The sequence below is a fragment of the Quercus suber genome, unplaced genomic scaffold, assembly GCF_002906115.3.
Source record: "Quercus suber isolate HL8 unplaced genomic scaffold, Cork oak 2.0 scaffold_434, whole genome shotgun sequence".
NCBI lineage: Eukaryota > Viridiplantae > Streptophyta > Magnoliopsida > Fagales > Fagaceae > Quercus > Quercus suber.
In genome coordinates this window covers 138,739-279,235 of record NW_027069885.1, presented here as the reverse complement: position 1 = coordinate 279,235, position 140,497 = coordinate 138,739, and the positions used below count along the sequence as shown (strand labels likewise).

Here is a 140,497-nt window from a genome sequence, read left to right as displayed (position 1 = left end):
TCATGTTGAATAATTATCTCCAAAAAAAAAAAATCTGTAGATGACCTACACGAGTTAGGGAGGTTTCATGAAATACCTTCACGTTTAGTTCTGTTTTGTTATTAACGTTTTAGTTTTAGTTGGAGTTAGGAATTGGTATTTTGTGTTTCCATTGCTCCGAGTGTTGGACAAACCAAAACAAGGCACGTCATTTAAAAAGTACCAACTAAAAACAATTAGAAGCCACTTTAATTAACGCAATATATCATGTAATCGAATAAAGTTTTTCTCCAAACTAGTTTGGAGAAAAACCTTTTAAACTTCTTTTATATTTTTATATTGAGTATGAATTTCAAAAATCTAATCATTGGATTGTATGTTTTTATTATATTCTTCATACTTACAAAAATTCAAGAAGATTATAGATCAATTGATCTATCATCAAACAAATGTTAAAATTTAAAGTTTGTGATCTAAAATTGTGTATAAAAATAAGTTTTTTGATTAAATAGTAAATAACATTTGATTTGAAATTTAATATGTAAGTTAAGAACATAAGGAACATAAAATTCAATTGTTAAATTTTTAAAATTCACACTAAAAAAAATTATATGAGATGTTTAAAGAGTTTCTTTCTAAATTAGTTTGGAGAAAAACTTTGTATCATGTAATTATTTTCTTATATATAATGAAAGAATAAGTCTATTTTCTGTGAAGGTATGGTAAGTTCACACAAGTCAAATAGGCTGAAAAGGTATGGTCACAGATCTCCTTTCTTTAATTGGTTGAGGAACTGCCCCCCCCCCGAAGTCTTTTAGGCATAAAGTTGTTTCTATAAGCCCAAGTATGCGTGAATGCTAAAAGCATGCATGTTTTTATGAACAACCATTTGTACGCATACACAATGTACATGCATGCATACTTTGAGTACGCGCATGCATACATGATGTATGCGCACACATGGATGGAACCAAAACATGTTCATCACCATTTTTGGCCTCCTTTGGATCAAAACTCATCCTAAACATGTTCCTACCCTTCGCATGGAAAAACCCTTCACATGGAAAAACCCAAGCATTTACAAGCCTAAAAACGCATTAAAACTTAACATCAGAGCAAAACTCAAAAATGAGAAAAGTTTGGAAAACTTACCAATCCGAGCCATGCATTGTCCGAGAGATGTTCCTCTGGCTTGTAGAGCAGTGGAGGAAACTCGTTCAGCCTTGTGGCACCAATCTAGCGGGTGAGAATGAAGATGTCGTCGGAAATTGTGTAGGAAGCTTTCTTGGACTTAGAAGCCATTTGGAGAGGAAGAGACTATTTGGAGAAAGAGAGAGATTTCAAATTCTAGTATGGAGATGAAAGAATGAGAGAGAGGCAGAGGCTTTGTAGAGAAAAAGAGGGAGTTAGAGAGTTAGAGAGAAAATGCAGATATAAGAAAGACGAAGAGAATAAGGAGAAAAAAGAAACGGTTGGTAACCGTTTGGAAAATAAAGAGTCAAGAAAGACACCTGGTGGCTAAATTTCATGTAGTTTAGTAAAAGCAAAAATCACAAAGACCTCCCTAGTGGACTCTCGGAGCCAAGAAAAATGGAAAATCTCAAAATCATCTTCAGTGGATCATGGAGAACTAGAAATTATTAAATTACCCCCCGAATGACAGAAATACCCTTCAGTGTTTGAGAAGAGTTGATATTACACAAAGGACCCAAGAAGCCTAAGAATGCCAAGAAAACTCCCTAGTGGGTCAAAAATTATCAAGAAAACTCTCAGTGAGCCAGGAATCATCAAGAAAACTCCTCAGTGATTCAAGAAATCCAAATTACAAGAATTTCCCATAATTTAGGTTAAGCCCATTTGTTTGCATTAAGCATGTTTAAACTTGGAGTATTGACCTATTTATATTGTGTGCAAATTTTCATGATAATTGATTTCTAACTAGCTAGAGAAATAAAGCTTTTTTTGCAGGAACCAAGGATGGCGGACCATGATCTTCTTTCATGTCCCTCAATGGTCACAATATCAAATGAATTTAGCTTCAATCTGAGCATGGAATATGCCCAAAACTATGGGCATTAGGTAAGTACTTCCAATTCATATCAATGAACAATTCCATTGCTAATTGAAATTATCTTTTTGCAGGAATTAAGCAAGGCCTTATCCAGCAATCCACATCAACTTCCAACCAAAGTTACTTTCATTCAAATGATAGGTTTTTCAAAAAAAAAAAAAAATCGTGAATTTATCTTCATATTTCTCCATTTTCATCTTCATCTTCTTCATTTTTTTGATAATGAATAGATCTTCATATTTAAAAAAAAAAAAAAAAAAAAGCCTTGGGACTAGGGGCATTGGGCTCGTACTTCTTAGGTTACCATATAAAAAAAAATTCACCAATCAAAATTTTCAATTCCTTCAAAAAAAAAAAATTCAAGATTTCCTAATTTTTAAAAAAAAAAATCAAAAATTTCATCAATCAAAATTTTCAATTCTTTGAAAAAAAATTCAAGATTTCCAAATTGTTCAAAAAAAAAAAAATCATCAATCAAAATTTTTAATTCCTTCAAAAAATTCAAAATTTCCATTTTTTTCACCCAAAAAAAAAAAAATCAGTCAAAATTTTCAATTCTTTGAGAAAAAAAAAATTCGTTAAATTCTTCTTCAAGAATAGAAAGCTATGATCCTTTTCCATATTCTTCAGTGGTGCAACATCAAGTCAATTGTCTACCCTCAACATTCATCGAAGCATGGAATATGTCCTTAACTAGGGGCATTAGCCAGGTATGCCGAATTCTTTTCAATGAATAACTCTGTTACTAATTGAAAATATTTATTTTGCAGGTACTAGGGAAAAGACCAACACACATCGGCATGAGCCAAAAGATCCAAAAATCCTAGGTCTCTGAAAACATGAGCCAGGATCCAGAACCTTTGGTCCTCTGAAAACATGAGCCAAAGCCCAAAAAAACCCTTGGTCCTCTGAAAACATGAGCCAAGATCCAAAAATCCTAGGTTTCTGAAAACATGAGCCAGGATCCAAAACCTTTGGTCCTCTGAAAACATGAGCCAAAGCCCAAAAAACCCTTGGTCCTCTGAAAACATGAGCCAAGATCCAAAAATCCTAGGTCTCTGAAAACATGAGCCAGGATCCAGAACCTTTGGTCCTCTAAGAACATGAGTCAAAGCCCAAAAAGTCCCTTGGTCCTCTGAGAACATGAGCCAAGATCAAAAAATCCTAAGTCTCTGAAAACATGAACCAAGATCCAGAACCTTTGGTCCTCTGAAAACATGAGCCAAAGCCCCAAAAACCCTTGGTCCTTTGAAAACATGAGCCAAGATCCAAAAATCCTAGGTCTCTGAAAACATGAACTAGGATCCAGAACCTTTGGTCCTCTGAAAACATACGCCAAGATCCAAAAATTCTAGGTCTCTGAAAACATGAGCCAGGATCCAAAATCTTTGGTCCTATGAAAACATGACCCAAAGCCCAAAAAACCCTTAGTCCTCTGAAAACATGAGCCAAGATACAAAAATCCTAGGTCTCTGAAAACATGAGCCAGGATCCAGAACTTTTGGTCCTCTGAAAACATGAGCCAAAGCCCAAAAAACCCTTGGTCCTCTGAGAACATGAGCCAAAGCCCAAAAGACCCTTGGTCCTCTGAGAACATGAGCCAAGATCCAAAAATCCCAGGTCTCTGAAAACATGAACTAGGATCCAAAACCTTTGATCCTCTGAAAACATGAGCCAAAGCCCAAAAAACCCTTGGTCCTCTGAAAACATGAGCCAAGATCCAAAAGTCCTAGGTCTCTGAAAACATGAACCAGGATCCAGAACCTTTGGTCCTCTGAAAACATGAGCCAAAGCCCAAAAAACCCTTGGTCCTCTGAAAACATGAGCCAAGATCCAAAAATCCTAGGTCTTTGAAAACATGAACCATGATCCAGAACCTTTGGTCCTCTGAAAACATGAGCCAAAGCCCAAAAACCCTTGGTCCTCTGAAAACATGAGCCAAGATCCAAAAATCCTAGGTTTCTGAAAACATGAGCCAGGATCCAGAAACTTTAGTCCTCTGAGAACATGAGCCAAAACCCAAAAAACCTTTGGTCCTCTGAGAACATGAGCCAAGATCCAAAAATCCTAGGTCTCTGAAAACATGAGCCAGGATCCAGAACCTTTGGTCCTCTGAGAACATGAGCCAAAGCCCAAAAAAACCCTTGGTCCTCTGAGAACATGAGCCAAGATCCAAAAATCCTAGGTCTCTGAAAACATGAACCAGGATCCAAAACCTTTGGTCCTCTGAAAACATGAGCCAAAGCCCCAAAACCCTTGGTCCTCTGAAAACATGAGCCAAGATCCAAAAATCCTAGATCTCTGAAAACATGAACCAGGATGTCCAAAACCTTTGGTCCTTTGAAAACATGAGCCAANATGTCGAAACAAAATTTTTTGTCTTTTTTTATTTTTAATTTTTTATTATGTTATCAAAGCTCACAAATCAAAAGGGGCAATTGTAGACACCTCATTTTTTACCTCTACGACATCACTCTAAGGCCCAATGTTGATTAAGGGCCCAATCTCGTAAAATCTTGACTTGAGAGTTATTTCTGGAAAATAAAAGCTATTTTTGGAAAAGAAAAAGGTGCTGGAAAACCCTAAGCATGTGTACACATACATGCGTATGCGCACGCACATTTGCAGTATGTGTAAGCATACTTAGGGCATGCGTACGCATGCCCCGAGTATGCACATGCATCTAAGGTTCTAGAATGTATGAAAGGAAATTTTTTGGACAGAATTTTGTGTAGAGTGAATCTCACATCATCTGGGAGCCGCCCTACACCTCTTTATAACCACTATAAAAAGCCCTAAAAGGCTCTTTTACAACAGATGATGAAATATACATGATTCAGTAGAAAATAGTGAATCAAAGATGGAGTTTTTACACTAAAACATCCTCAAGTCAAGTGTTACATAGTTGGGACTTGTTTTGGTCTTGGCCTTTGAGTTTTAAAAGTTTACTAATCTTCTTGGTTTTGTTCTTGATTAGATTAACTAAGGGGAACTATCAAATCAAAGTTCTAGATAGTTCTTGTGTGAAAGTAAAGGTTCAACTTTGGGTCTTCACTTCTTTATTTATTGTTTGTTTTTCATGATTTAATGTTTTGATATACTTCTGTTAACCTAGGTTTATTTTATGTTTGTATTATAAGCATGATAGGTTGCTAGTTTCCTTGCTTTGTTTCTTTTCTATTCTATGTTTTTGGGCTGAGTTTCTAGGAGTGTGTGTGTGTGTGAGCATGTTTTATGCATGCATATGCATACTTGTAGTGTGCGTACGCATACAATTGGGAAGCACACACATACCCTATGTATGCACATGAACACTCATGCCCAGAACCCAGAATAAGTTCTTCCTTACTTTTATCTGTTTTCCTTCACATGCTTAGCCTCTATTTGGTCTAATTTCACATGTATAAGCCCTGGAGTTGGTAGATTAACATGCTTTGTGTTGGTCTTTCGTTAGATGAATGATTAGGGTTTATGTTTGATAGAATGCCATTAGCATACATATGGATATGAACATGCATTGACGCATAGGTGCTGAGATGCAGTGAAGTAAGTGAGGTAAGTCATGCATTGACCTCATGGACATACATTTAGATGTTTGAACATGAAGTGATTCAATTATGATAATATGCTTGGTTGAATGCCATGAGGATTGGTTGATGTTTGTGTTTAAATTTTGTTTTGTTGATGTTACTGCCTTGTGATAAACTTACTACCCTTGATTAATGTGTTTGAATGACATGTTAGATGAATGCTAGGGTTTGGGGACAATAAGTCATGTTGTTTGCTTTAAATGCATGTCAAAGTGTGTGTGTGTGTGTGTGTGTGTGTGTGTGTGTGTGTGTGAGAGAGAGAGAGAGAGAGAGTTTAGAATAACATGTTAAAATACTGTTTAAGGGGATTAGGATTTAGAACACAATAAGTAGAGGCCGACCTACAAGTCGGGTGGGGTTGGGTGTTAGTGTCTAACCCTTCTTATCCCCATATCTAAACTCTAGACATGTACTTTGGTAAGAATCAATCCTTTCACAAGAGCGCTATACATATAGTTCCTAGACATAATCTAGGTAGCAACTTAATTTACACCTTCCGCCATGTCCACTCTAGGCCGAGGCGTACTTCCCACGAGAAGACCTAAAAACCACTCATCACGGGAACTTGACCCCACAATTATTATTATTATTATTTCATGTTGATAATCATTTTTTTTTTTAACAAAAATAATTCAATTTACATACGAAACAACAATTATAATAGAAAAAAGCAATATGCATCAAACATCTCTAAAAACAAAATGTAATGTAAATGACCAATAAAAAAGTCTTCTCTTTCTCTCTCCAACATGAACCTTGTGTGGCTATGACAATAATAATAATATAAATAAATTACTGTAAATTATTCTCCATGGGTTTTATCCATTTGAACTTTTCATCTACTTAAATATTAAAATCCTAATATCCATATGAACAAACATTATCTTGATAGCAATTATACAAAGAATAATGTAGACATTTTTACAAACATAAATACAAAATTGCATCTGTCAAGATACATTTTAATGATTCTCGAAGCACCAAAATAGGGCAATGCAACAAGAAAATGTCTTTAAAAGCATCACAATTTGTGCAAGGATTCTGGGCATGGACAGAGCCAGACTTTGAATTCGAACCTAGGGGGCAAACTTAATGTTTTAATGAAGCTTATCAAGTTTCATCACATTCATTAACATTGTAATCTCATATTTGCAAAGTAATCCAAGATCACACTACAATAAACAAATACCAATTTCATTGTTGGTGATTTTTCAAAATTTTACTTTAGGATTTTCAAAAATTAGGACATTAACACTAGAGGTTGGCAACATTAAATCATCATTATTAGCTTATAATTATTCATATATTTTCTCTGAATAATGCTAAGGACACACTCAAATCCACAACATACCCACAAAATTAGTCCCAATTAAACATGTCGCCCACAAACCACAACAAATTTAATTTAATGACACAATAAAATCATAACAATATTAATACTAATAATTCATCGGAAAACGTGAAATATACAGTTTCTACAAAAGTCAAAGAAACCACCCATTTCAATTTTGTTCTATTTCTTATTAGTCCCCACACGTTTGTTTTTTATTAAAAACTTTTTTTTACTTTTTTTTCCCTTTTTGATCTAAATGTTAGAAGCCACACCCTTACACTTGAGTCTTGAGAGATATCAGTTACTATTCTTTGTCAAATTGACTGCATAAAAGCAAAGCAGAGAGAAAGACACGGTTTCTTGTTTAAGTTTGGAGAGAAATCTTTCAAATTCTCTCTATATTTTTTTTTTAATGTAAATTTTGAAACTCTAACCATTGGTTTACATGTTCTTATTATATCCTCTATACTTGCAAAATTTCAAGAAAATTAAAAATCAATAGTTATATCATCAATCAAAATTTTAAATTTCAAGTATTTGTGCTCTAAAATCTATATATATAATAATGGGTAAAGCTGAGAGAAACTCAAATTAGAATTCCAAACTAAAGTTCAAATTTTGCGCCATGTGTCATAAATTATTTATTCTTAAAGAGTTTTATTTCTTAATTTTAGGGTCCGTTTGGTTTGTGTAAAATATATTCCGGAAAATAAATATTTTCTGGAAATGCTATTTTCGGGAAAGGAAAATGTATTCAGGCTGTTTGGTTGCATTTTAAAAAATACTTTGAAAAATATTTTCTGATATTTGGTTGTATTCTTGAAAATACTATAGAAAATACATTTTCTACTTTTTGCTCACATTTTCTCAGCTTCCAAACAAATATTAATATCATTTCTTAGTCCACAGACACAAAAGAAACAAAACACAAAGACATTTTCTCATCAAATCCGGTCAAAATCATCAAATTTGGTGCTATCTCGGTGCGATCCTGGGGTGCGATCGCCATCCTAATTGCCTGAGAGTGAGAGATAGATCAAATCAACGAAGGACGGCGGCGATCTCAGTGTGATCGGTGCAATCCTGGGGTGCGATCGGTGCGATTGTGGGATGAGGGATGGTTCGGCGGAGCACAAGGATAAGGGATGGGTAGGCGGAGTGGCTTGCATGTGACGGCGGGGCTGTGTGTCGAAGGGTGGTTCTGGGCATCACCGGCGAGGATGTGCTTGGGTTCTTCAGGTGGAGTGTGCTTGGGTTCTTCATGTGTTCTTCGGGTGTGTATTTTCCAGAAATACATTGAAGATAAAATAAGAAGGGAAATGGTTTTATGGGGTGAGAAGGGTTATTTTCCGGTCAATTTCCGTTTGACCGAATTTTCTGGAGCTAAAAACACACAACTTTCTGTAAAACCATTTCATAAAAGCGTTTTCACCCAAAACAAACGGACCCTTAGAATCAAATGTAGGAATACATCATAAATATTCATCCAAGTAAGTTATTAAGTACAAAAACCAAAAAGTCTAGAATAAATGAATTATAAAAAATAAAAATAAAAAGTTCTTCACAATAATATTAATTAAAAAAATAGACAATTTGCATTTTATACCTAATAATATCCTTACAAAATTTTTTAAAGAGTTAACAAAATATAAAAATTAGTATCAATAGTATTTAAATTTTATATATATAAATTATATTATGCATCTTATTATATATCTTTAAGTGTATCCATGCATATACATGGAGTAACAAGCTAATTATGCATAAAAGATAAGTTTATTGTTCGAATAATAAATAACATCCAATTTGAATGAAATTTTAACTGTGGTAAGAACATAAAGAATATGCAATCAAACTACTAAATTTTCAAAATTTATATTCAATAAAAATATATAAAGGAAGTTTGAAGGCTTTTCCTTCAAATTAGTTTGGAGATAAATTTTTTTTCCACAGAGAGGGAGAGAAGAATTGGGTTTCATAAAATATATATATTAAAAAAAAGGGGGGGGTTTTTTTTTTTTTTTTTTTTTTTTTTTTTTTTTTCACTTATTTCTATCTAATATGATCATTATGCTCTTATTTTTGTCTTTTATAAGGCCTTCAAAACCCCATTCGATTGGCATCGGTCCTTGACTGTCGAGAAGAGGGCCTTAGAGGATGTGATCGGCTTCGTGCCACTCATGCACCTTCTTCCAGAGAGCTCGGCCGGTGGCGTGCTAGTCCAAGCATTAGCTGAGAGGTGGTGGGACACTACCCAGACATTTCACATTGCTGGGCGGGGGATAACTGTGACTCTTCACGACTTCCACTAGATGATCGGTTTAAGATCCCCTGGGCCCATCATCAAATTGGAGGGTAAGTCAGGTATAGAGCTTGGCATAGACCTGCTAGGGCATACCTACTATAGTGAGCCCGTACCTACTCTAGTGAGCATGTTCGCTACTTTGATCTAAAGGTGGATTTCAAGCCTCTTTCTTAGGTGACTTTTGAGGACTAAGCTTAGATGGTTAGGGCATTCTTGCTCTATATGGTGGGGGCATATCCTTTTGCCAATTGGGGTCAACCAATGTCCTTAAGGTGGCTAGCTCTCTTTCGCAACATCGAGGATGCTGGGGAGGCAAACTGGGGGTATGCTTGCCTCACTTACTTCTACTTAGTCATGGACACACTGAGTGGGGGTATTCTGTGGTAGCTAGTGGGGCCTTGTAAGCTCCTTGAGTTTAGATTCTTTATCCTTACTTCTCTTCATATAGTTGTTAGGACATATGTAAATCATGTTAGGAATATTTGTCAATTTAGAATTGGCTAATCCTTTGACAAAACACACTTTACTTGTATTTTGGTAGATCTAGGATGTGTTTAATACTTCAAGAAATATGTTATTCAAGCCAAGTATTAAAGCCATGAAGATTGGACCAAGAAACAAGGGATGAATGGCTGTTTATTAAAGCTGGACAAATTCCCGACAGCTGCTCGACAGATACTATCTATTGAGATTTAATGAGTCTCGACAACTATCTCAACAGATAGCATCTATCGAGGTCTCGACAGATAGCTTGACAGCTGTATCTATCGAGAATTATGAAATAAAAATTTTCAGATCTGATTTTCGACCCACGCTTATGTATTTGTGTAGGGTTTCTTTTCTCACAACCCTAGACACATATAAGGCTTATTTTAAAGGCCATCACATAAGAGAATACAAGAGGAAAACATGCAAAAAGTGACCGAGTGCCTTATTTTCTCTTCAAGAAGTTGCTTCATTTGTACGCTGTAGGGTTTTGTAACCAAGTGCTTCTTGATTTTCATTGTTGATAAAGTGAAGAACTTTGCATTCAACAATCTTCTTCAAGTTGGAGTGTTAGTCACGTACTGGGAGCCGTGCATCATTGGTTAGTCACGTACTGGGATCCGTGCAAAAGGGTGGCATTCATATATTGAAGAGTTCGGAGGTTCTGAAGTGGTAGAAGGTTTCTGCTGTAAGTTCATCTACGGGGATTATAGAATCTAGGGACAAAGGTTTTGTACTAGATTTAAAACTTCTCTTTACTCTAATGAATAACTTTTCGGGAAGGTTTCCCCCCAAATTTTTTACTGTGAAACTAGTTTGTTTCATTGGTTTTTTGGGTCATCATATCTTGTCTTATTTACTTTTCCGCTGTGCATGATATTGACATGGTATTGATGTTTGTTTGTTTTAACAAGGTTTATTCATAATAAATCAAACTAATAACTTTGGTTTAAAACTTGTTAATTCTATCAACCAGGGTCTAAATTTCCCAACAGTTGTCTTGCAAACTGTACTTTGTACTCTTGCAAACTACAACTGTCCTCTATATTTGAATTGTCATTCTAGACTTACAAACTGTATCTCATACTCTTGCAAATTGTACATACGCTCTTGTTTCTTGCAAACTTTTCCTAACTTGCAAATTGTACATGTGCTTTGTTTCTTGCAAACTGTTCCTAACTTGCAAATTGTATATGTGCTCTATTTCTTGCAAATTGTTCCTAACTTGCAAACTGTATTGATATTTACCTTCTTCTTTGCAATGATGGCCTTGTCTTATGCCATCCTTGCTCGTGGGGCTGATGTGAACCTGAGGACCCTTCTTTCAGTGCGAAAGCACCTAGATGGCCTTACCTCTGACTCGATGAGCTTAACTTTCTTATCTTTGCTTTCATCATGGTCATTTATGTGCCTTTGAGTTCTTTTCCTAACCTAGTATGTTATGTAAACCACTTGGGGACCTTAGGTTGGATCTCCTCTCGTTGCTGCCCTAGACTTGGAGGTGGCTGCTATTATCTCTTCCTAAAATTCTCGGCTCTTTAAAGGTGCTAACCTAAGGGCCTTATATCTTGTTAAGCGGGTGACTGGCCAATTAGTGGCTGTTGATGAGCTGTAGATGCCTATGGATCCTCCTTCTTTCATGCTTGCCTCATTTTCCATGTCCGAGGCCGAGTACTCACTTTGGAGGGGTGCCATTGTCTATATTGGTTGCCTTTTGAAGGACCAGAACTACGATGAGTTTAGTGAGAGTTGTCTCATGCCTCCCTTTGGTACTGTGGTGTGTACTTTATCCCTTCCAAATTTCTTTCCTCTTGTTTTGAATGTCATGCCATATATTTGTGCTAACATCAAGATGTATAGGGTGCGTCCTCTCAGGCCGGAGCCAGTTTAGTTGTTGGACATTCCATTGACCCTCTTCATGTAACTTGGTCAATCTATGCTTATGGCTTGAATGGGGTCTCTCGGGAGTGTATTGTGGAGCAAAACCCTAATATCATGAGTTATCCCTTCCCTGTGGGGACATAAGCAATGAGTTTCTTTATCCAAAATACCAGCCTACTATAGATGAGCATAAGGACCTAGTTTGGTTGGCTAGAACCTCAAGCTGGAGGTGACAAAGTATTCTAGGCAGCTTTATGGTCCGGGTGGGTATGCCCGAGGTCTAGATGGTGATGATGATGATCCTGAGGTGACTTCGAGGGTCCAGCCGAGGAAAAGGCATTACCAGCAATAATCTTGCAGACACACAGACAGACAGATAGACATATTTCCAGTTTTCTTTTTCTTTTTTTTAGCATTTATTTCTTGCATTTTCATTTTATTTGAGACACTTGGTTGTATGTAAGAACATCTATACATTTTTCTGCTTTTATTTTAAAACATGTACTTATTTACAACTTATGGGAGATTTGGACATGTATGCATGCTTTACAGTTTTCCTTCTCTTATGTTTTTTGTTCTTTCTCTCTTTCTCTTGCATTCTCAGATGAAATTTTGAGTCACGTTTGCCTTGGGAAATCCTTTAGGTCATAGGAAACATAAAAGGGGTCCTTGTTGTAGGAACACACTCCAAAAAAGAAAAGGAATAAAAAACCCTAGGGACTATGCACATGCATTCACGTGTATGCGCACACACACTTGGATTGTATGTACGCACACTTTAACTATGATAGGCCAAAAACGAATTGACCCCTTGTGATAAATTAATCAATTAATTTAGTCAAGTGAATTAATTAAGTTGATTAACATGCAAACGCGTAATAGCACAAAGAAATCAACAATAAACTAATTATGCAGCGGAAAATAAATAACATGGTGATTTGTTTACGAATAGGGAAAACCTAATGGCAAAAATTCCATTGGGTGATTTTCAGGTCACCACTCCCGAAATTTCACTATTATCACAACAAGCGGTTACAAGTAAAAGAATCTCAGTACCTTATACCAACCTACAGTTGAACCCTTACCCAAATACTTAATTGGACTTGTTCTGTAGTAACAGTTTTCCCTTTTTGATGCACAACTCCCAAGTACGTGACTAACCAATTGCCGGATCCTAGTACGCGACTTCAATCACCAACTGTAGAAGGTTGTTGGCTGCAAAGTTCTTTAGTTCATCCCAATGATGAAGGTCAAGAAGATGCTTGGTCACAAAGCCCAAAGGTGCACATACACAGCAACTTCTTCGAGAATGATGAACTAGGGCAAAACTTTGTTTTCGGTCACAATTTGCTTGAGCAGACTTTGCTCAATGCTTGTGCAACTTGTGTACTCTTTGATGGCCCTTAAAACAATCCTTTTATATGTCTAGGGTTAAGAGAAAAGAAGGCCCAAACACATAAACACGGATCCCAAGAAAACAGAACAGAAAAATTTGTTTTTCTTAAACCTCAACAAATAGGAGGTGTTGAGCAGCTGTCGAGTAGGTGTTGAGCACACGGGGTTGAACAGCTCTCTTAAGCTTGATGGATACAATTGTCGAGCCAGCTGTCGAGCTTTAATGAACTTACACTTTCTCAACTTGTTTCTTGGATAGACTCGATGACGTCAACACTTGACCTTAAAACCTTGTTTCTTAAAATATTAAAAACACCTAGAACTACCCAATTACAAGTAAAGTGAATTTTGTCAAAGGATTAGCCAATTACATAAAAGAATGACATATGTTCTTAACAAGTAAACCACATATGTCCTAACAAACTATGTGCACGCATACTCATAGGCAAAAAAGCCCTAGCCAATGTTTTTCACTATAAAACAGTCGTGAGAAGTCTCCAAACCTTCATAGATCGTGTTTCAAGCCCATGAAGCATTCTACAAGGTTCCCAGTGGCAAAATTCACTCCTTTCGAGGTCTCTTTGTGGATTAACAAGCTTAATCTCAATTTCAAGGATGCTATCATCCCTCTCGGTCTCTCTTGCACTTCTCACATCCATTAAACCAAGGTTAACGAGACCCTTGCATGTGCTACCACTAAGTTTGGGATCCCTACTCGGAATGTATTTTAATTCAATGGTATGGAGATATGCCCACTATTGAAGAATTTGGTGTAATCATGGGTGAGTATGATTTTGGTGCCATCATTCTTCCTACTCTTGAGTAGTATCTTTTTGAACTAGCTCACTAACTTTTGGGAGTTCACCTATCCATGGCTAAGAGGGGTGCAAGTCTAATAAGCTGAATGTCTTTATAGTCTTCAAGTGCTTCTCTAAAAAGAGCGTTCCCTTAACTAGAATAGAGCGTTCTCATTACTCAAAGCCTTTTGTCTTTGCATCCTTGCAAGGTTTTTCTTGGTGCATGAAACACCTCGAATGGATCCCAGAATTCTTCATGTAGTCAAGAACTTAGGGAATGGGAGCCCAATTGCCATCATTTTATCTGAAACTCTCAACGGTTTAGACGCTATTCATAGGGAGGAAGCAACTTTCTTTGTGGGAAGTCCCCTCCTTCAGGTATGATCCCTAATTTTTGCCTAGGTTTTCCCGACTTGTAAGATTTCTCTAATTTTTGCATGGATTGCCTTTCAGTTTTCAACCCATTGAGGTTCCTTATATCGTTTTTCAATATCTTTTTTTTTTTTTTTTTTCTTTTTATCTCTTTTTTTTCCACTTAACACTCATGCTTTATTTTTCTCTCTGTCAGATATGGCCATACGAGAAGCTCAAATTGATCCATCCCCTACTTGTTGCATCCAATTGGTATCAACCAAAGCATTATCCTCGTGATTGCAATCTTATGGTCAAAGAGATGGAACCCGCTGCACTTACTAAACTTTTGAAGCATGTCACTCCTACAAACATCCAATGGGTGATCGAATGGTGGCGCATCAATGCCATGACTAGCTGTGGTTTCAGGGAAAACTGTGTCTTCTTGGTTGGGCTTCGTCATTGCTCTTACTATCCCACATGTCGCATTGCACGAAAATTTGGTGATCATTAAGGTGTGCCTTGTGACAATGGCTCTTATCACACATTAGCACTTACTGCAAGGTCCTTGGGTAGGCTTATAGAGACTTGGCCTCGGAGGGCAATGAACAAAGACATGTGCTTTCCTCAGTTTCTCATTCCTACTTCGGGATACAAGAATTGGTTATCCATTGACATGAGAGTAGTTGAAAGGGAAGAAAATGATCACAAGAAGTCTAACAAAAGGAAGAGGACTGAGTGACTACCTTAATATGCCCTAAATTTTACTTTTCTTCACATTTATGATTCTATGTCTTTTCGTTTGAGTTAATAAAGGATTGGAATGTTCCAAATCACCTATGAAAATAATTTATCATCTTTTAATTTGGGTAATGAAAGAATCAGTCATTTTATTATCTTCGCTTATTGTCTTTATTTTTATTTTCTTTTTTCTGTGCCATGTAACTTTTGCCCATGATGTCATTGTGGGAATTTTTGCCATGCCCATAGTTTTTTCCTCTAATTTTTATCTAGATCACCCTTTCGGGTTTTCAACCTAGCGAGGTTTCATTGCCCTAACTTTTTTCTAGGCCTGCCTTTCAGATTTTCAACCTAGTGGGCTTTTTTCCTTTCTTTTTCTTTTCAAGGGTTATACTTTTAGAGTCTATCTATGTTGATCAATTGCAACATCTCTTCTCCATCCAAATTAGTAATTTTCATAGTGCCTCCCAACATGATCTCTTAATGACGAAGGGTTTGAACCATCTTGGCTTCATCTTGCCCCAAAGGTAAAAAATTTCTCCCCTGAGCTCTTTTTGAACTAGGTCTCCCACCTTTAGATTTCTCGATTTGACTTTCTTGTTGAATGCTCTTGCAATTCTCTTCTAATAACCCTATACATGGTATCGAGCTCGAATCCTCTTTTTATCTATCAATGCCAATTATTCATATCTTTCTCTCATCCAGTCCCTTTCTAGGGCTTTGTTCTCCACTATCACTCTCAAATATTGTATCTCCATCTCAATAGGAAGCATCATTTCACTCCCATACACCAAAGAGTAAGGGGTTGCTCTAGTTGATGCTCGAATAGAAGTCCTGTAGCCTCATAAAGGGAATGGAATCTTTTTAGCCCAATCTTTGTATGTTACCATCTTGGCTAAGTATTCTTGACATTCTTGTTGGCTGCTTCTATGGCCCTATTAGTCTGCAGTCTATACGATAAAGACTTATATTGCTCAATCTTATACAATTCGATGATCTTCTAGACTTCTCCTTTAAAGCGAGACCCATTATCGGAGATGATCTCTTGTGGTACTCAAAATCGACATATGATGTTGTTTTCTATAAATTGGGTCACATGCTTGGCTTTTAATATAGAATAGGAAGCAGATTCCATCCACTTAGTGAAGTAGTCAATTGCAACCAAATTGTACTCGTGTTCATTTGAGGCTTTAGGAGTTGTTCTTCCATTCACATCTATGCCCTATACAGGGAAATGCCATAGGGAGGTCGTACTATATAGTTTGCTAGGTGGCACATAGTTTAGATTGGCACGTGACTAGCAGTCATGGAAACACTTCACAAAGTCTATATAATCGGTTTCCATTGTAATCTAGTAGTACCCCATCCTTAAGATTTTCTTTGCTAACATCTTACCATTCATATGAGGACCATAAATACCTTGGTGGACTTTTTCCATGATTCTTTCAACTTCATTCTTCTTTAAACAGCAAAAGTGTTGTAGACACCACATTTTGTACCCTAATAATGTCGGAATTTTAAAGCTCAAGGTTGGTTTAGGATCCAATCAGATTAAAATTGACATAAGGAAAGTGTTTTGGGGAAAATATAACTCTTCTATGAATCAAATAAGCTATTTTTGGAAAAGAAATGCCACAAAAACCCTCAGGCATGTGTACGCATACACATGTATGTGCACACATGCTCCAGACTTGCGTGCGCATGCTTCATGCATGCGTATCCATACACGGGCATGCGTGTGCATGCTAAGGTTCCAGAAACTATGAAATATAAGTTTTCTGCATTTAAAACTTGGTTTAGAATGAATCCCACATCGTCTGGGTGCTATTCCAAACCCCTATTTTCTGACTGTAACGAGCCATACATGGTACCTTTTTAACACACAAAGAAAATCCTAAGAGAAAACACAAGATTTACTAGAAATAGTGAATCAAAGAGGGAGTTTTTTCAGAAAACATCCTCAAGTCAATATTTTTCTGATTGAGGCCTTTTCTAGTCTTGATCTTCAAGTTTCAAGTTTACTAATCACTTTTTACTTGATTATGAATAGATTGATTGAGGGGAACGGTCAAAATCAAGCGAAGGTGTTTTGTGTTTTAAGGTATGATGTTTTAGTTCCTTTTCTTTTCTTTTCCTTGTTTTGATCTTGATTTCCTTGTTTTTCTTATTTGTTTATGTTATAATATGTCTACTTAGTTTAGGTTTTCTTTGTTTTATCATTTTAAGCATTTTAGGTTATTAGTTTTAAGATTCTATTCTACTGCATTCTTGTTTTCTAGGTTAGGGTTTAGGACGTGTTTGCGTACGCATGCTTCCTGCATGCGCACACATACTCAAGGTATGCGTACACATACAACTGGCTATGTACTTAGGCCTATGTATGCGTACGCATACTTATGCCTAGAAACCCTAATCCGACCTTTTTCTTTGCTTCTGTTTCTTTATTTTACTTATATAATATGCCCCTGCCTTGCTTTATTTCATGCTTATGAGTCTCTGCCTTCATGTTTGTTTGCTTTGTTTGTTCTTTATATGCTAGTTTAGGGTTTTAATCTTTTGTTTTGCCATAAACATGCATATAACATTGTTGGGAACTTTAGACCCCAGTTGATAGAATTAACAAGTTTTAAACCTAAGTTGTTAATTAGATTTATTATGAATAAAATTTATTAAAACAAATAAACATCAATATCATGCACATCGGAATAGTAAACAAGAAAAGATATGATGACCCAGGAAAATCAATGAAATAAATTAGTTTCATAGTAAAAAACTCGGGGGGGAAACTTTCCCGAAAAATAATTCACTATAGTAAAGAGAAGTTTCACATATAGTACAAAACCTTTGTTCCTAGACTCTACAATCCTCGCAAATGAACTTACAGCAGAAACCTTCTATCGCTTCAGAACCTTTGAAACTCTTTAATATATGGACGCCACCCTTTTGCATAGATCCCAGTACGTGACTAACTCCAGTAACTTGAAGATGTTGTTGGCTACAAAGTTATTCACTTCATCAACAATGAAGATCAAGAAGTTCTTAGTTATAAAACCCTAAGGTGCAAAAGACGCAATAACTTCTCGTAGAGAGAATAAGGCACTAGGTCACTTTCTGCATGTGTTCTTCGTGTATAACGGCCTTTAAAATAAGCCTTATATATGTCCAGAGTTGTGAGAAAAGAAACTCTGCACATACATGTTAGGTAGAGCAAAAAATCAGATCTGAAAATTCTGATTTTGTAGATCTTGACAGATTCAGCTTCTGTTGAGCTTTGTTCTTAAATCTCGATAGATACTATTTCTATCGAGGTATTTGTCGAGCTTTAATGAACAGTTTTTCTTCACTTGTTTCTTGGTCCAATCTTCATGACTTTAATACTTGACTTGAACTCTTATTTCTTGAAGTACTAAACCCATCTTAGATCTACCCAATTACAAGTAAAGTGCATTTTGTCAAAGGATTAGCCAATTACATAAAATATGTCCTTAACAATCTCCTTTTTTGACAATCGGTGACAAAAGCATAACAAAATAACTAATCATGAGAGAAGTCCTAAATTACTTAACTCATAACCACTTGTTGTATTACAAAATAAATCTATCCCTATTACAAACTCTTGAAAAACTTTGCAAAGAAGAGAGTTCACAACATGATAGACTTTCACAACTAGTCTTTCTGAAACACTTAAACAAAACTCATCAGGGCATCATGTGTGAAACAGAAATAAAGATTGCGTAAATAAAGAAACATGCGTGTAAAGATAGAGAAGAAACAACACATGTAAACATAAGTGAAGAAGACATACATCATCATATATATATATATATATACATACACATATATATATATATACATACACACATATATATATATATATATATAAGATAAGCACAGTGTATGTAAAAATGGTCACAAGACCGGTGTACAAGAAGCTAAAAGAACCTCCTAAAACAACAATGAGGTAAACACTTCCCTTAACAAGATGAAACATAACTCCCCCTTACAAAGGCATGTATTTCTCCCTTTAACATGTATAATCTTAAAAAGAAACCACATTTTCTCTTCCTTTTTGTCATGATTGATAGAGGGTATAAGAAGCTATAAAACTTCACCCGAGAAACATAAAGATGATCAAGAGGGCACAAGGAATCCATATAAAAGCATGAATGTAATAAAACAAGATGCTATGGATGACAAGATAATAGAAATATACAAAACATGTGAAAAACAATGCATGTAAGAGGGACTCGATAAATCGAGAAGTAGTCCAGTTGCTCTCAAGCTGGCAGAGAGCACATAAAATTACCTCGATAGATCTAGATATGTGTCGAGAATCTATCGAAGCTACCCAAAAATCTTGATGGATTGAGAATCTGTCGAGAATGTATCGAGCAAACAGAGAGCACAGAAATTTGGCTCGATGGATTGACATAGCTATCGAGAAGCTATTGAGATCAAATCCAGAAATCTCGATAGAAGAAACTTGTGTCGAGCAGGTATCGAGATGCTGTCGAGAAGGTATTGAGCAGCTATCGAGAAGAAAGAACCAAGGTTTTCCAAGGGAGGAAGAACACATAAGATGAAAGCAACAAGATAGCTACTCAAACAAGCATCCAAGTAAAATGTTAAGCACTAAAACACAACTTAAATCTAGATGTAAAGCATTTCTAGATCAAAAGACACACATACATACTAAACAAGTTTAACCAATTTTATTTTTCAAAAATAAGTTAAGACAGTTTAGCAAGCATATGTTAACACATGTATCCTTTGTGATGGTTAAATCACATTGTACTTGCACATGTATCAAGAATAGCAAAGAATTAGCGTGTTGTGTGTGTAACAAAGCAAGAGTGCATAAGTGCCTCATATTATAAAGATTTAAGACATGTGAAAAACAAATACACTCACACACAATTATAACTATTTAATGGAGACTACCACATTCAAAGTACATCTTATAACTCACACATCTCCTAGAAACGTACTTGCAACCATATTAAAAGCATTTTGATTCTTTTTGCTTTTATTTTTCATTGCATATTTTTCTTTTAAGTATAGCATGCGTGGGCATATAAGAGAGAAAAAAAAAATACCCAATTATGTAAGCCAAAACATCACAATTTTGCTATGTCGAAGCACATAGATGTTATACATGACTGGTGGGCTTTAGTGGTGAGATGATTATTTATGCATTTCTCTTAGGATTTTCTAGTCATTCCCGTCAAAAAGAGTCATATGAGCATGATATATAAGAGGTCATCTTAATCGTACTCATCACAAAAACGAGCCATAAAGCTCACTTGCTTAGTTGTGCATTGAGATGGTCATCTAAGCTACAAGAGATACAAAGTTTAGAAATTTTGTTCCAATGGCCATCAAAGGCACGCAAGTACCAACATACACAAACACATAATGTTTTTGTATTTTTTTTTTTCTGATTTTTTTTCTTTTTATTTTGAAAAACAAAAAAATAAAGACTAAACAATTAAACAAGAACAGAAAAACAACATGAAAGCACTAAAGAAAGATGTAGATGCATGAAAGCATGATTCCAAAAGCAGATAAGAAAACAAGCAAAGAGAGTTCTACTTTAAATAGAAAGTATTAAAGCAGCACAAAAGACAATTAAGTCTTAGACTCCTTTCTCATCCATACAGCGCAAATCTTTGGCCATGAAGATAAAAAGGCATGTGTCTTAGTATGTCTACTAAAGGACATAGAATAATTAAAATTCTCCTGAAATTGAGTTAAAAAGCTCAAAACTTTTAATAACTCTCCAAACAAAGGTGTTGAACCTTGAGAGAGAACCTGTAACCATTTGGACACTTGCTTATGAGGATACAGCTTGAAGCAATTAGGACGAATATGTTCAGAAGCACCACAATGTTGACAAAACATGAATAGTTTTTGAACTACTATACTTCCTAGAGCGAGGTCTAACAAAGGATTTAGAATTAGCCAGATCAGTTTTGGATTTCATACCTTTATCACTTTCCTTAGATTGGGGCACAAAGACAATCTTTGATCCAGAAGCTGTGGAAGAGGAGGGGTCGAAGGAAACAACATATCCTAAGCCAGTCTTATTAAAACTAGGCTTTTGAGCACTCAATACCTCATCAAGTTTTGCACTAAACATCCTCTCTATTTGAGTTTTAGTTTGACTAAACTCAACCATGAGATTTTTGACCTTCTCTTCTAATGAGGTGTTCTCCACAACAAAAGTCTCATCTGGTTTGACTAACAATTTAGCTTTTTTAGTTTTTACCTCATTAAGTTTTTTTTTTTTTACAAAGATGAGAAGTCTTTTTAGATTTTATAAATTCAGTGCATAGCTTATCATAGGCATCTTGAAAGGTCAACTTCTTGGGTGCTTCATCATCATGCACAATGCAAGCACACAGAGCAAGAAAGTAAATACCTACATCCCTAGAGCATGGCCTAAAATATAGGTGCATGAAAGTAAACATGGGTCACTATACTCTGAGATAAGAAAGAATGATACACTACATGATATACCTAATACAACCCATCTAAGAGAGAAAAGAGAGAGGAGGAAAGGGAGTTTAAAAGAGTACATAACCAAATGGGAGAGGCTAGACCCCTAAAACTATTGAACATTGCCACTTGGTTTATATCCACATGCTCGTATCCTCACCCTTTTTGCTTGTGCTTGGGAGATCGTGCCCTAACTCCATGTGCTCTCGCTCCGTGTGTGTACATGCAAAGACAAAGACAAGAAACCAGCAGACACGCAATGGAAGGAGAAAGATGCAAAAAGCATGTGAAAGAGGCATAAAGTAGACAAGCATGATAGACATTGCAAGCATAGCATATGGCAAGAGATATGATGAGCTACAAGATAAACAAATAAACAAGAAAGCAAACGGGCAAGCAAGCAAACAAGAAAGAAGACAAACAAGCAAAAAGGCAAACAAGAGATGGTGTCCACGAGGGACAAATGTAGGTTTAGATCAAATGTCCATAGCTTTATTATGTTGAAGCATGGACGACACACTAGCAAGCAGGACTCATGCATGAACATGTAAGCAAGCGTGTGTTGGAAATATGAGTGTACGCAACGGAAAAAATTAAACGGATCTACTTCATACAAAATTGATAACATGTGCCATGTAAGTTTCAGAAGTTCAAAACCGAAGATCAGAAGTTCTTGAGAACATTTTCAATTTTCACTCCAATTCCACTTGTTGCTCAAGAAATGTGGTCTCTCAATCAGTTATGTGTATGTTCTAGAGAGAATCGAAGAGTGTCCAACACTAACATACAAACCGTTTCATACATATATAATTTTGTATGTTTCTCTCTTTATAACTGATTATCTAATTGGGCTAGCCTTTTGGGCTTTTCCAATTGGGTTTTAGTATGTGGCTTGGAGTGGGACCAAAAGAGAACAAATAAGACACTAGTTCCAATAGGCCTTGGGCCTTTCTGTCAACTCTTGACAAGTCCAAAGTTACCATTAATTATATTTTATACCACTATATAAATATAATTGCACTCTAGGCCTTATTAATAAATTATATCACAATACTTTATTGCACATGCAACCCATTCATAGAATATTTATAGTAACACAAAGTCATGAATGAAAACTACCACTTTGTGAATTACTACATCTTAATCCTTGAGTATCCAGTTTAATCATTTTAAGTTATTCATTATATATTTATGAAATCCAATTTCATAAATATATACTTAGTAATTTCTTACTAAAATGGTTAGGCCTAACTCTCTGAATAATTGAACTCATTAAACTTATCTCAAAGGAATATTTTATATCTCCGTTAAGAAACTATGAATTTCATCTTGAGAATATATGTTCCATCAACACTAAATGTGGTTGCCCAACATACTGAGATTTTGACCGATACTTTAGATCTCACTCCTGATATATCAAAACAGTCTACACTTCATGATTAGGTTCATTATTTTCTTAGGATTAAGAGTTCATGTAAATATAAGTCGTAAGATTTATTATTCATATGACAATCGTTAGGAGAATAATAAATTTCACAGCAGTCCAGTTCAATATGTCTTAACTCTTAAAACATATCAACATATTAACTAGAAGTCTCCACTTCTATGATTAGGACAAATCATCTTAGTTGATATGTTATAGTTTTCGCAGATGAAATGCCTAATTTCATCACCAACTACAAACTAAAATTCTGAGTTTACAAAGAACTTGTGACTTATATCTTCTGTGACTAAATCACATACTATGCATCTTATGGACTATATAATAATGTCCAAATATTCATGTTACCATTATTTTAGATAATAATAAAACAATTTTATTAATTACAATATTAAGTCATACATCATGTCTTACATAATATCATATATAATATCATACATAGCATCATACAATAGGATTTAAGGGCACCAACCCTAACAACGTGTGAAGATGCATAGAAAGCCAACGAATGGCACAAACAAGCATGGTAAGTATATCATCTCACGGAGCAGCAAAGGGGAAAGGCATGCACGAAGCAACCGGCATCATGGTGATGCATCCTAAATGGTTACATCCAAACAAGGTCTCACAGGCGTTGGGTGTAATCACACAACCACAAACCCCCTAAGGGTGTCAAGCATGGCAAAGCCTAGAACTAGAGAAACTAACATGGAAGATAAAGCATAGAAGCAAGCAATCATATACATGCAAATAGGAATGATCCAAGCCATTTTGATGTGGGCCTTAGTGTATGAATGATGACAAAGACTATAGGGTTTAGATCGGGTCTTAATTATTAGGCCAAAACACATGAAAATGCGATAAAAGGAACAAAAGGGCTACAACAGCACATGGCATGACAAATATAGCCTAGGCTGAAGCACATAAACTTGGCGTGAAACTTGCAAGCACATAGATGATGGCATAAAGTATGTAGAGAACATAGATCCAAACATATAGGCATGTGAAAACATAGGTCAAGACCAATAGGCATAGAAACATACACATTAACATGTACAAGCCTAGCACATAAACATGGAAGAGCATGAATCCAAGACTACAAGCATGTGAAAAAAAAAATGGTCTAACCATATAGCATGGAAATACACACATCAACACATAGATTTGAGCAAGATAAAGTAAGAAACATGCTATGGAAAGCAATTAATCATGTTATTAAGCCATAAAAGAGCAAAATAAATGCTAGAAAAAGATTTAGAAAGTTAAGGGTGTGGATAGTAGCTAAAAAGCTACATCTACACCCTTAAACCCCAAATACAAGGTGTAGAACCAAAAAGATGAAGATCAAGTATAAGAACAATACCTTGTATTTTTGGTGAAAAGGGAAGAATTAAGAGACTTTGAGGTGTTTTTTGTGTTTGAGAGAGACGAAAAATTTGTATAAAATGTCCTGGCAAAGAGAAAACCCGGAAAAGTCTTCTCTTTTTTCATCTAAGGGGTGCTTGGGGCCTTTTATAGCCCTGGCACACTTTTCGAGGTGGTGGCTTTAGATCAGGTTGATCATGATACCTCTGGAAATATCTGGACTTCCTGTTCCTAAAAAGGTATGGAACTTGAAAATCCAATTGTCGAATCAAAAGTTATGGCTCCCGAAAGTTAGTGGTGCATCGATCGGTGCGTTATCCCGGTTTTCATGATATCTTGGTCATTCTAACTCCGATTTCAACCCATGAATAGTCATTGGAATGAGAATTTGATAACCTTCACAATGACAATGGTTTCACCCTATTCTGACTTTTGAATCAAAATTAGGATTTCTAGGGCCCGCCAAGAGTCAGCTCCTGGTCAAACTTAGTCAAATTTGCCAAAAATCTATGAAAAGCTTGGGTTTTATGTAAAACCATGAAAAATCTTGTTTTGTGAGGATTTTGACCTTGTTTGTCTTTCGGTCAACCTAGGGTTGACTAGGGGCATTTTGGTCATTTTAACTGAAAAAGACACTTTGCGCTATGTCATTCTGGATGTTCTCGTGGCCCTTTGGGGAGAAAATAATTTTTTTGGACTTGTCAAGGTTTCGGCACGCAAATCGAGGGTGAACAAAATATGGTGTCAATTGCTGCCCCTTCTTTATCTGACACCTCGAGTGCAATGAGAGGTGTCAGATAAAGAACGTGATTTTGAATTTTGTCGTCCCCAAATTGCATGTGGAGACTACTCATGGATCGAGATTGGATTTTACCTGATTGGACCGATTTGCTATAGCTGCTTCTGAAACATTTTCTGGACCTGTCTCTGAGCTCTAGGAAAGGAAAATGCTTTTTTTTTTTTTTTTTTGGGTTGAAGTTTGATTGGGTCAACTGGTCAATGTTGACTTGGTCAACGCTAACACGTGGTCCTTTAGGGTGTGCTGGGCTAACCTAGTGGCCCAAGAAGGTGTGCCGGGTAGCCAGGCTGTCCAAAGGCCTATATAAGCCCCCTTTTGGCTCATTTTGACCTTATTTCACTCTTTCCTTTGACTTTTCACTTCTGAAAAATTCTCTGGAGTGACTACGAACTTAGTGGGTCCGACTTTTCAGCTTCAGTCTGTTGCCTCAGTCTTTTCTGCACTTGAGGTCAGTGTCTATTTTTCTTCTTCTCTTCTTTTTTTTTCCTACAAAATGTTAGTAGCAATACTACTAGGGATGCATGCTAGTGCTTATTTTATTTTTAGAATTTTCATAAGCATATTATTATTATTATTATTTTTTTGCAATGATTTATGCCACACTATCTTAGGAAAATGCATATATATATATATATTCTTTTTTTTGCTTTTTGTCTGTGTTATATGGGTGTGCAAATATGCAGGAATTTAAATGCTAAAAATAAAATGCGAGATATAGGTAAGGGGACTTACTTGATAGTCGGGAATAGTGGAAATGGTGAGACATACCACACAGCCGCTAATTAGCATCGAAATAGGATGTAAGCATATGGCACGGCTGCTATAACCCACTGTAGATTAGGAACTTGAAAATTTTCTTTAGGAACTTGATAACTGTGTGATGGCGAGGTGTACGACGCGGTCTCTATAACCTCAAGATGGGATGGGAGCATACAGCACAACCGCTATCACCCACTATATATCAAGAACTCGAAACTTTTTTAGGAACTTGATAATTGCGAGGCCTACGACATGGTCGCTATAACCTCAAGATGGGATGTGAGCATACGGCACAGCTGCTATCACCCACTGTAGATTAGGAACTTCGAACTTCTTAGGAACTTGATAACTGTGATAGCAAGGCGTACAACACGGTCACTATAACCTTAGGATGGGATGTGAGCATACGACATGGCCGCTATCACCCACTGTAGATCAGGAAGTTGAAACTCTTCAGGAATTTTGATAACTGTAATGGTGAGGTGTACGACACGGTCTCTGTTGTTAGGGTTTGTGCCATAAAATCCAATTTATTTGCATGTCATGAATAATTAAGTTGTTTAATTATTTGAGACTATTTATGAACTAATGGGACATTATCTTAGTCCATGAGATGCATAGTATGTGATTTATGTGAAAAGTCACAGAAAGATATAAATCACAAGTTCTTTGTAAACTCAGAATTTTAGTTCGTAGTCGGTGGTAAAATTGGACATTTCATCTGCGAAGACTATAATATATCAACTAAGATGATTTGTCTTGATCATGGAAGTGGAGACTTCTAGTTGGTATGTTGATATATTTTAAGAGTTAAGACATATTGAACTGGACCGTTGTGAGATTTATTATTCTCCTAATGACTGTCAATTAAATAATAAATCTCACGACTTCTATTTATATCAACTCTAAATCCTGAGAGAATAGTGGACCTGATCATGAGATGTAAGTTGTTTTGACATATCAGGAGTGAGATCTATAAGTTATGGTCAAAACCTCAGTATGTTGGGCAACCGCATTTAGTGTTGATGGAACATATATTCTCAAGATGGAATTCATAATCTCTTAACGGAGATATAAAATATTCCCTTAAGATAAGTTTAATGAGTTTGGTTATTCAGAGTGTTGGGCCCAACCACTTTAGTAAAGAGTTACTAAAGTATATATTTATGGAATTGAGTTTCATAAATATATAATGAATAACATAAAGGATTAAACCGGGTACTCAAGGATTAAGATGTAGTAATCTTCAAACTGGCAGTCAATATTAATGACTTTGTATTACTACGAATATTTTAATGAAGGGGTTGAATGTATAATAAAGTCTTAGGATATAATTTATTAATAAGGCCTAGAGTGCAATTATATTCTTATAGTGGTATTGAATATAATTAATGGTAACTTTGGACTTGTCAAGAGTTGACGGAAAAGCCCAAGGCCCATTGGAGCTAGTGTCTTATTGGCCCATTTGGTTCCATCTTAAGCCACAAACTAAAGCCCAATTAGGTAGGCCCAAAAGGCTAACCCAATTAAAAATCAGTCATTATTTAATAAGTGTTATTAAATAAAGAAACTATGAGAATAGTTTAAAAAAAAACGTACGTAAGATGAAAAGAAAAAAGAAATCAGTTTTTCTCCACAAGGAGAAGAAGAAGGATTTTTCTTTGAGTCTATGTACAAAAGGACTGATTGAAAAACCACACATCTTGGGCACCATGTGGAATTGAGATGAAGATTAAAGGTATTCTCAAGTCAAGGTTTTGAAATTCACTGCATCAAGATACGTTTTTTATTCTTTGATTCTAGAATTCATGGTTACATGTTTATCTTTCATGATTGAAGTAGATCCGTTTTTTGTTTTTGTTGCTTCCGCTGCGTGTGTTTTGTATGAGATACAAAACCAGATTTTTCCAACAAATGGTATCAAAGCGGTCTTCAATATCATGCTTGTATAACATGTGATTGAATTTTAGAATTAAAGAAAAATCGTTTTCTTAGTGTTTTTATTTTCTGCATTAAAGTTTCTGCATATTTTTGTTTCAGAACCACTGTTTGTTAAAACCGAATGCCATGATTAATATATATATATATATATATATGATATATTGATTGTTGATTGTTGATTCGGAAACCATTGACATGATTCATGGTATTAGTTTTAAATGGAATTGATATATCGGTCAAGAGTGTGAGCATTACGGCCTTGCACCGATTGGACATTTTGCTTCTCTTGGATAAAGTAGGCAATTTCGTATAGTTGTTGCATTTGATTCCATAACTATTGTTGATGCTATTGACGTGTTAACATTTATTAAGGATAATGATAATAAGACAATTGCATCATATCCAAGGTCTGAAATTTTGTTTTGCACAGGCTGGATAAAGTTGGCAATTGGGCATAGATATTAGATGGATTCGTATATGTATATTGTGGACCCATGTGGAATATGGCATATTCAATCTGCCATAAACATGCTTTAGTTTATATGTTTGTTAAAGCTTTAAAATAAACGTGTACTGGTGTTGTGATCATGGAATTCTTATTCAGCAAGGATTCTATTAAATCCGTATATTATATATATGGGTTTATATGCAAAACATTTGTATAGGATGAAGTTGCCCAAATTATATCCTCTTTATGAAGGTGTCATCTTTCATTGTTTAATAAAGGATTTCTCATATTTATGCTTGCCTTGCATTATATTATTTTATGATCAAACAGTAAGTTAATGCTACAGTTATGAAATTTATTCCTAATGAGATTAAGATCGTGTTTTCAATGTTTCTAGCATTATTATGGTTCTTGATCTTGATGTTGAAAACCCTAATGTTTGATTTGAAAATCTTCATTGATAAAATCGAAAAAGTGTTTTTGGAAGAGAACAATGAAGATGTCAAAAAAGATTAGTTGTTTGTTCAAGAAAAACCCTAGAAAACTGCCTTAGAAAATTTCTAGAAATTTGAGTTTCACGAGTTTCAATCGATCGAAAATCACTTTCGATCGATCGAGTGAAACAGTGATCAAACCTTTTAATTAGGTTGATTTTCGATTAATAGTCGATCGATCGAATTTGTTTTTCGATCGATCGAGAGGCAATCGAGTATCGATCGAACAAGTCAGGTGGTCAAGTTCGAATTTTTTAATTTTTTCGATTGATCGAGAGGCACATTCGATCGATCAAAAGAAAGAAAATCAGAATTTTTTCTAAGTGTTTTCAAGTTTTTTAAGAGCAAGGTTATGTGTGATTAGATTACACATGGTTTTAACTAATAGACCTAATGAGATCAAAGATGTTAGTTAAATAGAACTCTCAGTACTAAATCATTTAATGATTGAAAGTCCTTAATTTATTTTAATTAGAGGTGTTTAATGAGATTAAAATTTTAATTAAAGTTATATAGTTTCTAATTAGATTAGAATACTCTATCTAGTAAATTAAGGATAGAGTTCTATATAACTAATTTTTGATTCATTAGTGTTTAAGAAATCCTAAATAGTTTAGGACTTCCATTTTAGTTAGTAATTCTAATAAGATTAGAGTCTTTATCAAGTGCAAGGTTATTAGTTGTGATGGGATCACAATTATTTAAGAAAAACCCAAATAACGAGTGGGAGTGCTGAAATAGTCCTTTTGTTAAGTTTATTGTAATGTGAATAGATACCTTGTCTTGACTTCGAGTTTTGCATTCCATGCAGAGGGTATTTACTTCACGAATTACAAGGTTAAACTTCTTTGTGATTGCGCGAATGTTCGTTACGCTTTTGTGATGTGACATAGTTACATCACATTGAATTTAACAATTAAACACATTTGATGTGTAGGGTTAAAATTGTGATTAGGTCACAATGTTTTCAAGATAATCCACTTGTTTTAAAATTTCTAGTGGGAGAGAGATTCAAGGGTTGATTCTCACGGCCTCCATTGCTGGTTTATAGTAGTGTGATTAGGCACCTCGCCTTGGCGTATATGCCTTGCTCCCTTCAGAGGGTGTTTAATTCATGGTACTACAGATTAAACTTCTTAATGATAGATGAAGTGTGTTTTACATTGAGAACGACCACGCTTTCGTGGAGTTACTTGGTGACTCACATTGATTCTAGGCAATGGTGTACATTAGACTAAGTGTAATGTTAACCTCCCTTCGGAGCTATGTCATTATTACTTAGAGGCTAAAGGAAAAGCGGCAAATTATTTTTGTTTGGTAAGAGTTACCATGATAGCATTAATAATGAGAATAATTCTCGCCTAATCATAGTGATTGGTATGACCTCGCTTCTGAAGAATATTAGTTGCGGGATTTGATTGTTGTTGCACCTAGTATAGTATGGTTTTCGGGTTCCATATTATATGGTTTTGGATGCAAAATGATAATGTCCTATAGATCAGGAAGTTGAAACTCTTCAGGAATTTTGATAACTGTAATGGTGAGGTGTACGACACGGTCTCTATTGTTAGGGTTTGTGCCCTAAAATCCAATTTATTTGCATGTCATGAATAATTAAGTTGTTTAATTATTTGAGACTATTTATGAACTAATGGGACATTATCTTAGTCCATGAGATGCATAGTATGTGATTTATGTGAAAAGTCACAGAAAAATATAAATCACAAGTTCTTTGTAAACTCAGAATTTTAATTCGTAGTCGGTGATGAAATTGGGCATTTCATCTGCGAAGACTATAACATATCAACTAAGATGATTTGTCTTGATCATGGAAGTGGAGACTTCTAGTTTGTATGTTGATATGTTTTAAGAGTTAAGACATATTGAACTGGACCGCTGTGAGATTTATTATTCTCCTAATGACTGTCAATTGAATAATAAATCTCACGACTTCTATTTACATCAACTCTAAATCCTGAGAGAATAGTGGACCTGATCATAAGGTGTAGATTGTTTTGACATATCAGGAGTGAGATCTATAAGTTATGGTCAAAACCTCAGTATGTTGGGCAACCGCATTTAGTGTTGATTGAACATATATTCTCAAGATGAAATTCATAATCTCTTAACGGAGATATAAAATATTTCCTTAAGATAAGTTTAATGGGTTTGGTTATTTAGATTGTTGAGCTCAACCACTTTAGTAAAGAGTTACTAAAGTATATATTTATGAAATTGGATTTCATAAATATATAATGAATAACATAAAGGATTAAACCGGGTACTCAAGGATTAAGATGTAGTAATCTTCAAACTGGCAGTCAATATTAATGACTTTGTATTACTACGAATATTTTAATGAAGGGGTTGAATGTATAATAAAGTCTTGGGATATAATTTATTAATAAGGCCTAGAGTGCAATTATATTCTTATAGTGGTATTGAATATAATTAATGGTAACTTTGGACTTGTCAAGAGTTGACGGAAAAGCTCAAGGCCCATTGGAGCTAGTGTCTTATTGGTCCCTTTGGTCCCATCTTAAGCCACAAACTAAAGCCTAATTGGGTAGGCCCAAAAGGCTAACCCAATTAGAAATCAGTCATTTTTTAATAAGTGTTATTAAATAAAGAAACTATGAGAATAGTTTTAAAAAAAAAAAGTACATAAGATGAAAAGAAAAAAGAAATCAATTTTTCTCCACAAGGAGAAGAAGAAGGATTTTTCTTTGAGAGTCTATGTACAAAAGGACTGATTGAGAGACCACACATCTTGGGCACCATGTGGAATTGAGATGAAGATTAAAGGTATTCTCAAGTCAAGGTTTTGAAATTCACTGCATCAAGGTACGCTTTCTATTCTTTGATTCTAGAATTCATGGTTACATATTTATCTTTCATGATTGAAGTAGATCCGTTTTTTGTTTCTGTTGCTTCTGCTGCATGTGTTTTGTATGAGATACAAAACCAGATTTTTCCAACATCTATAACCTCAAGATGGAATGTAAGCATACAACATGACCACTATCACCCACTGTAGAATGTAAGCATACGGCATAGCCACTATTACCCATTTTAGAATGTGAGCATACGGCACGACTGCTATCACCTACTGTAGAATGCGAGCATACGGCACGGCCTCTATCACCCACTATAGAATGCAAGCATATGGCACGACCACTATAACCCACTGTAAGGCTCTTATAAGAATCTTCTTTCTTGTGAGAACATATGCTTGACATGAATCTGCATAACATGTTTAGGAGAGATCATTAGTTCATCTGCATTGCCATTTGTTTCATGGGCTTACCATTTGTGTCTGAATTTCTGGTTGTTTTGTAGATTATGTCTTGGAGGGCGAGTTCTAGAAGAGACCGGGGGAAGGCCCCCATTTATGCTACATCCCACGGGGACTCTTCTTTTGATGATGAGACTATCTCTGCTGGTGAATAGACATTTGAGTTCTGCAGAGCCATTTCGACCTCGAGGGTGATGACATCAGGCCCACTTGAGGGACCTTTATGAAGACCCGATCTAGGAGGCAGCACTCAGTCGAGACAGTTAGTGTCTCCTTTGAGTCTCGCACCATTTCCAGCGGGGCTTCCTCACAGCGCCGACCAGTTACAAGGAGAAAGACCTCTAGAGGAGAGATGCCAGCTAAGGTTCTCCTTTTTGATATAAAGGCTGATTTGTTTGGGGAGGAGAAGATCTATCCGGGTGCTCAAAGGTGCAGGTTGAGGTCGAGATTCCCGCCACGTCAGGTCGAGGCTGATACTTATATTAGAGTGGTAAATGGCAGTATTAGAGACAATCATCTTTAGTGCGTGCTAAATGATCATCCTTCTGCCCAGGCGCAGAAGGGACAGGTATGCTATATTTCTTCTTTTGTCATTTAGATTCCTGTCATATGCATGTGTTAACAGATAGTTTCTGATTTTGAATGCAGGGGCCTGACAAGATCTGTGGTTAGGGTGCTTGGTCCACTTTTCTTCGGCTGTTGTCTGATCTTGGGAACTACCAGGGCTATGCGGATTTCTTGAAAGAGCAGGGGTTCGAGGATATTCTGAGGATCCCCCCATACCCCATGAGGCACAAGAATGGTGAGGCTTTGGTGTGGTGGTTTCATGCCGAGACAAGCACCTTTCACCTGAGTTGTAGGGAGTATGCAATTCTCCCTCTTGATTGGATGGCCATCCTGGGCAATAGATTCGATGGATACCCGATTTTGACTGATAACATGAGCTTTGAGATGGCCTGTGAGCTTTTGGGCATCCCTCTCCCACTGTCTACGGGCACGAGAGGATAATTTGACCTTACAGCGTAGCCACAAATCCACACTGAATAGCTGTAGGGTAGCATCCCTTTGGGTGAGGTGCCTACTGACATTCTTCTTCGACGGTTCTTCATGTATTTTCTCGGTAGTTGCTTCTTTAGCAACAATCTCTTTCCTAAGGCGAGCTTCACAGTAAGATTTCAAGAGCCTAGAGGGGTGTTGGCAAATTTTGACATGGTGGACATATGAGTACGTCCTAGCTTTGTGACCACGGTTCTCGGGTTTGTCAGTGATAGTGTATCCTCGAACATATGCTCGGCCTCTCTGTACGATCACCAGCGTTGTCCTTGTCAGGATTTATGCCTTAAAATCCAATTTATTGGCATGTCAATAATTAAATTGTTTAATTATATAAGACTATTTATAGATGAACTAATGGGATATTATCTTAGTCTATGAGATGCATAGTATGTGATTTAGTCACAGAATATATAAATCATAAGTTCTTTATAAACTCAGAATTTTAGTTTTAGTCGATGATGAAATTGGACATTTCATCTATGAAGATTATAACATATCAATTAAGATGATTTATCTTGATCATGGAAATGGAGACTTCAAGTTGATTTGTTGATATATTTTTTACCTCAACATAAGAACTCTCTAGAGTTTTGATTTGACCATTCCCTCTAGTCAATCTAATCGAGAACAATACCAAAAAGGTTAATAAACTTTTAGATTTCAAAGGTCAAGACCAAAATGGGTTCCAACCAAGTAAAACTTGACTTGAGGATGTTTTTAGTTTAAAAACTACCTCATTTATATTTCATCCTCCTTTTTAAAAGTGCCTTTCAGGGCTGTTGATACCATATTTTGTTCTCTCTTGATTTGCATGCTGAATCCCAAAAATTCCAAAAATATCAATTTTTCACCAAAGGACCGTGGGAACATCTAGATTAACATAGTACAACCTGTTTGGGTATCGGAGCACTTGAAGTGCCATATTAGGTCAAAATGACCAAAATACCCCTAGTCAGCCAAAGGTTGAGCAAGGGTCAAAATTGGTCAGAAACACCCCCAAAACAATATTTTCCATGTTTTTACATCAAACCCGAGCTTGTAGGAGATTTCTTTTTCAACTTTGACCAAGTTTCACCCAAGATTGACTCCTAGAAGCGATCAAAAATCTAATTTTGATTTGAATGTTGTTGGAACTAATTTCATTGTGAATGTTATTGAATTTCCTTTCCAACGACTACTCATGGGTAGAAATCGGAGTTAAAATGGTTGAGATATCTCGAAACCCGTGCTGGGCACATTAGCTCGCTTCCCAAGGCCATAACGTTTTATTCCATTGTGGATTTTCAAATTGTTAAGAGTTATGGAAACTGTACATCCATACCTTTCCATTGATACCAAGATCAGCTCAATCAGAGTTCGGGAATGCCTTCAAATGATCAATCAAAGTTAGAACTAAGAAGCGGGGTAAGATGACAGGATTGCTAAGGTCCGCTGAGCGGCCCCTAAGGGTGCACTGGACACTTTTTTTCTTATAAAATGCTCAAAACAGCCCCAAAATTATCCGATAGGGATAAAAATGAATTTTGGGCATTTTGGAGCTTTTTTGGGTGGTTTCTGATGGAAATAAGTATGCGCGCAGTGGAAAATTATCGAATCTACTTCATTCTCAATCTATAACATGTACTATGTAAATTTTAGAATTCGAGCATAAGAGAGCGTACCTGGAAGCGGTGAATTTCAAAGCAAAGATCAAAGCACTTGGGAATACTTTTAATCTTCACTCCAATTCCACTAACGCCCAAGAAGTGTGGATTCTCAATTGGTTAAAAAAGGAGAATTAAAGAGTGACTTACACTCTCATATACACCATTACAATGATGTTTTTCTCTCACATAAAATTCTGAACATTTTTCCTTTTGTATCTAACCAATCATCTAATTTGGCTGGCCTTTTGGGCCTTTCCAATTTGGCTTAAGTGTGTGGCTTGGTGTGGGACCAGTAAGACACTAGCTCCAATGGGTCATGGGCTTTTCTATCAATTCTTGACAAGTCCAAAGTTACCATTAATTATATTTAATACCACTATATAAATATAGTTACACTCTAGGCCTTATCAATAAGTTATATCCCATGACTTTATTGTACATGCAAACCCCTTCATAAAATATTCATAGTAATACAAAGTCATAAATGTGGACTGCCACTTTATAGATTACTACATCTTAATCCTTGAGTACGCGGTTTAATCCTTTTAAGTTATTCATTATATATTTATGAAATAAAATTTCATAAATATATGCTTTAGTAATTTCTTACCAAAGTGGTTAGGCCTAACTCTCTGAATAACAAACCCATTAAACTTATCTCAAGGAAATATTTTATATCTCCGTTAAGAGACTATAAATTCCATCTTGAGAATATATGTTTCATCAACACTAAATGTGGTTGCCCAACATATTGAGGTTTTGACCGTAACTTTAGATTTCACTTCTAATATATCAAAGCAACCTACACTTCATGATCAAGTCCATTATTCTCTCAGGATTAAGATTTCATGCAAATATAAGTCGTGAGATTTATTATTCATTTGACAGTCCTTAGGAGAATAATAAATCTCACAACAGTCCAGTTCAATATATCTTAACTCTTAAAACATATCAATACATCAACTAGAAGTTTCCACTTTCATGATCAAGACAAATCATCATAATTGATATGTTATAGTCTTCACAGATGAAATGCCCAATTTCATCACCGACTACAAACTATAATTCTAAGTTTACAAAGAACTTGTGACTTATGTCTTCTGTGACTAAATCACATAAATCACACTATGCATCTCATGGACTATGTGATAATATCCGAACATTCATGTTACCATTATTTCAAATAATAATAAAACAATTTTATTAAACATAATATTAAGTCATACATAATGTCATACACAATGTCACACTTAATATCATACATAGCATCATACAATAGGATTTAAGGGCACTAATCCTAACAGTTTCTCTCTCTCTTTCCTCCTAAATTCTCTCCAAAAACACAAAAAACCTTTGATTTCTCACTTTTCCTACACATTAAGAGGTAGTGTTCTTGCTCTCATCTCCCTCTTCTTGGTCCATATACCTTGGATTTGAGGTTTGGGGTAGTAGATGTAGCTTTTTAGCTATAATCTAAACCCATTTAATTTTTCTGTGTGTTTTATTACTTTATTTTGCTTTCTAACATGTTTTATTTCTTTTCTAGCATGTCTACTTGCTTTCCTAACATGTTTTGTTAATTTGATGTTGTTGGCCAAGCCTTCATGGGTTAGGATATGTCTAGATTTCATATTTATGTGCTTCTTGCCATGTTTAGGTGCTTAAAACTTTGTTTGGATGCTATGACTAGTGTTTTTATAGCTTTATACATCTTGTTTGTGTCTTTTTCTTGTGTTTGGCTTTTGGGTAGGGTGTAGATCTAGATTTAATGGTCTAGGCCTACATCTATACACCCGAGTACAATAAAAGGGTTTGGATTAGTTCCTCTTTACATTTTTATGCTTTGTTCGCTCTTTTCCATGCTTGTATACTTAGATATTGTTTCTTGCATCCTTGCCATGCTTCTTTTGTCATGTTTCCTTTTGTGGGTTTGTGCTTGTTGGCCTTTTGTTCCTCTTTGTTTGTTTGGTTGAATCCTTTCCCCTTTTGTGGCTTACTTGGATGTAACCGTGAGGGTGAGATTACATCCTAGTGATGTTGGTTTGCTTGTCGTTTGTCTTTCCTTCCTTTGTTTAAGCTCTGCATGTTAGGGCCCCCTTTTTGTGATAACATGCTTAGCCTCTTTTGTGCTTGCTTCTTGCCACCTCATGTGGGTTTTCTTGCTTTTGTTTGCTTTGCATCCTTGTTTATATTTCCATGCATATGTCTATGTGCTTGTTATGTCATCAAGTGTCGTTCCTACCCAAAATCTCGTGCAGGTTGTGGGCATAAGGGAGTACGCCTCAGCCTTTGGAGTGGACCATGATGAAGGGTGAAAAATAGAGTCGCCACCTAAATTAGGTCTAGGAACCATATTGGGCCTTTTGGGCTGCTCACTTACATACATAAGTTTGCATATCAGATTATGGGTCTAGAGTTTGGGTGCGGTTTAAGAAGGTGTTAGGCACCTAAGACCACCCGGCTTGTGGGCTGGGCTTATGGGCTAGCCTCTATTATGTGTTACTAGGCTATATTTAGATAAAGAAGTTATTAAACCTTAACATAAACATACATCATGCACTTAAATAAATATAACACAAACAACATGTTATATATCACATCACAATATAAAAGGAAACAAATAAAACACAATCAAACAAATATTATATTAAAAAGGGAAATATAACAATTAATAAAACACACAAGAAAAAAATATTAAATAAACCAAATATGGCAAAAATACCAAAATAAACATGGAAAATAATTAAACACAAATAATTAACCTAAAACAGAGTCAAACATAATCAAAGAACACGTGAAAAATGATTAGATAAATAAAAACAAGATTTTTGCCTTAATCTCGGTTCAGGGTGTGTATGCATACTTAACTATGCATACTGTAGATACTGCATTTTGTGCTCCTTACGACTCGGGCCCCCGTTCCCCAAGGATGGTAAAATTCTAAAGCCTAAGGTTGGTTTAGGGTCCGATCAGATTATAAATTGACTTGAGAAAAGTTTTTATAGAAAATATAACTCTTTTATTAATAAAATAAAGCCATTTTTTGGAAAATAAAGACCATGGAAACCTTAGGGTTGCGTACACATACACACATATGCATAGGTAGGTTTAATGTATGAGTACACAACTAAGGTTCCAGAAGCTATAAAAGGCAAGTTTTTTTGCATTAAAGCTGAAGTTCGGAATGAATCTCACATCGTATAGGAGCTATTCCAAAACCCCATTTTTCAATTATATAAAACCTTATATGGTATATTTCAAAAACACACGGGAAAATCCTAAGGGAAAACACAAGATTCTCTAGAAATAGTGAATCAAATAGGGAGTTTTTCACTAGACATACCCAAGTCAATATTTTCTGATTAGGCTCTTTTCTAACATTGATCTTTGAGTTTTAAGATTATTAATCATTTTTGTATTTGATTGTGAATAGATTGACTAAGCGGAATGGTCAAAATCAAACTTGAAAAGCTTCTTATCTAAGGTATTAAGTTCTAACATTTTCTTTTCTTTTCTCTATTTTAATTCTATTTTCTTTTGGTTTTCTTGCTTTGTTTATTTTGTAACATGATAATAGCTTAATTTTGCATATTTTTATTGTAAGGACCAAATTTAGGCTCCCAGCCCACCACGTGAACGGACTTAGGCCCAAAAAGCTCAAAATAATGAATTTATAGAGAATGAGTTGGAAAACTGGGCTTTAGATAATTTAACAAACACTGAAATAGGTTCATATGATAAGGAGATGAGAAGAAAAGGGTTTGTATTGAAGAAAAATCGTCCTCGACAAGACCCAGGGAGGTTGGTTCTTATGTATTATTCTCTAGTTTGGTTACAAATTTGGTTCCTGAATATTACACTGTTTTTCTCTTCAATTGCCGATCCCCCATCCATGAAGGATCCCTTGCATTATATAGTTTCTTCTGGAGCATCTTAATCCTACACTTACTGATCCCTTAGGCCATCACTTGAGTGTCTGTCCTATCAGACACCCTCTCTGACCCTATTTGCATTGGGGTGGCCAAATCTACACTGTTCAGGGATCTTCTCCACATTAATGCAGCTAGAAAATTAGCTGCTAGACATTTAATACGATAGAAGCAGCTTTCCCATAAGATATTTTAGGGCCTTCCTTTGTCGGGTGCCTCTATAAAGCTTATCCAATCCATTAGAACTTCCTGAAACTTTTCCTTGATCAATAGACCATTTCCTCTGACCTCAGCCTTGGTCGACCGAGGAGACCTTTATCCTCGGCATGTCCCGTTAAGCCCCTATGGCCAATACTAACTTTTTTGTTTGTTAACATAATCCCTTCTCTCCAAGATTCCTCCTCTTCGAGCAAGACTTTATCCTCGGCTTGGGCCATAAGCGTAATGTGCGAATATACAATGAACATCTGGGCCCAATATTCTTACAATAGCTCCTAGAGATCCTTCTTTCTAACTCTTTAGGAAGAAGGGAGGATTTCGACGTCACCATACCTGCTCTGTGCTCATTTAGCCCCACCCCTGCTCGTAAAGACGCATTTTAACTGCCCAAGATATGATCCTAACGCTTCGGCTTCTATGTTCCTCATGTTCTACGATGTAATGCAAATCCAATGGCTGATGTTTTTATTGGGTACCGAGTGGGAAATTTCCCGCTTCTAGCTTCTCCCTTGATATAAATACCTCTCAAATCAACTTTTCCTCTCACTTTAGTATTCATTTCATTCTAGCACACATACCTTGAACCTATACATCCTTTCAACTCACTTGAGCCTTTACAAATACCAAAGATCAGCCCGAGGACACCTTTACTCTTTCTGTAAGTCTTCTTGAACTTTTACTTTTTTAAATTTCTATACACTTCCCTTCTCTTCTTACTATCTCTTTTTCTCCTCGACTCCACTTTCCTTCCTAGAAATTGATAGATTTAAGAGCTTAGTAGACTCTAAAGAAGAGATGGCAAAATTTAGGGCGATGTATAGGATACCTCTAAGGGTGGCCACTAGGTACTACGAAGAGGGACAGTGGCACTTGGATAGGAAAAAGGGAGAGGTAGTCATCCCCATGATTGCCTTCATAGAAGGTGGGATGAGAATCTCCATGGGTGTTGTCACTAGGGGTTACCTTAGGGCCTATAGGTTGGCCTTTACCCAATGTCTCCCTAATATGTTCAGAATACTAGGGTGTGTAGATGCCTTCAATGAAAAGATGGGTTTAGGGTTGACTCACCACGATGTCAATTGGATCTACAACCTCCATCACCTCACCGGGCAGGGGTATTACCTTAAGTCTAGGTTCCCCAAGGTTAGGCTCATTCAATGCCTTCTTGACTCCAATAAAGGTTTAAATAAAGACTTCCTGATTATATCAGGGGATTGGCACGATGGCCTCTTTTGTCCGACGAGGGAGGGCAAACCAAGTGTGGCTTTAGGCTCAGATTCATAATTCCAAAGTTACTTTATTTTTCTCTTTCTTTGATTTTTGCATGTATCTAAGGTTTTTTTTCGACTTGTATTTCGCTAATGTTGTCTTTTCGGCTTTTTTGATGATCTTACAGACCCAAATTCTGTCGTTCCTAACTTTGGCCTTGTAAACCAAGAGAGTTCGGACAATATCTTGAAGGCTAAAGTCTTCGTCCATTCTAACGGTCAACTCAGGGCAACCCACCTGATATTAGGTTATCAGCCTATATCCAAGACTTTTCTTGCACCGAAGTGTGTAATTAAGGCGAATGATCCTCGGCTACATTGCATTAGCGTAGTGGCCCCAGGTTTTCTCCTTCCCAGCCCTGTTCTAGAGGCTACGCTCACCACAGAGCCCATTCTTTTCCTGGTCCAAAACCGGATGGTGTCTAAGGTACTACTCCTATACTTGAAGGCATACCAAAAGTAGGGGCCTCATCGTCACAGAAAATGACTGGAGTTGCCACTTTGTCTTGTACCACCAATTCAGAAGAGGAAGAGGTGGTAGAAGCAACTAATTCCGAGGACGAGTTTGAAGTTTTCGACCAAGTCTTGTCCCCGGAACCTTCGGTCCCTGATTTTGGCTCACCATTCTCACCAATAATCGACGAGATAGGCATTCAGGGCAAACTAAAATCTAGTTTGCTGGATTTAATAGAGTCCTAACCTGGGAGGGATGCACTTAGGAAGGCAGCCTGTACCAAGCCTCCCACTCCTCCACCTGCTTTGCCCCCTCCCTAACCGGCTGACTTGAAGAGGAAAAGAGAGCAAAAAGGGAAGGAAGTTATGGAAGCTGGACAAACCCTTCCCCTTCGCAAGGACGAGGGTCAAAGAATATCTAACAAGCCAAAATGGGGTAGAAAGGTAGTGAGAGGAGGAGTGACCCTCTGCCCGAGCCTATAGCCTAGCTTCTGGCCCTAATGTTAGATGAAGCCCCCTTGCTAGATGATGCTTCTATTAGGGATTTTCAAGGCAGAAAGGTTGGCTACGTGGCCGACGAGTGGAGCAAGCTTTGTTGCTTCCCGGAGACATGGCCAAGCTGCGGTCCATGAGAAGGCATGAGGTCTTCCTCAGCCTCAAAAGATATTTGGCTATGGTATGATTCTACTTAACCCTTTTATCTTTTTTCATTATACTTGACTTATTTTTTTATCCAATCCACCTTTTTTCTTTGGCAAGCTATTCAAGCCTCCTTCTGAGTATAAGAGATGACTAACTCCTGCCACCGGCAGATGAAAGAGGAGGAAACAAGGCGTAACACTGCCATGGAGGCCTTTCAGGCGGCCGAGAGGAGCATTCAGGAGATTAAGAAGAAGCTACAAGAGGAGGAGAAAGAAAGAAAATACGCAACAACTGCCCTTGAAAATGTTGAGAAGCAAGAAGTAAGTCGAAAGCCAAAAGCTGCAGCTGCGTGGTGTTGAGGATTAGCTAGCCACCTCCAAGACCCAAATTGCGACGCTGAAAAAGAAAATTGAGGAAGTTGAGAAAGCCAAAGCTCTAGTCGAGAAAGCCAAGGAAGAGGCAGAGAAGGCTAAGGATGAAGCTGAGCAGCATGGGTATGAGGTTGGGGTGGCTGAGACTGAGGACTCCCTTAAGGCCAAGGTCTTGGCTGTATGTAGAACTTACTGTGCCCTAACATGAGGTGAAGCCCTCAACCAAGCTGGGGTTAAGGCTTCCTCTATGCTGAAGAGAGCAGAAAATATCTACTACCCCCTAGCTATACGCCTTTCAAGCTCTTCAAATTCTAAGGCCGACCCAATATCCTCGAAGGTAGATGAAGTTCAAGGCGACCCACTTGAGGCTCCTCCTGCAGCGGACACTAATACAGAGGGGTTAGGGCAGGCCGAGGACACCTCAAAGACAAGGGAGGCCAATAGAGAAGCAGTCCAAGGTTCTGACCTTCCTCCTTTTGCTCCAAAGGATACATCCAAGGAAAAAGAAACTTCTCAAAGTATGGAGCTAGTATTGACAACTCTTACCGTATCCCCAAAAGAGGATTCCAAGGAGAAGGCCGAAGTGTTCACCACGGCAACAAGTGCAAAACCTTCCAAGGATCCAAAAGATAAACTTGTAATTAAAATGAAGAAATAAATTGTCTTTTTCCTTTTTTTTCTCTTTTTTTTTTTTAGTTTGTAATCAACCTGTCTTTTTACACTTAATCTGCCTCATTTGAAGGTTTCTGTTTAATGAAAGTTATAGGTATTTCTTTCCTTCCTGTGATTTCCGTATTGAAGTTGATGTGACTTCCATTTTAGCTAGCACTTAATAAAAGTGATGGTGAGGTAACATTCCTCTCACTAACCTACTTGAGTAACAAAGCAATTGTCCTGCTTCATATAATCAGTAGCAAAAGCAGGTGAATTTTGTTAAGTTAATCACCTCTGCAAATTATAAACTTAATTTTAAAGAATATACACAATGTTGCAATATGCATATAAGTTTAGCATTACTTTGTGCCTCACTCATCACCAAGTTCATAGGGTCAATGGGAAAGTCAACTTTTACGCAAATATAGGTATACCTGTAAATGCTTTAAGTGATGCTCATGAGACTCCATTTGGGACTCTTGTGGCAATGAAAATTATTGTTGTTTGGAGTGATCACACCTGGTACCAAAGTAGTTAATAAAGGATACTAATTTATCATAAACATATATTTCACAAAGTTCGTTATAATCAAGATTTTGCCTTGATATTTACCATTCGAAGGAAAAGATTGATCTACTCAAGGCATGTGATTTGAGGATCCAGGCATGACCAAAGTTATGTTTGATACTTAGATAGTTGTCATAATGTGTTAATTTTCCCAAAGCAGATGGTCCGAGGAACTAAGAATAGCTAAGGTCCTGTTTAACACTTAGAAAAATAACTGAAAAATATCAATTTTCCCAAGGTATGTGGTCCGATGAGCTAGGCATGACCAAAGTTATGTTTGATACTTAGATAGTTGTCATAATGTGTTAATTTTTCCAAAACAGATGGTTTGAGGAACCAGACATAGCGAAGGTCCTGTTTAACACTTAGAAAAATAAAAGGAGATATTAATTTCCCCAAGGTATATGGTCCGAGGAGCCAGACATAATCAAGGTTCTGTTTGATACTTAGATAGTTGTCATAATGTGTTAATTTTTAAAAAATAGATGGTCCGAGGAACCAGGCATAGTTAAGGTTCTGTTTAACATTTAGAAAAATAAAGAGAGATATTAATTTCCCCAAGGTATGTGGTCCGAGGAGTTAGGCATGACCAAGGTTCTGTTTGATACCTAGATAAATGGTGTGAAAACACATGACACACAATGTAACAAACTTACACCGGGAGTAGGAAGCCTTTATTAATAATAATACCTCCTAAGGTTATTTACATTCCAGGGACGCGATACAGCCTTTTCCTTGTACGCACCTATTCCCGCTACCGATGTGATACGATATGGACCTTCCCAGTTGGGTCCTAACTTTCCCCACACTGAGTTCTTTGCAGTCCCTAAAACCTTTCTCAAGACCAAGTCTCCAACTATCAGAGGTCTTAACTTTACGTTGGCATTGTATCCTTACTTCAACTTGTGTTGATAGTAAGTTAATTGGACTATGGCACCTTCTCTTCACTCTTGAACTAAGTCTAAACTTCTCCCCAATAGTTCATCATTGCTGCTTGGAGTGAAGAAAGTTGTTCTCAATGTAGGGAATCCGGTCTCTAGAGGAATAACAGCCTCGGCCCCATTAGTCATGGAAAATGGCAGTAATCCGATAAGTTTATAAGACATGTGACAGCTTTTCTACCCATTTCCCCTTTGCATCATCTAACCTCTTTTTAAGTCCACTCATGATGACCTTATTAACGGCTTCAGCTTGTCCATTCCGCTATGAATATGCCAGAATGGAATACCTGTTCTTTATTCCCAGTTCGTCGTAGTATCTCCTGAAGGCTTTACTATCAAATTGGAGTCTGTTGTTCGAGATGAGGGTATTAGGGACTCCGAACCTATTAACAATGTTTTTCCAAATGAATCGTTTGGTATCCACGTCCCTGATGTTTGTCAGTGGTTCAGTTTCAACCCATATGGTGAAGTAGTCTATGCCGACCAACAAATACCTCTTATTCCCTACTACCTTAGAAAAAGGGCCTACAATATCCAAGCCCCATTGAGCGAAAGGCTAAGGACTGAACAGAGGATTAAGGACTCCCCCAGGTTGGTGAATATTGGTCACACCTCTTTGCATAGTCCTGTACTTCTTTTTGCATCATCGGCCATTAGTAGCCTTGCATAAAGGCCCGATGTGATAAAGATCTGGCCTTTTGTGGCTTCCACAAATTCCTTCATGTAATTCTTTCAGGATTAGCTTAACCGCTTCAGGGTGAGCATAGAGCAAGTATGGGCCAGAAAAAGATCTCTTATACAATTTCTAGTCCTTGGATGGCTAAAGCTGAGGAGCCTTTCTCTGCACTTTTTTAGCTTCAGACTTATCCTCAAGTAGAATGTCTTCCTTAAGGAACAATACAATAGGATCCATCCAACTAGGACCTATCCTTATCTGATGAATATGAGCCATGGTCCCCCTTGCCTCAGTGGGCTTGTACAAGTCCTCTATGAGGATTACCCGAGGTAGACCATATGTCGAGGATGTTGCCAATGTGGCCAAAGAGTCCACATATGTATTTTTACTTGTAGAAACTTGTGATAAAATAAAAGACTTGAATCCAGACTGTAAATGTCTAACCTAGCAGAGATCTGGCTTCTAACTCCCCTTAAACTTGACCACCAGTCTTGAGTCTGAGAACAATTCCACCGCTTTTCCCCCCATTTTCTATACTATGGTCATCCCTACCAGCAGGGCTTCATATTTAGTCTTGTTGTTTGTAGCCGAGAAGTCCAACCTTAAGGATTTCTTAATTGTAATACTCTCTGGAGATATCAAGACTAGTCCCACCCCAAATCCTTTATGGTTCGCTACATCATCAACGTATACTTTTCAGGATACAGGTTCTTGTATAGAGATCATTCCAACTGATTTTCCATCTATTTTTTGCTCTTTTATCTTCTCTTCTTCTAGGGATTCAGCGAACTCAGCAACCAAGTTAGCAAGAACCTGACCCCTGACAAAGGTGCGAGGCATATATTTGATGTCAAAAGCCCTTAAAATCGTGCCCCATTTTGCAATTCGCCCTATGTAATCTGCACTCCATAGCAGACATATAAGTGGGAGCTGGGTTAGGATGACAACTATGTGTGACTGAAAATAGTGGGGAAGCTTATGTGTAGCATGCACCACTGCCAAAATGGCCCTTTCCAGTGGTAAATAACGAACCTTGGCCTCATGCAATGATTTACTCACGTAATAAACTGACCTCTGTACACTATTATCAACACGTATTAGCACCAAACTTACCATGTGGAAGGCCACCATGATGTAGGCAAACAAAACTTCATCCACATTAGGTCTGAATATAATAGGTGGCCGAGACAAATATTCTTTCAATTGTTGGAAAGCCAGGACACACTCCTCGGTCCATTCCACTTGTTTAATAATTCAAAGAAAGGTCTACATCTGTTTACCGACCGGGAGATGAATCAGTTTAGAGCAGCTGTCATCCCTGTAAGCTTTTGGACCTCTTTGGGATTCCGAGGTGGTTGCAAATTGTTGATTTCCTTAGTCTAGTCAGGGTTGACTTCAATTCCACGGTGAGTAACCATGTAGCCCAATAACTTCCCTGATCTGATGCCAAAAGAACACTTGGAAGCATTAAGCTGTAGCTTGTGCCTCCTCAAGATATCAAAAGTATTTCCGAGGTCATTAACGTGGTCGGACTCTACCTTGCTCTTTACCACCATATCATTGATATAGATTTCCATATTTTTTTCTAACTGAGGCTCAAACATCTTGGTCATCATTCTCTGATAAATAGCTCTTGCATTCTTTAAACCGAAGGGCATCACCTTATAATGGTAATTTCCTAAAGGAGTGACAAAAGCCATCATTTCTTAGTCATCCAAAGCTAAATGTATCTGATGGTACCCTTGAAAAGTATCCAGAAAGCTCATCCGGGGATGACCCACAGTCGCGTCTACTAGCCGATCAATCTGAGGCATGGGGAAAGGGTCCTTTGGGCAAGCTTTGTTCAAGTCCGTAAAATTCACACATACGTGCCACTTCCCAGTCTTCTTTTTTACCACTACCATGTTAGCCAACCATTTAAGGTAAAAGACCTCTCTAATAGCCCCAGTTTACATAAGTTTTATCACCTCATCCTTGACAGCATTAGAATGTTCCTTGGATGAACGTCGAGGTAGTTACTTCTTGGGTATGACAGATGGGTTGACATTCAAGTGATGGCAAATGAAACTCGAATCTATTCCCGGAGCTTCGTAGGCATTCCAGGCAAACACATCAACGTTTTTCTTAAGAAATTCTACTAATTCCCCTTTCTCCTGAGGTGGTAGCTAAGCTCTGACCTGGAAGAATCTTTCCGGATCATCACCTATGGCAAATCTCTCTAAATCTTCATACTTAACCTCCTTGGCCGGCCCTTTAGCATGTAATTCTATAGACTTTGATTGCTATAAACCTTCCTTAACCAAGGCCGAGGACTCAATTGCCGGCTGATGTAAGATTGCAGACACGAGGCATTGCCTAGCCATGAATTGGTCCCCCACTAGCTCCTCAATCCGATCTTCTGACGGATACTTCACTTTTTGATGCAAAGTTGAAGAAACAGTGCCTAGGGTGTGAAGCTAGGGCCTGACCACAATGGCCGTGTAGGGGGAGTATGCAACCACTATGAAGTCCACTTCCACGATTTCTGAGCCTGCCTACACAGGTAACCTGATTTGACCCTTTGGGATAACAACCTTCCCATCCAAACTAACTAGGGGCAAATTATAGGCGGTGAGATCCTCAGGTTTTAAGTTCAGTCTCCTATATAAGTCAAGGTACATAATCTCTGCACAGTTGCCTTAGTCCACCATTACCTTCTTCACATCATACTCCCCTATTCTAAGGATGACCACCAAAGCGTCATCATGTGATTGGATAGTTCCAACCTTGTCTTCGTCCAAGAAACTCAAAGAAGGTTGGACTTCCAGTCTAACTCTCTTCGGCTCAAAATTGGAACCGCCAACTGACAACCCAGTTATAGACATTACCTTGGAAGGATGAGAACCAGTTCTCCCAGGTGTAGTAAAGATGACATTGATTGTACTTAACGATGGCCTTGAAGGAGCATTCCCCTGGGCCCCTGACCTTGATTGGTCTCCCTGCCTGTTAGGGCGGTACAAGAGATGCTATAACTTCCCCTTTTTGACTAGTTGTTCCAGATTCCACAGTGTTCGGCAATCTTCGGTGGTATGTCCTTGCTCTTAATGGTACTGGCAATGAAGGCTTTGGTTGTGCTTCAGTAGGTCTCCACTCATCTTGCTCGGCCATTTGAAGTATGGCTCATTCTTGATATTCTCTAAAACTTGATGCACCGACTCTCGAAACACGGTGTTTACCATTTGAGGGACTGCAGGCCCAGATTGTCCGACAAAATCTCTCCGAGGTTTGTTATTGTTGAAGCGATCCGACTTAAAATCCCTCCTCTCCTGAGGGATAACCTTACTCTTTCCCTTATCTTGCTGTAGGTTTTTCTCGACTTTCTTATACTTGTCAATCTGATCCATAAGTTGACGTATACTAATAACAGGTTTTCCTGTCAAAGATTTCCTCAAGCCATGCTTGGCAAGCAGGCTAAGCTTGAAAGTGCTAATGGCTACGTCGTTAAAATCACCATCAATCTCATTAAACATCTCCCAGTATTTGTCTGAATACATCTTTAGGGTTTCTCCTTCTCTCATGGACAAAGACAACAAAGAAGCTAAGGGCCGAGGAACCCTGCTACATGTAATAAAGCGGGATCCAAATACTTTAGTAAGTTCCTTGAAAGAATCAATGGAACCTACCTTCAAACTATCAAACCACCTTATTGCCACAAGCCCCAAACTGGACGGGAATACCTTGCACATCAAAGGCTCGTTCTTGGAGTATATGGCCATCCTTTGATTGAAGTGGCTAACGTGCTCCATTGGGTTCGTTCTTCTATTGTACATGGTGAACATGGGTTGGGAAAATCGTTGAGGAAGTCTCCCTCCTTCAATCTAGCGCGTGAAAGGTTACTTGGAAATCTAGTTAAGTGCTCTACTCATAGCGTCGTTTTCCAGGTCGACCAAGGATGAATTTCTATTTCTACGTTTATGATGATAGTCCTCATCGTACGAGAAAGACTCGCTAGGGTGAGTCCTCGATTTGCGCCTATAGCTACCATCCTCCTCACTATCAGAAGAGAAGTCAGGATTGGGGGAAGCTCGCCTTCGTTGTTCATGACGCAAGGTTCTCCTCAAGTGATCAATTTCCTTTTGCATGTTTATGGCATTCTCCTCTTGAGATACGTGACTTTTACCCCGAGCCCTCCTGATCCCTTTGTTGTTCAAGATCATGGAAGTGATCTTGACGTTGGGAATCATAGATTCTGCCTAGTGTGGACCTGAACCTACCATTGTTGAAAGTCGGATTTACTATAACACCAGTAATTCACACAAACAGCGCCAATTATATGGACCAAATTTAAGCTCCCAACCCATTACATGGATGGACTTAGGCCCAAAAAGCCTAAAATAATGAATTTATAGAGAATGGGTTGAAAACCTGGACTTTAAATAATCTAACAAACGCTGAAATAGGTTCAGAAGATAAGGAGATAAGAAGAAAAGGGTTTGTATTGAAGAAAAATCGTCTTCGGCAAGACCCGAAGAGGTTGGTTCTTATGTATTATCCTCCAGTTTGGTTACAAATTTGGTTCCTGAATATTACACTATTTTTCTCTTCAATTACCGATCCCCCATCTAGGAAGGATCCCTTTCATTATATAGTTTCTTTTGGAGCATCTTGATCCTACACTTGTTGATTCTTTAGACCATCACTTGAGTATCTGTCCTATCAGACACCCTCTCTTACCTTATTTGCATTGGGGTGGCTAAATCTACACTGTTTAGGGGTCTTTTCCACATTAATGCAGCTAGAAAATTAGCTGCTAGACATTTAATGCGGTGGTAGCAGCTTTCCCTTAAGATATTTGAGAGCCTTCCTTCGTCGGGTGCCTCTGTAAAGTTTATCCAATCCATTAGAACTTCCTGGAACTTTCCCTTAATCAACAGACCATTTCCTCTGACCTCGACCTTGGTCGACCGAGGAGACCTTTACCCTCGGCTCGTCCTGTTGAGCCCTTATGGCTAATACTAACTTTTTTGTTTGTTAACACACCCCCTTCTCTCCAAGATTCCTCATCTTTGGGCAATACTTTGTTATCAGCTTGGGCCACAGGCCCAATGTGCGAATATACAATGAACATCTGGGCCTAATATCCCTATATATATATATCATTATTAAAAAAGCATTATCATATTTATTTTAAGTTAATTCATGCATTTTATAGTTAATTTTGGAATAATGCTAAATAATCAATTTTGTACTTAAATGAATTTCAATGCGTGAATTTGTCTTTTGTAGGATAATGAAATTAAATTAGTGGATTTGTGCAAGGAAGAAAGTTAATGGACTTTAATTTTACAATGGTCATGATGAAGTCAAAGAAGGCCAACCCAATTAAATACAAGCCCAATTGGAGTAAGGAATCAAAGGAAATTTGCACCTAATCCAAGTCCAATTCGGATTAGGATTCTAACTTACACACCGGTTAGTATTTGGAGCATAACTTTCGGCTCAGATGTCCAATCGAGATGATTCAAGTTAGGCTGAAAAGCTAATTTAAAAGGCTACAACGTTTTAGTTTACCAAAAGTTCAAATTCTGGAGTTAAATGGGTAAACAATGTCGGTTAATTGAAGCCTAAAAATCTGGGATTTTCTCCAAACGGGAATTCAACTTGTAATAGGATTCCTTAACCTATTTAAATGCTCTTTAGGGAAAAATTCAAAGGGAAGCTGCTGTAGAATATAATTTAGATTTTCTTAAAGTTTCTTTACAGTTTTTAGAATTCTATTTGTGTTATGGCTTGCTAGAAGCCTTGCTAAGGTAAGGGACGAAACCCAACCGTTTATTGGTATGTTCTTAACAATTATTTATTGGTTTTAATGCTTATATTTTTATATTTTTGATTGTTTTACTTATCTAGAAAAGTATTTAGTTCTGTATAATCCTTTGATTTATTATAGACTCCAGGCAGTTAAATGCTTAGTATTCCCTGCTAATTAATTCACTAATTTTGTTTTGCCTAAAATCAATCAATTGCATGAAATTACCTTAGACAATTAATTCTTGAGTTTTTATTATTAAATCATCCGACTAAGGTCATTTTTTGTATGAATTTTAGTTGAGTTATAAAATAAATATTGTTAATACTACTAATAGATGTGTTGTATGTGGATCCTTAAATTTTAGCACCTTAATATATTGTTATTTTATCTCAATTTAAATTACCTTTACTAAACTATCAAAAATCTTTTCAGTTAAACTTTATTATTTTAGTTTTATTCTCTTGTGGTTTGCTAATCAATTCATTTTTCCCTGTGGATTCAATCTCGGACTTTTCGAGTTATTATTTTGCGATAATTCTGCACTTGTGAGCATTATTTAAGTCGCAGCATAACATGTTTAGGTAGCCTAGAGTTTAATAGTTTCTGTATGCGTATGTAGGCCTATGTATGCGCACACATACTTGTACCTAGAAACCCTAATCTGAGTTTTCTTGCTTCTATTTTTTTATTTTTTATTTCATATAATATGCCTTTGTTTTGACCCTTCTTTTATGTTTTTGAGTCACTGTTTCTTTGTTTGATTGTTTGTCTGTCTTTAACATGCTAGAATATGGTTTCTTTCTATTTCTTGCTATGATATACTATGAACATGCATTAATATGATCATGCATTCACACATAGGTGTTGTGATGCAGTTAAGTAAGTGAGGTAAGTCATGTATTCATATAAATATGCATTTTGAGAGTTTGAGCAATTGCAGCTCCAGAAATATTTTTTAGGTGGGTCATTAAGAAACTTAAATTAAACAAAATTTAATAAAAATAAAACTTGAATATATCAAGATTTTTTTATATGAGTTTTCATATTTTGAAGTTATTTCATGATAATTCATTATCAGTTGTCAACTTGTCATTATTTATTGTCAATATAAGTAAGTGTAACCATTTTATTTTAATAAGTTTATATAACATGATATATTTTTTGCAATTGTCATTATCTATTTATCACTGTTTTTATAAATATATTTTAAACTATATGACAAAGCTCAATCCACCAATTTTGTATTACTTATTAACCCATTTAGCTACATTTATCTATACATAAATAATATATTAAGTGTCTAATTAACCAATCAAATGCTTGAACAATCATTAACTTTACTCTTTTTTTTTTCCTTTCTTGAGTCACTAATTTTATAACAAAAAGTTCTATAACACGATAACTGTAGGGTCAGGAATTGTAGCCCAAGCTCAAAACAACAAATTTATAGAGAGTGGATGAAAGAGCTGGGCTAGTTTTGAATTTAGCAACTGTTAACTATGATATTCAGGAATGGGCCAACATAAAAACGCACTTAGCAACTAAAAATATTGATGTTCGAAGAGGTATATTATTGATTGAACAGTGAATACAATTTTTAAAGTTACAGTTAAATCGTTCTCCCCCTCTCTTCTTTAGAGACCTTTCTCATTTATATAGCCTTCTTCTAAACTATCTTCATCGTACACTTGTTCTTCATTCAAGAAATTACTTGAGTACATGTCACATCAGGTATCTTTTTTAGTTCTCCAAGAGTGTTGGTAGTTGAAGTTGTATTGTTCAGGAGTCTTTTCCACATAAATGCGGCCAGAAAAGTTGCTGCAGTGCATTAAACACGATAGTAGCAGCTTTTTCCTTTAAATATTTCTCCATTCTTATCATCTTCAGACATGCCCAAAGCTTATCCTTATCATTGAAATTGCCAGGAAGATCACTTGAACCTCCCAGGTACTTACTTGATCGAGACTTTTTATATCCGAAGAGAATACACTCTTCGGCCTGCTGATGATCTCTTCGGCTTGCCCTCCTCGATCATTTCCAGGTATATTTTGGAATCCTTTTTAATCATTTTCTTCTCTTCGGACATATCTTAACCCAAAAAAGGGACCCCAGGCCCAATACACAATGCTGGTCTTTCACCCTCAGAATAGCCCCTCAAAATTTTAATTCTTCTCTTGCGTCTGAGGAGAAAAAATAAGATTTTGATTTGTTACGAAAATAAAAACACGAGTATTTGAATTCACACGTGTATGAGCATAGGTTTACGTGCTTCATCATTGCTGCTGTCGTTTCAGTATTAGCGCTATTAATTACTTCAAGCGGCATTCTGTCTCGTATCCAACGGTGGACCATCGATCCAACGGATGATGTTCTTCCTTATAATTTGGGCAGGATGACTCTTACCCTTTCATTTATCCCTGTATAAAGCCTCAGAAAAGGTTATTTCTTCTTTACTTTGCAAACTCTCAGATTATCCAGCGAACTTAGGCATTCAAATCCATCAAGCTCTTCCAATCATCAATCCTAGTTCTTCTCAGAATCTGCAAGAATCTCTCTACGAGTTCAAAGATCATTCTCCGATTTAGTTTGTGTAAGTTCTCCTTTATTCAAGCCTTTCATCTTCTCTTCGGCCAGCTTCCTTAGCCTTCAAACTCTCGTTTCCCAGTTATTATTCTGCGTCTTTTTCTAGATAATCAAAAATGGGTAGATTTCAGTATCTTGTCGATAGTCATGCCTTAATAAAGGAATTTAAGGAGACATACAGCATACCACAGGGGGTAAACCTGAGGTATTGTCCGCCAGAAAGGGTACTAACTGACCGAAGAGAGAAGGAAGTCGTAATCCCTATGATAGCATTTATAGAAGGAGGAATGACTCTCCCTATGGGTTCTATTACCCAAAACTATCTTTGTAACCACATGCTTTCTCCTGATTAGTGCGCACCCAATGTCTTTAAGATCCTTGGAGCAATTGACGCTTTGAACCGTCATCTAGGATTAGGACTCACTTGGCTTGACATGGTACATATGTACGAGTGTCATAGCTTGAAGGGAGCGGGATACTATCTTAAATCTCGATCCGACATCGTTAGGCTTGTCTCCTGCCTTCCCAAGTCCAGCAAAGGGATCAAAGACGACTATTTGATCATCTCGAGCGCATGGAATGATGGTCTTCATTGCCCGACCCAACTAGGAGAGCCAGGTGGAACATCCTAGATTTAGGTTTTCTAACAATAGATTTAGGATCTCCGTTTTTTAACAATTTGCCTTCTCTTTGTATAATTATTTTCAAGTTTCTAACTAAGTTTCGTTGTGGTGTTAACAGATAAGGATCACGTTTCTCCTCGGCTCAGCCTCACAAACGTCTGCGCGCTCAACTACTTACTACGATCAGAGATTTTTGTAAGTGAAGACGGGTAGCTCCAGTCCGTTCCTCTCATTCTTGGTTTCACGCCAAAATCAATCGATTTCCAGCTGATCGGCAAAGCTATCACTCAAGGAGACAATCGACTCAAACGAATAAATGTCTCTTGGTGCAATTTCCTAGCACCGTTCGATCTTGCCCCCGTGCCACATCCAAATTCGCAAGGTATACCATTGCTAGTCCAGCCGGTTTAGCAGGTTCCCCTTGAACCAGTAGCAGTAGGTGAAAGAGTCGTTTCTTCAACCTCTTCACTTGAGGAGTAAATTGATAAGTTTAGATTTAAAGAAGAGGCTTCAGAAAGGGGTTAAGCGATACAAGTTTCAGAAGCTAAGGAGGAAATTGATAGGCAGTCTAATGTTTGCCCTCCTGTTTTAATAATTGTTGTTCTTAACGACTCCTCGGAAGAGGAAGAAGACATGGCTAGCCTAAAAGACTTGATAAAGAATAGGAATAAAAAAGCTGGGCCTAAAGAGATCGGTACATCCCAACCAATTGTTAGTCTTCCTCCACCACCTCCCCAGGTTCCTTTGGATCGTGGCTCAAAGCAATTGCTAGATTCGAAGAAGAAGAGGCCCATCGTCGATAATGAAGAAAGAGAGGTGGTGCCTCCAAAAGGGACTAAGCAACAGAAGGTGGTAAGAGACCACCGGAGCAAAAGGGCTTCATCTACCGAGAGCCAAGACGACACTTTCGCAGCTGATGTGCGCCGAGGACCTCGTACCTAGTCCCCAAGGCTGGAATTTGATGGTGCTCTAATCCCCTACGAGACCTCCCTCAAAATTACAATGGGGGGAGGGCAGGTCTCGTTGCTGAGGCTTTGAAGCAACCACTGCTCCTCCCATGAGACATGGAATCTTACAAGTGTTTTAGCCAGTATGTCCTCTTTTTATCCCTAAAAAGGAATTTAGCCATAGTATGTAAATTAATCCACTTCTTCAATTAGGATACTGATGATTTTTTTTTATATTGAAAATTTTCCTTCTGCTATGTAAATTACCCAGCAGGTTTATGTGGCTGAAGAGTGGAACAAAAAGGCCTATACTGAAGCCCAAGCAGAGGCCCATTCTTGGTTTGAGGCAGAAAAATCACTGGGCAGTGTGAAGGAAGACTATTCTCGGTTGTCTGGGCAGCTAAGAGATATGAAAAGCCAAAGGGATAATCTTGAATCTGGCCTGAAGACCGCTGAAAAGTAGGCCGAAGACCAATGCAAGCAGTTGCGCATGACCGAGATCAATCTGGAGACACAAAGAGAGTTGGTCAAAGGTCTTCGTGCTGAACTACAGAAAGCCAAGGAAGCCGCCCAGTTGGCCAAGAAAGATGCTCAGCTGGCCAAAGAGGCGGTGGAGGCTAAGAGACAGGCAGCATATACTCTTGGGGTGGAGGAGACCCAACTCAGACTCACTGAGGAGTTCGTAAAGGTCTGCAGGGAATACTGCGATGTAACTTGGGATAAAGCCCTTGAAGCTGTTAAGGTCCCTCCAGAGGCTGACTTGAGGCAGTCTAAGAATGTTTTCTACTACCTAGACATTTGCGATCTCCTAGAAGCTCTAGAGCAGCCTGTAGTCGACCAGACCCTTCCTGATCCTACTGAAGCACCCAAAGAGTCTGGTAAGACTGGAGACCAGGGCAAGCAGGCTAAGGATCAGACCACGGATGCTGCTACCCAGCCCAGCCGTACTATTAACCCTTTGGCTCCCTAGATGAAAACTTAGATATCTAAGGATTTCTATTTCGTACTTGTATTAGTTAGTTTTTAGTTTTTTTAAAAAAAAAAATTTTTAATTTTTTTTATGTAAGGGATTGTTATGTACTTTCTTTTTAATTAATGAAATTGTTCTTCTATTTTTTGTCTTCGTCATACATGTTATGAAATTTACTATTATTGCAAATGACTGACTTGTAGTTAATATAACATAGGCAAACTTAACAATGATATCATATTAATGATGCAAACAATTTACTCTAATACTGGAAGAAACTGATTGTGTAAGAATTTTTAGTAAACATTAAAAGCAATAAATGATATGAAGATCTTACTATTTTTCTCGAATATTTATGGAGAATACTTCTAAGCACTAACTTTGTAGTGAGTGCGTGGTCGAAGAGATTTATCATAAGCTGGCATTTACTCAAGGGAGTGTTAACTAACCAAAATCATCTGGTTTAAGGACTTCAGACATGATTGGACTTAAGTTTAAACATTTAAGAAAATTGTAACGGAATGTTAACTAACCCAAATCATTTGGTCCGAGGACTTTAGACATGATTGGATTTAAGTTTAAACACTTAAGAAAATTGTAACGGAGTGTTAACTAACCCAAATCATCTAGTTCGAGGACTTCAGGCATGATTGGATTTAAGTTTAAATACTTAAGGAAATTGTAACGGATTGTTAACTAACCAAAATCATCTAGTTTGAGGACTTCAGGAATGATTGAATTTAAGTTTAAACACTTAAAGAAATTGTAACGGAGTATTAACTAACCCAAATCATCTGGTTCGAGGACTTCAGGCGTGATTGGATTTAAGTTTAAATACTTAAGGAAATTGCAACGGAGTATTAACTAACCCAAATTGTCTGGTCCGAGTACTTCAAGCATGATTGGATTTAAGTTTAAATACCTAAGAAAATTGTAACAAAATGTTAACTAACCCAAATCATCTGGTCCGAGAACTTCAGGCATGATTGGATTTAAGTTTAAAAACTTGTCCAAAAAATTTATATAATAAATTGGCATATTGATTAAAAAAAAGGTTCGCTTAATAATAGTACCTTTTGAGATTTTTTACATTCCAAGGGCGTGATATTACATGACTATCTAAGTCTTCCAAAAAATACGCTCCAATGCCAGCCCCTGAGGTAATACGATATGACACTTCCTAATTGGGACTTAACTTTTCCCAAGCTAGGTTCTTTGCAGTACCCACAACTTTTCTGAGCACCAAATCACTAGGTTTTAGAGGCCTTAGTTTTACATTGGCATCATACTCTTGTCTAAGCATTTGTTGGTAATGAGTTAATCGGACCATTGCATTTTCTCTCATTTCCTTAATCAGATCCAGACTCTTCTCTAGCTACTCGTTGTTGCCGGTCGGATTGAACGAACTAGTTCTCAATGTTGGGAACCCATTCTCCAAAGGTATGACAGCTTCAGCTCCATAGGTCATTGGGAAGGGGGTCTCTCTAGTAGACCTACGAGGCGTGGTTCTGTATGCCCAAAGTACATGTGACAATTCTTTCACCTATTTGCCCTTCGCATCGTCCAGTCTCTTTTTTAATCCACTTACTATGACCTTATTAACCGCTTCCGCTTGCCCATTCTCCTAGGATAGGCAAGGATGGAGTATCTGTTTATGATTCCCAGTTCACTACAATAATTTCTGAATGCTTTGCTATCAAACTGTAAGCCATTGACTGAGATGAGAGTATGAGGAACCTCAAACCGAGTGACGATATTCTTCCACAAAAATTTCTACATGTCTACGTCTCTGATGTTGGCCAGAGGTTCAGTTTAGACCCATTTGGTAAAATAGTCTGTGTTAACCCGAAGATATTTCCTGTTTTCTGCAGCCTTAGGGAATGGGCCCACGATATCTAAGCCCTATTGAGCGAAAGGCCATGGGCTGGATAGTGAATTAAGGGTTCCCCTTAGTTGATGAATGTTTAGGGTAAACCGTTGACATTGATTACACTTCTTGACATATTCATAAGCTTCTTTTTGCAAATTCGGTCACTAATAACCTTGAGTAATGGCTCGGTGAGCCAAGGACCTACCTCCAGTGTAGCTCCCACAGATTCCTTCATGTAATTCTTCTAGTAGTAACTCAGCCGCTTCGGGATGCATGCATAATAAGTATGGTCCTGAATAGGAGCGTTTATATAGTTTCTGGTCCTCAGATAGCCAGAATCTGGTTGCCTTCCTCCGAACTTCATCAGCTTCCCACCTTTCTTCAGGTAAAATGTCCTCCTTCAAGAATTTAATTATAGGATCCATCCAGCTGAGTTCGACCCTGATTTGGTGAACTTGGACTACCTCTCTTCTTTCCTCTGTAGGCCCATGCAAGTCCTCGACGAGGATAACTCTCGGCAAATCTTACGCTGAAGAGATAGCGAGTGTAGCCAAAGAATCAGCATATGCATTATCGTTTCTGGGAATGTGCAGCAAATTAAAAGAGTCGAATTCGGATTGCAAACATTTAACTCGTCTTAAGTATCTCTGCATTCTTTCCTCTTTTGCCTTAAACTCACATTGTACTTGACCAATGACTAACCTCGAGTTTGAGAATACTTCCACTGACTTTCCTCCAATTTTTCGAACCATAGCCATTCCCATTAGTAAAACTTCATACTCGGCCTCATTATTTGTGGCCGTGAAGTTTAGTCTTAGCGATTTTTCGATAACAATCTTCTCTGGAGATATTAATACTAGCCCCACTCCAGAACCCTTCTAATTTGCTGCACCGTCTACATATACTTTCCAGGATGATGGTCCTTTCTGAGAGATTACGCCAACCGATTTTTCATCCATGTTCTATGTTGGCATTAATTCTATTAACGAGGGCTCAATGAACTCAGCTACTAAATCTATGAGGACCTGTCCCTTTGTGGATGTACGGGGCATATATTTAATGTCAAAGGCTCCTAGGATAATGCCCCATTTAGCTATTCTCCCCTAGTAGTTAGCACTTCTAAGTATAGTTTTAAGCAGGAGTCGTATGAGCACAATGACCGTATGTGCTTGGAAGTAATGAAACAATTTTCGTGCACCAAATACTACTGCCAAGATGGCTTTCTCCAGCGGCAAGTATCGAATCTCGGCCTTATACAATGACTTACTCACATAATAAACTGGCCTTTGCACACCTTGGTCCACTCATATCAATACCAAACTTACAGCACAAGGAGCCACAGCAATGTAAGCAAATAAGACCTCATTTGGCTCAAGACTGGACATGATTAATGGCCGAGCCAAATAGTTTTTAAGTTATTGAAAGGCCGAAGCGCACTCTTCAGTCCATTCAAACCCTTTCCATTTGTTGATCAACGAGAAGAAAGGTTTACACCTATCTGTTAATTGAGAGATGAATCGGTTCAAGGCAGCAATCATCTCAGTTAATTTCTGAACATCTTTGGGATTTCGAAAAGCTTGTAAATTGTGGATGGCCTTTATCTGATCGGGGTTAACTTCAATTCCTTTGTGAGTCACCATGTACCCCAATAACTTACCTGATCCCACACCAAATGAGCATTTGGAAGCGTTTAGACGTAGCTTATGCTTTCTTAGAATTTCAAAAATGTTTTCAAAGTCCTTTACATGTTCAGAAACGATCTTGCTTTTCACCACCATGTCATCTATGTAAATTTCGATACTTTTACCTAACTATGATTCAAACATCCTCGTCATTATTCTTTGGTAGGTAGATCTTGCATTTTTCAAATCGAATGACATCACTTTGTAATGGTAGTTATCGATAGGGGTGACAAAAGCAGTCTTCTCTTGATCATCCAAGACTAACGGTATTTAGTGGTAACCTTGGAAAGCATCTAGGAAACTCATCCGAGGATGGCCGATAGTGGTATCTACTAGCTGATCAATTTTTGGCATAGGGAATAGATTTTTAGGACAAACCTTATTTAAGTCAGTGAAGTCTACACAGACTCATCATTTTCCATTCTTCTTCTTTACCACAACAGTATTTGCTAGCCATTCAGGATAAAAAAAAAAAAATTCCTTAATGGCTCTAGCTTGTTTGAGCTTTGTTACCTCTTCTCTCACTGCCTTAGCATGTTCCTTGGATAGGCGCCAAGGAGGCTATTTTTTAGGAGTAATCAGTGGGTTGACCTTCAAATGGTGACAGATGAATTCTGGATCTACCCCTGGGGCTTTGTAAGCGTTCCAGGTGAATACATTAATGTTTCTTTGAAGGAACTCTATTAGCTTTTCCCTATTTTGCAGAGGCAGCTGAGATCCGACTTGAAAGAACTTTTCTGGATTGTCTCCAATGATAACTTTTATTAAATCTTCGCACCTAGCACCCTCGTCTAGGTCTTCGACGGGCGATATCTGAGGTTTTAACTACTATAAACCTCTTTCGGACTTGGCCGAGGACTCAATTTCGGGCTTATGCTGGATGACAGCCACTAAGCATTGTTTGGTCACGGACTGATCTCCCCGGATTTCACAAACCTGTCCTTCAGATGGATATTTAACTTTCTGATGCAAAGTAGAGGAAACAGCCCCTAGTGTATGAAGCCAAGGTCTAGCTACGATTGCTATATAGGGCGAATACACATCTATAACTATAAAATCCACCTCTACTACCTCTGAGCCAGTCTGCACGAGTAATCGTATTTGTCCTTTCGGGGTAACAATTCTTCCTTCAAAACTCATTAGGAGGAATTGTATGGTGTTAGGTCTTGAGGTTTTAAGTTCAGCCCCTTGTAGAGATTAGGATACATTACCTCTACCGCGCTACCCTGGTCGACCATTACCCTCTTCACATCATACTCTCCAATTCTGAAGGTGATTACTAAAACATCATCATAGGGTTAGATGGATTCGATCTTGTCCTTATCTGGGAACCCTAAAACTAGTTGAGCATCCGATTTAGCTCTCTTCGGACCTTGGCCGAAATCCCCTGCGGGTAACTGGGCTATCGACATAACCTTCGATGGCCAGGATCCTGTTCTCCCTGGTGCAGCGAAGATGACATTAATAGTTCCTAATGAGAGCTTTGAAGGGTCATCTCTTCGGGGCTCTAAGTTCACCTGACTTCCTCGACCATTGGAGTGGTGCAAGAGGTGTTTCAATTTATCCTCGCAGACTAGTTGGTCCAAATGATCCCACAAGCTCTTGCAATCTTTTGTGGCATGTCCATGGTCTTGATGGTACTGGCAATAGAGATTATGATTGCGCCTCTCAAGGTTCCCCACCATCTTATTCGGCCACTTAAAGAATGGTTTATTCTTAATCTTTTTCAAAACTTGGTGTACTGACTTTTTGAATACAACATTGATTGCTTGAAGATTTGTTGATCCTGATTGCCTAGCAAAATCTCTCTGTGGTTTACTATTATTTTAACGGTCCGACCTGAAATCCCTCATCTCCTTGGGAATAACCTTGTCCTTTCCCTTCCTTTACTGTTAATCTTTTTCAACTCTTTTATATTTTTCAATACAGTCCATGAGCTGACGCATGTTAGTAACTAGCTTACCAGTTAAGGACTTCCTTAAACCATGATTAGTAGGGAGGCCGAGCTTGAACGTGCTAAGGGCCATCCCATCAAAATTGCCCTCCATATCATTAAACATCTCCCAGTACCTATTGGAATACGTTTTCAAGGTCTCACCCTCTTGCATGCTCAAGGACAGCATAAAGATAAGGGTCTGGCCACTCTTCGACAGGTGACAAAACGGGAACTAAATGCTTGAGTGAGCTCTTTGAAGGAACTGATGGAGTCTGCTTTTAGGTTGTCAATGTTAGGATTAGTGCCCTTAAATCCTATTGTATGATGCTATGTATGATATTAAGTTTGACATTGTGTATGACATTATGTATGACTTAATATTGTGTTTAATGAATTTGTTTTATTATTATCTGAAATAATGGTAATATGAATATTATGACATTATCATTTGGTCCATGAGATGCATAGTATGTGATTTATGTGAAAAGTCACAGAAGATATGAATCACAAGTTCTTTGTAAACTCAGAATTATAGTTCGTAGTCGGTGATGAAATTGGGCATTTCATCAGCGAAGACTATAACATATCAATCACGATGATTTGTCTTGATCATGGAAGTGGAGACTACTGGTTGATGTGTTAATATGTTTTAAGAGTTAAGACGTATTGAACTGGACCGTTGTGAGATTTATTATTTTCCTAATGACTGTCATATGAATAATAAATCTCACGACTTGTATTTGCATGAACTCTTAATCCTGAGAGAATAATGGACCTGATCATAAGGTGTAGATTGCTTTGATATATCAGGAGTGAGATCTATAGTTATGGTCAAAATCTTAGTATGTTGGGCAGCCACATTTAGTATTGATGGAATATTTTATCTTAAGATGGAATTCATAGTCTCTTAACGGAGATATAAAGTATTCCCTTGAGATAAGTTTAATGAGTTTGTTATTCAGAGAGTTAGGCTTAACCACTTTAGTAAGACTAAAGTATATATTTATGAAATTGGATTTCATAAATATATAATGAATAACATTAAAGGATTAAACCGGGTACTCAAGGATTAAGATGTAGTAATTTACAAAGTGGCAGTCTACATTAATGACTTTGTATTACTATGAATATTTTATGAAGGGGTTACATGTATAATAAAGTCATGGGATATAATTATAGGTAAGGCCTAGAGTGCAATTATATTTATATAGTAGTATTAAATATAGTTAATGGTAACTTTGGACTTATCAAGAGTTGATAGAAAAGCTCAAGGCCCAATGGAGCTAGTGTCTTATTGGTCCCTTTTGGTCCCACTCCAAACCACACACTTAAACCCAATTGGAAAGGCCCAAAAGACCAGCCCAATTAGATAATTGGTTAGATAAAAAAAGGGAAAAACGTACAGAAAAATGGGTGTGAGAAAAACATCATTGAAAAGTGGTGTGTATGAGAGTGTAAGTCACTCTTTTGATTATCCCTTTGTAACCAATTGAGAGTCCACACTTCTTGGGCGTTAGTGGAATTGGAGTGAAGATCAAAAGTATTCCTAAGTGCTTCAATCTTCAGTTTTGAAATTCACCGCTTTAAGGTACACTCACTTGTTCTCTAATTCTGAAATTTATTTTGTGCATGTTATCAATATCGAATGATGTAGATCCGTTTTAAACTTATTTTTTTCCGCTGCGTTCACATCTATTTCCATCAGTCAAACCATCTCATTACAACTGATCCAAGACTGGAGGGAAAAACCTTGCATATCAGAGCCTCATCCCTAGAGTAGATAGCCATCCTTTGGTTAAAGTGACTCACATGTTCCACAGGGTCTGTTTTACCATTATAGATGGTGAACGCCGGCTGATAAAAACGAAGAGGGAGCCTTGCTTCCTCAATCCTGCGTGTAAAAGGTGACCTAGAGATTTGATTTAAAGCCCTACTCATAGCATCGTTTCCTACGCCTCCATGTGATGGGTTTCGAGGTTGCCTCTTATGATAATGCTCTTCTTCATAGGAAAAAGATTCACTGGCTGGTGTTTGAAATCTCTGTTTGTAAGTGACGTCTTGTTCGTCATCAGAATCCTCATCGGAATACGAAGAAATCTGTTTCCTCTTTGCATGGCGTAACTCCTTTTTTAGCCTTTCAATTTCTAGTTGCATGTTCTGGTTCTTCTTTGCATGAGATACATGACTTCCACTATGTGACTGGCTTCGATCAGTATGCGCAGTGTGTACACTACCTTCACGATCTTGTCTCTGCTCCAAATTAAGAAAATGGTTAACATGTTGGGATGCCCTAGACTCTGTTGGTTGTTGCCCTGATTCGGCTATTATCAATTGTTGCCTCCACTTTCGTTCAAGCTCTTCCCACAGACGGCGCCAATTGTAGGGTCAGGAATTGTAACCCAAGCCTAAAACAATGAATTTATAGAGAGTGGGTGAAATAGCTGGGTTAGTTGTGAATTTAGTAACTGTTAACTATGATATTCAAGGATAGGCCAAAATAAAAACGCACTTAATAACTAAAAATATTGATGTTCGAAGAGGTATATTATTGATTGAACAGTGAATACAATTCTTAGAGCTACAGTTAAATCTTTCTCCCCCCTCTTCTTTAGAGACATTTCTCATTTATATAGCCTTCTTCTAAACCATCTTCATGTACATTTGTTCTTCATCCAAGCAATCACTTGAGTACATGTCACATCAGGTATCTTCTTTAGTTCTCCAAGAGTGTTGGTAGTTGAAGTTGTACTGTTCAGGGGTCTTCTCCATATAAATGCGGCCAGAAAAGTTGCTGCAGTCCATTAAATACAGTGGTAGCAGCTTTTTCCTTTATATATTTATCCGTTCTTATCATTTTCAGACATGCCCAGAGCTTATTCTTATCATTGGAATTGCCAGGAAGATCACTTGAACCTCCCAGGTACTTGCCTGATCGAGACTCTTTATATCTGAAGAGAATACGCTATTCGGCCTGCCCTCTTCAATCATTTCCAAGTATATTTCTCCAATTTGGAATCATTCTTAATCATTTTCTTCTCTTCAGACATACCTTAACCCAAAAAAAGGGCCCCAAGCCCAATACACAATGTTGGGCTTTCACCCCCACAATAACAATACACATATATGTTAAAAACCCTCAATATTTCCTAAGTATTAAATTATATAAAGTTATATTATATTTATACTATATACGCACACATTCACATGTATCACAATTCATACAAATAACATTATAATAAAATAATAATAATAATTCACACAATTAGTATCATACACACTCACACACATATAACATAAATTTATAATAAGGAGACACACATGCATCTATGATATATCTTTATAATAAAGAGAAATACTCAGAGCTTGTAAACACTCACTATTTACTCTTAATAGTTAGTCAGATAGAGAAGAATGATGAGATGGGATTTGTGAGAGAGAGAGAGAGAGAGAGAGAGAGATGTGTGATCTATGTTATTTGGTTTTGGAATGAGCTAATATGTGTTATTGTTTAGTTTTGGGTTGGGTTAATCAGTGATCAGGGTGTGCAAAAATAACTTTAAAGATAAAGTAAACTAAAAAAAATATTATATATTTTATATATTATATATATACACATATATAGGGTTCGGTTAAGAGCATCTCCAACTGTGTAGCTAAATACATAAAAATCTCTATAGTAGAGAATGACACCATAAAAATAGTATCCAATGGATTCTCTATACCCAGAATTTTTTTGGCTCATGAATAGTAGCTCATCAAGTTTGATGGGCTACTGTTCATTCTTCAAATGTGTTTTTCTATTATAATAATTAAGTATTGAATAAAAAAAAATGTTGGAAGATATGTAGTTGTTAAAAAAAGAATAAATTAATGAATGAAGAAATAATATTTAAATAAGTTAGAGAATGAGATAGAGAATCTGTTGGAAAATGTATTTGCAAAATGGGTAGCTAAAAATTAAATGTCACTGTTCATTGTCCAAACAGTACAAAAATTTGGCTAATTTGCTAGAGATGCTCTAATGTATACTTTTAGGAGCATACATTAACAATCTATTTTACGAAATTTTTTATGAAAAATTGAAAAAACTGTTAAATTAGTTTAGTTACTTTCTCTAAAATGGTTTACTAAGATATGCTCTTAGGACCTTTCAAAAAAAAAAAAAGGATATGCGCTTAAAGCACACTTTAGTAAAACCCTTCATATTTATATATAAATATATAAATTTTTATTTTTTCAAGCTGCTCTTGTTTGATCATGGGCATGCCCCATTAATTGCGATGATTTTTAATTTTCATGCCATTCATAACAAAGCAGGAAGATATTTTGAATTATTTTTTTTAAAAAAGAAAGAATATTTGTATCTGAAGGCGAAAATGGGCAACTAATTTTTTTTTTCTATCTAGTTAGTTGTTAAGGTTTTGAAACTATATTTTTTACTAGCATCTTGAGTCTAAGAGACTCGATTTAGGGGCTATAAATCGAGTTCTTGAGGGTCGATTTTCATGTTTTGATCGGGTCTGAGTTTGTATTTTTTCCCCGTGGCGTCCACATGGAAATCGAGTATCTAAGACTCGATTTATAAGCCCATATATATATCGGAACAACTCCAGCGAAAAAGAAATCAGAGTAGAAGAAAAAAACAAAAACCGAAGAAGAAAGAATGAACCCAGGCTGGCGCGACCCAGGCCGCGCGGCCTGAGCTCGCGAGGCCTGGCCCGCGGCACCTGGGTCACGCAAGCTCAGGCTGCGCGACCTGGGTCTTTCACCTGATCTGATCTGACTCTTTCTCTCTCTCTGATCTCTGATCTGGTCTTTCTCTCTCTCTCTGATCTGATCTGATCTGATCTGGTGAGGTGAGGCCGCGCATGAGACTTCAAATTTTTTTAAAATTTTTTTGGTTTGGAAATCGACAGAGACTCGATTTCCACGTAGTCGCCACGTGGAAAAAATGCCATATCAGACGTGAATAACTCATAAAAATCGAGTCCCAAAAACTTGATTTATAGAGACTCGAGATGCTAATAAAAAATATAGTTTCAAAACTTTAACAACTAATTAGATAGTTAGGAAAAAAAAAATTAATTACCCATTTTCGCCTAAATAAACGTACAGGCCAGGGTGAAGGTGTTTGGAGACGAAAGAAACTTTTGTTGCCCATTGCCATCCCATGCAGCTCTTTCACACCAATCCCATTTCAAACCTACACACTTTTTTATTTATTTAAAATTTTCTCAAATCAACCAATAAAAAACTGCCGGAACAAATCACTCGTGCACCTCACCACACCCTGATAATACTCCCCTACTTTGAAAATCAAATACTCTCTCTCTCTCTCTCTCTCACAGGTCTGAACTCTCAAATTCGTACGTATCTCTTCGTTCTCGTTCTCGTTCTCTCTCTCTCTCTCTCTCTCTCTCTCAAATCAGTCTCTGTGTTTTAAAAAAAAACGATTCAACTCGTCCGATCCGTGACTCAGTGAACTCAGCTGAATTCCCAAACGGTGTCGTTTTCGTTGTTTTCTCAGTAGTGGAACAGCTCTCTCCGGTGTTTTCTCTCTTCGACTTCGATTCTCTCAGAGCCAGTGAAGTTCTCGTAAATTTCGTCATAATGAAGCCCCTTTCTGCAACTTCGAAGCTCTGCTTTTCTCTCTGGAAGTTATAGTTTTAGCTCAGTTCGTGAATTAGGGATTTTGTGGTCAAGTTGGGTTGGAATATAAGTGCAAATTTAGGGTTTTTGGAGGACAATTTGAAGAATTTGTTCTGGTTTTTATTCTAGGGTTTGCGTGTTAAGTTGAATTTCGAGCTGAGCTGTTTTGGGTTGGGATTCAAGTGGAAATTAGGGTTTTGGTTTATTATTGAATTCCAAGGGCTTTTAGGGCTTTCCTTGAACTTGAGCTTTTCTGGGTTGGATACAAGTGGAAATTTAGGGTTTTTTTCGAGGGATTGTAGTTGTGTGTGATTTAGGGGTTTGTGTGTGGTAAGTTATGTAAATTTGTTGAATAATTCGAAGGAATCTTCGTTGGTTTTTGATGTTCTGTGTAGTGACAACATGGTGTAGAAGCTAAAAAACTGTTTGAAGGGTCGTTGGTTGTTTTTGTTGTCAAATTTGAAGTGGAATTTGGGGATTGTATGAAATCTAGGGTTTCAGTGTGGGTAGTGAGGGGGAGATAGATAGTTAGACGTATATATATATATATATATATATAGGAAATGTTTTATTCTCAGTTTATATTGGCCAAGAAAGGCCCACTTGGGACGATATGGATAGCGGCACATTTGGAGCGGAAGCTGCGGAAGAATCAGGTGGCCGATACCGATATTGGTGTCTCAGTAGGTCAGTCTTAATTCTTCACCTTATGTGCTTTTGATTTATATTATTTTTGGTTACTCAGAAAGCAGAGGAATATAAAAATAAATTGTAAATAACTTAGCTGTATTGCTTTCAATTTTTTTGCCAAATAGTGGAGAACTTGCCTTAATTTGATAGAGGAAAAGTTAAAAAGTTTTAAGAGGAAAACAAAGAAACTCTGAGCTTTAAGTTGTTATGGGAAAAGCTAAAAAATTGTGTGAAAAAAGTTTCGATTAGTGTAAAGTATGCTTGGTTGAGTGAAGTGGGTTTCATTGTTGTTTATGCGGTACCAGATTTTTTATTTTATTTTATTTTATTTTAAAATTTGATAGTTAGAATGGGGGAGGGGGATTTGAACCCTAGATGTCTCCGTTGGAAACGCTAGTGGGTGTTAGTTGAGCTACAAGGCTCTTGGCTATGTGATACCAGAATTTTGTAGATTTTAAGTGTCATTTTACTGGAATTTTTTTTTTCTGAGTGACCTCCTAGTGGCCCATTTTTGAATGTCATTATGGATGCCTTCTAGGGGTCGGTAGAATAACATGTAGTTGTTCCTGTGGACAAAAGCAAATGAAAGAATTGATTCATAAGTTTGGTAGTTAACGGTTAATATTAATAACGTAGTTTACTGAGGTTGTTTTTAAATCTTTAGATGGAAAGGTTATAATGCTGATGGAGCATTGTAAATGTTACATTTATTTACGTTGATGTGATCAAATCCTTAATTAGAGGTCCAGTAGCCCTATATAATTGCTAGGCTAGTGCCCTGCAACTGATCTAAATCCGTCTAGCAAAAAGGAGGCCTCTTACGTATATCTATTCTATTATCCCTTGTAAATTTTCATCCTATTTATGCAAAGTTATTTTAATTTTTTGAAAATAATTTTCAGATGGTAATTGTGTTGTATTTATATCTTATGTTTAAATTTGAAAATTGTAACCGTACATTAAATTATTAATGGCAATTGTAATAGATTAAATAAAACCGTGTTTAGAATCATTAGTGTTTCTTTTTTTGATAAATAACGCTTTTATTGACAAGGTTAAATAAAAACCTTTGCTTTGAATCTTTATTTATTTTTGGATAAGTAATACATTATCGAAAAGGAGAAGAAATTTTCTGTATACAGGATGTGTATACAAAACTCTTCTAGAGAACAGGTCAGAGAAAAATTATACTCTAAATGAAAGTGAATCTGTAAAATCTACAATGGACTTTCTGTCACTAATTCCCATGCAATGAGACCACTCAAATAGAGATCTCACAAACCAATATTCTCTTGATAACTGAACTCTCCATCCCATTAAAATCTGATTATTTGTCTCCCTCCAAAGTGTCCACATTAAACATATTTGCTCATTTTTTATAATTCAATAATTTGGGGGGGAGGGGGGGATTTGAACCTTGGATGTCTCCATTGGAAATGCCATTATGTGCCAGTTGAGCTACAAGGCTCGTGGCACATATTCCACACTAGATAGCTGCCATGTTTTCCAAACCAATATGGCCATTCGAAGAATAGCTCTGCAACAGTCTTAAGCATGACCCAGTGGACCCCAATCATCCCCAATCATAGAAAGAAGTAAAGACTACAACTCCCGAGCTGCATCACAATGTAACAACAAATGATCCAAATTCTTTCCATTGCATCTATGCATGCTACACCAGTTCATCAATGAAATGCCTCTTTTCATAAGACTGCCACATATGAAAGTTTTACCCTATATAGTTGTCTATACAAAGAAGGCCACATTCCTAGGAGCTTTATTACACCAAGCACTCTTGCAAAGAAAACAGATTCCAGTGTAACTTTTGGAAAGCTCATAATAGGAATGGACCTCAAATTGACCATTGTCATTGAACCTCTAGCTCAAGCAATCTGGAACCTCTTGGGATATTGGCATACACAGAACCTAATAATAATTCCACAGATTCCAATTCCCAACCATAGAAAGCTTGAATATTCGAAGATCATGTTCCTCTTCATTCAAAATCTCCATGCTGGAAAGAACAGAAGCATCTTTGTTCTTTGCAATTGAGAGAAATTCCGGAAATGCCTAGTAAGCTTACTCACTATGATTTTAATGTGAAAAATCAAGAAACTGGTCACAATTGTCCTGTTGGAATCCCATACCACCATGAACACTTCACCTCCACCCAACACAACTGTTCTCCCTCTAGAGAAGCAGCATTGAATTGTCATGTGTATAAGATCTAGCTCTTTTTAATTGGTAAAGAAAGCTTACGCGCCTGCTTGGATCTGGACCCATGGTGGTACCTTGCACCCCACATTTATGGGTGAGAAGATGCCATTTCGTCCTAGGACTAGTGGCATTAGTGTTTTGCTTTGCTACCATCATAATGACTCATGTCATTGTCCTACTCCTACACTAAGCTGCATCACCAACTCTCCTTACATCTTTGTGGCTGCAATTTTAGCAACTCTCAACCTATGAGGTTATTTTTTAAACATGGAAATATTTCCAACTTTGACTTTCTGATTTTTAATTGCCTGTTTGGTTAGCACTTATTTGGCCAAAAATAATGATGGATTAGTTTAAACGCGATTTAGTGCATTTGGTAAGTTTTCCAAAACACGATTATTGGGGAAATAAGTGTGTTTGTGTATAGCTGCATTTTGAAACTGCAGTTAGTTCCCACCACTACTCTCCAGTTTTCCAAACCTCACTCTTTGTTGAACTCTCCATTTTACCCTCATCTCTAATGAGAAATACATGGAGAGAATCTTCGTTCTCAGATCTCACTCCCAAAACCCATAAATTGAAAAAAAGAAAAAAGTCCCTAAAATTGGAAATCCTCAATCTGAAAATTCAGAGAGAAACCAAAAATTGACCCAAGCTCATAAATTGGAAGAAACGAAGAGTCCCCAAAATTGACCCAAACCCAAAATTGATCTAAACTCAACTCACTGAGATTGAGGTGTAACAGATTGGCCATTCCCCGTTAGTATTCCAGTATGTATTTCTCTTATTCTTTTTTTTTTTTGCTCCACTTCTCTGATTTATTTGTTCTTTGGCTTTAAACATTTTTAAGTTTCAAAAGCCGCAAACCCACGAATGAGTTGCTCCTGTCCATCGTCCTTGTTCTGCTATGTTGAGATGCCAATCTAAAAATAGAATTGAAAGAGTAATGCGTAGGCCATTTGAAATGGGAAAGAGAGAAGTCAGGTTAGACATGCCAATTTCTAGAGGGTTCCTGTGTGGAGGAGAAAAAAGAAAAGGAAACAAAATAAAATAAAATGGGTGAGAAACGGGTGGATGAGAAAAAAGAAAAAAGAAAGGTTAAAAAGGGTTATTGTGTGTGCCTTGATATGGAAAAAGAGTTAAAAGTCCTTACTAGTAATTATTAATTGGATAATTATTATGTATTCATTGATGAGGAAAATTTAGAGTTATTACTATTGAAAATTAATAATAATAATAACAATGATTATTATTATTACTACTATTAAGGAAAAATGATAACAAGTTTAAAAGGACCCATTATATGATACTTTTTCCTTTTTGGTAATTTGCTTCTCAAACAGTAGTTTTAGTAAGTGCTTACCAAACTCTTAGTGTAATGCTCTGGGGAAAGTGCTAGCCACATCTGCTTACACCCCAAAAGGACTAGTGAAGTTACAAGCCTGATGTGATCACTCATAAACCCAATATTCACTTATAAATCCAATATTCACTTAGTAAACACCTAATGTGGGACTCAACATACACTTGTAAAACACTGAAACAATTAAATCCAATTAAATCCGCACAATTTGGGTATCACAATCTTCCCCATTTAAATTCCTAATGTTCTCGTTAGGGCCCTCGTGCTGCAGTGTTGTTCCCTTGAGCCACATGGCCTTACCAAATTTGCTTTGATACCATTTGTCACGACTTGAGAAAAACACTAGTCACATCTACACTTATGTCCCAAAAGGATTAGTCAAGTTGCAATGGGGCTCCTCGTAATCACTCATGTTCTCGATGTGGGACTTCACACATGCATGCACAACAAACAGACATGCTCAAACAATCCAATCTAATCAAATCCGCACAATTTGGGGTATCACACTTAGGTTATTGAACTGCACTTTTTAACAGCTTTGACCAAACTCTCAGTTTTTTCAAGAAGCCCATTTTAATTATGTAATTATTAAAGTCACACCTTTTTATAAAAAAAAAAGCCTAGTTGCAATAAGCTCTACCAAACTCACCCTAAATTGGCTTCATTATTTTTGAAAATGATAATTATGCACTGTGATGATGCTCATTAACCAATATCACATGCTTAGTCCCATGTTACATGTCTAGTTGTCAGTCAGGTATTGGAAATTTGTTAAGACATTGAAAGTTTAGTTGAGTGGTGTGAGACAGACAACATGATAATGTACTTGAATGCTATGGGATTGGAATTGTCAATTGAATATTGCAACTTGCTTAGTCTTCCGCTCTTTTCTTGATCTCCATTTTATATGGTGCTTTCAACATTCTTTAGTCCTGCGATGTGTGGAATTTTTATTAGGATTTTCCATTCTCCCACCAAAATTTGTGTTCATTTATCCCCTTGGAGGTTCTTTGGCATGGACCTGTTTTGATATTTTTTGAGTGATTGGTGGTGTTCTCCTTGAGATTTTTCTCTTTGGTCTGGAAGTAAGGTTGAGGGAGGGTGGTCTCTCTCAACTGCTCGTTGAGAGGATTTCTTATCCTTTGGAGGCCTCTTATTGAGGATATTATTGCTGCCGTGTAATGTTTGCATTTGCTAAAGTTCTTTTGAAAGTCCTGTTTTTGATGGTGAACTCCTGTTTTGAAGAAACTAGATACTTTGTTACGACTAGTCAGTAACCCATGCATAGCATGGGAATTTTAAAGAATATGATTTGTTTTTTCTCATTCATTTTTTTTTGACCAAAATATGAAATTTGATAATTATGGTAGTTATTAATAAACTTTTTTTTATGATTGAGATTGTGGATATAACTATCTTTTCTACCATTTAATGGAAGTATGATTTGGCAAGATTCTAATGAAGGTTTAAATATATAATAGAATCTAAACTCAATTCGAAAATATATTTAAAAAGAATAATGTATAAAATTGTGAGGCTTCTAAAGTTCTGTATCTACATTAGAAGTAGTCAAAGGCTTCGGTTTTGTATATGTTAAGATTATAGATAATAGAAACTAATTGCATTGCCTAATTTTCATGGTTTATTTATTTATTTATTTTTTTGAGCAGATTCAATTCTTTTTCCTGAAGTACCAATTGCACTTCGGTTGTCCAGCCATCTTCTGCTTGGTGTAGTGAGAATATACTCTAGAAAGGTGAATTACCTTTTTGATGATTGCAGTGAGGCTTTGCTCAAGATAAAGCAAGCTTTTCGCTCCACTGCTGTTGATTTACCACCTGAAGAATCTACTGCACCATATCACTCCATCACCTTGCCAGAGACATTTGATCTTGATGATTTTGAGCTTCCAGATAATGAAATATTTCAGGGGTGGGTTCCAGAATTTTCAGCCTTTGTTTAAATAATCTGTGGTCCTTTGCCAATGAGCTTTATCTCAAACAGCACTTCCTCCTCCCATAAAAATGGATGGAGGGTAAGGTCGTTGTTTCATAACTCATTGGGTGCTTGTGTAAATTTTCACTATAAAAAAAATTGAATTTTTAGTTTGTTGCACATCATGATTTATATTTATAATGAGCAAATTAAGCTGGATGGTTATGTTGCAATGGTTCTTGAGGCACAGCTGAATTCATTATTAGTGTTACTTTTCGATAGTTCCAATTGTTTGTGGATATGATCTTCTCTTTTAGCAGCCTGGTTATTTATTGGACATATTTATTGAAAAAAGAACTTGAGGGTGCCTACAATGGAATAGGGGATTGGATTTGATTGTATATCCTGCTCTTGAATATAGATAATAATTTCTTCTATTGATGCTCTAGAAAAAGATTTTATTCATGTGTATTAACATTTAACTTTCGTGCAGTAATTATGTTGATCATCATGTCAGTACAAAGGAGCAGATTACCCTCCAAGATACAATGGAGGGTGTGGTTTACTCAACATCACAGTTTGGATTAGATGGTTAGTGTTTCTCTGATTTTTGTACATCATGGCTTGATGGTACAGCTTTTAATTTTGTATGGACAATTGAACTGATTTTGACATTTTGTGGTCTATTTTTAGAGAGGTTTGGTGACGGTGACACATCTCAGATTGGTTTAGACCTTGATGAGGTAATTTTAGTGTAACCACATTCAAATTTATGTGATGGAGGTTTCCTGGATCTCTATTGGAGCTCAATTTTTATTTTTCTTCTGGGTGCTGTATTGAGATTTTCTTGATGCTATTTGCAGCTCATGCATGGTTCATTAACCTAGTTCTTTTCTCATCTCACATATAATTTTCTTTTTCCTTGAACATTTGACCAACAGGAGCTGCTCTTGAACAAGGTTGTAGGTCCGGGGCATGATGGAATTTCAGAGTAAGCTGTTTTTTAAGGGCATTACTATTTTATATCCTCTCTAATTCTATTTTTGTGCGTCTACGCATTTATGTCAAGCATATTTGTGTATACCAATGATTCTTTGACTCATTTTTGAATGAAGAGGTGCTCAAAACCACATTCAACTTATTTGATTTTTGTTAGCGCGATGGTGTTGGGCAGATTGACTTTTCCTCTTTTTAAAATTTTAGATTATGATTTTTTGGGTCCTTTTATACTTTCTGCTCTTCTTTTACTCCCCCCCCCCCCCCCCCATTTTACTGTGCAAAATACAAGAAAAAAATAAAAACAAGTAAAAGAAGACACTTTCTCAACTGTTCAACATGTTTGCAAGTTGTGCAGAAAAAGTATAATAATTTCATCTAGAATGATATTTGTTTTAAGCATTTGATGATTTCAATATTAGGTGATTGACAGTAATCTCATTGCTTGTGATTTGTTTATGTTTGACAGGTGTAGGAACTTGTTTTGGTGATGAATCTGTGCATGTTTGTGGCTAACAGTGTTTGTCCATTATCATAAATGAATTCATTTTTGCACTACAACTTTTGTGTGTGTTTGTTTTTATTTTATTTTTTTAAATGAGTAGTTGGTAGTTATAACAAAGTAAAAAAAAAAAATTGTACAAGGAAGAAGGCATCAATAATTTTGTTCTGTGGACTGCTTACTGCATGGTACATAGACCATTTGATGGAGAACACAATAGGAAAATAGAGATAAGAGAAGAACAATAGGAAGATAGAAATAAGAGAGGAATAAAAAGAACAACAGAACAAATCTTAGGTGTCACCACCTGTAATCTGCCTGCAAACCCTAGGTATCACCCCTAGGGGTGTTTGGCATCACCACCAAACTAAGAGAAACAAAGGAGGAGACATTTTCTCAACTCATAATAATAATTCTTATTCAAATTCATCTCCCCTTTCACAATTACAATAGCACTATTTTAATAGGGTTTAGGGAGTGCGCCAATAGGAAAATGCCTAGTCAAATACCTTAAAACCCTAAACATTAAAAACTAAATTCAAATTCAAAAATAATTTCAAATTTAGAAACAAAATCTTAAATGAATTTGGTTTTAATGCTCCCTGCATCACCATTTGGCTACACCTTTTTTAGGTGAATTTCTTTGACCATTAGCTGTTCTTCCTTTTTTTTTTTGACCTGGAAGTTTGACCCAGCTAGATAATTGACCCTCAGCATTACTTTGTGATTTGAACTCCCTAGTGCCATGTATGACATGTGCCTGTTCTTTTTTTGAAAGTTTTTGGATGAAGATGTTGGTGGTTTGCCTGAAACTTTTTAATTTTCAGATTTATTTGTTTTCCTTTTATTTTGAATTGTTATGCTGTGTCATTTTTATATCATCACTATAAAGAGGCTGTAATTTATTAGGGCATTGTAATTGTGAATGGGTTCTCTGCTGCGTGATCCATGGAATGATCATTTCCTGATGTATCTTATTCATTTGTTGATTGCAGTGCTGATCCTCAGGTACCTGTCCAATCAGAGACAGCTCAGACAAAATATGAAAGTAACGAGGTGATAACAGAAACTTCAGAAGTCATGCACATGAATGGTGGTGGAAATCAGGTTTATACCAATACCCAAATATCTTCTGTATCAGGTTTTTTACTGTGTTTTTTGTCTGTACTTTTGTCCCACTTCTGTATCCTGTCTCCCTCCCTCCCCTTTATTCATTGCCCACCCTTCCTATAATGCTGCTGTGGGGGAAGGAGTGATTATTGCTACCTGATGTAATCAGTGTAATTACCCTTTGTGTGAATAGGTTGATGTTCTAGTGACAGATCCTGAAATTGTTGAGTATGCTCAGGCTCCATCTACTCCTGGATTATTGGAAGAGCCAAACTTATCCAGTGTTCAGGAGACTTTAGCCTGTGATGACCATATGGAATTAGATCATACTTTAACAGGATTAGTTGCAGCAGAGAACGCTCTAACTGCTTCCGGAAAGTCAGATTTTCTTGGGGATAAAAATACAGTGAATTGGTCTTTGCGCAATGATTTGAATGCTGATACTGTCGAGAATGGCTGTCTTCTGGGTGACCAAGACATCAAACAGGTGAACCCACAGGAACATCTGCCACCTACTGAAGCTAGTATGGAGTACATGTTAGCAGATAATTGCCTTTCAACTTCTTTACCCTCTTCGGATCCCATTGAGCAAACTGAAGCTATTCATCGAGAATTAGAATGTTCGGATGGGACAGTTGATGTGTTGGATGGTCCAGACAAGGCAGAAGACATTCATAATGGAGTTGTAATAGACAATGAACCTAGTACATCTTTTGTACATCAAACTGACGTGGAATGTGTAGAACCTGTGGGAGTTAGATTGGACGAAACCGTAGCATCTCCTAGTTGCTCTCATATCACCTCTGATTTTGATGATCCTAGTCGTAAAGCTTTTTCAAGTGGCATCTTTGCACTAGAATCGGAGGCTTATCTGGAGGATGATCAAGCATCACCAAGGCCGGAAATTCTCAATGATGTTGAAATTGCTAATGATGTGGGAAGATCATGCTCAAATGCTGTCTGTCCATTGGAATCACCTGGGAGACCTGAGGTTGTGAATACTGAAGCTCGGGCTTGTCAGGAACTGAAGGAGACAGAGACTTCAGATCCAGTTGTTAATGATGTTATGCAATCAAATCAATCGCATGTGCTTCGGGCATGCAATGCCCATCAAAGCCAACCTGACTTGTCATCTCTTGGAGGTATTTATTTAGTGGTTCTTGCAACTTAGTGTCTGAAGTTTTTATTACTTAGTTCCACCACCCCACAAGCCCTCCGCCCAGGTTATTCACAGTAACTTACCTCAATTCGTTGGACTGTGCTCATTGAATACTAATCATGTTTCATATGCATGTAACTAATTTAAACAATAGGCATAAAGTCTATGTTGACACACGACAATCCCTATTTTTGAGCATGCCCTGGTATCTATTGATTATGTCTTTTCATCTTGTTTTAGGTGAAGAGTGCCTTGCAACTGATGTTACGGATACGGTCTTAGAAAAAAATTCATTTTCAGAATCTGCTCCATGTGAAGAAATTCAGTCAGATTCCAGGAAGTTAGATGAGCAAATGAAAAATGCAGTCTCTAGTAATAGTCAGTTGAATAATTTAAGTAGTCCCCAGACTTCTGACTTTCCTGCACCGGAAAAGATGCTCTCTGTAGTGGAGGCACTCACTACAAAACAGAATGATTTGCTAGTGAATTCTACACCAGACAAAGAAGCCCTGGCTGGGGATGATGGAGCTGCCACTGGGATTGAACTGATCTCAGGGAAAAAGCGTAGTTTCACAGAAAGCACTCTGACAGTGCAGAGTGTAAATTCAGTTGAATCTTTTGGCATGACACAATCCAAGAAAACTGCAGAATCCATTCCTGATGACGATGATTTGTTGTCTTCCATTTTAGGTATCAAAGTGGTTCTTTCCTGATTCATTTTGATTGATGCATGCATGTTATAATGATACTATGACTGTTGGATGAGTTAATGGGCCTTTTACCTTAATTCTTTCCTTGATGTAAATAGTATTTAAAACTCAATTTGGCACGTAATATTTGCTTTGGTCAGTATAAGGTTATGACTGAAATGAATTTTTGTTGCTTTAGTTGGAAGAAGATCTTCAGTTTTGAAAATGAAGCCCACTCCACCTGCCCCTGAAGTAGTACCCATGAAACGCTTGCGTTCTGCGCCTCGATCTAGTGCCTTGAAGAGGAAAGTTCTTATGGATGAGACAATGGTCCTGCATGGCGAGTATGTTTTATATTCTTTGTCCATTACTTTGTTTACACTAATGGCTACTAGCCATCATTTGTAGTTCATCTGTTTATTACAGTTTCTTAAAGTTACTTTGTAGTGATGTATTCTGTTTCAGTGAAAATTATTTAGAAAAAAATGAAGAGACCAAAAAAATCGTATTCTTTTCTAGTTCATGAACATGGTTCAATTATTATCTTCATAGAAGTTTGCTGCGAGCTCCTGTGTTGAAAAGTAGTGTAGAAATAAAGGGGATCATCTGATTTGAGGCACATAGCTTTTCCTTTGTCATCCATTTTGTCTAATGCCAGCCCTTCGCCCTACTTCCACACCACTGAAGTGTTATCACTCTCTCATGATCTACTTTATCTTGGCTTGTCTGTTGTGAGTTTGTCTTGAAAGATAATAATTCCCCTCTTCTCTTGTTGATAAACATTATACCCCATAACATCCTCACATTACTAGCAAAGAAAAACCATACTTCTTGAACAAAAATTATCCATAGTATGTCCATTACTAGTAACATTGCTATCTGCTCTATTTGCTTTTGGTAAAAATGATTAAATCTCTTTTCTTTTAGCGTATGAACATTTGCTCAGATGGCACTGCCTTTCCCATAAGTATGGCGTAAAATGTGAGGTCAATTGTTCAAGGTTCATTACATCTGCAATCCCAAGGGGTAGTGGAATTGGCTAGGGACTATGCCATATAAAGAGGAGGTTATGAAGTTCAAATCTTCCATTCTCCCTCCTCCTCTTGGTCCAGAACTTATAAAAAAAATGATTCATTGGCACATGAGAGGATGGAAGATGATGTTGTGGGTTAAAAGGACATTGGGTGTGTGTGTAGCTTGCCCCCAAAAAAGGCTGGATCTGTCTGTAACTAACAAATAAAAATAAAACTTGATCAACAACTTATGGATATCCTGGATCATCTTGAAAGTGACAATTAATTCCAATGGCTATGCTCCTTGGCCAACCTGCCTATAATCTGCATAATATAATGATAAATTTTTTTTTTCTTTTTCTGGCAGCACTGTTTATGTGTTTTATTTATTTATTTATTTTAGTGCCTGATTGTTATCCTGTAGTAAGCTTTTAAATATGCAATATTTTCTCTCTTAAATAAAGAACTAACAAACATTCCTTCTTTTCTTTAGCACAATTCGTCTACAGTTGACAAATACTGAAGACATACGTCGTGTAAGAAAGAAAGCTCCTTGCACTCGTCCTGAGATCTCAACTATTCTTCGACAATTCTTGGAAGATGAAATATTTAATGAACCCATTTGTACTGGTGAGTTTCTAGTTCTATATATTCAATAATTTGCCCCTTTTTTTTTTTAGTTTTTAAGAATAAACTTTAATTATAGCTTTTGATGCTTTCTGAATTTATATAGTTTGAGTTCCCTTTGTCTGTCTGTCTTTTTCGTTGGCTACTTAAGAGTTTGATTGCATTATATATGTAAAGTTGGTGAAACACTTCTAACACCCCTCTATATTAGAAAAAGGAAAAACAAAAAAAAATACTGTGATGCACTTAACCTGAGAAAAAAAAATGGTAACAGCCATTTATGCATCCCATTAGCCTTTTTTGAAGACTTGCTTCTATGAACCTAGCATCTTTTTTATGTATATGTTCCCAGCTGGAAATAATTATAGCTTGATGGCTTTATATCCACTTAAAACGTTTCATGACATTGGTCTTTTGCATGCCTCTGCCTGTTAATACCACTGTTTTGCTGCTTCTTCAACAACAATATGGCCACCAGTGTTACTTTTGAATTGTAAATATTTGGTTTTGGTTGTATGAATTTCATTGAGATGAATTTATTTGACCTAAGTCATTACTGCCGTATCAGTTTCATTATGTTGTAACTAATTTTTTTTTTTTTGAGTTTGGTGATATTTTGCTTTTTTAGTTCCAAAACAATGCAGCATCCGCTTATGCAATTGTTTAAACATCAGCCTACAAGCTACCTGAGATTTTGATTTATCTTTCAGGTATATCGGCCAACTTAATATTCTTGCATAGTGAGACATTTGATCTAAGCGGCATTAGAATTTCTGAAAATGATCAAGGCAATAATTCAGAAGTAGCAAAGGGTATGGAATCTTCTGTTAGGCCAAATATCGCTGAAGAAAGTGAAATGGATGGGAGCACTGAGCCTGTGGTAGTCAGAAGTGATGTAGAAGCACAACCTGCTGACAATTCCATTCAGACTGAGAGGCAGCAGGTCGAAAATTTTAACTTAGGGTTGCAAGAAATGAATTCTCAAGAGCAGCCAAAGGCTATTTCTGACATACAGGAGTTTAGATTTTCTCAACATGACCCCTTGGGAGAGTTCTATGAAATGGGAACTGAGAGAGGGAATGTTGAAGTTGCTGATGCAGTCAATGGATTTTTTGTTAATGGGCTTGAATCATTAACTGAACCTGTTTCTGGATATATTTGCAATGTGCCAGTGGACTTTGTGGTTCAGCCATCTCTAATGGATAAAACTGAAGATGCATCTGCTTCTCTGCCGATTGGCGCATCATGCATGTCACCTGATAATAAATTGGATGCTCAGACTGTTGAGGGCAATGCTTTTGTGGTGAATATGAGCAATGGGAATGCCGTTGATGCCATTGAAATTGTAGAACATGGGGTTGAAATCAGTGCACACCTACAGTCAGGTTCTCTTGAACTTGCTGAGAATATAAAAGGTTCACTTGCAAGTGAATGCCATAATCTAGCTTTTGAAAATGGTAACCAGCCTTTGGTGGAAACAGGAAATGATAAGCCAGGGGTTTTGAATGAGGATGGAGTTGTGCCTGTAGACTTGGTTTGTGATGACAAAGACCCGACCTCTAATTTTATGTGTATGGGAGAAATGAAAATAGATTCTTCACATTCAGTAGAGCTTGATTTGGATGTGAATAATGCTTCCCTGAATGTTAAAGAAAATGCAGACTGTCAAGAAGCTGATCCACATGGTATCATGGATGGAGAAGTCCCTGCCCTTGGCTGTCCTGGTGTTGAAGATCGTAGTGTAAGTTTTATGTTTTCTTCCTTAGTTGTTTTCCTCTCTTTTATTTGTTGCCCGAAATTTTATTTTCCCTCTTAGAATATTGTTATACATACATAATACATAATAATATATATATATATATATATCCAAACTCAAACCACAGTTGTACATATATATATGTATATATATATATTCTTTCACCCTGACCAAAAACGCATTTTGGTCCATCTTTTGGCTTAACATGCATGTGTATTATACGTGTGAACATGTTAACACAAACAAAACCATGGAGTTATCAATTTTATTATATTACCATTTCATATTTAACTTTGTTTTGTTGCATAAAATGTGATCAACTGAAAATTTTACTATTTTTCTATTCCTTAACTGGGTGATTCTTGAGCATGGTCAATATTTGTTAGAGCAAGGTCATCTTCAGGAATAATCAGGATGATGCGTTTTTGTCATACATGTTAAGAATACTTTGTTGATATTCTCTATTCAATTGAATTCAAATTTGTCTTATATTTTTCACGCATTCCTTAAAGAAAAATGTTTTGACTACATGGTGCAGGGTTTTGAAGATGTCACAGTTGGGAATGACACAGGTTCATTTTTCTTTCTTTTCTTTGTTTTTGATTCTCTCCATTTAGAAATTTTGAATTGTGTTCTAAATTTTGTTTGCACTACCTTGTGAAGTGAATAACTTGTGAGGTGAGGCTAATTGGATGAATAAGTTATATGTATGGCAAAGCAATTTTTGTATTTAAGCCATAAGATTGGTGTCCACTATTCCTGTAGTTTTTATATTTCCTAAAACCTAATCATGAAGGAACTATTTCCACTATGTGTTGTTGCTAGGTAGTGCCCGTTGCTGTGGGGTTAGGTGATACCTATAAATTGCTAATGATAATGAGTTATGGGAAAATTCTCTGAATTTATCAAGGATCATAATTTGATTGACTTGCCTTTGGAAGGAGGTAGCTATACTTAGTCAAGTGGTACAGATCAACCATTGATGTCTAGGATTGATAAAGCTTTGGTAACTCCTGACTGGGAGGAACACTACCCAAATGTTATTCAAAGGATTTTACCTCGTCCTATTTCAAATCACAGTCCAATTCTCTTGGGGGAAGGGGGAATGACGAGGGGGAAAAGTCCATTCCGGTTTGAGAACATGTGGTTGAAGACAGATGGGTTTGTGGATAGAGTTCAGTCCTGGTGGAGTTGGCATTCATTTGTAGGTACGCCTAATTTCGTGCTTGCCAAAAAATTAAAGGCTTTAAAGGAGGACATTGTGCGGTGGAATTGTAGAGAGTTTGGTAATGTAGATTGTTAGAGGAAACAATTGCTGGAGGAGTTGAAAAATTTAGATGCTAAGGGGATCTTGGACTTACTGATGGGGAGAAATGTCATAGGGTAGATTTGAGGTCCAGGTGGAGCATCTTGTTTCTTTAGAAGAAATTTTCTGGAGACAAAAAATCTAGGATGTTACGTATCAAGGAAAGAGATAATAATATTAAGTTCTTCCACAAGATGGCTAACTCCCATAGAGGGTATAATCATTTGAGCATCTTGGCTAACTCCCATATGGGATAGTTTATGAGGTGGTTTATGGGATGGGGTGGTTTATGAGGGTATCAGGAGCCGGAGGGTTGGAGGCCTTCTGTGGAGGGTTTGGAGTTTGATTGTATTGGGGACACGGAGAGGGTTTGGCTTGAAAGGAAGTTTGAGAGAGGAAAATTTTCAGGTTGTAAGAGACTTGGAAGGGGACAAAGCTCTAGGTCCGGATGGTTTTACTATGACTTTTTATCATTATAGTTGGAGAGTAGTGGAGAAAGATGTCTTAGCGATTTTTGAAGAGTTTTTTTAACATTGTAAGTTTGAAATTTTTTTTATGTTTTTTATTTTATTTATTTTTATTTTTTTAACCTATTAAAAAAAAAAAAAAATCTCTTAACGCTACTACATTCATCGCTTTAATATAAAAAAAGAATGATGCCTCCAATATTAGAGATTTCCGACCTATTAGCTTGATGGGGAGTGTATAAAATCTAGGTTAAGGTTTTGGCAAATCGTTTGAGAGTAGTGTTAGGTTAGTTGATCTTTGAGTCTCAGAATAGTTTTGTGGGTGGGAGACAGATCCTTGATTTGGTTCTTATTGCGAATGAATGTGTTGATAGTTGAGTGAAGAGTAGGGTTCCGAGGGTCATCTGTAAACCTGATATTGAGAAAGCTTATGATCATGTGAATTGGAAGGCTCTTCTGGATTTGTTGAAGAGAATTGGCAATGGGGAGAAGTGGTGTAAGTGGATCCGCACTTGTATATCCATGGTTCAGTAATCTGTATTGATCAATGGGTTTCCAACTAATTTCTTTGGTAGTTCAAGGGGTTTGAGACAGGGGGATCCGTTATCCCCTATACTGTTTGTGATTATGATGGAGGTTTTTAGTAGGATGTTGAAAATAGTAGAGGGTGCTGGATTACTCCGTGGCTTTAAAGCTAATGGTAGGAGGGATATGGGGAATATGTTTTGCATCTCTCTTGTTTGCAGATGATACTATTTTGGGCTGCAAGGTTGGAACTTTGCCTATATCTTATCTTGCCATGCCGTTGGGGGCTTCTCACAAATCCCCTTCAATTTGGAATCCTATTTTGGAAAATTTTGAGCGAAAGTTGGCCAGGTGGAAGAAGTTGTATTTGTCTAGGGGGGTAGATTGACATTGCTCAAGAGCACGTTATCTAGTTTTTCGACTTATTTTCTTTTGCTGTTCATTATTCCTACTCGTGGCTAATAGAATTGAAAAGCTGCAAAGGGACTTTCTGTGGGGTGATAGCAAGACACATTTGGTAGGATGGGATAAAGTATGTGTGCCTATGGCTAATGGTGGTTTAGGTATATAAGGAAACTAACTACTCTTAATAAGGCTTTATTAGGGAAATGGCTTTGGCGGTTTGGGAATGAGGAGACTCGGCTTTGGAGAAGGGTGGTAGCTTTAAAGTTCAGGGAAGAATGGGGGGGATGGACTTCTAAGTTGGGCAGGGGAGTTCATGGGTGTGGTTTATGGAGAGGTATTCATATGGGTTGGGAGGATTTTAGAAAAAAACACTAAGTTTGTTGTTGGGACGGGAAATAGAGTTAGATTTTGGCAGGATGGGTGGTGTGGGGATCAACCTTTCTAGCTGGCTTACTCGAGGCTATATGGTATTGCTAGAGACAAGGAGGCCTTTGTTGAATCTTTTTTGACAAGGCTGGGGGAGGGGGAGAGATGAAGTTGGAATGTTTGTTCACCCGGGAATTTAATGATTGGGAGATGGAGGAAGGGGTGAACTTTATTCGTCTCTTGTGAGAAAACGTTGCTTTAATGGATGTTGGAGATCGGATGAGGTGGAAGTTGAAGCCTAATGGGGATTTTGACAAGAAGTTAAGCGGTCCCTTGCCTATTATCTTTCCTTGTAAAGGTATTTGGAAGGTTAAGGCTCCTTGGCGTGTTTCTTTCTTTGTTTGGACCGCAGTTTGGAATAAGATTCTTATAGGTGACAATTTGCGGGGTAGAGGCTTCGATTTTGTTGACTGGTGTATTATGTGTCAGTGTTATGGGAAGACAGTGGATCATTTGCTACTTCATTGTGAAAAGGCTTATCAGTTGTGGAGCTTGGTTTTTAGATCTTTTGGGATTTCATGGGTCTTGCCAAGATTGGTTGTAGATACTCTTTTTGGTTGGTGGAATTAGTTTGGAAAGCTCTCATCTAGCATTTGGAATTTAGTTCCATTGTGTTTAATGCGGTGTATTTGGAGAGAGCGAAATTGGCAGACTTTTGAGGACATGGAAAGCTCCACTGACTAGTTGCTTGCTTCTTTCAGTCGCTCCCATTTTGACCGGTCTAGGGCTTGAGGACTCATCTCTTGTGATTCTCTCCCTTTGTTCCTTAGTTCTCTTCTTTGAAATTAGCTTTTTTTTTTTTTTTTTGGGTAACATTTGGTCTGCCTTAGGCTCTTTTCAGAATATACATCTTTCTTACTTATAAAAAAAGAAGATAACGAGTTATGCCCTGCATGGGTAGCAATATTGCTTATCTATCTTGGGACAGTGCAGTGAATCGTGGTTGTAATTTAAAAAACTTCTACTGCTTGTGTTTTTATTTGTCCTGTAGTTCATATGTTTGATACATTTTTTTTCTTCCCATTTCTCCCAGAATTCTTAAATGTAGATGATGAAGAAATAGCTGAAGAAGAAGATGATAATATGCCATCAAGTACTGAAGACACTCGTCTTCTTGAGAACACTGGATGGTCATCTCGTACCAGGTGTGTATGCCTCAGTTGTTTGGCCTTATTTTTTTTTACACATGCAGCAATACTTATCCTATTAAGCAAGGCACTAGAGACCAGAGTTTTTGTTGCCTGTTTGTTTGATTGAGTTTTGGTTGGTACCTAGAACTTTTGTGTTAGGAAGCCTGACCTAAATATGGTGTTTGGGCTTACTGACTGTGGCCAACATGTTGATTAAACAATATTCTCTTTTGTTTTAAGAACATTTTTTTTTCCTTGTTTGGTCAATGGTGGTGTGCGTGTTGGGAAAATTGCAACAAAGGCTAAGGGCATGAGATAAGAGGAAGTGGCTAATGTTATTCTCCTGCTAGAACTGCTGGAATGCCTCTCCTCCCTCATAGCTGGCGCAGTTTATAATATTGCTGGTCTTAAGTGGTTTTACCATCTGGGTTCTGGTTTTAGCTATGTTTTACTATAAAACTTGAATGGAGTATTAGGGAAAATGGGCTAATTGTTTGGTTCAAGATTTTCTGTGGAACATTCTGAGTGACTTTATGTGGTTTCATTTTTGCAAGAATTGTCAGGATCATAGGGATCATTTTTTATTATGCCAGACAAGTTTGTCTGTCATTTAGTTTTCTGATTTTTAACATGTCTATGTACTTTTCTACCTTAAAATTGTTAGTCCTTTTTTGATAATTAAAATTGCTTATAGTCATTATACAGCCTTAACCCTCGATGTTCTTTCCCTTTTCAAAATAGGGCTGTTGCCAAATATCTCCAGACTTTATTTGATAAGGAAGCTGTACATGGAAGAAAGACACTCCCCATGGATAATCTACTAGCTGGTAAAACTCGTAAAGAAGCATCAAGGATGTTTTTTGAGACATTGGTACGTTTGCAACATTTCTTGGTTGAAATCATACTTTTATCTTGCTAGATTAGGTGAAAATTTAAATTGAATTCTGAAGTGCATATTTAATAATTGATACAGTTTTGTTATAGGTGATCTATGAATTTATATATAGTATTACTGGGCCATTAACCATCATATACAGTTAAATTTTTATTTTTTCTGCTGGGCTGGATTAACCATACAGCTGCTTTTATTTTTATTTTTATTTTTTTGAGTGTGTTTAGAATCTCCAACTTACTACCCGAACCCCTCCCCTCCAACCCCTAGCCCTAGGTACTTAGTACCTAGGGAGCTGCCATTTGACCATCTGGGTGGTTGGCACACTGCTTTTATAGATATAGAAATTAGGTGCTAGTCCCAAAATTTTGGGGTCGGCTATGAATTCTCAATAGAATACTTAGCATCGTTCATATGTATTTGTTTCCTCCATTCTACTTTATTTAAAGTCCTACTCTTTGTTACTCAATGTCATTTTATTCTAAGGTGATTTTTGGTATTCCTGCCTTTTTTTGTTCCCTCAAAGACCAACTTACTACTTACTAGTGCATTAGCCACTCTCCTCAGGACATGATTGAACCATCTAAAGCGACCTTCTCTCATCTTTTCATCAATAGGGCCTACCTCTATCTTTAAGTGAATTTACTTATTTCGAATCCTATCTTTTTGTGTTTCCACTTGTCCATCTTAACATTCTTATTTTAGAAATTAGGTGCTAGAAGTCAAAAAATATGCATGCATGCGTCTGTACATGTTTTTACACCTGTATATAAATGTGCGTGTATGATGATAATTCTTTTTTTTTTTTTTTTTTTTTTAACATATTCAGATTTGGTTGAGAGAATTCCATTCCCTCTTTATTTATTTATTAAAAAAAAAAGAAAAAAGTATCATTTTTTTTTTTTTTTTTTTTTTTTTAACATATTCAGATTTGGTTGAGAGAATTCCATTCCCTCTTTATTTATTTATTAAAAAAAAAAGAAAAAAGTATCATTTCCTTTTTAAAGCTGTTGGTGTTTGTTTAGAGTTCATATGGGGTTTACAGAACTACTTACAACATGTATAGCTTTGTATGCGTGTAGCACACTTGCGCACGTGTGTATTGTTCATTAAACAGTTGTGAAATTTAGGGTTTCATTTTGGTAGAAACCTTGACTTTTGAAAAATTAGTGTATGGAGTAAAAATGTGGTTCCAAAGCATAGCTCTCAATTAGAGTGGAATTCTGCTAAAAGAAAAGGTTTTGTGTTGAAACAAATCATCCTTACATTAATTCAGTTATAAGATACAAAGTTTAGAGTCTAGTTTTGAAGGAGGGTCTAGTTTGTATTGTTGTCCACACATTCTGTTTAACCACCCATAGAGATGAAAATAGGACTGGATTTGGACCTCGGCTTTTAGACTTTCAGGAAGGGGAAAGTTGATTTCTCAGTGTGGCCGAGTCTGCATTCTATATGTGAAATTTGATGTTTCTAAAAGTGAAACAATAATTGAACTTCTTGAGGGTCATTAAATTAGTTTTGTTTTCCGGGACAGATTTTATTATTATTATTATTTTATTTATTTTTAAAAGAATTAAGCCTTCTATTTCATGCTTTAAATTTTACCCTTTTGCAGGTTCTTAAGACAAGGGATTACATACATGTAGAACAGGCAAAGCCCTTTGACAGCATAAATATAAAACCTCGAGTAAAGCTCATGAAGTCAGATTTCTGATATCATCTCACATAGGAAAGCAGATACAGTTGAAAAGGCCCATATAGTACTAGTTTCACTGATGCTCGGCAGGGATGGGATTATTTTTTCTTCAATAGATTTTTCCCTAATTGTCTTTTCTTTTTGTTTAAAATTTTTTGGGTTAGGAATTTATGTCTTTTATTTAGTCCATGTAACTGGTAGTTTAACAATGGGGTCGAGTGTCACATGTATCATGTTGATTCTAGCAATAGTGTTGTAATGTGAATTATATTTATATGTATATATCTGTAAAGTATTATCATTTGCAATTGAAATGCTAATTTATCTGTTTGCTGTAGAAAAAGAATATATAAAAAGGAGAAAGTTGTATTATTGTGACATGTTTTAGTTGGGTCTTATAGCAAGTACTGCATGGATCATGTGTTTCCTGTCAGGAACAAGTAGGAAAAGTGAGATTTGAGAGCTCATTTAATGTGTCTATTTTAGCTGTCATGACGTATGAATTTATGCATTTCTTGTTTTATTTCATTCAATTTGATCAAATCATGTGAATCTTCTTGGTAATGCTGTACAAATCAATGTATGGTTACAAGTTTTCACGTTGATAATATTCTGTCAACTGGCGGTTCTGATAAGGTTGTTTCAAACTTTTTCATGTCCGCTCAATTGGTGAGGTTTGAGATATATGCAGAATCTTGAACGTTTTATGTTTACAGAAGTGTAAATTTGGTTAATGCATCATACTGTGCTCATGTTTGACTAATGGTGTGAGTTGATTCGTGGATCAGGATATTATATAAGATTTGCCTCACTGATGATTCATTATGACCTAATAGATAATTCCTTTATAAATAGTTTATTTAACTGAAATTGAAATTTTTTTGTTTAAAGTATTGTAGAAAAAAAGCTAAAAACCAACTGAATAGTACAATAAGCCTTATAAATAGTACTAAAAAGAAGTTAAGAACTCAAATAGGCTAAAACTACATCACACCCCAAAAAGACTCTTAAGAGTTCAATAGAGATACATTTAGCCACACAATTTGTAAGACCAGGCTTTTTATATATGCTTCAAAAATTAATTGAAGACTGGCACAAGTCAATTAGTCTTTCTTGCCATTTTTCCCTTCACCACCTTTCAAGAACCGCAAGAACCAATAAGCAGAAGACTTTGGGTGCCGAGAGAGCCCGTTCTTGTAATCAACATAAACCAAACCAAAACGCTTGGTATAACCTTGAGCCCACTCAAAGTTGTCTAGTAATGACCATGCAAAATATCCCCTGACATCTGCTCCATCCCTGTCCAAGAAATCCAACAAACAAAATTGAATTTATAACACATTTGTTTGACCAATACAATGAAGCACAAGAGAGTCTCTGTTTAGACAAGTAGTGTAAGATGAAAGCTAACTTTATAAAGGCCAATTTGTATTTATCTCTGGTAAAACAAAAATGAACTAGAGCCAGCCAGTGAACCTATTTTGTGTAATGTAGTCAATAAAAGTTCTTACAAATCTGTACATGTATTCAGATACCTACAAGAGTTTTTTGGTTTGTTTGGTTCCTGTTTCTAAAAATAAAATTCACGAAAATGGAAAACAGTGCAAAAATGTGCTACCAAACACATTTTCCAAGAAATGGTTTTGAAAACAGCCACTTTTCACAGAAAATCAAAATGACATTTCTTTTTGTTCCTTATTTTGTTTTGTTTTGTTTTCAGTTTAAGGAAAAAAAAATCATTGAAACATAATGTTCCTGAGTTTCCTTTTTATTCTCTATAAAATGTTTTATCTCTTTATGAAAATACAACCAAACAGGCATTTTGCTTACCTAATTTCAAATTCTAAATAGTGAGTATCTTCATTGCAATATCAAAATTCAAATGGCAATTAGTGGCCAAACTTCTTCTAGCCCACACCTACTTCTATTTATTTATTTATTTGAGCATGTAATGGTAGCACAGATTCAAAATTTAGGATTAATCAGTTGACTACTTAGCTCTGATAAAATAAAGATGAATGGTGATACACATAGACAAACATTGGCATAATTAGCAGGCATCAAATAATTGGCTTAGTGCACAATTTACCAAGTACTTGCAAGTGAAGAATATGAATGAACCAGTTTATTATTCGACAGGAATTGAAACAGAATATGATATAATGAAGTAACTCAACTTGATTGCCTGAGCAACAGCAGCAAGGTATCTTTTGAAGTAAACAACTCTCAATTTGTCATCAATCATCTCATGAAGTGGAGAAGTTTCATTATCTTCATCATCCATACCTGTATGTGTTGTGGAAAAAAGGTTCAGAGAAAGTGAAAGAAGAGCACTTTAGCATAATTGAAAATATCCTTCAGCACTATAATTTGAGAGACACCTAACATGGATGCATTAAGTAGTTTTCCACCAATAAATAGAGATCTTATCAGCCCAAAATATTTCTTGATCATATCTTAATATATAGAAGTGAGTGTTTAAGGTTCTATTATTCTGTACCAGCCAATTGGCCAAATTGGAAAAGCAAGGTCACCTAAAAATATCCAATTAGCAACTACGTGTGCATCTATAAGAGTTCTACAAAGAAAATCTATTGAAAATATAAATCGTTTTTCTTCTGATGGTAAATGTCCATGTTATACCATTCTCAGTCACGTATATTGGAGGATTATTGTATCTCTGTGCTATGTAATTGAGAACCTTCTGAATGCCCCAAGGAACAACATAAAGCCATTCTGATGCTGCCTGCCACATAAAATCTTTCAGCAGTCCAGAGACAATCTAAAGACATATGCATGCTCACAAACACTGCAAGATCTGTATCTGCGAACGAGAGAGAGAGAGAGAGGAATCATACCTTCTCACCATTTTCTCACCCCCTTCCCATTCAACTGATGATAAAGCAAGAACATTAGACGTCAACATAAGTTTTTCTATGAAATACTAAGGTCTCATAAAAAATAATATGAGTACGAAAAACTAAGTAGTATCAACGTTTACCAATTCTCTCCATCTCTTGGCCTTTATAGAAATCACCTTCTTCAGGGCTATCTGGTACATGAGCAATAAACCTTGATGTATAGTGATTCAGACCAACAAAGTCGATTGAGTTCCTAAGCAAATCCCTTTCTTCCTCTGAAAATTTGGGAAGCCGATCTCCAAGCCTTTCTTGCATAACTTCAGGATAGTCTCCAAAGTATATTGGATGAAGATACCTGTTCCAGCATTAATTGTAGCTAGTTAATAATCTGAAGGGCAAGAAGAATGGATCTTTGAATGATCGAAATATATTCCAAGACAAACATACAAAGCGTAACTGAAAGCAGAGAGAGCAACTGGTGAAACCCAGTCTAATATAACTTACCATTGTTTTAAAATTTTGCTAATCTCATGCCAAAAGAATCCAACTGGTGAAACTCAGATATTCTATAATTATTTTCAGTATAATTTCCTATATATTGAAAGGGTTAAACCAGACCAGAGTTTGGTGTTTATTTTATTTTATTATTTATTTTTTTTAATAAAAGAATTACAATGTCTACACCTATGAACATTAGATTGTACATTTTGTGGAGTATTTCACAAAATTTATGATTAAATATGTTTCCAAAAAGTGTTATTTATATATGAAACTGAGATAAATGGCATTTGTAGTATGATGTATAACAGACATGCAATAATCTCAAACATACATATTAATTAGCATATCTACATTTTGTATTCCTCATGGTTGATCTTGTCATTTCAACCAATTTACTTAAATTGACATTGAAGAGGTTGAAGAGTCACATTATTAGTCTGATGCACAAATGCCATCCTTTTTTTTTTTTTTTTCTTTTTGTGAGAGAGAGAGATGGAAAGTGGTCATTGTTTCATACTACAATCCCATAAATTGATTTAGAATTTACATAAATATTGCTATTCAGGTAATTAAAAAGAACAAGACCCAAAGTTTTCTTAGGAGATCCAAGTTAGTATATTTGGATAAGGAAATAATGTTTCATTGCATATAAAAATTAAAACCATAAAATTAAACCAAAAGTTTTAGTTAATGCAAATTAATGAAAAGACTTCCCATAAATTGTGGTTTCTTATTGGTACAAACATAAGCATCCTATGTATTTTCAATTAAGATGCAACATCACCAAGAAACCAAATGATAAGAGTTTAACTGTAAAATTGATCAAAAGGGAAGTACCATCCAAGCTGAAAATCAAGACGTCTGGCTGCAGCAGTTTTATCTTCATTTTTTTCTGAATTAGCCTCTGCCCACTCACAGTCTAGCACCAAGCCTACTTGTCCCCCTTGCTTGTCCTGGAATAAACACAAGGATTGCAAGAGCAAAAAAGGGATGTTATTCTTCTAATGATTAAAGAGCACAAATGGCAATTTTATTGATGACCAGAAAAACAGTAACTGTACAGGCAACTTATGAAATTCAATATATGATGGAACTTTGGAAAGACAAAATCATTTGTCTTCTACATTGTAAACACTATGGTCTGGGTACTCTTGGTGTTTACAATGGAGATGTCTAGGGTTTTAATTCCCTTACCCCAACTATAAAATTAAAAAAAGAAAAAAAGAAAAGAAAAAAAAAAAAGCACTAGGTCTGGGAACGTATTAAAGCACAGCCAATATAACCAAACAAAGAGAGTGACAACAGAAGTATATTTAGCAAACCTAGATTTCGTTCCATCCTGACGTCGTTTAAATATGGTCTCTGATGCTTATTCTCTCACATCAATGCTATTTTAGTCAGTCTTTGCTGAGACTCTTTGTAAAGGATGATACAGAAAATACTTTTACTCAGTAAAGATATAATCACTATTACATTAATTACCCAGCTAAGATGCATCCTCAAATAATATGAGGTTCCAGGTCAATGGTAAATACCATATGACCTTGGTCTATGATATTAGCCATAGGTGCAAAGGTGAGAGATGAGGCGATGCTTCCATTTGATATATATATATATATATATTTGATTAGTAATAAAGATATATTGATAAAAAAAATGAGAATCCCAAGTACATAGGGAGTATACAAGGGTGTACAAATCAAATACAAAAATTACATAAATCAAGTAAATCCAAAGTTGAAGAAAAGGAATGGTCTGCACACTGACAACCAATCCAATAAGGTTCTAAAAAATGAATAACTTGAGATCAAACATAGAACACTCACTATCTTCAAAACACCTACTATTTCTTTCCTTCCCAATACACCACATCAACGATCCATATATATCCATTATGATGGTGACCAAATCAACCTTGCCAGCAAGCAAGAAGCTCAACAGCAGACTTTGGCAAAACCCAACATACTCCAAATAAACCGAAAACCATAGCCTCCATTTAATATATACTAACCACAAATATCTCCAGGGTGATACTTTAAGCAGCTTTAATCACTTCTAATTTGTTATGAATTTATTCACATTCTTTTGAATAGGCACTAAAACTGAGCAGATGAGGGAAAAAGGTTGGAAACCATTAGAAGTAATAACCCATAATGTCTGTAATCCTGGATGGTGCAAAAAAAAACTACTTTAAGTTTTCTTGACATAATATATTAATTGTTATGATTTACAGAACATAATGACAAACCTTGATTCTTTTTTGACAAGTAACAAAAATTTTTATTAATAAAAACAAAACTAAATACACCAGGGGTGTACTCAGAGAGAATTACAATCAAACTCTAAAAATTACAATGCTCAAGAGAAGACAAAGCTTGATAAAGAGAAACGCCAAGCAGACTAAGCTCTATAACCACACCATCCTTATTTAGAAGACAAAGTTCTCAATCACTAATACATAATTGAACAGCATACCTTATACTTGCTTCTGTATATTGAAACAGCTGCTGCATGGGCCAAGATCTGGTGGTGCGCAGCCAGATATGGTTCTATTGAAGAACCTTGACATCTTCCAGGAGCAAATCCCCCGACATCATATCCATTCACAGCAGTTTGAAGGGGCTCATTAATTGTAATCCAGATTTTTACTCTATCACCAAAACTTGCAAAGCAAGTGTCTGCATAGATTGCAAAATATTTTCTGAAAGCCAAACATGAAAACCAGATTTATTGTTAATAGAAATGAAACAAAAGGAATAAAAAGCAATCCAATTAATGTATGGGTAATATATATATATATATGTATGTATGTATGCACGTGTATGTACATTATTTGGTACTAAGTTTCCTGAAACTCAATAATGCCATTGCTAATATTAAATCTTTTACATGATTCTCCCTCTCTCCATGTACTATAAAGAATAAGACTTAGGAAATTTTTATACGACTATATTTTCCAGGGAAAAAAGAGAAGCAGAACAAAAGAAAATAGAAATAGAAATCAAATAAAATGGTTTCTCACGTCCTGTGGCTCACTGATAGTTATTAGGCATAACTACTTCCTTGTGCATAAATCAAAGAAGACGACATTTGCCATTATTTAGACTATGAAAAGAAAAGTGTCCATTCAATACTTGATTGGTTGCATGTGGCACGTTAAGCATCTTTTTTCACAAAGACAAGATAATTGTAGTTTATATTCCCTATGCATAACAAATTTTTACTTTATTTCCTAGGTTTTTAGTATGCCTACTAAATTTATCATATCCCCTTTAAAGCGTCATGTTTCTGTAGCTGTAAGATTTTTTCTCAAACAAGCATAAAGAAGCAGAAATGTTTCTATTTCTAGATGGTAACATCTTCCCTCAAGCCAGAAATTTTAACCGCAAAGATTTTCAGCTTCTCTGAGCTTGACATGTATCAAAGACAAGTCAGAAGTGATCTAGTCACCCGGTACCTTAGGCCAGCCAACCACCCCAGCCCCCCCTCCCCCCCCAACTCTTAGGACTGTCAACCAGTCACCCTCTACTCCTAAGCCAAAACAACCGGCCACCATTTCTGAACTCTTAGGGCAGGCAGGCAGCCCCTTATTTTGACTTCTTAATAGCCTGCCTAGATATAACTGTTATCTGGGTTATTCCCTAGTAGTTAAAGATTATAAATAGACTTGTTATGTAAGAGTAGAATCAGTTTTTGATGTAACTTTTAACTTAGTTTCAGACCTGGACAGAGATTCTGACTCTCCAGTTATTTTCTCTGTAATTCCAGCTTTGATTCTTAATTTTAATGCAATTCTAATTCAAGTTCTCAATTATTTGATCTTGATTTCCATCATTTGATATCAGAGCACAGATTTGGTCCTCTTTTTCCCTACTAATTAGATCATTTGTGTCCTAGATTTCCTTGTGTTTCTTTTTTTTTCTCCCTCCATTCAAGATACTAGAATTCAGATTTAGGTTCCTTGTGCCAATCAAATCTGTGTTGCTGTTGCAAATATCACAGATTTGATCACTTGTGCTGTTGCTGCTATTTAAAATTTTTTTCAAAGATTGTGAAGCTTTTAATGGCCCAAAGAAGGAGAGGTGGAATAAGGGGGAATCATATGGAAGTTGGGGAAGGAGTTGAAGCTAACCTTCATGTGGGGAGAAATGGTGGACAGAATCAAAATATAGAGAGGAGATGAGATTGCTGAATTAAGGAGACAAGTTGCGTCACATACGGAGGTGGTGCAGCGTATGCAGCCTCCTCATGAGGCTACCGATGAGTCTGATGACTCTCATTCTCATTTTGAGAACCCTTTTGGAGTTCCTCCAAGGGGTAGGCCTTTCGTGTAAAGAAATGAGCCAAGGCTTGACTATAACTTCAAGGTTGAAATTCCAGAATTTCATGGGAGTCTCAAACGAAGACTTTGTAGATTGGCTTAACACCATTGAGAGGGTGTTTGATTATTATGAAGTTATGGATGAAAAGAAAGTGACGCTAGTTGATATTCTCCTTAAAGGGAGAGCTTCCGCTTGGTGGGAACAATTGCAAATTTCTCGCTAAAGAAGTGGTAAAGTCAAGATCAAGAGTTGGGAGAAGATGAAGAAAAAGCTCTTTGAGCAATTTCTTCCTTTCAACTACACCCAATCACTCTACAAAGACCTACACAACCTTAAGCAAGAAGGAAGTGTAGAGGAGTATATAGAGGCATTTCACCAACTTGTAATAAGGGTAGATTTGAATGAAAGTGAAGAACAAATGGTTGCAAGGATTTGAGTGGATTGAAGCCATCCATCCAAGATGTCCTTAACCTTCAATCATTGTGGAACGTGTCGGAAGCCTACAACTGGGCTTTACTGGTGGATAAGCAACAAACTAGGCCAGCTTTTAGGTCTGGACAGTGGGGTTCCAGGTCTGGTTAGGGGATTTCTAACCAATATAAGGTTGGGAATTCAAGTACAAATGGGAGAGGAGAAACCTCTGGGGTTGGTCAGCAACCAGCAAGTCCTAAATCTGCTATTACAGCCCATAAACAGTTCCAAACAGCCACTGTTGGATGGGGTAGACAGCAACAAGTGGGTACTTTCAGATGTTTCAAGTGTAGAGAGCCATGCATAGATCTTCAGATTGTAGGAAGAAGGCTTTTATATTGGAGGAAGTAAAAGAGCTTGAACATGAAGATGGAGAACCCATTTTTGATCAACCTTCAAATGAGGTTGGTGGTGATTTTGAAGAAGAAGAGGGCTTGACACTTGTGATGAGGAAGACTCTTCTTGCTCCTAAATTCAAATCCAAAGAAGATTGGTTGAGAACCAATATTTTTTATACAGCTTGTAGCATTGGAGGAAGAGTTTGTAGTATGATCATTGATGGGGGAAGTTATGAAAATGTGGTCTCTCAAGAGGTGGTTGATAAGTTGAAGCTTGCCACTCAAGATCACCCATATCCCTACAAATTCTATTGGTTCAAGAAGGGTAATGAGGTGAAAGTAACAAAGCGTTGCTTGGTGCCATTTTCTATCCAGAAGAAATATTTTGATGAAATTTGGTGTGACGTAGTACCAATGGATGTGTGTCATATCCTTCTTAGAAGACCTTGGCAATGCATGATGGGAAGAACACCTATACCTTAAGCAAAGACAATCAACAATTTACTTTGCTGCCAATGAAGGAAAAGGTGACTTCTAAATCCTCTACAACCTCTTTACTAGCTTCTAAAAACATCATTTAAGAAAGTTGAGATAGTGGCTACGTTTTGGCATTAATTCCAATCAACACAGTGGCTGGAATTGATGTTCATAGTGTTGTCATTGAGTTATTACAACAATATGGTGATGTTTTTCCCTATGAGTTACCTCCGGACTTACCTCCTATGTGAGACATTCAACATGCCATTGATTTGGTACCAAGAGCACCCCTTCCAAACAAACTAGCATTTCGTATGGCTCCAAAGGGGAAGGAAGAAGTTGCAAAAACAAGTTCAAGAGCTTCTTGATAGAGGCTACATTTAGGTTAGTATTAGCCTTTGTGTAGTACCCACTCTCTTAACTCTTAAGAAGGATGGCTCTTGGAGGATGTGTGTGGATAGTAGAGATATCAACAAGATCACAATCAAGTATCGTTTTCTGATTCCTAGATTGGATGACATACTAGATTGCTTGGCGGGTTCAAAGATGTTTTCCAAGATTGATTTGTGAAGTGGGTATCATCAAATTAGAATTTGCCTAGGAGATGAATGGAAGATGGCCTTCAAGACGCACCATGGATTATTTCAATGGCTTGTTATGCCATTGGTTTGACAAATGCACCTATCACTTTCATGAGGGTGATGACACAAATGTTGCAACCACTGTTAGAGATTTGTGTTATGGCGTGTTTTGATGATATTTTGGTGTATAGCCGTTGTTTGGAGGATCACTTGGCACATTTGCAGCTTGTGCTCTACATTTTGAGGAGAGAAAAGTTTTATGGTAATATGAAAAGGTGTAGCTTTGGGATGGATCAAGTGGTGTTTTTGGGGTATGTTATGTCTTCCAAAGGAGCGTTCATGGATGAAAACAAGGTTAAGACAATTGTTGATTGGCCTACACCTTCTAGTGTGCATGAGGTGAGGAGTTTCCATGGTCTTGCTACCTTTTATAGAAGGTTTATTAGCAATTTAGGGGAAAATGGGCTTTTGCCCTCATTTTAAAAAAAATCTAGCACAATGTCCCTGTTTTGAAACTATTAAGCACCGTGTCCCTGTTTTGAAACAAAATCGAGTTATAGGTGGAACTCGACTTTAAAAAAGTCAAGTTTTATGCATATTTTGCCACTTAATTTTTTTTGAAAATTTAAGTGAAACTCGAAATTAGCAATGTCGAGTTTCACTTAAAACTTTACATATAACTCGATTTTGAGGATATCAAGTTTTATATAGAACTCGATTTTGTTAAAATTGAGTTTCAAAAATAGGGACATTTTGCTAAATAGTTTCAAAACAGGGACATTGTGCTAGATTTTTTTAAAAAATAAGGGCAAAAGCCCATATTCCCCAGCAATTTCAGCACCATTGCAACACCTCTCACCAATTATGTCAAACAAAAGTCCTTTGTTTGGATTGATGAAGCCCAAGAAAGCTTCCTACTTTTAAAGGGGAAGTTAACTGAAGCTCCTATCCTTGCCTTGCCCAATTTTGACAAGATATTTGAGCTTAATTGTGATGCATCAGGAGTTGGAATTGGTGTGTCCTTAGCCAAGAAGGATAGCCCATAGTATTCTTTAGTGAGAAGTTGAACGAAGCAAACCTAAGGTATTCTACCTATGACAAGGAATTCTATGCTATTGTTCAAGCCATCAAGCATTGGAGTTACTATTTGGCCTACAAAAGAGTTTATTCTACACACCGATCATGTGGCTTTGAAATATCTCAATAGCCAATCGACTGTGAATAAAAGGCATGCTAAGTGGGTAAGCTTTTTGCAGCAATTCACTTTCTCATTGAAACATCAGTTGGAAATTCTCAACAAAGTGGCTGATGGGTTGAGTAGGAGGACTAATTTCTTGGTGGAAATGCAGACTAAGGTCGCTGGTTTTGAAGTTTTCAAGGAGAATTACCAAGATGACCCACATTTTGGTAATCTATACCAACAATTGCAGCAGGGACAGCAAACTGCCAAGTCTGACTTTTGGTTGAAGGATGCATTTCTTTTCAAAGGGCTGAAATTATGTTTGTCTAAATGTTCTCTAAGAGAGTTGATGATTGTTGAACAACATAATTTAGGGCATTTTGGCAAATCAAAGACCCTAGAATCTCTTAAACAAGACTACTTTTGGCCAGGAATGACTAAAGATGTTGAGTGGTATGTTCAAAAGTGCTAAGTTTGTCAAAAAGGAAATGGTACAGCCACTAATGCAGGTCTGTATTTACCTCTTCCAGTGCCTAATAAACCATGGGAATGTATTAGTATGGATTTTGTTCTTGGCCTTCCACCTACACAATGAAAGAATGATTCAATCATGGTGGTAGTGGATCGTTTCTCCAAGATGGTTCACTTCATCCCATGCTAGAAGACTTTGGATGCTTTCAATGTGGCTGTTTTATTTTTCAAAGAAGTCTAGAAGCTTCATGGTGTGCCCGTCTCTATTGTTTCCAACAAGGATGCTAAATTTCTTGCTCATTTTTTGGCGAACTCTATGGCACAAGATAGGAACTGAATTGAGCTTTAGCACTTCTTTTCACCCTCAAACAGATGGTCAAACTGAAGTTATCAACCGGAGTTTTGGGAATCTCTTAAGATTCCTGATTGGTGAAAATCCAAGAAATTGGGAAAGTATCCTTCCTTTGGCTGAATTTGCTTACAACTGTTCTCTTAATCGGGCTATTAACACATCCCCTTTTGAAGTTGTGTATGGGAATAAACCTTTGAGTGTCTTAGATTTGGCACCCTTGCCACTTTCTAAGGAGAATATAACAGCAACAAAAATCCATGCACAAGTCAAGGAGAGAATTGAACATTCCTACAAGGCTGTTGCTGATATTCATCGAAGGAGATTAATTTTCAAGGAAGGGGACCTCATATGGGTGATTTTAACTAAGGGAAGGTGTCCTCAAGGCTCCTATTCCAAGTTGGGAGCAAGGAAAGTAGGTCCATGCAAAGTGTTGACTAAAATCAATGACAATGCCTACACAATTCAACTACCCCCTCATCTAAGCATTTCTAATGCCTTCAATGTGAAGCACTTGAAGCCTTATTTTCCAGCTGAAACTTGAGGGCAAGTTTCCTTTATGGAGGGGAGTATGATGTAGTCACCCTCTACCTTAGTCCAGCCAACCCTCTTCTCTTAGGACTATCAACCAGCCACTCTCTACTCCTAAGCCAAAACAACCAGCCACCATTTCTGACCTCTTAGGGCAGGCAGCCTTATTTTGACATCTTAGATCTGCCATATATCCTCATTAATTCAGCTTTGACCTATGTTGAGATAGCCTGACTAGATGTAACTATTAGCTAGCTTATTCCCTAGTAGTTAAAGATTATAAATAGACTTGTTATGTAAGAGTAGAATCAGTTTTTGATGTAACTTTTAACTTAGTTTCAGACCTGGACAGAAACTCTGTTTCTCCAGTTATTTTCTCTGTAATTCCAGCTTTGATTCTTAATTTTAATTCAATTCTAATTCAAGTTCTCAATTATTTGATCTTGATTTCCATTAAGAAGAGATATACAAATAAGAAAGCCATGATCAACAAACAAAGTGTAAATTCGGGTCAGCATGTTTATGATTTTGAATATATTTAGAACTACTAGATGCATTCAACTGAAATGATAGAAATATTAATCAACATGACAGAAACTGTTTATATCAAGATTTCTGAAAACTAATAATTTTATTATGACAATACTTACACAATTTGCTTATTCAACCACCCTCCCATTGTCTCGTGAAGATGCAAAGGAAGATCCCAATGGTACAAAGTTATGCAAGGCTGGATACCTGCAGGAACAAAGCTGTCAATTACACATTGTTGGTGCAACTAAACGGAAATCAACTATAAATTTATACCTTTTTCAAGAAGAGCATTAATAAGATTGTTGTAGTAATTAATCCCTTCATCATTGATTTTGGTTCCTAAACCATCTGCAACGATAAGCAAACCATGGAAAAATCCATTAATCATTATAACTAAAAGCTCAGGCAGCACTGAAAATAAAACACAACAATGATGAAAGCAATTTTCGTAAAACTCAACCTATATGAGGTGAAAACTAGGGCATAATTTCACTTTACCACCCTAAATTATACCCCAACTTACCCTTTACATCCTAAACTTTTAGAATGCACAGTTAGCACCCTAAACTACAACATATGTTACACTCTGCACCCCGCCATTAATTTTGCCGTTATCTTGGATGGAAAACCAAAGTTTAGGTTGTAAAGTGTAATTGAGAGTATAGTTTAGGGTTATAAAGTGTAATTTCTCATATGTTTTTAAGGGGTTGAGAAAAGGGGCAGTTGGGTTTTTTCATGTGATGCCATCAAAGAAAACAAAAAAATTGATGGCATGGACCGCATGGTGCAAAGTGTAACATGGATTATAGTTTAGGGTGCTAATTGTGCATTTTGAAAGTTTAGGGTGCAAATTGCAAAGTGTAATTTGCGGTATAGTTTAGGGTGGTAAAGTGTAATTTCCACTGAAAACTAATCACCATGGTTTTTCATGTCAATATTATGGTACAGCATGAAAACTAGGGATTGGAGGTGTCAAAACCACTTATTCCTAAAAGGACAAATTGAAGGGTGAATATATATAGTCATACAACTTGTCTTCATTAAGGGTCTAACATCTTTGTTTCAACCATTTAAGTAATGACTGTGCCTAATAGACCAAAAGAAGGCATATATACTTTTTGGAAAAAGAAATTTCAAGAAAAGATTCATGTATTAGAAGACATGGCCTTGAACTCTACTATATATATATATATATATGAATATAGGCATAGCATCACCCCTTTTGTGTCAGCCTAAATAATTTTCATGCTATTATCCAAAAACCATGCCTCATCTATGACAACCTGATCCAAATGTATCTTACACACACAAAAAAAAAACATAAAAATGAAAAAGAAAGCACCTAGTCCATATCTATTTCATAAAATCAAAACTTATATAGCAACTGAAATAAGACATCCCCACCAGGGATTTGATGGGTATACAATCTGCATACTTCAATCATCCCCTATTCCATCTATTTAAAGTTTCATCAATAAAATTTTTATTACAATTTTTTTATATTTAAAAATAGACGTGCACATTGTGCTAATGTAAAGGTATACTAAAAGAGGCCAACCTCTGCCTGAACTTCAATAAAAAAAGTCTTACCTGAATTCTTTGCTCAGAGATCTTAACTATAGATATCCCAAATTCTAAATGCTTTAAATTTTGGTCAACTTTTAAAGTCAGCCCATGTAAGTAGAGAAAATTGACAAAATAGTTGTACTATCTTACGTGGAGATTTAATGGGCAGACTACTTGGACTGTGCCAAGTATGATTGGATGAGAGTGCTAGTACGAGTCCATTAGTCCTACATATGGATGACCCCAGTCTTACAGACTCATTTCATAATATATGAACTAAGCCTCCTGCATGCAGTCTGATTGATTCTTTCTTATATTCTGGATTCCCAAATGGATATATCATGTACATAAATTCCTAATGTAATCCAAATTAGTTCAACTCTGGTTCAACTAAAACTCATACTTCTTGAGACTAAGTGCCAAGGCAGGGATATGGGAAGAAGGGAGGTAAACAACTAGATGAGGACTCAGAAGGAAATAATAATAATGAGTATGTTCCAATCACTAATCATATGTACAACCAATATACTCTTCCTGAACAGTAATGAAAAAGTATTAATGATAAAATGCATTAAACATTGTAATAAAAGGACATACCAGGGAAGATACGAGACCATGATATGGAAAAGCGATAATATTCGAATCCCAACTTGGCTATAAGTTCAACATCTTCCTGTATATCAGTATTGAATCAAATAATCCAAACCTAATGCAACTTTAAAACAGAACATAAAAGTGACATGAATCAAATTTTTTTTCCAATATACCAAGGGAAAAGGATCAATGTCCACATACAAGAACTACAGATACACAAATTCAAGTAAACTTGATGAGGCCTTAATCCTAACCAAATTTAGGTTGATTCCAAGGATCCTTTTCCAACTGGTTGGGATTAGCTAACATATATCATTGTCATCCATTCTATCTTATTTAAAGTCACAGTTTACGTCTGTTGGGATTAGCTAACATATATCCTTGTCCTCCATTCTATCTTATTTAAGGTCACAGTTTACATCACAGTTCATATGTGTGTGTGTGAGTGTGAATATATATCACATTGATTTGGCTACTTCCATCTATTTTTGGAAATAGAAAAGCTTAAACATTAGTTTTGAAAAAAAATACAGAAAAACAAGCATCTAGCTAGAGATCAAACTGCTCAGTACTTCCATTTCACAATCAGGAATGCATTAAAAGGTGATGAAACATGCCAATAAAGCCAAACTGCATAATAAGAGATAAAAAATGTTTGAACAGAATGCACTGAGACGTTTTAGATGTAGAACTGTGAAATATGCAATGTCATTTGTGAAGGATGATGATTCATATTCCTTTCTTTTTTTTTTTTTTTTTGTCTTTATTTAATAAAAAGGGGCCGCACTTTTTACTTTACGAATCTTTCCTTTCTCTGTAATATTTATTTTATAGTTGGTGTAGTTATCATTTTTCCTCCTGATGGGACTTAAAACTGATGATGTTGTTGACAGTAGTGAAAACAATAAGCTTAATGCCAATAGGCACCTCTACAAGTTCTAGACTTTAAATAGAATCTAATTCTATTTACATAACCTTGATCCAGTAATCCATCTTCATATCATCTATTGCCTCTACATAGGACCGATGATCAAATTCATATCCTTATGGGATGACTTCACAAGTTTATCTCAAAAGCATGAATTTATCAAGTAATCTAATAATCCTCCCACTAGGATATTGTATTTAATACAACCAACTCATTTCTAAATGTATTTTATAGTTGTCCTACAACAAATTTTGACATTTTTCTTCTAGAACAATTCTACATTTACCTTGAAGATTATTCACATAGTCATTATCTAGAAACTTTGTATTTGTACTTTACAAACACCTTGTTCTCTTTATGACTACTAAAATAATCTTCCACAATTCTTTTTGGATACCCAACATAAACACACATTTTCCACCATTTGACTCCAATTTGCCAGACTTCCTTTCTAGCACAAGTGCTGGACATCTCCAAAAGTGGAAGTATCATGTACTAGGCTTTCACCCAATCCACAATTTTTCAAATGTCTAAGGAACAAACTTTTGGACTCAATTTTAGAAAATGTATAGTAATAATTAGAGTATATCTCCAAAAGAAATAAGTAAATGGAAATACTTATCATGTACATATCTAAAAGAGTCATATTCCTCCTTCATGTTTGCATTGACTTAAAGAAGTCTCAAGAACTTATTGTTGGAAAAATAGCATGGAGTGAATAAGAAATTGATGTTTAATTTGTTCACTTGAAGATGTTATTAAAAGTGGTAAAAATCCTGAGTCCCACATAGGAAAGGAAAGAGATAATATATGAATTTATATGCTCATGAGTTGGACATTGGGTTGAGCTTTTGGCATATGCAGACTAGGCCTACTTGTCCAAATAATAATATTTTATTATTTTATTTGTTGAGTCAGTTAGTTTGTGCACAACAGTTATTACTAAAATAGAGTGCCTGTTCAGTAACGTATAATAATTCATAGTCTCTCATTCATAAAAATAATTGTTTCAAAAAACTCTCCAGTGAGAATATTTTTGTGCATTTCATTTTGTGTCAGAGAGAGAGAAAGAGACATTGAGTAGTTCGCAGAGCACGACCTTGTGTGCTTCGTTTTCATGTCGTAAATCATTTTATCCTGGGAGGCAAACGTCCGTGAGTCTTAAAGCACCACAGTGATTGTGTGAGGGGTGAAATCTGTTTTAAGGAGATTGTGTCAAACACAAGACTTGATTTGATTCATTCATCCTTCATGCATTTGGTGTGTGAGTTTTTAATTATATTGCAAATTTATTTTATATATGCAGTATGTATTTATTGTTTTGCCTATTACTTCTTTTGTGTTAATATTGCTTATAATTATATCTGTGTGTTGTTTCCTTTTACTTAATCACAAAAGTAAATTGATGAAATATTCCTAACAATCTTAAAGCAAATTTCAAAATATATTTTAATTTATTTTTGTGATTCATGGTGAAAGGATTTTTGTGATTGTTAAAAACACTTTATCAGCAATTGGTTTTAATCTGCGCAAAATTTTGGCAAAATTGGGTTTGTGTTTATTGGTTGTTGTGTATATCTATCTATTAAAATTGTGAACTCTAGGTCCTGAATGGGAGATGAGTTTTAGCAATTTTTTTTTTCACATTTTAAACAATATTACATATTTTTTTACCCACATGTATATCAAAAACACCCATACAATATAATTCAAACTGCCGTCTCAAACGCCCCCTTAATATTTGAAAACGTTGAATTTCGTGTTTGACTACAGAATTTGTTTGTATATACTATTTTATTGTTTGAAAGGGGAAAAATCTCTTAAGCCCAAGTAGACGGATCCATCGTTTGCACGGCCCTATATGGACGGACCTATTGTGAACGGGCCGGACACAGACGGGCTGAATTATGCTGGGCTAGATTGTCCATGGGCCTGTTGAGCCCCTAAGGAGGGATATTTTGGCCCATTCTCGTAAGAGCCCAAATAGAGTCCTTGCGCTAGTAGGACTTCGGAGATCTGGTATACTTGGTAAAAATCTTCCGCGTAAGGAGGAGACTTGTTCATCACGTTTTGGACTCCATAGGAAGAGTCCTATAAGGAGGAAAGACTTCCGCATCAAGGAGGGATGTCAATTCAAGCCACTTAAAAGCCCCAATACCCTCATAAGCCAAGGTACGCATAATTAACCCTCTCTAGCACTCTAGAGTTGTGAGCACTCTTTCTGACTGACCTTCGGAGGTATTTGGCCGGCACCACACCGGTGCTCTCTATTAGGTCCTCTTTTTCTGTGCAGGTCGTCTCGAGGTGCGAGCATTGTGCAACCCACTGTTGATATTTTCGCATCATCATTGGCGCCGTCTGTGGGAAAACGCCTCTAAGTGATTAAGCCACATTATCGTTCCCGGACCAAAAGGTTGCATGGTACTCACTCGCTCAATGGCAACTACTAATGACGTACAAGGAGAGGAACCACCCACGACTGCCCTCGAGAGACAAGTTCAAACTCTCGGGCCGCCGTGGAGCGTCTCACCAAACGGAACCTCGACTTGGAAGAACAGCTGCGCCAGAAGAATGCAGCACTAAATGGCGACCGGAAGATCAGGAAGGGACTAGTGCTCCAACAGGAATCAGAGACCTGAGGCAGCCACGCCCAAGCAGGCCGAAGGGCAGCATGTGAGCATGCCATCCTCACGGATGCGACTCCACCACATATAGCTGCAGAGATGCAGGCCATGAGGAACAAATGGAGGTCATGATGAACGCCCTCAAGGGGCGAGTATCCAGTGCCTTGACGATCTGGTCAATCGTACCGATTCACCCTTCACTGCTGCCGTGACTCTTTCCCCCTGCCCACAAGTTTCGCATGCCAAATATAGATAGCTATGACGGGATGAAGGATCCTCTTGATCACCTGGAAACTTTCAAAACCTTGATGCATCTACAGGGGTACCGGACGAAAATCATGTGCAGGGCCTTCCCAACTACATTGAAGGGTCCGCGAGGATCTGGTTCAGTCGGCTGACGCCGAACTCAATCAGCACTTTCAAGGAACTAAGCGCTCAGTTTACTTCGCACCATAGGAGGACACAGTACAAGAAGTCTACAGCATGTTTGATGAGCATCAGGCAGAGAGGGACGAGACGCTAAGATCTTACATAACCCGTTTCAATAAGGAAGCCCTCTCAATTGACGAAGCCGACGTAAGATACTGGTGGCAGCTTTCACGAACGATTGCGGGAGGGCAAGTTTTGTTTCCTCACTATACAAAAACGACCCCAAAACCATGTCGGAAGTACTCTTACAGGCCACAAATACATGAACGCTGAAGACGCGCTGCTTGCGCGGGAGGAAAGGCCAAGAAGAGAGACCGCCAGGCGGACATGCGCCAGGACCAAGGCCGAAAAGACAGAGGACAGGGGACAGAAGGACGACAGACGCTCGAAACCCCGAGTGGAAGGTCACTAGTTTCACTCCCTGACGCCCCGATTGACCAAGCTTGATGCAAATCAAAGACGAGGAGAAGCTGACATTCCCGGGAAAACTGAAGAGCGACCCAAGTAGACGGTCGCGAGACANAGGAACTCGTCTTAACAAATCCCTTAACTCTGCTCGTGATCTGGAGGGCCATGGCTCCCATACCTTATCTACCGCTGGTGGTAACTTTGTACCCCACACTAGTATTCTTAACATTGCCAATGGCACTGCTTCAGGTGGATCACCAAGAGCCCGTGTGGCTGCCTACAAGGTCTGCTGGCCAGAAACCGAGACTGCTGGCGGGTGCTATGATGCAGATATCATGGCTGCCGTTGATGCTGCAATAAGTGATGGTGTTGATGTGCTCTCAATGTCTATTGGTGGCGTTGGTGGCACTGAATTTTTCAGGGATGGGGTATCAATAAGTTCCTTCCATGCTGTTAAGAATAATATTGCTGTGGTTTGCTCAGCTGGCAATGCTGGACCAATCCTGGAGACTGTAACAAATGTGGCTCCATGGATTTTCACAGTTGGGGCTAGTACAACAGATAGGAATCTTGCTAACTATGTTTCTCTTGGCAACAAGAAGCAAATCAAGGTATTGTGTATCTTATTTTTCAGAGTCCATGTATAAAAATATTCAAGGGATTAATTTCAGTATGCATATAACACGAAAGTGAGTTGTGGCTAGCCAAGTTCTGAGCTGTTTGCTTATTCAGCTATGCCCTCACATTGAATCTGCAACAATTAGATGATTCTTAATACTAAGGTGCTTTGCCTTTGGTATTGCAGTTGGATAAGGTGGGAGTTCAATCCTATATTTTTTTTTCCATATAATGCATATTCAAGAGAGTATTATTGATAAACTGGTTCTGGAAAGACCAGGAATTTTTTTAAATTCTTCCAAATGCAACTTTTGACAAGAAATATACAAGTTATATTTATTCATGACATGAAAAACAACTGTATACTGGCATGTTTGGATGTTTAAAAAAGGAGGGAGAGTAGAGTAGAGGGAGGGAGAGTAATGCAATTACCTTATTTGGAAGTTTTTTAAAGAATGAGGGGGAGGGGTTTGGAGGGGTTTGGACTCCCTCTAGCCCCCCAATTTTAATTCCCCCAAATTGGAGAGATTTGGAGGGGGAGTAGAGTACATAAACTATTGACCAAGTAAATTACCTAATTTATCCTTATTATATTAACAAAATTATACAAGGGGAAGGGCTAATTACTCCCTTCCCCCTTACTAATTTTAAAAACATCTAAATAAGGTGGAGATGAATCATTCTCCTCTACTCTCCTTCCCACTACTCCCCTTCCCTCTACTCCCATCTACTCTCCTCCCTCTCTAAACTTCCAAACAAGCCAGTAGTGACATTCCTATTTTTCATTGTTAGGGAGCAAGTCTTTCAGCTTCAGGCGTACCAGGTGGAAAGTTCTATCCATTGATCAGTGCTGCAAATGGTAATAATGCAAACGCATCCACCACATCAGCGTAAGCACAACCACTACATGTCCTCAATCTAACACAAATATAATTTTGTAATATCAAATTGTATGATTAGCTTTCTTCAATTCTCTACCATATAAAACTGAGTTTTCTTTTTTTTTCCAATCTTTCCTGGTAGTCTGCTCTGTTATGCTGGAAGTCTTGATCCCAATATTTGGGCTACAAATATTGACCCTACATTTGTAAATTGTACATAAGCTTTGTGTTTTTTAATTTTTGATTTTTTTGGACTAAAAATTAACATTAAAGAAGAACAAGAGAACAACAAATAAACTACAGCTTTGTGGAACTAAAAGAGTCTTTGAATTGACCATCTCCATCTCCATCTCGTTTTCGCTTTTTCTTTTTAAGACATATGACCATCTCCATCTAAACTTCAAATACTCAAGATAAAAGTTTAGGACAGTGGCGTTTTTCTTTTCCTTTTTCTTTTTAAGACATAAGACCACCTCCATCTAAACTTCAAATGCCCATGACAAAAGTTCAGAACAGAGGATGCGGGGATAAATCCCACAACGTTACACAAATCTTGCATAATGGTGACGTGGCAGCGTATTAGAATGACACCTGTCAAGACTATCTTAATCAAATTTTCCGTTCCGTTAACCTAACGCTACTGTTTCTCTCTCCTGTCTCTTTCTCTCACACGCAGCAGGGGCAGAAAGAACCAAATCAAAAAGAAAAATCATCACCACCTTTTAGCCGCCAAGAACCACCGCTTCAACCCCTTCTTTTGATAGAAATCTCTGTGGCGAAGATGAAGACTACAACTCAGAATTTTTCTAGGTTTGTTACCTAACAGACCTCCAAATCCGTCTATTATTTTTGAGGATTTTAGGGTTTGCTGTGGGTAAATCATACAATTTCTTCTATTTTGGGAGATTCGGTAAATTAAAACTTTTTCTTACACTGACAATTCATCGAAAATTGATATAATTCATTTTAACTTTTTGTGTGGGTAACTAACACATTTCCTTAAATTTGTTTTTAGAATTTTGATTTTCTTAATTTTATTTTTAAAGCTTGGATAATTGAGTTTGGCCTGATCTTAGTTGAGTTATGTAGCGTAGAGTGCTGCTGGAATTGTGTTTAATAGCCGATGGTTTTTGTTGGGTAGTGATTACTGGTGGTAGCTGTTGATTTGTTGTACTAGTTTGGTTGTGTTTAGAAGCTGATTTGTTGTATCGGGATTTAGTTAGTTTGTTTGTTTAGTTGTAGATTATTATTATTATTATATTATATTTTATTTATGGCATCTGCTGGTTGTGGCTTTATGGGCGTAACTCTTAATCTTTTGTGTTGAATAAAATTTGATTGCTTACAGCTTATGGGTCTGATCAATTTTATATCAAAGTTTGTCTAACTTTTGTTGTTGCAAAGTATGAAATCTACGTGTCATAGGAAAACACATGACTGATTTGAATGCCTAATGTAAGTTTGGTAGACATCAGGATCATGGTTGCAACTTGAAATAAGCTTTCATGCATGCTTGCTTGTTAATTCATTGCTTGATCGCTATAGAGTCATGGTCTTTTTGTGATAAAGTGATTGAGGTGAAAGGTCTCGTTAGAACTTGGAAGTGATTAAAATAGTCTTGACAGGTGTCATTCTAATACGCTGCCACATCGCCATTATGCAGGATTTGCTGCAACCAAGTTTGCTTTACTAATTAAGATTATTCCACATCACCATTAAGATTGTTGAACAAAAGCTTTACTAATTTTTGTAGAATGGTCCTGATGAAGCAGCAGGTAATGCCAAAGTTGCTTGGGAAGGCATTTGTGTTTCTAAGGAGGGTGAGTTAGGCTTGAAGGGGATTGAGGAGTGGAATAAGCTGGCTTGTTCGAAACACATCTGGAACCTTTTTGCTCAAACAAGTTCAATTTGGGTGGCATGGGTTCATATAAAACATATTGAAGGGGAAGACTTTTGGTGTGTAAGGGCACCCAAGACAGTACATGGGGTTGGAGAAAATTACTGAAGTTAAGAGGATTGGCAGAAATATCTGAAATTTTCTATTGGAGATGATCCCAAATTTCCTTTGGCATGATTTGTGGCACCCAGATGGAATTTTATATGAAATTTTTTTTTTACCTAGGGTCATTTATGATGCTGCTAGTAGTATGGATACAAAGCCGGCTAGCATGTTGAGGGATGGGGATTGGAGATGAAAACCTGAGAGATCATATGAGTTTGTAGCCATTCAAAGACAATTTTGCCTGGTTGAGAATAGAGATAAAGACTAGCCTATGTGGCTAACCCCAAAGAAAGGTTAATTCAATTGTGCCATGACTTGGTGTGCAGTTAGAGTGAAAAGGCAACAGTTCCATGGTGGAAATTAATTTGGTTTCTCAGAGCTATATTGAAGCATGCTTTCATGGATGGCTTGTGTTTAAAAGTAGACTTCACACTCATATGATAGGTTCCTTCAATGGGGCAATACTGGATTTTTTTTAGAAGGGTCTTGGAGAGCAGAGATCATTTATTCTTTGATTACATGATCATTTTCTAAAAGCATATGGAGTGAAGTGATGGTACACTGCCTTGTGGAAATCCTGCATGTTGTTGGGATGCTGTGGTCAATTGGGGATTGCATAATTTGAAGGGCAATAATCTTAAGGAAGTGTTATGCAAGCTGAGCTGGGAGGTAGTCATGTATCATCTTTGGATGCAGTGTAATGCCAGAATCCATGCTGGGAATCTAAAGAGTGAAGAGTCCATTATCTAGGACATAAAATGGGAAGTTAAAGACTCATGTCCAATCTGAATGAGGCTTCAAAAACACTATCTGCAACAAATTCCTATGCTGTAAATGGGAAATATCTTCCTCAGTTCTTAAATGTAGTTTAGGATTCTGTTAGCTGTGCTCCTGAATTGTAAGTGTTAATGGGATTATCTCATTACTGTTGTAAGTGTTTTTCTTGAATGAAATTCAGCTAATTTATTGGGAAACAGAATAATAATAATAAACCAACCTAACAAGAATAGAACCCAAAAATAGGTACAAGAAACCCATATATAGGTCATGTTCAAGTTACACCTAGAGTAACTCTTTGCGATGCTAAACAAGTAATTTGACATATCAATCAGTGGATTATACAGTTGTAGTATACTTGCAAAATATAAGATTATTGGAGACCAATAAAGAAATGTGTATATATAAAGAAATAAGAAAATTCAGAGATAAATTGCCTAGAAATAAGAAAATATAGGAGTACAAATTGAAGTAATGTTTGTTGTTTTCTCAGATCTTTGGGAGGACTCACTTGAGCGAGCGAGAGAGAGAGGCTCCAACTGAGAGATTTAGTTAGAGGGAGAAACAATGGGGGAGGGTTAGACAGTTTAGTGTAAAAGGAAAAGGTTATATATGTACATACATGGGAAAATTCAAGAAAGGAACAGAAAGTTGATTTGACTTACAAATTTGGTTCGAATTGAAGAAGTGCAACAAAGAAGACCGAGTTGCAGAGGTAAAAGTTGCCAAAGTATTCTTTTCTTGTTGACTATGACATTCGATAGGTAGTTGCCGGGGTATTCTTTTCTTTCCGTCGTTGGAGCTATTGTTATTGTAATGTGAGCTATTGATAAAGCCTCCCAGATTGTATAATCTTATGCCTCAGATGTAATTTAAAAGACTTGTAGTTTCTTGTTTGTATTTACCTTATGTGATTCAGTTACTACTTTGTTGAATTTTATTATTCCTACGTTTTGTTTATTTATAGTTCCCAAAGGAAAGGCACAAGCTTTACTACCTCTATTGTAATAATTCTCGATTTATTGAATGATGTGTGATATTGCTTTGTTAACTGCATGTTTTGAAGTAGGGCGTTAAATGTTTGATGTATGTAAGTTGCTTTTTGGGGAACCTCCTTTAGGTGGTTTAGGATTTTCTTGAGTTGCATGAGTGTTTTAGGTTAAGAGTTATATTTTGATTTTCCTTAAATTAATGAACAAAGAATATTGAGCTTTAATCTTTGGATTAGGTGTTCCTAGTACCCAGGATTGTGCTCCTTCAAGTTTAGGCCTGCGTTTCTTCTGCTCTGAGGTAAGGGAAATTATGTTTTTAAATATTTGGAAGGTCATGACATGATTTGAAAAGCTGATATTTCATTAAATTATTTTAATTTTGATAAGAACATTATGTACATAATTATGTATTATACAATTAAATTAGTGGATATGTGATGTCACATTTAAATGTTATGAAAATGATAAGTTTGAGAAGCAAGGATTGTTTTATGGTCAAGTTATATGGTATGTTCTGAACTTCTCCGGTAGGGATAATGGTACGGGCTTTCCATGGAATGTGGCCTAGGCCAAATTGTGAGTTGAATGAAGTAGCCTACCTTTGTTTGGTCAAGACCAACTTGGGTGGATGCTGATCATCTCTATGATTGATGAAGGATCGTCATGAGTGGCCAAGGCCATTTGTGATTGATGATGCGAGCATGTATGTACTTGGGAATACTTGACATGGTGGGGACTATTGGATGCCTGGCCCAAGAGGGTTGGATGCTTCATGCTTTACATGCTTACTCGACAGATTTACCAAAGTTGCATTATAAGTAATTATGTTTTATGTTATGGTAAAGAAAATTATTAATTATTTACTTATCAACAATTATGTTTTAAAGTAATAGGAAACGTCTTTTATGATGTTAAATCATGAAATATGATTATGATGTTAATAAGTTTTGAGGCTTTGTTATCCATTGGAGAAAAAAGGTTAAGGTTAAATGCACTGACTAGCAAGTAGTAAGAAGTAAAAAAAAAAATGCATACAAGTTTAGTGTATCAAGTTTAGGCTTGATATTAACATGCCACTCATGGTTTCAAATCCGGAATTTGGGTTTGGGTCATGACATGAGCTTTAATGGAATATTTCTATAACATGCCACTCATGGTTTACTTTATAAATGTAAAAGTTTAGTTTTCATGAATGGAATATTTCTATTTTTTAAAAAGATTCCTATTAATTTATACATCCTTAAGGGGGAGTATCAGTCATCCACAAACCTCAAGAGAGGGGAGTGTCATTTTGTGCATTGTCTGGGTAAGAATCTGTTTCTGTTTTAAAAATGGAATATCCTGTTAATAAAAATAACAGTTTGTGAGCTTATGAACTTTACTGTTGCAATTATACAAACTTTAAAGGAGGGGGGAGTGTCATTTCATGAAACGTTCCCCGGTAGTGTATTCATAAAACCTCAAGAGAGGGTGCTGTAATTTTCCCTTTAATATATGATGGTATTTTAAAATAATTATTAAATCAAGTAAGAAGTAAAAAAAAAAAAAAAATGCATACAAGTTTAGCGTATCAAGTTTAGGCTTGATATTAACATGCCACTCATGGTTTCAAATCCGGAATTTGGGTTTGGGTCATGACATGAGCTTTAATGGAATATTTCTATAACATGCCACTCATGGTTTACTTTATAAATGTAAAAGTTTAGTTTTCATGAATGGAATATTTCTATTTTTTAAAAAGATTCCTATTAATTTATACATCCTTAAGGGGGAGTATCAGTCATCCACAAACCTCAAGAGAGGGGAGTGTCATTTTGTGCATTGTCTGGGTAAGAATCTGTTTCTGTTTTAAAAATGGAATATCCTGTTAATAAAAATAACAGTTTGTGAGCTTATGAACTTTACTGTTGCAATTATACAAACTTTAAAGGAGGGGGGAGTGTCATTTCATGAAACGTTCCCCGGTAGTGTATTCATAAAACCTCAAGAGAGGGTGCTGTAATTTTCCCTTTAATATATGATGGTATTTTAAAATAATTATTAAATCACTAATTGAGTCAACTTTGTTCTCTTAAAATTCTTTTGCTTCCCAGGTACAAGCTCCTAGCTGTATTTGCCGGAACTTTGTTTGACTGGTCATGTGTGTGGCTAATTACTTCTAGGGAATCCATTCTGTTGTACATATTTTCTTTGCCTACTTCATTTCTTCAATGGACTAATTTCCTCTAAATATAATTTTTTTTACCTATGAAAAAAAAAAAATCTTTTGCTTCCTAAATAATGGGAAATTGAATGAGAGGACTGGATAAAAATCCATTTGAATATACCTTGAAGACAGCGCCTTTTTTTTTTGTATATATTCAGGCATGTTCATTATTTTATTGATTGAATTATTTTTGTGGTTTCCTTAAAACTTTTGATATCTGCAGAAAGTTATCGTTTAACAATTAATTGTCTACTTTTAATTTCTTTATAATCATATTGTACATTCTTTATTTCTTTGCAACAGATATATTTTCAAAAGTCTTAGTGAGGTTTTTGAAGTAAAATACAACCATGGATTCATCACAGAGTGCTGTAACAGCAGGAACTGCTGGTGGTGGCAATGGGATGATGATCTCCCAAACCAATGATACGGCAGCTACACCTGCTGTGGACAATCCAAAGCAGAACCTGAACCATGTCATCAACTCTATTCAGAAAACTTTGGGCCTTCTTCACCAGCTCTACCTTACTGTCTCTTCCTTCAATGCTGCCTCTCAGCTTCCTCTTCTCCATCGCCTGTATGTTTCTTTTGTCTTATCTATTGCAATTAGTTCTTTTTTATTTTTTACTTCCTTTTCTAAGACATAAACCACTGTGGGTTTGGTTTTGCAGCAATTCTCTTGTCACGGAGCTTGACAACATGGTTAAATTAGCTGAGAAGTGCAACATTCAAATTCCTATGGAAGTGCTAAAGTGAGTCTTTTCCCATGATTAGCCTTTTTTTTTTTCAACTACAAATGGTGTTTTAGAACTTAATTCAGGTTTTCTTTACTTCTGATTGCTTATATTTTATTTTCTCTTTTAGTTTAATTGATGATGGAAAGAATCCAGATGAATTCACAAGGGATGTCATAAACAGCTGTATTGCCAAGAATCAGATCACCAAAGGCAAAACTGATGCCTTTAAGGTTGCTTTTTTTCCTGATATGACATATTTATATAATTATTTATTTTCAGTTCTATTTCTTCATGTAAATTTGAGATTTAATATTGGATTTTGTGTTTATTTGTGGTTTTATTTTGACCTTACATATTTTTTCAGGGTTTACGCAAACATCTTATGGAAGAACTTGAACAAACATTTCCTGATGAAGTTGAATCTTATAGAGAGATACGTGCAGCCTCTGCTGCTGTAAGTTATATTTGCGTTGATGCACTAATTTCTTAGAATGGTTCTCTGTATATGTCACTCCATAAATTTTCTTAAAATCAACATTTATTATTATTTTTGCCATTATTACGTGAAGAACCTCCTTCCAACCTGCTCTCACCCAATTCCCTTTAATGCCATGTATAAGATCAAAACCACTCCATTTGTAAAAGGTTACCTCTTGCCATGAGCTATAGTTCAACTGGCACTTCCTCCTACCATAATATTGAGATGGAGGGTGAGGTCATGGGTTCAAAACCCATTGAGTGCTTGTGTAACTTACTAATCAAGAAAAAAAAATAAATTGTGGAGGGTACCTCTTTATTTGTTGGTTCTGTATTATTATTTCTGCTGTTGCATAAAATGTGAAGAATTTGTCTTAGAAGATTCTGGATGTGCATCTCATTCCTCAAGCAATTGTGTTACTTGAGTTATGTTACTCAATGAAGAATGAAATGCTAAAAACAGTTATGTGCATAATTTTGAATGGAGATTGGTAACTGAATGTATGGCATGAGAATTTCAAACACCCAACGTTGAAATCAATTCTTTATTCAAGTAATTAATCCGCTTTTCCTTTAAAAGTAAACCAAGCTGGAGCCTATCTGAGAGAAAAGTCTAGTGTATCTTCTTTTTTATGTTTTGTGTTTACCATATTAAGCTTTTTTGCCTTTTATATCTAATGCAGGAATCAAAGCGGCTTGCACAAGCACAAAGCATGTTACCAAATGGAGATATGAAGGTCAAATCGGAACTTTAGGTGTTTATGTAAGTATTGCTTTAGTTGTTAATGTCCATCTCTCAGCATATCTGTAATGTTGTGATTGTTGTTAAAATTCTAGATGGATACATTGATTTATTATAGCAGAGTTATTTTTCTTTACTTCCTTTTCAATACATGCTGATAAAAAATTTGGACATGTGCATGCTTTTAATATTTTCTAATGATCTTTGTGGGGGGAATTTTTAAAATAGACCATTCGTTGTATTTGTACACTTTGAATGCCTTGAAACTTTTCCTTTCACTTCAATGTATTTTACAAAAGTAAAATCTCATCCAATTTTATTTTAATGGTTTGTTTCAGATACATTACACTAAGGAACTATGGAACCAAGTATGTTGTTATGGGACATACTAATATGGGAATTTAGTTTTCAATATTAGTAGGATCAATAGAGTGGAAGTTGTAAAGCACGTTTTGGGATTAATTTTCGCCTACAAAGCTGAAATAATAGGATAGAGTATCTATTTTAATATATAGATAACTTTCTTTATTGAGAATATGCTATGTTGTTGCCTTAAAGTCTTAAATGTAAAAGGCTACCAAGAACGTTAAATGAGGCTGAAAATATTCAAGGTCATTAATAGAGAAATTTATGGTGATCATGTCAGCACTATCTAAGCGTTTAGGTATGGGACATGCATTGGCTTTTTAGCTTGTATAATATCCTCTGTGGACAAGTGTATGTACTATTCTAATGTTCAGCCAATGTTTGATGAAAAATTATGTACTGCAGTTAGGGGTTTTCTTACTCAAGTAATATAAACTTGGATTTCCTAGATTTTTGCTCTCTCTCTCATGCCTACTATTTGAGAGAATGTAATTAGTAATGAATATGTGTATTTTTTGGACAAAAGTTATAGAATGCATGATTTCAGAATCTTTGGTGTTTTTGTTAGAGTGAAAAATTAAGTGGTATGACATTAGTTATTAATGTGGTTACACAGCAAGGGAATCTTAATTCGGGGGATATAGACAGTTCCAGTGTAATATATGCAAGGTAAGAGAGTCCCTATGCAGACTCTTGCATGGCCATTCTTAAATCCTTTCATAAAGCCATATCTAATTTAAAGAAGGTTAGATTGCATATTTGGTCCTCAACTTTCGACTGTTATTTCAAAATCGTCCTTATACTTTAAAATGTTTCACTTTAGTCCCTATACTTTCATAATTGTGTGAAAAGGTTCTAATTGTCATTTGTTGGATGAAAAATGTTGATGTGGCCAACAGAATTCATGCAACATCATTAAAGTGACCTCAGTTTTATTAATTTCATTTGTTGTACTTTCCATCTATTAGATGATGGTAAGGGCCTTTTTGAAATATTTTAGAATATAAGGACGATTTTGAAACAAAGGTCAAAGGTTGAGGACCAAATATGCAATTTAGTTTTTAAAGAAATACTGATTGCAATTTAGTGTGGCCATTATAAAAATTTTGTTCTTCAAGGCTCTTGACTTCCTCATTATCAGTCAAATTCAGTTGTTCTTCAAGGGACCTGAATTTTATTGCATATATTTCTGAGATTATTTGATAATTTGAACTTTCCACCAAATTCTAATGAATTTGTGTTTGTTTCAGCTTCAGTACTATTAAAGACTAACGCAAATTCAGGAAATAAATAAATCAAAACATGTGCATGGAAGCACACATCTGCTGATATTCCTTTGTTTTTTTGGGGCTGAATATCTGCCGATATTCCTGTTTCTTCCTACTGCTATCTTTGCGTAACAACTTGATTTTATATATACGTATGGGTGTGTTTGTGTGCACTTGCATGAATAGAAGCTAGCTGGCTGAAGTAATTCTATTTGCTGAGTAAGAAATTCTCTTTACAATAAGTCTTGGGACGCAAATTGTTCAAAGTTGTCGATATGGCATGTTGTAATTAGGGTATAATAAAGTGGTGTTAATAGTGGTTGATATGAAAGTGATGTCACTCCAATTTCTAATCATAATTTACCATCCAAATAAGTTGTGAGGGAAAAAAAGAAAAGAAAGTGAAAATAGCTGTGTTCCTAACATTTCCCTTCTCTTTAACCTGTGGTAAACTGAGATATGCTACATGTGCATAAGGTGGAGAATCTAAACTTATAGAACTGACGACTATAGAGGTCCTGGATTTAGTTATTCTTTTGATGGTCATTTTTTAGTTGTGGATGCACTTTGTGGAATCTGGAGTCAGTTAAATCCTTATTAGTTATTTGAGAAGGTCTTTGGAATTCTTATACTTGAGTAGATGACTTCTTCCATCTTTGTTAACAAACTCGAAAGTGAGTGAAGTGACCAATGGGTATTGGGCATGCTTGTACAAAAGTGAACAGTGTGTTAATGCAATGCTGATCATATTACCTTAACTCTCTAGGAAAATTATTTTCATACATATTCTTGCTACTGTAATTTTAGGGGTTGTGCAATTGCTCAAAACTATTACTCCCACCATTGTGAATTACCACTTGACTGGTCAAGAAAACTGCACCAATCTTCTGTTGATGTTGAGGAATCATCTATTGGTTCTGCTATGTTCAGCATGCCAGTTTCTTCCTCAGTACACTCAGCATCTTCACAATTAGCATCACCTATAAACATGTTGATGTTATGGTTGACACTTTCTGATAGAATGCTGGGCTTCTCTTTTGATTCAGAAGTAGAATCTCCTTTCACTGAGTTGCTGTCACTAATTCCATTTTTTCCATGTTGCTTATCCAGCATATCTTTCAGTTTCTGCAACTGTTTGTGTACCACAGAATACTTATCAGAACTGCTTGTAGTTAACTGTTCTTAACATGTTAAAAACCTTGTAACTCAATGATAACATCAAATTCTCTCTATAGGGAGGACCTGGATTCAAATTCCACACCCCCACTTATTCTAATAAAAAACTGTTCTTAATAATTGTTAGCAGCTAAAATAATGGTTACCTGAAGGAGTAATAACTGATTCTCTCTTTTTAGTGACTCGAACTTGGAAGCTAGTGTGTCATAACTAGCTTTCAATAAGCTGTACTCTCGTTCAATCAGCTTAGTCTTCAATCTGGCCCTTCTATTTTGGAACCAAGTAGCAACCTGGCGAGGGTGTAGTCCAAGCTCATTAGCTAGCTTCTGTTTTGTCCGAGACTCTGGCCTTGACTCTTCCTCGAACATAATTTCCAGCAACTTGATTTGTTCATCATTGAATCTTTGCATGTTCTTGTTCTTCCTCTTACTTGCCATAGCGTGTGAACTTTCTATTGCTATCAATGCACACTTTCTTTTTTGATGATAATGCACACTTTTTCTTTAGCCAACATTTACTAGTTATAAACGTATAGTAATAGATTTGCGACTTTGCTCGTAGGAGTGTGAACTGAAAGAAATGTAGTGAGGGTAGTGGTGTAAAGAATATCTAAAGTGTGGGCCTGAGGCTGGTCTTGATAGGAGCATTTTTTTAATATACTGCTAAAAGAAACATCCCACTAGCTGTTCTATCCGGAAGCTTGTCAAGTAGAGGGGTTGGGATGTCCCTTTCTGCTTCCATGTTCTCTGTATCTAATAAGGTTCACGGAATTACTTACATAGACGCAGCGAGTACATTTCATTTACAAGCATAGTACAGGATGCAAAATTTTCATTTAAAAATATATATATTTTGCCGCAATTATTGACGTGAGAAGTTATAAGAGCATCCGCATCAGATGTGGCAAAAATTATGTCATTTTGCCACATTAAAACTCTAGTTTATTATTTTTATCATATTATTTTACAACATTCCATTTATCAGATGTTTTATACTTCAATTCTAGATATTAAAATAATATATTAAATTCCTCCTCCATCATCATCGTCGTCATCAACCACCACCGCAGCAACAACAACTACAACCACAACCAAAAAAATTGTTGCAGCCACAATCACAAAAAAAAAAAAAAAAAAAAAAAAAAAACCCACAACTGCTGTCGAATCCACCACCAAATCACAACCACCAAAACAGAAAACAAAGACAAAAACAGATTAGAATAGAGATCGGCACCACCACCGATTTGCCATCATCAATTCGCCACCACCAGCCGATCGTCCATCACCACTGATCCGCTCATCACCATCTCAAGCCATAACCCACAACATGAACCACCCACCGCCGATCTGCCCATCTCAACCCACTCACCGCCATAACCACAACCCATGAAACTCAACCCACCCATCGCTATAACCCACAACTTGAACCCACCCACCACTGATTTGCCCATCCGAACTCACCCATCAAACCACAGCCAAAAAAAGTGAACGGAAAAAAAAAAGGAAAAAAAAAAAAAAGAACCCGAAGCGGAATAGGGAAGACAAATGGTCGACGGTGTCAAGTGGTGGTCTTTGGTGTGATCGGCGGCGTTGAGTGGTGGCCATTGGTGATCGGCGTGCTGTGGAAGACGAAGAGAGAAGACAGAGATGAGAAGACGGAGAGAGAGTGATATTTGTGATGAGGAGAGAAAAAACGAAATAAAATAATAATATATATTATGCAACATTTTTCCGTACCGTGCCAAAATTGTGATGGTACTGTAGCATGTTGCAAAAATTTGGCACATTTAACACATCTGATAAATGAGTGTTTTTGGTGTTTGTTGTGCCAAATGTGCCAAATATTTGACATCGAATGTGGATGTTCTAATCAAAGCAATGTTACTTTTATATGCTATCAACAACATTTTTATTTAAATTAATTATAATATGCCACTTCAATGGTTGCCATTTAATGGTTAGTGAAATTTTTTGTTAATAAATATTTCTTTTTTAAAGAAAAAAAAGTTTACCTCCGAATCGGTTTGATAAAACTATTCTTGGATGTATATATTTTTTTCACATAACCTATTTAATGAGTCTTTGTAATCTGTTGGTTCTGCAAGAAAGTTTTTGAAGTATAAACTTTTAAAATTTTTTTTTTAGGTACAAGTTTTTCAAATTACTTTTTTATTTTTTTAAAGTTGAGGAATAAGAAATATGAAATAGGAAAATTCTTTATCATCTTGCAATGCTTGGTTGCCACGTTTTTGTAAAGTCGCAATGCATATAAGAGCACCAGATGATTATGTTAGGACAAAGCTAAAGTGTGATGGTACCTAGCAGCCAATGACAATACACAACCCCTATTTATGGTCTTACCTTTGGGTCTGCCCATGTGGTTGCATTTCGATGTTTTATATAATGTCTCCGTCATAACGTGGCAACAACCTTGTGGTTTCCACTCTAGCTTACGAATTGTTTGGACACGTGAATTAAACAAAATACATTGGCTTTTGCTTTGGAACAGAGAAAAGGTTAAGTTAGGCCTTTGAAAACCAAAGTCTCATTCTGGACACAAATGTCAAATCAAAACATGAGAGAATAAAATGTGATTCTTGAAGATTCGATGTTTACTGAAAGGGGAAAAATCTCTTAAGCCCAAGTAGACGGATCCATCGTTTGCACGGCCCTATATGGACGGACCTATTGTGAACGGGCCGGACACAGACGGGCTGAATTATGCTGGGCTAGATTATCTATGGGCCTGTTGAGCCCCTAAGGAGGGATATTTTGGCCCATTCTCGTAAGAGCCCAAATAGAGTCCTTGCGCTAGTAGGACTTCGGAGATCTGGTATACTTGGTAAAAATCTTCCGCGTAAGGAGGAGACTTGTTCATCACGTTTTGGACTCCATAGGAAGAGTCCTATAAGGAAAAGACTTCCGCATCAAGGAAGGGATGTCAATCTCAAGCCACTATAAAAGCCCCAATACCCTCATAAGCCAAGGTACGCATAATTAACCCTCTCTAGCACTCTAGAGTTGTGAGCACTCTTTCTGACTTGACCTTCGGAGGGTATTTGGCCGGCACCACACCGGTGCTCTCTATTAGGTCCTCTTTTTTCTGTGCAGGTGTCGTCTCGAGGGTGCGAGCATTGTGCAACCCACTGTTGATATTTTCGGCATCATCACTGTGCATGTACTTGTGTGTTGTGTCCCCTACTTGGAAGGCTGTAACTTCTATGTCTGCTAAAAATGATGATCTTTCACCTAGGTGTCCATACCCTTCCTCATACTTGAGAAAGATGATCCTTTGAAACGTAGAGCCATATATGAAAGATAGAGTTCTTCCAAAATATTTAATTACATGACACCAATCACTTAGATTTTGCACAATAGTATGCAACAAAAAACTATGCCAGAAAAGGCCAAAAAGAGAGCATAAGAAAAACTAAAAAGAGAGGAAGCAGCAAGCATGCCTTTCAGATATAATAGCCCATAACAACAAAATAAATTCATAGAAATCACATGATACGAGGAACCCAAAGAAATCAATTTGATAAAAAAAATTATGATCAATTTACACTTCTTTTTTCCAACAAGAAATCAAAACTGGTCAACCAAAAAGGCTTGGAAAATTGTAACAGAAAACCCATATCGTAATTTGTAAGAAAATGGATAACAAAGCTGATTTCTTTTTGTAAAACCTACAATAAGACAGTAAAAATGAGCAAATACCCAGATCATAATTTGTCAGAATATAAATATAAACAAACGAGAAAATGTGACTGCAGAGACTATGGTAGAAAGAGAACCTGATAGGCAGAAGTGGCCACGCCAAAGAAGAAGTTTGGAGGGAAGTCACTGCGAGACACTTCCTTCTTGTTGGACTCATCACCTTCATATTCCTTCAACAACTCCTTCTTTGCCATTGTTATTGTGACTAAAACAGTGAGAGTGAGAGAGTGAGTCAGTGAGTTATGAAGAAATAAACAGGAGATAGTCGTGGCTAACATGGCAAAACGGGTCCAAATCTTTTGACGGACCTGACCCGAATCCGATATTTTTGACCCAAGTAAAAAGGTGCTGGCCTATGACCCGACCTGTTTTTTGCGGGTCAACCTGACTTGACGTGCGACACTACCTGAATCGAACAATTTAAAATTTTTTTTTTGTTTGGTAAAAAATAAAATAAAATAAAATAAAGATAATATTGTTTTAATTGTTTGTTGTAAGCTTTAAGGAAACAATTAAGACATTTACATAACTGCATGCAAATTAATTAAAAGATGAATGGTTGAACATTCTGTAATGAGTATAGAATTTTAGACGTGTGAGAAACATTCACAAGTGTGAAAATAGTGAAACAAAAGCATGAAATTAGCATAAATTATGAATGTTTAGACCTATTTTTTTAACAATTTATGTCCAAAATAAACGACTTTTCAAAATAAATTATGATATTTCCTAAAGTGTGTGTTGCTTAACAATGATATTATATTAATAAAAGAGACCATGTATAAATAAATAAACAATCAAACTTTGATATATATCTCAAAATAAAATAGAGTGTCAACCATAATCGATAATAGATTATAAATTAATTTTCAAAATCGTAAATTTCTTATATGTTTTTATTCTTTATCAAATGAGTTATCCAATAAGTCATTTGTAATTTTGTTTTATATTATGGGATGTTGATATTGTGTAGAAATAAAACTTGTGTTTTATTTATTTATTTTTTTTTTATGGGAAAAACTTGTGTATTTGTTTTACTTATCATTGTGTTATTTTGTTTTAGATAACAATATTAGGATTTGTATGATTTTAAAATGATTGAATAAGTATTAATAAGTTTAATTGAGTTCATTATTGATATAAGTGATGAATTCAGAGTAATGTATTTTACATCAAGTAATTTGTTGTATGACTTTCCAAATGACAAATACATGTTGATGATACATAGAAAATCAGTAAGCTGAATGCTTCGGGCTTCAATGGATTAGAGGTTGTTTGAAAGGCTTGAGAAGAAAGAAACAAAAGATCAAAGGCGATCGGGGTGGACTGGCCAAGAACCCTCCGATGCTTAAGTTATTTTTTTCTTATAACTCAAGAATTCCAACTTTTGAGGAGAGGTGGCAAAACTTAATTTTGTTTGAAGTGGATGAGTCCTTATATAGTGAGCCTTGGAGTGGTTACTTGATTGGTAACTTCCTCAAACCGCAGGGAAGTTACAAGGTTCAGATTTAACTTCTACAACTGCCATATAAGTTAGAAGATTTAGTATTGTTTTCTATAACTGCCATTAGAAGTTAAGAGTTAAGTGAGAAGTTAAAGCGATGAACAAGGATTTCGCTTATTCTTCAAAATAGTAGAACGTGGTTCGAATTATAAGCTTTTATGCATAAATTCATTCTGAAGATTTTCTAAGTGTTGAGGGGTCGTCCAGGTGTTTCTATGCTGGACGACCTTCTTAGATTGGACAAACTCCTTATGTTGGACAACCTTTCTAGATTTGGACAACACCTTGGACGAACTGGAGATGACCTAATTTTTGTAGTTTCTTATATGATCTAGACAACAACTTAAGGACGAATTATACTTGTTTCTCATCCCCATTAGTTGCCCCTTTGTCCTTGTGTTGTCTGTTATTAGAACGCCCTTTTTTTTTTAACACGTGGCCCAATTTGATGTATATCAATCATGTCATTTCATCTTTCAAGAAACATGCCACGTGGCTTCTCATGGTTGGTCTCGTCGTTTCAGATGCCAAGCCTCGTTGCCTATAAATAGTAGAATTCCTCTCCTACCCTTTCACATTTCTAAAATTTTCTCCTCTGGCGTTTGTCATCCAACTCCTCGTCTAAAAGTCTTCTTGTGTCCTTAGGCCTTCCTCGTTTAGAAACAAGTATTTTCTTCATCTTCGTCTTTAGGTTTTCCTTTAAGTTTTATCTTAGACGTCTGAAGTTATAATATCCTCATCTAGCGATAGTGATAACAGGAAGATAGACTAGTGATAGTGGTTCCAGTAGTAGCAACGGAAATATGAGTAGTAGTAGTATTAGTAGTAGTAGTAGTAGTAGTAGTGAAGGGAACACTACGGACGAGCAATACATGTCTAGGGTTCCAAGGGTTCCCTTAGAGGTTCTTCAAGAAGTACTTAGGATGAGGGCAGCTTCTGGGTCGTAAGCTGGTACCTCCACGAGTGTTCCTTTGTCCACCGTTTTAGACGAGGTAGAAACCATGTACAGTTGTGTTGTAGGCGTCCATTCAAAGATGGATGAAAAAAGGCTTATTTCCTTTAGAAGCTGGTATCAAATTCTGGACGACCTTAACCTTAGGTTGGCCGTTCATGGTAAGTGGTGCATAGGTGTTTATGGGGCTTATCTCTTGGGGGGACTTAGGTTGCCTCTCAATGCTTTTGCTAGAGAGTTACCTACTAGGTTAGGTTTAGGAGTATGTCAATTTAATCCCAATGTATAGAGACTGGTCATTTTTATGCAAATTTTGTGGAGAGAGGTGTTTGAAGGGGACCGTCCTCTTACTATAGACGAGTTTCTTTATTGTTACAAACCCTCGGAGATTAGTCAATCCCTTGGTTTTCATTAGTTCACGGCCAGGGTTAAAGATTGTAGGTTAATAAAATCCCTTCCCACATTTGATAGAAATTGGAAGACGAAGTTTTTCTTCATCTCTGATTTTTGGGCTGGAAACCCTGTTGAGGTTGGCAGGGATCCATTTGCCCCTTATACTGGAGAACTAGGGAACCTTCGTCCAGAAGGTATGTTTCTTTCCTATTAAATATTTCCTATCTTTTTTGAATTCGTCTAACATCTTTCTTCCTCCTTTTATTTTTTATTTTTTTTATTTAGCTGTTAAACAACCTTCCTTGAGCAGATTTCATCTTGAACGCATCCAGAAGGCTCATTTATTTGCTGATAGGAGTTTTCATTCTCAAGTTACTCTCCAACGTCTTGCAACTTGGGGATTTAGACCTAAACCATCCCTTGAAGCTTTAGCCCATGAGTTTACTACCTGCAGACGTGAGTTTTACTTAGAAAGTTTCTTTTATTATTTGTTTTGTCCAGACTCTAACATTTTTTTCCCAGGGATTACAACCATGAAGGAAAACAAAGGGAAAAGATTAGTGGACGAGGTGATCTTGCCAGAGGCTCAGTCCTAGCCTCGTCCTTCTGTTGGAGACAAAAGAAAAAGTTTATCCAAGACGATTGATTTGGGAAATCTTCCTAGTCGTTGAGGAAATAAGAAGGTGAAGCATGGGTCATCCAAACTTGGGGTAGTTTGGCTCAGTTATCCCCCCTACCTCTCAACAATCGTCCATCCAAATTCATTACCTGGATTGTTCTATACCTACTGGAGTCACTCCGTCCAAGCCTGTGGTAACTATCTTGTCCCAGCCTTCTGGAAGACTTCCGATGAATCTTCTTGAGAACGAAGATCTTGCTTGGGAAAGGTTTCGAAAGGTTGTGACTGACAAGGATGTGGCTGTGTTATGACATGTCCTTGAAAGAATTTGAACATTCTGCTGTTCATGATCTCTTCAAGGTATGTTTTCATTATTGTTTTCATTTCATTTTATTACACTTCATATCTCTCGTCTAATTAACTTCAATCAATTACATATCTAGGTTATGTCAAATTTCATAGCAGTGTCTAGGTAGGCTACTGAGATGGACCAAAATAGAACAAGGTTGGAACCAAAGATTAGTGAGGTGCAGGCATATTGTAGGGGTAAGACTGAGGTGGCAGCCAAAGCTATGGACGAGGTTAGGGAGTTAAAGCACCTTGTTGAAGAGCTTAAGGCTAATGCCATTGAAAAGGATACTCGTCTTGACCATCTTCAGAAGAGGAATGATGAGCTACACACCTTTCTCAAAAAGGCCAAAGAAGACACTGTTGAAGAGTTCAAAGCTTCCAACTAGTTTACTATCCTTTTGGATGGGAACTACGCTGCTGGCTTTGAAGACTTTCGTATGGACGCTGAGAAATGCTTCCCAAAAGCTGACTTTAGCTTCATCAAGCTCAATATTGGTGCTATAAGCTCTCTCCTTCAGACGAGCTCTGAAGATGTCAACATCGAGGACGATGCCATTACCCAGCTTGCTCAGGACGAGCCTGATTCTGGAGATAACCCTCAGTGAAAGACGTTTGAAATATTATCTTGTCATCTTCCTTTTATATATATATATATATATATTTAGATATGAGGTCCGTTGTTTTGGACCATTTAAATTTGGCCAAGTACATTTAACTCGTCCATGTTTTTGAAGTGAGTTTTGATATAATTGCCTTTTTAGGCTAACTTTAAAAGGGTTTTTGGACAATGGTTGTCTACACTTTTTTTTTTTTATAATATTTATGAATGAGTGTTTGTTTTCATCTTCATTCTTTGTTCTTTATTAAACATGCTATACTTTGTTCATCGACGAGTTTTCTTCTGTTTATATCGTCCATGTTATGTCTAATGGTTTAAGTGTAGTCTGTCCACTTTGTGAAGGCACTTAGTTCATCCATATTAGGACAACTTTTTTTTTATGCTCAACATTCCATTTCATTATATTTTGCATGTGCAACTTATCTATGAATGGAATTTCTTTTGCTAGCTTTCTTTGTCCATAAGTTTGCTTATAGCTCGCATTAATCTTCGTCTTTAGGCAAGACGTTTTCTAGCATTTGCTCGTCTAGAGATTGGATTGTTTAACTGGTTAGGTTTATCCATGGATTTTGAATATTTTTGTGCACTTTTTTTCTCGTCCATTAGTTAGACGAATATATCTCGTCCATTTATTAGACGAATCTACCTTAGGTTTTACTTTGTCAATTGAATAGACAAATATACCTTAGGGTTTACCTTGTCTATTTATTAGACGAATGTACCTTAGGTTTATTTTTCTTTGCTTTATCCTTATGAAAAGCTTATAGATGTTACATCCTTGTGTCCAGAGATTTTACTCGTCTTGGGCCTTTAGCCTTGTTGTGGATTAGTTTAAATGAAAACAACATGAAAGTTAGAAATTCACACAACATATATATTGGGAATTCAAACATAACATAAACATCGTCCACAAGCATGGCACATGCTTAGAAGTTGGTGCCTTAAGTACATGACTTCGTCTATCATCTATCATAAACTTGTCCTTAGACAATGCATAAGTTAGAAACTAACACTTTTTTAGGGAATTAAAATACTAAGCAACATATAGTACTAATAACGAACACAAGTAAACATAAGTAATGGAAAACAACAAACTTTGGCTCATCCAGGATGATACCTCACTGGTAATATTTCCTTAAATGCTTAACATTTCAAAAGTGTTCCAGCTTTCTTCCATCCAGGGCTTCCAAGTAGTATGATCTTTGCCTCTTGCAAATAATAATCCTGTACGGTCCTTCCCAATTAGGCCCCAGTTTCCCATGAGCTAGATCCATGGTTGCTAAAGAGACCATTTTTAGGATGAGGTCACCAATGTTAAAGCTCCTAGGTTTCACCATTGCATCATATTGTCTAACCATGAGGTTTTTATACCTTGTTGTTCTCTGCTCTGTCTCCATCCTTACATCGTCTATTAGATCGAGGTAAAGACGTAGCTGTTCTTCATTCTCCTTATCTTGATACTTCATCACCTTGTGATTAGCCACATGTACTTCTGCAGGTATGACTGCTTCACTTCCATAGGCTAATTTAAAAGGAGTTCTCCTGTGGGGTTCCTCTCAGTCATCCTATAAGCCCATAGAACACCTGATAGCTTGTCCGGCCATACTTCCTTTGCCCCCTCAAGCTGAGCCTTGATGATCTTCAACAAGGATCAGTTTGCTACTTCTGCTTGTCCATTTGCTTGCGGGTAGGAGGGTGAGATATAATGATTTTTGATTCCAAGTTGCTCACAAAAATCTTTGAAGGGTGTGTTATTGAATTGTCATCCATTGTCTGACACTAGTACCCTAGGCACCCCAAATCGGCACACAATGCTCTTTCAGACGAAGTTTTTTACATTCTGCTGTGTGATTTTTGCTAAGGGTTCAACTTTCACCCATTTAGTGAAGTAATCAATCCCTACTACTAGAAACTTCATCTACTTGGTTCCTATTGGAAAGAGACCTAATATATGAAATCCCCATTGTGCAAAGGGTTACAGAGCCATCATTGGGGTGAGATACTTTGATGGTTGTCTAAGGACGTTATTGAAGCATTGACAATAATCACACACCTTTACATAAGCCTTAGCATCTGTTTGAATTGTTGACCAGTAGTAACTTGCATGGAAGATCGTGTGGACGAGGGCTCTTGCTCCTGAATGGTTTCCAAATGCTTATTCGTGAACTTCTCTTAAGACATAATTTGTCTCGTCTGGAGCTAGACACCTTAGGTAAGGTTAAGAAAAGCCTTTTTTGTACATCACCTCGTTTATAAGGACATATTTAGCTAATCTAATCCTTAGCTTTCTAGCCTCATCTCTTTTTTCTGGAAGCCTTCTATCCCTTAGGTAAATTATTATTGGGGTTATCCAATTCCCTTGGCCTTCTATCTATTGCATTTTTGGAAGATCTATGCTAGGCATGTATTGGATTTCATCAAGCTCATCCACCGATCCATCTGCGGATGTTGCCTTTACTAAAGCGTCTGCTTCCATGTTTTCTTTCCTTGGGACTTGAATGAAAGTGGCTTTTTAATTTTCTTAATAAGACGTCTACTGAGGTACTTCTTCATTCGTTCTTTCTTTGCTTCACATATTCCGTTTACTTGGCCTATGATTAACTGAGAGTTTCCTTGGACGACTATTGATTCTACCCCCAAGGACTTAGCCAATTTTAGCCCTTTAAGAAGGGTTTCATACTCGACTTCATTGTTGGTTGTTTGGTATTGCAGACGAGTTGTATAGTTCAACTTGTCCCCTTCTGGGGATTTCAATACAACTCTTATTCTTCCAGCATATATTGTGGACGACCCATCTACTTGGACGATCCATCCCTCAGTCTTATTTTCTTCATGTAAATCACCATGGCTTGGAGTGAACTCTGGAACGAAATCTGCTAGAGCTTGAGCTTTTATTGCATTCCTAGGTTGATACCTGATGTTGAACTCACTAAGCTCAATGGACCATTGTTCATTGCCTTCTTAAGTGGATGATCTGTCATGACATTGATGACATGAGCCTGGAAGTAATGCCTTAATTTCCTGGAAGCTATTACCAGTGTAAAGGCTAGCTTTTCCATCATTGGATACCATTCTTCAGCTTCTTTTAATGCTTGGCTTGTATAATAAACATGCTTCTATATCTTCCCTTCTTTTCTAACTAGTACTGAACTTACTGCATGTAGGGACACTGCTAGGTATAAATATAACTCCTTACTTGGTATGGATGGACTTAGTAGGGGAGCCATGGTAAGATAGACTTTAAGATCCTGGAAGGCTTTTTGGCATTTGTACGTCAATTCAAATGCCTTCTTGAGAACTTTGAAAAAAGGCAAATATTTATCTGTAGCTTTTGAAATAAACCTATTTAGAGTTGCAACTTGTCCAATGAGGGACTGGACTTCCTTGATATTCTTTGGTGGTTCCATGTTTAGAAAGGCTTGGATTTTGTCGTGATTCGCTTCTCAATTCCTCTTTGTGAAACCATGAACCTAAGAAATTTTCCTGACGAAACTTCAAAGGCACACTTGCTCGGATTCAACTTCATGTTATATCATCTCAACGTGTCAAACGTCTCCTGAAGGTCATTCAGATGCTTTTCCTCGTCCCGGCTTTTTACCAACATATCATCCACATATACTTCTACATTCCATCTAATCTATGGATGAAACATATAGATAGCCAACCTCTGATAGGTTGCCCCTGCGTTCTTCAAATTGAAGGGCATAACCTTGTAGCAAAACAGGCTTTGACTAGTAATGAAAGATGTTTTCTCTTGATCTGCCTTGTCCATTTTTATCTGATTATACCCTGAGAAGGTGTCCATGAAGCTCAGCAATTGATGACTTGCTATTGAATCTACCAACTGATCAATGTGTGGCAAAGGATAACTATCCTTGGGGCAAGCCTTGTTTAAATCAGTGAAGTTTACACACATTCTTCACTTGCCATTTGCCTTCTTGACCATCACCACGTTGGCTAACCAATTTGGGTAATAGACTTCCTGAATAAATTCTGCTGTGGCTAACTTCTAAACTTCTTCCTTGATAGCATTATCTTGCTCAGGAGCAAAGACTCTCTTCTTTTGACGAATAGGCTTGGAAGATGGATTCATATTCAATCGATGAGTAATAACACTTAGGTCTATTCCTGGCATGTCTTCATGACTCCATGTGAAAACATCAATTCTCTTTCTTAAGAACTAGATGAGGTCTTGCTTCTTCTTCTCCTCCATACTTACTCTAATTCTGGTAAACTTCTTAGGATTACCCTCTTCTAGAGGGATGTGTTCTAGTACTACAGTGGGCTTTGCAACAACCCTTCTTTCCTCTATATTCATTGTTTGCACATGCTCATCTATAGCCAACATAGCTAAGTAGCATTCTCTAGCTGCTAATTGATCTTCTTGTACTTGCCCTATTCCATAATCTGTCGGGAACTTGACAAATAAGTGGTAGGTGGATGTCACTACTTTCCAACTATTTAGAGTTGGTTGTCCAATGATGGCATTGTAGGAAGATGAGCAATCCATGACGAGGAAATTTACTTCTTTGGCTATTTGATGTGGATACACTCCTACCATTATAGGTAGAGTAATAGTATCCACTGTTTGTACCTTCATTCCTTCAAATCCTACTAAGGGAGAATTCATTGGATTAAGTTGGTCTCATCCAAGCCTCATTTGTTGGAAAGCGGGATAATACAGGATATCTGCTGAACTTCCATTATCTATTAACACCCTTCTAGTTCTGTAATCTGCAATGAGCAAAATTATGACGATTGCATCGTCATATGGGTGATGGACCCTTCCATCATCTTCATCTGTAAAAGTAATGGCTTGCTCATTGCCCCCTATCCTTGATGGTCGTCCAAAAAGTTAGACGCTCTGTACCACCTTCAGGTAGGTCTTCTTTGACTTAGAGGATTGCCCTACTGAAGTTCCTTCTATAATGACTCTTATTTCTCTAGTAGGGGTTGTGATGGCTCTTTTACCATTCCTTTTAACTCCTTGTCTTTATGATCTTGTACAAGAAAATTCCTCATTTTTTCCTACTTGATAAGATTCTCTATTTGCTGCTTCAAGTCATAACACTCGTCCGTGTCATGCTCGTGGTCTCTGTGGAAGCGACAATAGTTATTCTTATTGCACTTGTTAGGATCTCCCTTCATCTTCTCTGTCCATTTCAAGGATGGATCATCCTTGATCTGCATAAGCACTTGATCAAGTGGAACATTTAAGGGTGTGTAATGCTGACCTTTTCCTGAAGAGGAAACTACCTTCTTGTTGCCTCTATCCTTCTTCTCTCCTATCAGGGCCTTCTTTGGATGAGGGCCTTGTTTAGGATGATGTGAGAAGTTTGCTTCCATTCGTTCTACTCTCTTCCTCTTGTTGGCAATGATTGCATCCTCTGTATTTATAAAGCTTTGGGCTGAATGGATGAGTTCAGCCATGGTTTATGGCTCTTGTTCATTAAGCTTGTGGATGAATAAATCTAAACTAACTCCATTATGGGAGGCTGCCAACAACAATTTATCATCCATTTCATTTATTGTTAAGGTTTCTCTGTTGAAGCAAGTGATGAAGGACTACAAGCTCTCATTTTCTCCTTGTTTTATAGTTAGCAGGCTAGGTGAGAAGTTTTTGTGCCTTTGCCCTCCAATAAAGTTGTTGACGAACAACTTACTCAATTCCTCGAAAGAACCAATAGTATTTGGAGGTATTTTTCTGAACCATATTCGTGTTGGCCCTTTAAAGGTGGTTAGGAAGGCCCTACACATATTTTACTGAACCATATCTGTGTTGGCCACTTAAGGGTGGTTGGGAAGGCCCTACACATTATCTCATCAGGAAATCCTTGAAGATGCATTGTGGTCTTGAATGTTGCAATGTCGTCACATAGGTCACGTGTTCCATCATACGAATCGAACGGAGGCTTCTTGAACTTGGAAGACAGGTGATGACTATTAATGGAAGCTACGAAAGGGGAATTAGTTTGATGAACTAAATCATCTACATGATTCGTCATTCTCATATTCTCTCTCATCTCGTCCATAGCCCTCCTTATCTGATCCATTTCTCTTTCTAAAATATGGCACCTTATGCGATGCTGTCCCCTTTGAGTGGTTCTTGTGCTCCACATTTTCTCCTTCTCTAACTTCTTGACTCTGAGTCTGTCCTTCCACGTACCTTTCATGACGCTACTTTCTTAAGTTTATCTCTCGAGTTAACTCTTGATTTTGATGGGTTAACTCTGCCATCGCGGCTACCATGGATTGCATTTGTTGGACAGAAGGTGGTTGCACAATAGGCATTGACTAGTAAGCGTGATTGGGGTTGCTGGAAATGTTTCCACTCTCCTAGTGGCTTGGACTAGTGGCCATGGACCTTGTTCGGACCATACAACCTTTTTGTCAAAGAAAGATAAATTGTAAAAACACAAATTTAATCTTTCTTACAGACGGCGCCAACTGATAATACACAGAAAATTAGTTGGCTGAATGCTTTGGGTTTCAATGGATTAAAGGTTGTTTGAAAGGCCTGAAAAGAAAGAAACACAAGATCAAAGGTGACCAGGGTGAACCGACCAAGAACCCTCTAACGCTTAAATTAGTTTTTTCTTATAACTTAAGAATTCTAGCTTTTAAGGAGCGGTGGCAAAACTTACTTTCGTTTGAAGTGGGTGAGTCCTTATATAGTGAGCCTTGGAGTGGTTACTTGATTGGTAACTTCCTCAAACCGCATGGAAGTTACAAGGTTCAGACTTAACTTCTACAACTATTATAGAAGTTAGAAGATTTAATCTTGTCTTCTATAACTGCCATTAGAGGGTGAGAGTTTAGTGAGAAGTTAAAGCGATGAACAAGGATTTCGCTTATTCTTCAAAATAGTAGAACGTGATTCGAATTATAAGCTATTGTGCATAAATTCATTCCGAAGATTTTCTAAGTGTTAAGGGGTTGTCTAGGTGTTTCTATGCTGGACGACCTTTTTAGATTGGATGAACTTCTTATGTTGGATGACTTTTTTGGATTTGGATAACACCTTGGATGAACGGGAGATGGCCCAATTTTTGTAGTTTCTTATATGAACTAGACGACAACTCAAGGATGAACTATACTTGTTTCTCATCCCCATCACATGTTGTTCTCTTTATAAAAAAAATTTCATGTGAAAAATACAGGTCAACCTGACCCGACTTGACCCAACCCGCAACCCGATTGACTCGAACCTATTTTTAACCCGTTTAAAATGACCTGTTTTTGACTTACAACCCATTTGACCCGACTCGAATTGAACCTGACTCAACCCGCCTGTTTTGCCATGTCTAGTTATGGCCCTGAAAAGGTACCAGTTATACACATTTTTTTTAATGATGAAAAGGTACATGTGACATACTTAGTCAATATTATATTCACAAGAAGGTATCCCATGAAACAGTCCCATGAGACCAATGTCTCACTAATATGTGGGTCTCACGCAAAGGTACATGTGATATACTATGTCAATATTACATTCACGAGAAAGTATCTCATGAGATGGTCTCATGAGACCAATATCTCACTGATATGTGGGTTCCATTCTTTTATTATTTTCACAATTTTTGGAGGTGACTGATTGTGATTATTAGTGCAATATCACTCTCATTAAGAACGCTGCCACACATTAGTTTTATTGTACAATAAACACTAGTATATGTTGTGAGTTGAGTGGTGGGTCTACAAATTCATCACTCTAACTCTTTATATGGGTGAGTTGTGGTAAAAGTTGTGTCATTTATTGTGCTCTTAACATTTTTGTTATTGTACACCTATCACAATTTTCTGCACATGAGCTATGTAGTTAGTATTCCACCATATATGGAAAGGTCCTTTGTAAATTGCTAGGCAATTATGTGCGGCCTTCCACTTTTGGAGTTTTTAATGCATAGTCTAGCTTGTAAGGCATGCTTAAAAGTGGAAAATGTGGAAACATAGTTGTTTTTGCATATATTGGTTATCATGAGCTATTTATATCTATGATATTTGTGTTTAGAGGCATAATGATGAATGCATGAAAGGGTTAGAAAGGTACAAAACAGACATGTTTAATGAATATGTGTGCAAATATTTTGAAAATGCAAGATCATACAAATAAAATGGTAAATGTAAGTCTATGCATATCAATATCTCAAGTTCCAAAGGATACATCCAGTTCTAGATGGATCTTTCCCATTCCCATTAGGGTATATCTTCCATTGGCATGGGCCACAACATCTTTGAATGAAATCATAGCAGGCCATGTGTGTTGCAAACATATACCACCTAAAGGGGTGCATCCTTCTTCTCTTGATCTTGATCATAAACCCAAATAGATTCAACTGACTAATTTTTCTTTTAAAATGTGATTGGGCTAAGGTGGCTGCCTACACACCTCCACTGGGAAGGATTAGGTCATCATGTAGTTCAACTGACATTTTTTTATTGCCTTAATTTTTGCCTAGGCTGCTCTTTCAGGTTTTCAATCTACCTTTTCATATTTTTTTGTATTTTTATTTTTGTTTTTTGTTTGTTTACATAGGAATGTAGAAAAAGCTGTTGCACCTAGAGGCTCCCTCATGCAAAGTACTGTATGATAGCATCAGAATTGGTGGGCATATTGAAGTCGTTCCTATCCATGTCGGCTAGGATCAAGGCTCCTTCGAAGAAGGCCTTCTTCACCACATACAGGCCCTCATAGGTTAGGACAAACTTTCCTCTGTGATTAGGCATGGCCTGGTTGTGCCTTTTCAAGACTAGGTCGCCTTCTTCAAAGACTCTGGGTCTAACTTTCTTGTTGAATGCTCACTCGACGCGGCATTGGTATAACTGTCCATGGCACATTGTGATCATGCGCTTTTCGTCTATCATGTTCAATGGCTTATATCGGGCATGGGCCCATTTAGCTTTTGATAGCTTTGTTTGCGATAGGATTCTGAGAGATGGGATCTTTACCTCTGTGGGGAGGACAGCTTCCATGCCATAGACCAAGGAATACGGGGTCACACCCATGGAAGTACGAACATAAGAGTGATTATTGCATAAGGCAAAAGGCAAGAACTCGTGCCAATCCTTATAGGTTTCTGTCATCTTCATCAAGATCTTCTTTATATTTTTGTTGGTGGCTTCCATCACACCATTTATCTGAGGACGGTAAGGAAATGAATTCCAATGTTCGATCTTGAACTATTGGCAAAGTTGCTCGATCATTTTTCCGTTTAGGTTTTTCCTATTATTGGTAATGAGCTCTCCTGGTATCTCGTAATGGCAAATGATGTTCTGTTTCAAGAATTTGGCCACCACAACTTGGGTGACGCTTTTGTAGGAGGTGGCTTACACCCACTTGGTGAAGTAATTGATAGCCACCAAGATAAACTCATGCCCATTTGAGGCTTTTGGAATCACGGGTCAGATGACATCTATTCCCCAAGCTGAAAAGGCCACGACGTTGCTAGAGAGTGCAGGGGTTGAAGGGGAACATTCTTTCTATTCTAGTAGACTTGGCAACGGTGGCACGTCCTGACATGCTTGATGCAGTCGCTTTCCATGGTGAACCAATAGAAGCTGGCTCTTATGATTTTTCTGGCCAACAGAGATCCACTGGTATGGGCTCCAAGCAAGCCCTCATGCAATTATTCCATCAAATGGCTAGCCTCAAGGGCATCTATGCATCGAATTAAAGTTATATTGTGTGTAGACACCATATTTTGTCCACTCTTGATTTGCGTGCCGAACCTTAAAAATTTTTAAAAAATATTATCTTTTCTCTATGGGGCCACGGAAATATCTGGATTGACTTGGCATAACTCGTTTGGGCATCGGAGCACTCGAAGTACATTTTCAGGTTAAATTAACCAAAATGCCCCCAATCAACATGTGTTGACCAAAATTCAAAGTCGGTCAAAATCATCCTAAAGTAATATTTTTCATATTTCTACATTAAACTTGAGCTACTTGGTGATTTTCATCAACTTTGACTAAGTTTGACCCGAGGTTGACTTCTAAGGGCACTAGAAACCCTAATTTTGATCTAACCATCAGAACGGGTTGGGACCAGCCCCATTGTGAATATTATCAAATTTTCTTTTCAATTACAATTCATAGGTCAAAATTGAAATTAAAATAGTTGAGATATCGAGAAAATTGTGCAAAGTGCGTCAGTATACTTCCTGAGGCCATAACTTTTGATCGGACCATTGGATTTTCAATTTCTTTAGTTTTATGGAAACTAGACATCTAGAGCTTTCCAAGGACATGAAGATAAGCTTAATCCAATCATAAAAAACCTTCAAATATGCATTAGAAGCTAAACCAAGAAAAGGCCAAAACTACTAATGTTAATAGGGTGGTTGGCAACCCTTGTAGAGTCACTTTTTAGTTATAAAAGCTTCCAGACCCCTCATTTTACCAAAAAAAAAAAAAAAAAAAAGAAGAAGAAGAGTTTTGGGCATGCAAACACCTTCAAACACCTTAGCTTCTCCTCTTTTCTCTACAATCATCAAGGTAGTGTTCTTGCACCCAATCTTCCTTTACTTGGTTCTATACCTTCAAATATGCATTAGAAGCTAAACCAAGAAAAGGCCAAAACTACTAATGTCAATAGGGTGGCTGGCAACCCTTGTAGAGTCACTTTTTAGTTATAAAAGCTTCCAGACCCCTCATTTTACCAAAAAAAAAAAAAAAAAAGAGAAAAGAAAAAAAAAAGAGAAAAGAAGAGTTTTGGGCATGCAAACACCTTCAAACACCTTAGATTCTCCTATTTTCTCTACAATCATCAAGGTAGTGTTCTTGTACCCAATCTTCCTCTACTTGGTTCTATACCTTGGATTTGTGGTTTAGGGTTGTGGATGTAGCTTTTTAGCTACAATCCACACCCTTTTCGTTTTTATAGCTTTTCTAGCTTTATCTTGCTTAATAAAATGCTTTATTGCTTTTCCTAGCATGTTCTTGCTTTCTCGCATGTCTTTATAGTTTTTCTAGCATGTTTCCTTGCCTATGCCATGATTTATCACTTTGATGGTGTTGAGTTAGGATATGTCTAAATTTAGTGTTTGTGCTTAGATCCACATGTTTTTAGGCTCCTTGCAATGTTTATGCTTGGATCTATATGTCTATGTGTTCTTTGCTATGTTTTTGCTTAAATTGACATGTTTGTGCTTAGATCTACATCCCTATTCTTAGATCTATGTGTTTATGTGCTCCGTGCCATGCTTGTGTGCTTGGATCTATGTTGGTTGCTATGCCATGTGCTTCTATAGCCCTTTTGTCCCTTGATATCTCTATTTCTTGTGTTTTGGCCCTTTCGGTAGGGTGTAGATCTAGATCCTGTGGTCTAGGCCTACATCCATACACCTAGGCCTATATTAAAGGGTTTGGATAATTTCCTTTGCATATTTATGTGTGCTTGCTTGCTTCTATGTTTTATCTCCATATTAGCCTCTCTAGATCTAGGCTTTGCCATGCTTTGTGCCCTCCGTGAGTTTGTGCTTGTGTGGTTGCACCCGTCTCTCCTAGGGATTAATTGGATGTAAGGACTTGCGAGATACACCCTTGGGGTGTTGGTGCGCTTGATTCATACCTCTCTTTGCTCTGCGTGATATTGATATGCTTGCCTTGTGCTACCTGTTTGACTTTCTTTCCTTCTTTGAATCTTTGCACGATTGCCTACATGTTCATGCATGAATCTGTGTGCCGTTCATACTCCAATCCAATGGAACTATGGACACTCGATCCAAACCTACATTTGTCCTCCTAGGACACCCCTTTTGTTTTGACAACATGTTTGTTTGCCCTTTTTGTTTGATAACATGTTTGTTTGCCCCTTCGTGTACTTCACATGTTTGTTTGCCCTTGTTTGGCATCTTTTGCTAGCTTGTCTTTTAGCATGCTTTCCTTCTATTTGTTTCTTTGCTTGTTTACTAGCTTGTTTCTTTTGTCTTTGCATGTACACGGATGGAGCATGGACACTTGGAGCAAGGGAACGACCTCCTAGGTGCAAGTAAAAAGGGTAAGAATGCAAGCAAGAGGATGCAAGCCCATAAAGGGCAATGTTCAGTAGATAGGGGGCTTACCTCCTCTTGGGTGGTCCTCTCTTTCTCCTTCTCTCTAAGCCTCTTCTTTAGAACATGTATTAAGGTTCCCCCTCTCCTTGTACCCTTTATTTTCCTACTCTTTGCTTAGGCTGCGTTCCCTAGGTTTAGCAATGTCTGTTTTACATCTCCTATACTTTGTTGGGCCATACCCTTGGAATGTTGCCAATATTTGATCTACTTTCCCGTTTTGTGTGGTTGCATTGTGCATGAAGTATATATATATATATATATGCTTGCGTGTGTGTGGGTGTGAGTTGCACATTGTATGATGGACTCTCGTGGCTACGTGAGTGACCTTCTCTAGTCATGAGAGCTCTTAACCTTGTAGTGTGGGTATGTGCTTAAGGCGATTGCCATAGGTGCATATTCATACTATATTGTGTGCATGGTTATTGTGGTGTGATTGTCTCGATCCATGTCATTAAGTGAAATTGGTTTCTCCATGTATGTGACACGCATCAACATGCTTGACACTTTGGAGGGCTTCGGATCGTTATAGTATGAGAATGTCGATACGCGTTGTACACATAGATGCGAAACCTTGGCGCACCAAATGCGAAACTTTACTGGATTTTAGCCATGAAAATAGGGCATCTCCTTTGTCGTATTCTCACATTGAAAGCTTGGTGAGAATAGCATTTTGCGTGCTATGATGCATATAAGGCGAAGTGCTGCCGGATTTCCATCACAAAAATAAGGTGAAATGCTGATGGATTTTTGTCATGAAAATTTGGCAACAATTCCAAACACACTTGGAAAGCATCGATTGACACCACACCCATTTTGAAACAAAAACCACAAAGCATCTAATGTAAATAGCTTGTTTTCAATTGCCAATGCCCTTAAATTATGATTTTACCAAAACAAAGGATTCTTTACGGACAGGAGTTGTGGGGTGCCTAACACCTCCCCCACACGTAACTAGACTTCTGAACTCAAGAATCAAGATTTTTTACCCATCCACATTTGTTAGGTTCTAAAAGTTTAGAATAATTGGCAAATCATGAACCCAAACTTGTCTAGATATAGATCCTAGAATTAGACAATGCTCAATGTGATACAAGTCAAGATTTAAGAATATACAAGCTGCAGAAAGAAGAAATCAGAAATTGCCTGGTTTAATAGATAGAGAAATAGGCTCGACCAATCGAAACATGTATCTGTAGAATTTTAAGTTCAGCCTAGCAGCAATTTAAGTCCATTAAGGATTAGGGTTTCAGATCTACTTCTTCTAGTATATAAAGGGAAACCCTAGGCATGTTTTATTATGACTTTGGAGGTGCTTTTATGAGATCTAAAAGGTTTTGTGCCTTCCTCTATTAAAGTCACTACCAGATATCACTCTTATATCTTTAGAACCGGTAGATCTGAAGTTGCTACATGAAGATCAAAAATAGCTAATGATCTAAACCTTCAAGGGTGGTCTTGGGGTTATAAACAGGAGAGTTTGTGTTTTTTTATCATAAGTGTGGGTGCTTATTGATAGGCCAAAAATGTTTGACCA

At 36.9% G+C, this 140,497-nt stretch overlaps 6 protein-coding genes across 14 annotated transcripts; 3 read left to right on the top strand and 3 right to left on the bottom strand.

Moving 5' to 3' along the window:
- Nucleotides 1-47,471: 47,471 nt before the first annotated feature.
- LOC136062625 (uncharacterized) lies at nucleotides 47,472-48,146 on the bottom strand. Its single transcript, XM_065761901.1, has one exon. The coding sequence runs from the start codon at nucleotides 48,144-48,146 to the stop codon at nucleotides 47,472-47,474; it is 675 nt and encodes a 224-aa protein (XP_065617973.1).
- A 17,982-nt stretch (nucleotides 48,147-66,128) lies between these two features.
- On the top strand, nucleotides 66,129-87,718 carry LOC112021751 (sister chromatid cohesion 1 protein 4). The gene is made up of 15 exons (XM_024054317.2): nucleotides 66,129-67,129; nucleotides 72,383-72,644; nucleotides 73,141-73,238; nucleotides 73,341-73,390; nucleotides 73,589-73,638; nucleotides 75,141-75,252; nucleotides 75,449-76,397; nucleotides 76,655-77,104; nucleotides 77,303-77,447; nucleotides 78,610-78,746; nucleotides 79,454-80,484; nucleotides 81,038-81,071; nucleotides 84,662-84,773; nucleotides 85,500-85,629; nucleotides 87,266-87,718. Exons 1-15 carry the CDS (start codon nucleotides 67,006-67,008, stop codon nucleotides 87,362-87,364), a joined length of 3,783 nt encoding a protein of 1,260 aa, XP_023910085.1. The 5' UTR covers nucleotides 66,129-67,005; the 3' UTR covers nucleotides 87,365-87,718.
- A 458-nt stretch (nucleotides 87,719-88,176) lies between these two features.
- LOC112021752 (beta-glucosidase 42) lies at nucleotides 88,177-102,219 on the bottom strand (the record flags this gene model as incomplete). The annotated part of the gene is made up of 10 exons (XM_065761900.1): nucleotides 88,177-88,645; nucleotides 89,524-89,632; nucleotides 89,990-90,092; nucleotides 90,213-90,238; nucleotides 90,348-90,562; nucleotides 91,546-91,661; nucleotides 93,184-93,409; nucleotides 100,079-100,166; nucleotides 100,236-100,310; nucleotides 102,126-102,219. Coding segments are annotated over 10 exons (1,248 nt in total), but the record flags the coding sequence as incomplete, so codon positions are not given.
- A 4,330-nt stretch (nucleotides 102,220-106,549) lies between these two features.
- LOC136062624 (subtilisin-like protease SBT5.3) lies at nucleotides 106,550-110,015 on the top strand. Its single transcript, XM_065761899.1, has 4 exons — nucleotides 106,550-107,122; nucleotides 107,922-108,019; nucleotides 108,153-108,216; nucleotides 109,764-110,015. Exons 1-4 carry the CDS (start codon nucleotides 106,550-106,552, stop codon nucleotides 110,013-110,015), a joined length of 987 nt encoding a protein of 328 aa, XP_065617971.1.
- On the top strand, nucleotides 108,492-119,621 carry LOC111987297 (mediator of RNA polymerase II transcription subunit 10b). 9 transcript variants are annotated; one of them, XR_010624363.1, is made up of 9 exons: nucleotides 108,492-108,820; nucleotides 112,018-112,079; nucleotides 114,291-114,564; nucleotides 114,659-114,739; nucleotides 114,852-114,954; nucleotides 115,089-115,178; nucleotides 115,885-115,964; nucleotides 116,926-116,978; nucleotides 119,315-119,621. XR_010624363.1 is itself a non-coding variant. In XM_065761923.1 (9 exons), the coding sequence occupies exons 4-8, from the start codon at nucleotides 114,338-114,340 to the stop codon at nucleotides 115,954-115,956; spliced, it is 573 nt and encodes a 190-aa protein (XP_065617995.1). In that variant the 5' UTR covers nucleotides 108,494-108,820; nucleotides 111,283-111,504; nucleotides 112,018-112,079; nucleotides 114,291-114,337; the 3' UTR covers nucleotides 115,957-115,964; nucleotides 116,282-116,759. The 9 variants fall into 9 exon arrangements, 6 of the variants coding, with proteins under 6 accessions (XP_065617996.1, XP_065617999.1, XP_065617994.1 ...); XR_010624362.1 differs by lacking the exon at nucleotides 119,315-119,621 and adding an exon at nucleotides 118,385-118,873; XR_010624361.1 differs by lacking the exon at nucleotides 119,315-119,621 and adding an exon at nucleotides 117,560-117,640 and having other exon boundaries at nucleotides 108,493-108,820.
- On the bottom strand, nucleotides 118,307-119,321 carry LOC111987296 (homeobox-leucine zipper protein ATHB-12). Its single transcript, XM_024018993.2, has 2 exons — nucleotides 118,900-119,321; nucleotides 118,307-118,708 (listed from the first exon to the last, which is right to left on the bottom strand). The coding sequence occupies exons 1-2, from the start codon at nucleotides 119,188-119,190 to the stop codon at nucleotides 118,409-118,411; spliced, it is 591 nt and encodes a 196-aa protein (XP_023874761.2). The 5' UTR covers nucleotides 119,191-119,321; the 3' UTR covers nucleotides 118,307-118,408.
- Nucleotides 119,622-140,497: the final 20,876 nt, after the last annotated feature.

Bases quoted from the DNA above. Each gene is read 5' to 3' on its own strand.
- LOC136062625 (XM_065761901.1), bottom strand. From the start codon at position 48,146: ATGGCCATATACTCCAAGAACGAGCCTTTGATGTGCAAGGTATTCCCG.
- LOC112021751 (XM_024054317.2), top strand. From the start codon at position 67,006: ATGTTTTATTCTCAGTTTATATTGGCCAAGAAAGGCCCACTTGGGACG. The intron at 78,747-79,453 runs GTGAGTTTCTAG...TTTATCTTTCAG, and splicing joins TAATGAACCCATTTGTACTG to GTATATCGGCCAACTTAATA. The intron at 85,630-87,265 runs GTACGTTTGCAA...ACCCTTTTGCAG, and splicing joins GGATGTTTTTTGAGACATTG to GTTCTTAAGACAAGGGATTA.
- LOC111987297 (XM_065761924.1), top strand. From the start codon at position 114,338: ATGGATTCATCACAGAGTGCTGTAACAGCAGGAACTGCTGGTGGTGGC. The intron at 114,565-114,658 runs GTATGTTTCTTT...TTGGTTTTGCAG, and splicing joins CTTCCTCTTCTCCATCGCCT to CAATTCTCTTGTCACGGAGC. The intron at 115,179-115,884 runs GTAAGTTATATT...TATCTAATGCAG, and splicing joins TACGTGCAGCCTCTGCTGCT to GAATCAAAGCGGCTTGCACA.
- LOC111987296 (XM_024018993.2), bottom strand. From the start codon at position 119,190: ATGGCAAGTAAGAGGAAGAACAAGAACATGCAAAGATTCAATGATGAA. The intron at 118,709-118,899 runs GTAACCATTATT...GTACACAAACAG, and splicing joins ATCAGTTATTACTCCTTCAG to TTGCAGAAACTGAAAGATAT.